General features: G+C 41.7%; 2 protein-coding genes across 10 annotated transcripts in view; both read right to left on the reverse strand.

The window, feature by feature from the left end:
* The window catches only part of KIAA1549L (KIAA1549 like), a 122,512-nt gene extending 116,500 nt beyond the window's left edge, over nt 1-6,012 (reverse strand). For all 3 annotated transcript variants that reach the window (XM_068194725.1, XM_068194723.1, XM_068194724.1), the window contains exon 1: nt 5,655-6,012. In XM_068194725.1, coding sequence (XP_068050826.1) covers nt 5,655-5,832 — 178 coding nt within the window. In that variant the 5' untranslated portion in view covers nt 5,833-6,012. The remainder of the gene's footprint in view (nt 1-5,654) is intronic.
* A 4,111-nt stretch (nt 6,013-10,123) lies between these two features.
* Nucleotides 10,124-80,759, reverse strand: HIPK3 (homeodomain interacting protein kinase 3). 7 transcript variants are annotated; one of them, XM_068194730.1, is made up of 16 exons: nt 80,603-80,759; nt 61,986-63,081; nt 31,359-31,482; nt 28,174-28,293; nt 26,418-26,504; nt 25,364-25,548; nt 24,441-24,600; nt 23,911-24,034; nt 21,528-21,649; nt 21,241-21,368; nt 20,972-21,133; nt 19,694-19,990; nt 17,834-17,974; nt 16,184-16,419; nt 15,796-15,923; nt 10,124-14,153 (listed from the first exon to the last, which is right to left on the reverse strand). In XM_068194730.1, exons 2-16 carry the CDS (start codon nt 63,077-63,079, stop codon nt 13,695-13,697), a joined length of 3,567 nt encoding a protein of 1,188 aa, XP_068050831.1. In that variant the 5' UTR covers nt 63,080-63,081; nt 80,603-80,759; the 3' UTR covers nt 10,124-13,694. The 7 variants fall into 7 exon arrangements, with proteins under 7 accessions (XP_068050831.1, XP_068050832.1, XP_068050827.1 ...); XM_068194731.1 differs by lacking the exon at nt 80,603-80,759 and adding an exon at nt 79,207-79,374; XM_068194726.1 differs by lacking the exon at nt 80,603-80,759 and adding an exon at nt 77,939-78,369.
* Between the last annotated feature and the right edge of the window lie 20,758 nt (nt 80,760-101,517).

Raw genomic sequence — 101,517 nt, forward strand, 5'->3', positions numbered from 1 at the left:
AAACAAAGAACAACTATCTGGTAAGAAACTGCTTCTTGAGATAAACTTCCATATTTCAACTCTTTTCTTGCCATTTTTACATCAGTTGCCAAAATATTTTGCTGGTGTCAGTTATTTCATTGTTTAAAAAACAGCACAGAAAACCAACACACCTCTGTTTCCCATTCCTTTGGAATCTGGTTGTTGGTTTTTTTTTTTTTGACATTTTAACATCCATGCATTTAAATGCTTAGCCTTTTTCTTGTCTCAGTAACAGTGAAAAATCAGGCTCTTAGCCTTGTGAATGACGTGCATTTATGAACCAATCTTGCGTTAGCCTAGCTAGGAATTACACCAGCTTTAATTTCCAAAGTCCATACCTCTCAAGCGCAGGGCACCAATTTGCTCAAAGACTTTTCACATCCTTTCAGCTGAAGACGCTGCAGTGGGATCACCCCATCGCTGAGCAGCAGAGTGCTGCAGGGTAGCTCTGCTGCTTTCTCATTACCTGGGCCACAGATGGATTGCAATTTATATCAGCTCCCTCCAGGAAGGGTTTTTATCACCACCCATCTGCAGGAGATCAGAGGAAAGCACACCCCAGTGGGTATCTCATGCACAAAGGCTTTCCTAGAGAGCAACCAAAATCTCTGCAGTCACCGCAGAGGCTTTCCAGCCTTAACGAGGAAAATGCAGACACATGAGGGCAATTCAGGAGAAATTTCAAAAGAGGAGCTACAGCTGCTCCCCTGCTGACGCACCAAACCTGATGATAATACCTGAAAATTGGAGGCCCAGACTTGAGCTGTGTGTTTACAGTCTTACACAGATTTTGCTGTAATTTCTCCCACGTACTCCTCCCATTCAAAGCCAGTAGGAATCAGCTGGAGCATTTCCCTAAAAAGGTTGCCAACAGGTGATAGAATGACAGACAAAGTGTTGTAGGCAGTTTCTTGTCTACAGCAATGCACGGTGGAGAAAAAAATGGAAAGGGCGCTGTCTTGTGAGTCTGGGTTTTTAATTGTTTTCCTCTTTGAATGTTCTTTCATTTTTCCTTCTTTCCTCCTGCTCCCAGAATGCAGAAGGGTGTTTCTTCTGACTTAACCTCCAGATCAAGTAGAAATATGTGTGCTACATTTTGCTATACATGCTGTATATACCTCTTAAAAGTAATCATTATTTAAATATATTATTCATATTAATTATATGCCATATAATATTACACAATAAGATATAACCATATATAGTGTATAATTAATCATATATATCCTAGATTAATATCTAGTTAATATCTATTAACTTTTCATTAAATACCCTCACTGGGAGTTTTTCTGTGTGCTCTTTGAGCTGAGAAATGCCCTGTCCAAAGCCCCTCAGTGCTATCCCCCCTTGCTGGTTTAGCAGTAAAAGGCAGGTCAGTTCAGGAAGTGCAGTAGTTCCTCCACTGGACCCAGCAGAAGGGAGTGAGAAGAGTAAATAACCACCAAAATGCTTACTTCTTTTTTAATGAAATGTTGACATGTTTGGACATTAAAGCCTAAATTTACCTGCAAACATTACCAGTATTTACTGCAGCAGAAAGAACCTTTCCCACATGACTAAGAAAACACCATAAACAGAAAATTACTCACAGTCCCCTTCCTCTTGTTCATCGGCCGGACCTCAAGCAAGTGTGAAATATTTCAAAAAATCAGCCCAGTGAAGGCTAGGAGGATGCAACACACTACTGGGTGAGTGAATATGTCAGAAAATAAGATTTAAAAGTTCCTTTACTATGGGCCTTAAACAGCCAGTCAGCATTCCCTGCAGGAAAAACATGGATACCCCTCAATCTACTCTGAGCTACTTGCTTGTCTTAATCTACAGAGAACGGCTTCATCAGAATGGTTTCAGTAAATATGAATTTAGAGCATTCTCTACCTATATGGATACTAAACCCAGCTTATTTACTGTCAGCTGATTATTTATTATCAGCTCAGATCCAGGAATGCAGTGGGAGAAGGAAACTCATGGCTGGAGGATCTGTGTCAAGCATATCCATGAAAACCTCGAATCCTGCCAAAGAAGCACCTTCTTGAGAGCCCCTGGTAGCCCATTCTTTCAGCCCTCGCTGCAGATCCCTGCTGTAGTTATGATTTGACTAAAATGAGGCAGAACTGGAACTTTTCACTGCTCTTTCACAGGGTACCTGAGGTGTCTGCACGCATTTTTTGCTCTGTTGGGGTGATCAGAACATTGAAAGAGCAACATGACCAATCTGGAACTATTGATCTTCCAAAATGCTGGGCTGGGAATTGTGGAGAGCAACCAGAGGAGATGGAGGGTGCCTTTTCCTATGTCCTCATCCCTTTCCATAGTGGTGGATCTAGGGAAGGACTCGTGCCCCATGTGCTCAGAGCCCTCCCCCCTGCAGCAGCTCCTTTGGCAGTGAGAACACCAACCCATACACTTCCAGATGCACCAATTCTGGTGCTTTTTGGGGAGTTTCAGGAGCTGAGAGGCACCGAGTCAGGGCTCAGGAAGCTGCCATGGTCCGTGGGAGGTGGCACTGCCAATGTAGCAGCTGGCACGGAGCACTCTCCGAGTTGTTCAATCAAAGCTCCAGCTGTGAGAAGCAGCCACGGCGCCGGAGGTGTCCTTATTGTTTGTGAAATCATTGTTAATTAAGGTGAGATCTCGCTGTGCTGGTGCTCAGCCAACACAGGGAGAAATGGACCTTTCCCTGACAAGTTTATCATTCAAACAGCCTACACGAGCAAGCATAAAGGATGATTCAAAATGTAAAAGGTGTATTTTATTGTTTCTGAAAACTTTATTTCCACAGCCCCCCCCCCTGCAGTCCCACTGATTAGCTGATTGATCTCATGAGCAACACAACCATGAGCAATGTTTCTTTCCCTCTGTTTTACCCAAACCATAGTGACACGGGTGTTGACTGGCTGAGAGATGCTCCACCAGCACCAGATCAGCTTTCCACAGCTGCCTTTCAAACCAGTGTCCTTCTTCTTCTCCCAGGAGAAATGGTTGCCCACAGCTCACACTTCTGGGTCACGAGGGAGTTCTACCTGGTTGGAGCATGGTAGGAGTCAACCCAAACCCTCAGATTCCCTCCTTTGATTTTTCTCTTTCTTGGCAGATATGTTCAGTTTGACCTAATTTTTGCACTGGCCATTCTGTAATCCTGATTGTGGTGGGCAATGTAACCTTGTTTTCAAGCAATGAGCTCAAGCAGTGGTCCTGGGGGTGACATAGTGTGGAAATTAATTATTAACTCCGCTTGTCACTGGGCAGTATGGTATGCACCCAGCTAAAGGAGCATAAAATACCTGTAAAACTACAAATAAAACTTCTCATCTGATGTTTGAAACCTAATCACTCTGTAGTCCATGGTGAAAGTGTCCCAGGGCACTGACCAGCACTGAGGTCTGGCTCTGAGCCCCTCACACAGAGATAACCAATCTCTCTGAGAGCAACAGCTAGAAACCGAATGCTCATCCTGCCAGGATCTCTCTTCAAGGAGATTGTTGCCCTTTGTGTTGAATTTCTGTGGATATATAAGGAAATATGGTTGATCTCAGGGACCAGGAAAATTTTGAGTTGTCTTCTGAAGCAGCAGCACCAGAGTAAGACAGGTTTTTCCCTCCATGCTCCCGGTTCCTCGCTTTGACTTCACACACTGCGATGCCACGTGCTGCACACAAATCCAAAAGAAGACTGGAGCATTTATCCACGAGTGTGTGCATCTGAACAGATATAATTTACCCAGGGAGGCAAATATTGCCCAGAGGAGGAAGCTGTAGTGAAAATGGTGCATGACAAGTGCTGTTCCCAGTGTTTACTGCATCCTGTATCACCACTTGCACTCCATGGCAGCAGATCAGCTCTATTAATCACACACATTCCTGTAGTAATCACCAAATCGAGTAAAAGCACCTTTGCTTAAAAGAAATCCAGGCCTAGACTGCTCTTTATAAACATTCTTAGACACCAATTATGTTCTTGATTGGAAATTTGGCTCTGCCACGTTTTGCTCCTGACTTCAATGGGAGGCAGCACTGCATGTGCTCTACGCCTCTGGAAGGCAGAGCTTTCAAGGTTAATTGACATCCAATTTATGCACCTCAGCAATCATATCTAGTGATCAACACGGCACAGGAGTAGTAAAGTTTTATTTGCAATTTCAGCTGTAAAGCTCAAAGCTATCAAGTACAACAAATTATGTTTAGTATCTTAATGTAACTACCCAATAATCCCGAATTCCCAGGCAAAGCCTATCAGTGACAGTATTTTCCACTGTGATTATGTGCTTTGGCTTGGTGCTGTTGTTGCTTCTCACCTCTTTTTCTCTCTTCCAAGCTGTTGGCTATGAGATACCGACAAATATAGAGTTTTTTAACTCTATTGGATTTCTCCACTTACAAATGAGATCATGGCTGTGCCATAAATACGTGCAGACCACAAAGGAGGAAATAGAATATTAACACTTTTCATCCTGCTCTTGAATCTCATCCTGGAGCGTGAAGAGGTGTCTTGTTGCATTGTCAGAAATACCTCAGCTTTGGCAGCTGAGCTCTGAGAGCCTGGCTAGCTCCAAGTGAAGGAACACATCTCATAACTCAGGTGTGGTGCGAGAGCGCCTGTGAAATCCAGACTGACTTGACAAGCAAATGGCTAAAAAATTAGCTATTCCTCTGGTCACGGGTCCATTTGTGTAACAGAGGTAAATCAGGCTGTGGTACTAACATGCCCAGCACAAGTAATGCAGTAAGAGGCACTGTTCCACCAACCTACAACCTGCAGATGACAAACCTTATGATGTTATGGCTGTGAAACTGACACCAGTTGTATACAATTACTGAACATATATGTTAACAGCTTCAAAATGTGGATTCACATCCCTGGTCCTTTCTTAAATCCACAGGAATAATCTAGCTCTACATCAATTTCAGCCTCTTTCAGCATAGTCTCGGAATTATATTTGGCATCTCTATCTGGCACGTACAGTAACTGCCAGCAACAGTAACCATTTCTGCATTGAGGTCACCGAGTATCTCCACTTCTGTGAGAAGTCTGGAGAGCACAGGACGCTGCCCGACTCAAAAAGTCCAGGCGAATGGGGGAAATATAACCCAGAAATTGTCGGAGCGTTCAGCTGCATCTGAGATTTTAGCTGAGATCTCAGCAGAGCTTGCCCTCTCCTAACCCCTCCTTATCTTCCCCTCCTCCCCACCACACACACAGAGACACAGAATCACTGGAATTGATCCTCCGGTTTAACAAAAGCCTCTGCCCGTCCCTTGCTCTGCAAGGAACGAGCCCTAACCCAACTATCCCGTCCCATAGGAAATGCGCCAGCCAGGCAGCCCGCGGGTGGCGGCAGCGCTGGCTGTCTCGGGGAAAGGCACAAAACGCGAGCATCCCCTGCGCACAGAGAAGCCTCTGTTCCGCGAGCGGTAAGAAGCGATGCGGCAGACAAAGAGAAGCGCCCGGCGTTCCCCGCTCCCGGCGGCGCCGGGCACCGGGCACGCTTCACCTTCTCTCCGCGTCGCTCCGGAGGGCAGCGCGGCTCGGGCCGGCGCGGCCGCGGCAGGCGAGGCTGCTCGGCGCGGGGCAGCCCCGCGGAGCCCGCGGCCAGGGCGGCGACGGCCCCGCGCATCTCCCGCGGCGCTGCTTACCCGGCTCGGCGCGGGCGCTCGGCAGGACGGCCACGATGACGGCCAGGAGCAGCAGGACGGCCGCGGCCGGGCCCGCTCCGCCGCCCGCGGGCCGGGCGCTGCGCGGGGGCGCGGGGCCGGGCGCTGCCTCGGGCCCCGCGGGGCGCGCCCCGCTCCGCCCGCCCGCCGCCCGCCGCATCCCCGCGCCTCGCACGGCCCCGCCGCGCTCAGCGGGCAGCGCTGCCCATCGCCGGCCGGGCTCTGGAGCGGCGGCTCCGCAGGCGGGCGGCGGCGGAGGGGGCGGAGCGGGGGCCCCGCATGCCGCCCGCGGCTCTGCCCGCACGCCGCGGGACGCGGGGCCGGGGCTGCTCGGCCCCTCGGGCTCCGGCGCGGGCGGCGCCGCGGAACGGAGCTGCACCCACAAAGGGCTCTCGGCGCCGCCAGCGCCGGCCCCGCTCCCCGCCCTCCGAGCGCGGGGAGGCGGGAGCGGGGGCGGCGCTGCCGCGGCCGCGGGGACCCCTCCGCCGCCCCCCGCGCTCCGCGGGGCCGGGGCAGGAGCGGGGAGCGGCCGCGGGGGCGGCGGGCTCGGTCCCCGCCCGCCGGGGCACGGGCGGCGCGACAGCGGCTCCCGGGGATGTGTCACCTCCCCCGTGTTCCGAAGCCCGGCGCTACCTTTGGGTGTAAAGGGAGGTGCGCCCGCTTCGCAGCGGTGCTGCGGCACGGCCAGGCTGGATGTCCCTCTCTCTGCTCACTCTGGCAACGGATCATTGCCAGCTGTGTGCCGAGCTGGGAGTCGCCGGGCCGGGACATCTCCAAAGATGTCCCTCGTTATGCCGGGGACCAGCCAGCACCTCCTCCCGGCAAAGCAGCCCGAGCCCTGCCACAGCGCCCAGCACCGCTGGCAGCACTTCTGCAAGTGCAGAAGCAGCTCTGAGAATAAAGGAGCTCGAGTGTACCGCAGGAGGTGACCGAAGTGGCAGCTACGTCCTCAGCCACCCGCTGCGCAAACACAGGAGAGGTCTTCTCTGGTTACCCCTCTCCTGTGCTCGCTCCATCACTCCCTCCCAGGCTGGGATGGGGCTCAGACACCCAGACTCAAAGGGAAGCTCCAAGACAGAGGAGCTTCCTCTCTGTTTTGCTCTAAGGTACACCGGGAGATAGCACGAAGCGCACGAGATGTGTTCTGGACAGCAGAGGGGTCAGCCCCAGCTGCTGCCTCGGTCACGGTCACACCCAGCACTGGGGCAGTCCATTTAGTGTTTTCTCCAAGTCCTGTTTGCAGCAGAAGCAGCGTGGATTCTTTATTCTGGTATCGTCTCTTTCCGGAACTGCATCCATGAATTCTTTCAGTCCCAGACCATGCCTGCGGGCAACAGGCAGTGATGGTGGGAGCAGGAGCAGTGCAAAGGTGGGTTTGGGGCACAACACCCTCCAGGACCCCGAGAGCTGATCCTGAAAGGCTGCAGCGTTGCTTACATGCAGGAAAGCTGTCCCAGCCTCCCAGAAATTCTGCTCTGCTGGAAGCTGTCGTGCTGAGAAATTCTTAGAAGTCAGGTTTGAGGTGGAGCAAGCCTCAGCATGGGCCAGCCACAGCCTGACACCCTGGTACTCAGCCGCTGGCAGCACCCATAGCCCTGACAACCCATAATTACACATTTATCTGACTGCTTCAGCACACTCCCGGTGTCTCCAACGCAATTATGCCGTCCCATTTCCACCGTTTTACTTTTCCCCCAAATCACTAATTCATTCCGTGCAAAATTAGCTTCCCCTTGATGAGAGCTAGCGATTATCCAGAGCAAAGATGGCAGTTTATGATTATTATAGTGAAATGGAGCTTGCTTATCACTCTGCTTAATCCAGGGCCAGCACGTTTAGTGCGGGGCCCTCTGCTGGCACCTTCAGGGAGCCCCGCACAAACCTCATTTCATCATTTTCCTGTTTTTCTAGGTTTTGACATAACTCGACTTAGTAATAGAGCCATCAATAAGTTAATTTTGACAGCACTTTTTTCAGTCTAGCTCTTAAGCATTATGGTTTCCTCTTAATTTTCCATTCAAGTGTGCGTGTGCATGTATTGTGTAGAAAACACAAGAAGCAGATTGACTTGTTATTTCAAAGGATTTTAAAAACGTGTATTTTCCAGACTGAGGAACGGATCTTTTACAGCTAGTGAAAAATCACTGGGGTCTTACCAAACAACTGTAGTTAGCTACCTCCTAAACTTAACTTTTCTAATCCTGTTAGGGTTGGGGTTTTATTTTTTTCCAGATCCAAAACTGCTTTGCTTGCAGTAGACCTACTGCAAGCATCTCGAGTCTTTCTTCTTTTTATGAGGGAACCCATAAGATGAGGATTTAATTCATGGATGAGAAGTGACTGTGGCCAGGCAGTGACTCCTCTGTGAAGCTGGTGGCAGGTCATGGTACTTCTCTGCAGCAGAGAACAGTTGGCATTTTTCATTTTCATGAAAAACTCCGCAAACAAAACCACAGAATGGAGCCCAGCCTCCAGGCACCTCTGCCACCAGGCTGCAGGTGCTCCCAACCTGCCATTTCAGGGTCTAAGGAGAAGAATCCATCCAAATATGTGTTTTATCCTCTCAGCATAAAGCTTCATCGCTCTAACAAAGAATACTCAGTGCAGTTCCCCAGGACAAGGGCAGGTAGAATCATCTGAACCCGCTTAGAGGACAAACCCACCCCTCCTGAGAGAGAAAATTCAACTTCCTTCCTACAGGTGGAAGGCAGGAAGATATAATTAACATTAATCACCGTCAAACCTTACCCATGACTTAATAAGCCTTCCTGCACAGCAGGACAGTCACAGTCACAGTGTGGGATAGGCAGGAGGGGCTGCAGCCTTCCCCTGGTGCTCCCAGAGCTCTGCACTGCTCCAGACACCAGACACCACCTGCTGAACACTACGGGCCTGTAGGGAAGGTACAGCTCTCTAGAGGGGAGCAGCACTGCCCACAACCCTCCCAAAACTTCCACCCGTGCCGCCTCTGTCCCCTGCAGGAGCTGGGCTCAGCATGCATGAGCTGCAGGGATGAGTGCGACTCCACCACGATCACCAGCACTGCTTTGTGAGCTGTACCAAACAGTAGCTTCTCTCCTGCCTCCCAGAGACTGATCATGTGTCCAGCTGAAAACCCAGGCTAATTCACTGAGACAACACAGCCTCACCCTGAACCCCTTTGTCCTGCTGCAGATCTGTGGCCTGTGACAGCCCCATTCGTTCTGGAAGCTTTTCCTTGAAGGAATTTGTCACCTTAACTGCTGTGACTACAAACCTGTGACTACAAACTACTACAAACCTGTACTTTGCATTTAGTGACAGGGAAAATACCAAATTTTAAACCACTGTTTGTCATCCTGAAGACAATTAAAGAGGAACATGACTTACACATAACTGCCTGTCCACAGGATGGGAAGAACATAGGGGACAGCTGGACATCATTACTAATAAAAAGCCAGAACAGAAGGGACTTCACAGGCAGAGTATTCACTTTGAAAGGCTCAGGCTGCCTTTCCTTGTTTGTTAGATGTTGCCAAAAGTGAGAGTGTGAAACGCACCGAGCCAGTGGCCCTATTTGCTATGGGAAAAGTGGGATCTAGATACCAATACAGATTTAAAACTCAACAATACAGGAGGGCAGCTGTAAAGAAGGGAAAGGAAGGAGCTTTCGAAGCCACAGGTGTCTGCAGAATTTGGACAGAGGTGTTTACACAGCCCCTGAGGCACAGAGCTGCAGGAAAAGCTTTGCAGACACTGTGAGCAACTGCACTGAAGAGAGCAGCGACAGATCCGCATCAGCAGGATCTGATCCTTATCAGATCTTATCAGGATCTGAGCCTTACATTTAGCAATTTAAAGCTGTCAACTCGGAAATACTGTGGTATCAAAAATACACTGCAGCGTCATTGCAGTCTTTTAGATTTCTTTTCTGACTGACCCTGAATGCAGTGCTAGGCACAGAAACCATCCCCTCCCAAACACGTGTGTGCACCCAACCACCAGGTTTAGTAAGCACTGCAACCCCACGGCAGAGTGAGCACGTTTGGCTGACAACAGCACGGCCAAACGTGCCTCCCACGGACGCCTGGTCCATAGCAGGTGGCCATCTGGAGCCACTGACCATGTGGGGCCATCTGTGGCAGCAGGAGCACCTTCCTGCTGGCCGGGCTGCAGCTGCCACCGGCTTGGCACCAAGCTCAGCAGCAGCGAGGTGTCTGCTGCTATCTGGGCCAGATCACCTTCCTCTGAGGTTGTAGAAGTGGGACATCCAGAACAAAGAGCCTTCGAGGTGTGGCTGCACTAAAGATGGCTTCTCACGACCCTCTGAAGCAACCCTTGAAAGCTAATAAAATTTAAAATTTCAGAAAGAAGCTCAGCTGAATGATTAAGTCAGAATTTAGAGCCCTCTCAGTGCATTTTCATCATCTTTGCCTTCATGCAACACAGCAAAAAATAAAAGCCACCAGAAGTCATCTGCTGCAATATATATTTTAATTCAAAGTGAATCTTGACAGTAATACACCATAAATTCTTATTTTGACACTCACCAAAATAGTCACCTGGAAAACCCGCTTTTTGTGACAAAGTACAGAAGGCTTGGTCACATTTAAATCACTGAGAACTAGAAAGAAATACTATCGCAAACTGTAAGAGACATTACATCCATAAAAAATTTTCCCAGTCCTCATATTGTAATATTGCACAGTGCAATTGCTACATGGCGAACTAGTGTAGCAGAGAAATCCAAAGCAAAAAAAAAAAGCCACAAGTCTACAAATTGTTAAACAGTAACAGTTCAACCTTATTAATCAAGTCTCTATCACTGGGTGTTTCTAGAACAAGTCTTCCCTACAGCTTGCAGTGTGATTTAACTTTTACTTAACACAAACCACATTAATTAGCAGTAAAAACAGAAAAATTTAAAAATTAAAACAAAAAAAAAGAAGTTAATACAGTAGCATATTTGACCAATAAAACACCCTGAAGTTAAAAACTGAACACAAGAAATTCATAAAAAACCTTGCAAATTAAAGTAATACGCAGATATGCAATTCCGTAGTCATGCAGTGTTTTATTTAAAAAAGGCATTAAAACGGTATTGTGTAAAAATGCTTCTCAGAGGATGACTTTTTTCACAGAAAAGGCCCTCGCTGTGAAAGTTTTTTCTTCTGCAGATGGGCCCCAGACACTTGTAGGGACAAGAGTCTGTTCTCTCAGAGTATATTGCGGAAGGAGGGCGGAGGAAATTCACCTGGTGTGTTGAATTTAAGCTGTGACAAGATCCCAAATATTTCATTCTTTGAAATGCAGACTTTTCTAAGATTACAGCAAGTCTAATTTGGGGCACATTTCCAGCAACCCTTCCCTGCATAGGGCAGGGTACTGTGGTGATACACAGAGAACCGTGCCAATTTAACAAGCACATCAGCTCCAAACCTTAAGCTTTAAGCACAGGAAAAAGAAAGTACAGAAAATACATCAGACCCATGATGATCCCCATGGCCCCAGGAGGGGGAAAAAAAAAAAAAAAAAAAAAAAAAAGAAAAAAAAGAAAAATCAGGGGTTTTTTTCTTTTTTTTTTTTTTTTTTGGTGGTTGTTGTTACCATGATACAAAAATCGATGTGCTCCATTTGCATTGGTGGTTCTTGGTGTGTCCATCGCCTGCAATGGTGTCAGCACCAAAAAAAAAAAAAGGGAGTGAACAGAAAACAGCACGAGTTTGAAGCGGTAAAGGTGGACATCCAATTTTACTCCCCATGTTTAGGCTTTACATGCGTGTTGGTAAGATTTCAAATTCATCAGGATACTCCTAGTTGCTATGTATACTTTATACACACACACACTTGTACAAAATGCATAGATTACTAAAAACATGGAAACTTTTGGGAAAAGTTCGGTTTCTTAATTTTCAGCGTGATTAAAAATGTACTGCTGGTATTTTCTTTTTTTTTATGTTCTAATACTGTTGTATTTTAGTTATTACTTAAAAAATAAATCAAATATAGGCACATTTATTTCATTCAGACATTCATTAAATAAAACACTGCTTGTGTTAGTGGAGTAAAGAAAAAGATTACCAGTTATTAGCTTATTGACAGAGTTAAACTCAAATGCTTTGCACTCTTATTCCAGTCATCATTGCAAGGATTTTATTCCAGATTTTGTTTTAAAAAAAGTTAAGTCAAGCCTGCAAGATGCAGCTTCTTAAGTGTCTACACAATGCCAATATGAAAACATAAAAAAATTAAGTTACATTAATACATCCACTTATATGCAGTGATGAGCTCAAAGTTAATGGAGATAAAATACTGATGCAAAGAACACACCCCAAAAAAACATATGCAATCATCTTCCATCATTTACAGTATAGTAGTTACGACACTTCAAACATGAAAACAAAATAAAAATTAAAAAAAAAAAATAAACCAAACCCAAAACCCAGCTTCTATTTCATGTAATTAGACTTGTACAGAAATTAGAAGGCTAAGAAAGAACTAGTTAATCACCTAATTTCACAGCTATCTGAAGTGGCAATCATTATATAGCAGCTTATCTATGATACATTCAAGATAAATGATACAATTTATTACTTGCCCATAAGCTAAAACACAGCCTCAGCTTAATACCTTCCATAAATCCCATCTCTACACTACAGTATACTTGAGGTCTATGAAAAAGTAGCTACCTTTTATAGGAAATGGATGATTAAGTCTTTGGTGCTGCAAAAGCAACTTCATTTGAACAAAAACAAAAAACGAAAAGACACACTTCCTAAGGAGAAAAAAAAATAATAATAATGCAAAAAGCATGTAATTTACGTCCCTGACGGAATGTATTAAATAAGCAAACACCCACAACAGGCTAAAACAAATACTATTCATGTAAAAAGACTAAAATCTCTCCCATGCATAAATGAAAGATTGCACACAAAGAACTCACATCTTTTTCAAGCTTCAACAGTAAATATTCTGCTACTAGTTATTAAATACTGCATGGTTTGCTCAAGCTAAGATGAAACCACATCATGGATCAATGAGCGCTTGGCTTCTCCTTTCATTAGCTAGTCAGTCATGCCTACCTCACCTCTAAACATTTTATTATACCCAATTAGACAAACACTTTTAAAATAAACTACTGAGGTCGTATTGCAGTTCCATTTACCAGTATGAAATACTGTCTTGCGTGTCACTACTCAATAGCTACTGAATCAACTTTCCTTAAGCACTACTAAAGTCCTGTCTTGAAGCTAGATCATTCTGACGGGGGCAAAAAAAAGACAGCAAAATTCGGCTACAGCAAAACATGCTGCCTCCTCAATCAGGAAAATACACCCAAATACTAAAATAATACCACACAAAACCCAAAATGAGCATTACGCTATCAAAAAATCAGCAGATCTGAATTTTTAAGTGCTGCAGTCCTCAACATTTATATATAAGTAATAACATTAACAACCTCAAATATTTAAGGCACTATGTGTGGGAACAGTTTACAATGCAGCTGAGATTATTAGGACAACAACATTTAAGAGCAATGTTTAGGCCTTTTCTTTGCCCATGCAAAGGACACATGCAATGTGAAGAACAACAGCTCAACTTTTAGATAAGTGACTCAACATTTAAACACCAAGATACGCAACACAAACGAGTTACTTCTACACCGTACTGCTGACACATGTGCATCTGTTGCTCTAGTTCTGTACACTGAATGGCTTCCCAAATGTAGACGTGTCTTGCACTAGTTAGAAGGCAATTTTATAAAAAATAGCAGGAGCAAAACCAGATTTCTGCTCCCATAAGTCACCTGTCTAAAGTTACTATATAAGAAGGTAACATGACCAAAGACAAGTTATACCAAATGTGCAAAACACATTAAAAGTGAGTTTGTTTTTTTTTTAAAGCTCAGAGTTGTTTAAATTGCACCCAAGTCTACATGATTCAAAAAAATAATTTTCCTGTTGTGCCATGGCTAATACGTGACGAACACCATGTTTCTTCTTGAACCCAGCTCCTGCGTCCTCTCCTCAACGCGGCGAGCTCTCACATGAACGGGTACTGGCTGAGCTTGGTGGGGCTCAGCGGGAAGCCCGCGTAGGCGGCGGGCGAGGCGGCGACGTACGAGTGGGGCGGGAAGAGGGCTTTGTACTGAGTCTGGTGCACGGAGGGGGAAGGCAGCAGGCGGGGGTTGATGCCCACGGGCACCTGGTGCACGATGCCGCCGGCGGGGCTCAGGCCGTAGGCCGGGTGCTGCAGCAGGGGTCTGGAGGCGCAGGGCGAGGCGAGCAGGTGCGCCACGGGCGGCGCCGGCGAGGCGTAGGGCAGGATGGCGGGCTGCCCGCCCAGGTGGGAGCTCCCGGGCAGGTGGCTGGGGCTGCCCTGGGGCAGGGAGAACGCGTGGCTGGCCACGCTGGCCGGGAGGAAAGGCTGCTGCTGCTGCTGCTGGCGGCGCGGGGCGAAGTTCCCGTTCCATTCCTGCGGCCCCGAGGTGAAGTGCTGGACCTGGCCACACACACAGAAACGGGCAGGGCTTAGAGATCCCCGGAGCAAAGAGAGCGGGAAAAATGGAGGAAAATGCACTAAAACTAGTCAACTTAAAATCGGGAGGAATATAGAGACAGGGATTGTTAAATGCTTCAACAGAACAAAAAAAAAAATACATTAGCTATTTAGGTAGCAGCACAGACAATAAGAGATGGAAAACCGAACACAAGTTATTTTAATGCTCTTGCAAAGGGGGAAAAAAAAAGGATAAAATGCCATGCTGGGCTGTTTTAACAGAAATACCATGTATCACATGAGCAAGGTGCTTATTCCACTCTACTCAGCACTGGCTTGGCATCAATTGGAAGTGCTGCATTCAGTTTGGGCACCATAATGAGGCACAAAGAGGACAAATAGGAGAGAAATTTTAGAGGAGAGCAGAAAAAATAATAAACGGATTGAAAAATATCTGAGACAATTAGGCAAACAGAAGTCTAGGTCTATGATCACAGGAAGATGTGGCAACCATTAACAGTTATAAAGAGAAAAAGACTAGAAATCAATTACTCCCATTAAATGATGCAGACTTCAAACTACACAGGGCATCTACCAAAGAAGGAAGGATCAGCATAAATTTTTGTAATGAAAATAACATTCTACGCTTTCTGCCAAGAGGCTGAGGAGCTGCAGACATTGAAGAGATTAAAAATTAATACCGTGCTGATCATATTAAGGTTTGCTTAGAATTAATTAAACCAATCCTTTTGCATAATCATGCAGAAAGGGAGACTGTGTCACCCACCCAAATGTTTCTTTCAATCTGAACTATTCAACTCATTGTTGCTAAATCCTCTTATCTACATATAGCATGCTTTCATTTAGCATTTAACTGACAATATTCACAGTTTCTCTGTAAGACTTACACAAACAGGTGCTGCTCTAACATTAATGCACCTCCAGCTATCTAACCAAAAGCTCAGTGCAGCTACAGCTCCAAGATAATTAATTAAAAGGGGCTTAAGGTTGATGTCATGTGTCAGCTTCAGTCCTCAGCCACAGCAGACACAATAGCTGTGTTGTTGTGCAATGATAAAAGTAACTTTCAAATTAGCTTTAGGTATCTTCTAACATTGGATGGAACTATAATTACAGTCTCATCTCCCCTCCAGCTTCATTACCTGGCAGTACAGGTAAGAAATAGTTGAAACAGTTGGGTTTGCTGAGCTCTATCTCACCTCTGGATACTCAAACTAAAAGATTTTCATGCACACTACTGACAGAACAACACGGAGATACAGCTGCAGATTTTAACTGCACACGATAAGTATTTTAGCATTTGGATGTAAGAATAATAAATGCTAACATATCTTTCTTTTTGTCTCGTGCTTTGATATTGTGCAAGCATCGACAATTTTCCCAGTGTGGCTTTTCTGTTATTTTTTTAAAATAGAGTCAGCTGTTTTAAGAAAATGACCCAAAATGAAAGATACTTATGACTTAAGTAAGTTGAAATCCGTTTTTCAAGATTTGAACGCTTCTTTAATCAAGCTGCTGAAAACCTGCAGCTGCCACAGACAGCAACTGAAACTGTGAGCATTCAGTTTGGAACTCAACTTCTCCAACTCCACGTTTGGAGCTTGTTGGAGGCGAGTGCACATACCTGACTGAAGTTTCCATGGTGCTGATGGAATGCTGATGTCAGTTTCTGCTGACGGCTCCCCACCACAGAAGACTGGTTTATCCTCCCCAGGGCAGACCGACCCTTTCTCAGTGGCTGGCACGGAGCATCTTCCAAGAAAGAAATAAACAATGTATGCTTTGTTGTCACTATTCTCTCCTGGCAAAAGTTAGACAAGGCTTCATTTGCTTAAGCTTGCAGGGAGAAATAATAATACAATACACCAATTAAAGTCAAACCTCAGCACTGTTTAGGAGTGGTTACTATGGATTAGCAGTTACATGTCAAAATCTTCATGTGTATATATTGAATAAATACTGAAACTTCTATTCTTATCTGCTGGCATAGAAAAACACCTGAACTAACTCACCTGTATTCACCATCTGTTCCTCAAGATGTATCCTGTTTTCAAGTCTCATGGGTGGTACCACTACTGTGCAAACAGTTGATTTGGTTTCAGGGTTAACTGAGGCTCTTGCTTCCTTATTTTTATTGTTATTGTCTACAAAGCCATTTTCCACAAAGGGGCTGTCATGTCCTGAGGAGTCTGAGCTTGGGGAACCATCCACTGTATCACATCCACTTTCCTGTTCATCATCTGACATACTGTCAAAAAAATAAAAAGTATTGCAATGAAGCAAAGAGATTTTCATGATAGAGGTACATTTTATTAAATTAACACATTAAATTTATGGAAGTGAAATTACTCAAATGTGGATAAAAGTGATAGTAATTAGATAAGCACATATATTCAAATTCATCCTACCCATAAATTGCAAGGCTCAAAAGAAAAGAGATAACTTCTTAACATTTAAAATTGATGGAATACATGCTGAACTTAAAGCATACAAGAAACAGCAGTAAGTTTACTAAAGCCTGAACATATGGTCAAGTCCTTTAGTGATTTTACAGCTCATGTAATATGTCCTTATTGTATGTTGTTTAAAATAGGACAATACAAATAAAACTACATACAAAAGTTAACTTTTTTGTGAAAAGTACTTTGACACTATGAGGACCAGCACAAAAGTTTGAAGATTTAACCAACAGAATCGGGTAATTCTGAGTAGTTTTTTCAAGTAACAAACAGTGATAATGTGACAACTACTGAGCAATTAATTGTACTTCTGTATTATTAACTTTTAATTTGAGTTGCTAATTATATGACTTAATGTAAGTAGAATGCTACTGAAAACAGAATCCAACACACGCCTCTGCTATTGACAAAGTTGAATTACCAACAGGAACCAAATTACATGTCAGCTTCTTACAATTCAAAGAAAATATAAAATCCAGTAGGTCTTTATAAAAATTTATCTGAAATTTTGAATGTTTTGATATTACAGAATATCAAAGGACTGTCAATGTTAACTACCAACCAGTAAGATTGATGCAGACTCAGAGTTCCACCTCCTTGCCAATACATGCTCTGATAGGATCTTTAATTATTTTAAACAAACTTTTTTCCTTTAGGACCTTAATTAGAATTCATTTTGCACAATGAAACTGCTGAAGGCTCAAGCTAGACATGAGGCAGTGAAGATAAAAACATTTAAAAGCTGTTCACTGCAACAGTGTTCACCTAAGTGAGCCTTACATTTAGTAGGAGAAAAAAGGCATCAATGTCATTAAAGATTACAAGATACACAAAGGGAAAACCAAAGGCTGCAAAAATTAAAAGATACGTGGTGACCAAATCTGTCACATACTACTTAGGCTTATTTAATCTTGCAACTCTCGATTTTTATTCCAAAGAAGCGGCATGCAACGTGTTTCTATTTCCTGTGTGAGCACCATTCATTCAGTATTCTGAAAGCTTCCACTGCAGCAAGACAGATCTGTTAGGAACGAGAACAGAGCAGTCTGTGCTGTACAACTGCAGGCCAGTAAATCAATTTTTAAACAGATCATTTACCCTCACCAGCTGGCAACGTAACAAAACTTGTGCATTTTTTAGTATCAACTAGGCCTGCTGTATACTAATATCTTTCTTTTTGCTGCAAGGAGCCTGAGTTTTCACCTGTTGGATCTCTTGCAAGGAGAGGGGCTGGACTGCTCCGAGGAGCTGGTGCTGAGCGTGCTGTCGGGGCTGCTCAGGGAGCACACACGGTCAATGTTCAGGGTGTTCTGGCAGGCTTCACACTCCAGGCTCCCTTTACACCTGCACACAAAAATACAGTCAGCAAACACACCATTCACCACTCATCTAGGTGCAACTGTGGGATAAAAAGGGGACCGTTATGACAAAAGGCCCCTTAAATGTAAATTAGCATCCAATTCCTTGCTTCTTCTACATCCAAACCAGGTTTTAAACCTTTATGGTGTTCTTTTTTGAAACCTACTAAATGGACTTTTTTTTTATTTACTGAATCAATACTAAAACTTTTTTTTTTTACTGAATCAATACTCAAACTGTTCTACTACAGCAGCTCAGAGCCTTGAAACTTTTGACAAAGCTTAGTTTTAAAATACATGCTACTCCAGTTCAGAATTATTACAAGAATGAAGTCCAAACATTAAACTTTTAAGCCTTGCATGCTTCTGTGATGGCTCTGTGAAAGGAAACTCCACTGGGGGACAACACCCAGCAGCTGCTTTTGTACTCAAAGGTTCACCTTTTCACACTGCTAGTGAAGTATTTTCTACCCACACGAATGTGATAGCATCTACTGGATACTACTGCTAGAATGGTAACATTGAGTATTTATAGCAAGAATACTGTTCTTCAACAAATAAAAAAAGCATGACATTATTAAAAAAAAACCCTAAAAAACCTATGGTTTGAAAAGGCATAACACACACACAGATGAATGAGGTAGATTTTTGACAGTGCTGTTCCCTTTCAATAACAGATTGCTACAGAGTTAACTTCCTGCTGAAGTTTGATTAGGAGCACAATGTTTGTCCTTTTTTAACTCAGATTCATTAGCTGTGCTGATGCCTAGAGAGGCTACCTGGAACAGGGGCTGGGCAGAGATAAAGAATAAAGTAGGGATTTATTAAAAGGCCTTCACAGGATACACCTTGGGCAGCACAAGAGCCTGGCCAGGACTACACCCAAGATGGACAACTGGTCACGAGTTTTCACATTTTTGTAAGTTTTGGTCCATTTCCATATTGGGGTTAATTGTCCAATTACTGCTTCAGGTTATGAAGTCCCATCCTCTCAGTTTGCTCTCCTCAATTCACTGCTGTTTGCACTTTTTGGGCCTGAAGCTGCAATGGTGTCCTTGGGCTGGAAAAGGATTGTTCTGTCTAACTGGACTGCGAAGAGAACTTGCTAACACTCTAGATGAAGTTCAGAGGTATGTAATAATGCAGTACAGGATCTGGAAAATGTGGAAGCTAAACCTGAAGGTGTTGGTGCTAATGATGCCTGGTGAAGGCTGTCCTGGAGCAGAGGCTGGGCAGAGCCAAAGAATCAAGCAGGGATTTATTAAAAGGCCTCAATGAATCCACTTTGAGCAGCACCAGAGCCCAGCCAGGGCCACACCCAAGATGAACCCAAATGGTCCCAAAATGCACGAGCGCTCCCGGGGGCTCTCACTGTGATCAGCTCTGCTCCATGGGCACACTGGAGTTCACTGTCCCATTCCAGCTTTAGCCCATGCAGTCCCATCCTGCTTGTTTTTCTCTCTCCAGCCCACGCTGTTGGTGCTCTTGGGCTGAGCTTTGGGTCATTTGTCCTTGGTGCCCCGCTGGAGCAGGAATTGTTTTGTCTCCCTGCTCTGTGCAGAGAGCTCACCATCCCCTCGTGTGAAGCTCAGACCCACACACTAAAGCAGCACAGAATGTGAGAAATGCAAAAGCTGAAACCTGAGGCACGCCTAAGACAGCTGTATTTAAGTAAAGCCTAGCAAAAACCAAGGCAGATGCTCACTCCCTCAGCGAGTGTGCCCGCGCCACGTCGTCCTCGTCGGTGTCACTGCTGATGGTGATGACGCTGACGGCGGGGCTGGGGGAGCCGGCCAGGAACAGGGTCTGCCGTGGGCTGCTGGGGACACAGGGGCCAGGGGCCAGCCTGAGCGAGGCCTCGCAGCAGCCGCCCTCCTGCCCCTCCGAGTTGAGATTGTCCTGTGCTTCTATGCAGCTTATTCTCTTGACAGCCTTCAGGTTGAGGATCTTTGGAGAGATGAAGGCTGAATTTTGGATATTGGTGTTTTGTAGCATGCTGCTCCTGTGGAGGAAACGCATTGTTCGGAGTTTAGTGAATCTCCACCTGTGAAAACTGTGCTGTTTGCAACAAAACCAAAGCAGGCAATGTAGGCTAAACTACCAATTTAGAAAAAAAAGCAGGCAATGTAGGCTAAGCCACCAATTTAGAAAAAAAGCAGGCAATGTAGGCTAAACCACCAATTTAGAAAAACACAGAACAGTAAACACAGACAAAAATACTCGGCGTGGATAGTTTCAGACAAGAGAGATACCAAGTATGTAATACCAAAGACATCAGCATTGAATACAGTATACTGAAAATCCCATGTTCTTATAAAGGTAAAAACAAATGAAAAACCCATTTGGGTGAAAAACAAGCAAACAAAATCCAGACAGATTTCCTGCAAAGATTCTCCTTTAAAACAAAAGCTGGTAGCCTCCAGATGAACCCCTTGCTTAATACAGGACTGCTGACACTGCCCACAGAACCCATGCTTTCCCCCTTAAGGAGCATCCCACACCTTTGCCACTACTTTGCATGGCACTGGGGCATATTTTCTTCAGCAAGCAGCTGAAGTATTTTTGGTTATCAGTGAAAGATGACTGCAAGGCACACAGCAACCCTGTTATACAGCCTCTCTTTATTTTCAGTTGTCTAAACCTGATATATCCTCCCTCATGTAAACTTAGAAATATCTCATTAGAGCTACCTTAGGACATTCTTATACCTTCCCAAAGCCTGTAAAGACAACATTCTGCTATGACAGGCACATTCTACTAAAAAAGAATTAAAACTAGTTAGTATTGCAAGTATTGTTCCATCTAGTCTACTACCGAAATAACATTGAAAACTTGAAGAGAAAGGACACATTTTCCCAAAAGACTGTCTGAGAGAAATTGTGTCCAACAAAGATGTCACTTCTGCAAGTAGTTCCCCTTGCCCACAAAACAGCAACAACAGCTACTCTGTCTTTGAATGTTGTCTTAGAAATATTCTACCCACCTGTTCTGGCACAGTTTGTTCCTCTTGGTAGCTGCAGGCTGAGGCCAGACAACGTGTGCAATGCCCACACTAATTGGCTGCGGGGCAGACAAGGTTATCTGATGTGTTAAAAGAGGCTGTGGTATCACTGAGCTGTAGTGGGTGCCCTGGGTAATCATCTTCCTGAGGAAAAGGAAAGGCAGGTTTATACTGCACGTCGTTCTCACCGGCACCCCCAGTCCTTGCTCAATCACAGCCACTGTGAGGTGTGGCACAGAAGCAGGACTCACCCCCAGTCTCCAAGCCTCTGTGGGCCAGCCACAGGATCAGAGGTCAGAGATGTGGCTGGAGCTGCCACTGGTGCTACCTGCTGCCATGCAGGAACCAGGATCTGCTGTGTCTGGTTGGACCACGCCTGCTGGGAAGCACAGGAGGTTTTATGGCACAGGCAATTCCCTGAAGTTACACTCGCTGCTTGGAGTTCAGCACAGACCAGGAGAGGGACTGCAACAGAACTCTGCATTTCAAAACACTCACTAATTAAATAAGTAAGAGTTTTGCTTTCAAGTAGGCCAACCTGAGAAAGGATTCCTGCTCGAATCTGTAGTGGCTGAATTGCGTGGGCTTGGGTCACCAGTGGAACTGCATTATCCACCCTCAGGGAGAAACTGGTGGGTTTGCTGTGGTTTGTAGGAATTCCTGGCAGGCAAAAAAAACACATACCCAAGCTTTAGGCAAACAGCAGTCTTGCATGTATTTTCTGAGCAAACACAGAGGACAATTTTAAAACATTTCACCATTTTTTAAAATGTGCTTATGATCTAATTCCGTAATTTAGACTTTCAAGCCAAACAAATTAACACCAGAAGATTTTCGTGCCGTAACTTATCTGCACAAATATTTGAGCTGTAGTTTCCAGAAAGAACTGCCAATAGCTACTAGCTGGAAATAGACTACTAGAAAGAGGAATGACTTTGGCAGAAAGTTCTGCAGAGCTAAGCATTTACTCTTTATCATAAACTACATTAAAAGAATTTGAAAGGAAGCATGCAAAAGTAAGCAGAACTGAATTTCAAAAGCTTCTCAGAATGGACTTCTGCACACCTCGTGCTCTGTATTTCCAGCAGGCTGAAACACATTCCCTTCAGCTTTTATAGCTGGCAATGCCACACATGTATCATGTCCCTCTTCGCTACCATCTCTTTGGTGGGAAGCAATGTAAAATCTTCTGTCAACTTCATCAAATATCTGCAGTAAATCCATAATCCTATTCCTGTCTTCATCAAAATAATGCAAACTATAGCACTGCTCACCAGAGCATAATACAAAAAAGATGCATCTCATGCCTTGTAGAGATCTCATTATTGTCACAGGAAACTAACACACCTACAGCAATGCTACAATGCTTACTACAATAACATTTTTTTATCTAATTTACATAAAACTATAATGAAAGAGGAATTTTTCTAAACAGACATTGCAACAGAACAGCCATGCTTGAAGAAAATACTGGCTAGGAGAAGATATCCCTGATCTCATTTTCTAACTGCACTTCATGCCTTGTGCTTTTCTCAAAGATTAAGCATGGGTGTTCACAGGTAACTACTAAAGAATTACTACACTGAAGTTTGTAAGTGCTTTGGCTGGGTTTTTTTTTAATCTTTACAGTGCAGGATGAAACAAAGTTTTCATCTGATGTAATTCTCTCATGTCCTAACACAATAGCAAGTTATAACCACGCACTTCAAAGCTTTTCATTTTGAAATGCAGTTGACTGATTTTTTTCCCCACAGCCATCTAGAAGAGCAGCATCTTGACTCTGACAGAAGTAGAGAGTTTTAGCACTTCAGATACTCCACAGAGCAGCCAAGCTGGGAAACTTTGAAGCAGTGCCAGATACCATTAATGTCCCTTTTCATCTGTGCCAACAACTCGTCACCTATGTGATGAAAACAATATATCCCCTCCACTTCAGCTGTAGCAGAAATTAAATTTGGAAAGTTATCATCATATTAAGAGTACAGTATACAAATCACAGATAAAGTGTCTGCCTGTGCTGTTTCCTTTTCTATAAATCACTTTATTCATCTGGGAATAATGAAAACAATAGTGGGTTTTTTTATTATGAAGTATGTAATTGTGTAAAGAACATATAATATTCAAACAATTAACTGCTCAGAAGGAAATCTGTGTGAAGCAGCCTGTGAATAGTCAGACCTCTCTTGAATTTCTGGAACCCACGATAGATGCAGCTGCTACAAATAATATTACTGATAAAGTCTGTTGTATCTGTCTTTATCTACAGAGATTAAGACTTCTTAGGTTTAAGTTTAGGTTGAATATTTCTGGTTTGTTTCATTTCAGAGTGCCATCTAGTGTGATTTCCAAAACTTTAAAATGCAGAGGGAAAACTAAGGTCATTCTTAAAAAAACCTACTCCCAATGAATTCCATAACTTCAAGACCTGATCTCAACAGGAAGCTGAACATCACCAAGACAAACAAATTACATCTTTGGAACAAAGACTATAATCAAGTTAATAAGCCAACAATATAAACTGCCTTCCCATTTCCAAAAATGACTATTACTAGGATAAATCACTAATACTCCATCTATCCTGTTTCCTCTCCCATTTTATTTCAGAACACCCTCCTTTTATTGCTTCTCCCTTCACAATTTTTTCTCCTATTTTATCCAAGACATAAATTGATCTCTGTGGGTGTAGTATATGAAGATGGGCTCTGGATTGCTTAATCATTTTTCTGCAGGTGCTGATTTGCTGTTTCTTTCAGAAAGGTGCAGTGTTATCTGCATCTGACTCACGCACTGATTTTTAATGACATAATTAAGTTGGTTTAAATATAAACCTTACATGGATATAACAGAAAACTCAAATATTGCTAACAGCCAGGCAGTAACACTCATATTTTAGGAACTGTGACAATTACAGCTAAATATACCTTGAATAGCTGGAGGACATATAATCAATGCTTGCTGGAAAACATCACTGCAACCAAACTGAGCGGTTCCTGCCTGCAGTGGAATCCCTTGGTGCAGAACTGAGTGGGCAGATGCAGTTAATGCCTAAGGGAACAGATTCAGCACAGGAAAGGTCATTATAACTGAGAATCTACATCTCTCACACACTTGTCGCACCACTTTATACAGTAAATAACTACAACAACTTATAAAAATTAACATTTCCAATCCATTTCACAGGAAGCCATCACATTGGGCCACTGGAGGGCACCAGAAGACAGCACTGGCAACCCCAGCTTGTAACTTAATTTGAAACATATTCTAAATGATTTGTTTAAGAAAACATTAGGAAAAAACGAGTGTAAAAGACAGAAGACTCTGCCACTTAACAGATGCAATTTTTTTTCAATTATTAAATTAATTAGAAAAACAACATTAACTGAACTTACAGTAAAAACAAAACAAAGGAAAACAAAACCAAACCAAGAAAAACACGAACCATTGGTTTTACCTGACTTCTTCCTGGACCAATCTTGGTAAAGCTTGCAGTCAGGTTGGCTGCACTGCCTGAGGCAACTGATCTCATAAGTGATGTTTTATTGCAATTGCTTAAGTCATACAGGTTTGATCGGCATTTGCAAATATCCATGATATGAAAGCAGGACTTCACTCTATCAGAACCAGAAAATAAGTTGCTTTAATCACCATTTCATGTCATTAAAGGTAAAAAACAATTCCCCAAAATAAGGTAAAAAAGATAGTTCAGACCCCACATTTCCCAGTTTCACAGAATGGGATCGTCCACACAGGTAGAAAAACAGAAACACTGCTGTTACTATGGTCACATCAAGCCTCTGATGCAAATTTTAAATTCAAGAAAAATCCTGCTGCTTTTTTCTCTTTCCATCTAACACCATTTTCTAACAGCTGTGTACAAACAGGAAAGCAAGAAATTGAATAGATGAAAAAGCTTGCTCTTTCAGTGAAATGCTTGCAACTTTAGGAAACCCATGGTGAAATACACAACTCCAGAACTGCAAGACAACTTTCAATATATTCCACGTTAATCAGTACATGAAAGGAAGTATCTGAGATGTTTAGCTCAAGAGGAAATGCCTACTCTAGCCCTTAATGACTGACAGGAACTAGGGCTCCTCATACTTCCAAAAAATCACACCCAAGTTTCTGCACTGTTGGAATTTTAACAATCATGCACAAGATCAACTTAGAAATCTATTGCTCTGTTACTTTCAGAGAAAAACAATTATTCAAGCAGTTTCCTTGACCCAATAAATGTATCTAATACTGCAAGCACTTGAAAGAGTTTTCTAAGACACTACAAAAATGATGAAAGATTTTCTTCTCTCTGATACCAGAAGAAACAACACTTCTGTACAAATGAATTGCAACAACAGAGATTTCTATGTTACATACTGGTTGCTATGAGGAAAATTGAGGAGGTGCTTCATGGTAACAAAAGAATGGTTCAGGGTCTCAGCTGGAGTGATTCTTAAATCAGCATCGATAAGCAACATTTTCTTCAACAGACTGACAAATTCCCTCCTATCTGCCTTCTCTGCCAACAGGTCACTTCCCTCCAAATCCATCACCATGTTCACCTGGCACGGAACAAAACAGTCAGATAGAAGATATGCACATTAGTTTAACCCTTTCTGGCATTATTTTCTGCTATAAAATACTAATATTCAGCATTTTTATCACATGAGGTATGGTGGATTTGTCTTATCCCAAAACAGCTGGCTTGGAATTGGTGACATTTTTAGGTATGCACACTACTTCCCCTTGCAACCTCCCCAGTTAAAAACTGCTGAAGGCGTTATTCCAGTCTGGAACTTGGAATTGAAAAAGTAAGATTTGGAATAAAGATCTTTTTATGGTCTAACTCAAACTACAGAGTTGATCCTCAAAAAACAATTTCAAGCACATATTAATGCCAACCTTGCAACAAGATTTGATCCTTTTTTCAGGATGTGAAAGGCAACAAAAAATTGCCTTTTCTTATTGACTAGAGAGGTATAAAGCTAAAGAAAAGTGAGGAAATAGTTATGTTTTTAAAAGCAAAATTTAAAAAATTACACTTAGAACTATATTGTTAAGATAATAGAATTATACTGGAAATCAAACAATAAACAAAGCAGGTTCCATATGCATTCTTTGTTTATTCTTTGCCACAGTGGCAGATAAGGCAGAAGTATACATTTTACACAAAATTCAAGGGTTCCCCCACCACAAGGACAAGTTCCACTGTTCAACACAAGCAATGGAAAAGGAAGATCTTCATTAAAAGCTCAAAGGGCTCACACAGCCAGACATTTTCCTCAGAGCAGCAGAGAAGAATGAATATGACTGAGACAAAAGAAATAATATTCTAAAAGGCATTTCTTTCCAAACCAGTAAAATGTTTTTAAAAAATCACCAGTCATTCCCACATATTCCTTTTGCAAAGGAAGGAGACTTTAATACTCACGTGCACTATATCATCCAAACTGTTGAAAATATACTTTCTGGCCTCTTTAGACTTCATACCTGTTTCTGCCTCGTGTTCTTCCAATGTCTGAACAAAAGAAAAGGAAAGCTGAGTTTAGAATCTGTCAAAAAAGGTCACCTATAACTACAAAGTAACTTTATGTATTTATTGACCTAGAAAACACTATTTTTTTCCCAAACAATTAGTGCATTAGTTATGTATTTGTATGCTGTTTTACTGGCTAATTTAATTCTCTAAATCAAAAGACAATAACTACAATGTTCTACATCTGACAAATCACAGCACTGGATTACAACAGACAGTTTATGAATCACACAGGAAGTGCTGAAAGCCTAGCAAAGAGCAGTTTAATGAAACTCTTATATTTTTATATATCACAGCTTTTCTATTATTGTATTTTACCAATTTTCTCAAACTCAGACCTTAAACCCCAAGCAGCAGCAGCAGCAATATCACATCACTGTAAAAGAAATAAACCAAAAACCAGGCGGTATCTGTTCAACTTCTTTGCTTTCTCTTTTCTTTATTATTATACTTTTATTCCTTCACATACACAACAAGTGGTGTAAATAATTTAAATACCTCAGTATGAAACAAAAACATCCTAGAGAATGAATGGTTTAGGAGTTTCTCCTGTTACAATTTTCCTTCTTCAACACAGACAGCACCAGTAGGCTGGTGCTGCAAGAGGCAAGGTGGGACTTCAGGGAAAAAGCTTTTAACACCCAGATTACAGAAAAGCTTCCAAAATGAACTTTGACAAAAACTGCAAGTAATGAGCAAGGGCCCATATCAAAACTCCTAATTAACCTCTGCAAGGTGACAAAGAGCTCCTGGAACTGGGGAGGGCTGTTTGCACCAAGAACTCGCTCTGACACGGAGAAGCCAGATGTAAAGTGTCACCTAAAGCCCAAGTGCTTGAGAAAGCAGAGGGAGGGATTAACCAGGTGTGGGTGTAATTGCAGAAATGTTACATAAGCCCAGCGCTGCTGGGGATTTACCAACTTGCAGGGGGGACTTATGCAACTCCTGCTGGGAGCTGGCAGCTGTTTGTTACTGCAGAGATGCTGGTCAGCCCCAAGTGCTGCCTGAGCCCTCTGTAAACCCAGGGAAGCTGGGCCATGAAGCAACACAATTTTTTTAAAAGTAAATTATTTGCGTAGGAAGCAAAAGCTCTGCTCGTGGCCAGAGTGCAATAATGTTGTTTAGAGAGAAGCAAGGTGCACAGAACATAAAAGTACATTTTGTTTCAACTTTGTCTGCGCTCACTGTATTGCAGCTTTCAGCCAACAAAGGCTGTTTTAGCAGATCTAGAAGAAATTAGCTTTACACAGCAACGTTATTTCTTAATCTCCTTTTTCTCCTAGGAACTTCTGAAGCAAGCTCTGGACAAATGTTGTCAGAGCAGTGTGAACCTCAGAGACAAATTCCTCACATAAAGTGAAAAGCAACCGAGCAAAAGAGAGAACAAAACAAAACAAATATATTCATTTAGCACCTCAGGAGATATAAGGCTTAATTTGAACTTCCCTCCTGGCAGCCACAAACTGGCCACAGCACAGCCTGGCAGCTGCACCTTGGGGACCAGAAAAAATGGAAGGGATGAAGAGCAGGAGCTGGTAAAAACCACAGGAGATGCACCAGGGACATAATGGGTCTTGGCGTGAATCTTGGCTTCTCTGGTTTCTCTGCTCACAGAATATTGTGCTGTTTTCTACTACATTCTCCTGTTTACCTTTAATCTCCAACTAGAATATGGTGCATCCGTTTCTCTACAGAAAAATCTTGCAGTCTTCGTTCCCATGCTTAACAACTGCTCTCCTGGCAAACCTTGAGTCTGTGAAATGTAACGAATCTGAGAGAAAAACAGAACACAGAAAATAAGTTACCTCTTGTTTTCAAAATGTGATCCCCACACAGTTAAAAACTTGTAATTTCATTTGAAAAATGACAAAATGCACCAAGCTCAGAGTTTGACAGCTACATCTTACAGAGAGGAGCAACCTAACCCTGAGCACTTGGCAGTGCTCTCTCCATCTCTAGAGAAAGCCACACAAACAAACCTCTCAAGTGACCTACATAAGCAAGATTTTTAGGTTGGTTCACAGGAACGAGGAGCTGGGGAGAGTGGCTGTCATTACCTCCTCAACCCACTCAAATCCTAAATGTATTTTTTTTTAATTCTAAACAGGAAAATCAGTAGGAGTGCTTTGTTTACTTACAGAACTTGGATGATTTTTTTTTTGCCTGTTCTCATTACGTAACTTGATAAAAATCCTTCCCATTTGCTGTTTCCAGTGTATCAGTCTTTTACACATCTGACACACCTGCATTTCAAGGAAACATTCCATGTGGAAAGGGAGTGCCTGTACAAGCTCCAGGCAGCAAAAGATAGTGTTGTTGTCCAAGGAAATCTGCTACTGAGTGTGGAGGGAATGGACTGGCTATATGCCTGAAAGAAACTTTGCTCTGAAATCATCGAGTGGCATTTATTTTAGAAGATGATTTACTATGCATTTTGCATTACCTATCATAGTTGGTGATCGAAGGATTACCTAGAAAAGTTAAGTTTCAAGGCTTCAACAGAAATCTGTTGAAACATGATGTGCTTTAACTACTGCGCACGCAATGTTAACTCACTCTAGGAGTTATCCCAGAGGCAGTATTGCTTTCAAAATTAAAAACCACCTCGGAATTGGAACTATAATTGGAAATAATTGAAAACCAAGCTTGTTGCAGGTTGGGATGGAGAGGGTACAGATTCCAGCAGCCAGGGCTGAACTTCTGAGGGGCAGGGTCCCACACCACAGAAGGGCTTCTGGGCTGAGCCAGCCCTGAAAAAGGAGGAGCAGCCAGGGAATAAGAAAGAAGAAAGGGAAAAATCAAAAGGAGAGAGTGGCCAAATACACCAAATCAGAAATTGAGAAATGAGAAGATAAAGTCAATGAAAGAGAGAGGACTTGAGAGCTGAGAGCACCTGAGAGGAGAAAAACTGATTGGCAGTAGAGAGTAAAAGGAACATGAGAGACTTCTGCTGAAAAGTAAGCGACAGACTCAAGTGGGGAGGAACTAAACACAATGCTGCCAACTTCTGGGGTTTAGTATCCTCCATAATTTCCTGCCTCGGGGAGAAAGAAGAAGCCTGCTCTGACCAGAAATGTTTCTAGATCATTTATAACATCCTCAGGAAAAAAAAGTCTTAAAAAGTAGAGAGGAAAAGCCAGTGCATTAATAGCATTAATAGAAAAATTCAGCAGTTAAGCACCTGTGCCTGTTTCTAATGAGTATTAAAGCTCAGAAGACAGGGCTGTTTTCCACTGAGAAATACAGCTGTTACTGCTTCTAACCACAAATGAATGTAAGAACTAAGAGCTCCCTTTCAAGGGCCAGTGTGTTGGCTGCCACACACCAGGGGGACAGGGGGGAAATGCAGCACAAAGCCTGTTTGTTTACTCAGTGACACACACCACGTAGCAGGAGGACAGGAATTCCCTTGGAAGCCATCTCCTGCTCCTGCTGAACTCATGGATACTGAGAAAAACCTTGAATCTAATTTCTCCAAAGCAAGTTTTGCAGAGCTGTTGGTGCACAGTTACAAGCCTGGTTAAAGCAAGGCAATTCCTGCTGGTGCAGAGGAGGTTGCAGCCCCTCTTCCACCACAACTTCTCCAACATGAGGATCAGGCAAGTTGCTAGATGAGGCTTCCAGATATGTAAGAGGTCAATAAATTTGCTGAGTTCTTGGAAATTTGAGAAAGCATTATAGATTTTTTCCCAAAAAAAAAAGTCTTCCCTTTATCCTTAAAAAGGACAGTGAATCATATGGGTTGTTAGATGTTTCCTCTTTTATTTTCCATTTTAACAGCAACAAGTCTGCAAAAAGGTCTTCTAATTGCAAAGCATCAACCCACATTCCATTCATAGCTCACTTCCCCACGTGAAACACTGCATTTTGTGTAAATGAAGGAAACCGAACTACAAAACATTACCAACATCAACACAAAATTTATACATCCCCTGAAAATGGTTCTAACAAACAAATTTTCAGAGAAGTAGGTCTGATCTGTCAGTGCGGGAAGCCAAAAGCCCACTCCATGAGCAGGACTTGAATAACCTAAAGAACATCCTCTGAACTAAATGCTGAATCAGATTAGAATTTAGCAAGAAGCCAGTGCTGCTCCTTCTGGGGTTTTCAAGAGATTGCTTCACTTGCCAAGTTCAAAACCAGGTGGGCACGCTCGGGATGCTGATTACCTTCCTCCCAAATTCCACATTATTTTCTAAGTGTTTAAAATACAAACATTCTACATCTTTCATTAGAAACACAGAGTTTTATTGAGTTTGCTCACTAGTGCTGATGGTGTCAGTACTGAAAACTCCAACAAAGCAAGGGCAGAGCTTTAAGAGCTCCAAGCTTTACCCCTGTCTAGCTACAGTATGATTGTGACAGCTCATTCTCGTTCCTCATGAAGTACAGGCTCAAATCCTTGAGCTTTGTTGGATTTCCAGAAAGCATCAGCAAGTATTCAGAGCACAATTAATCCTGACATCTGAATAGACATTCCAGAGTCAACCCTGTTCATGGCAAATGAAAGAGAGATTATAATGCAGTGATGGTAGCTGCAAACTTTGCTTTCCATCAGAAACAGCAGCTTTAATACCAACATCTATTTCATAAGATGGAGGGGGGAGGACAAATGGAAACTTAATTCAAAAAAAGCAGCACAATATACAGCCTGGGTCACAATCAGGATTTATGTTCCTAGGACAATCAATAAGGCTAAACTAAAAGCATTGAACAGACTTGAAGAAACACTACCATAATAGGGGAAATTATTAGCATTTAAAACACCAGATTTAATGATCTGAAAGTCTTAAGTTGCAGAAAGTGCAGATATGCTTGTGAAATTTATTCTACTACCTGGTCATATTCCAGTGCTCCTGGGTACAGTGGCCATCCGAGGAACAGCTCTGCAATCACGCACCCTAACGACCACATGTCTATGGCTTCACAAAACGGCAATCCCAGTATGATCTCTGGTGCTCTGCAAATCAAACACGGTTACTGAAGTTTTTTCCTTGGGGAAGAAAGGTCATTCAACAATTCAACATGACAAACGAAAAATAAGAAACCAAAATCTGTTTCTTGATAATTATTTCAATAAAATCACAGCATCAGAAATTGCATTTTTATTTATCTAAGTAGCCTGTGCTAATGTATTGCAGCTCCAAGATGTTTTTTTTTCCTACAAGTGCCAATTTGCTATGCACATGAAAATAACAGATATGCCTGGAAAACAGAATATCCCTGATTCAGAACTTTTGCCTTTCCTCTAGCACGTTTCAAATGAGTTGTCCACTCAATGTCATATGTCTGTAACTATATTCCAAACACAACACTCCTTTATCTCAAAAAAAAAGCACCCAACTGGAAATTTTATCTGAAAATCCACTTACACACTTCTCAACTATACAGTACAGTTAAAGCTATTTAAAATATCAATTTAATTATGTAACTGCAAATCCCTTAATGTACTCAAATCAGTTGAATGTGATCAATTTTTAAATCACTTAAATGAAAGCACTGCATTTGCTAAACAGAGCAGGTGTTATTTTTCCCCTAAAACAAATGTGAATTATTTAACCAACACCATCTGAATTTATGTCTGCACTCAAGAACCAGAAAAATTGGTATTGACACAGCTGCTAAAGGGGCTTTTAACATCTCTGTTCACGTGGAATGGAACTCAAGTATTTCACAAGTATCCATTTTCATTGTATTTGTCCTTTTAAAACCTTCCCTCCCAGCTCATTCAAACTATTAACAAAAGGAAAAAGAATTAATTTGTATCTGCATTCTAACGCGGAAAGACACCCGGAGATGTAAAACAGTATTTCAAGCATCACGCTATGAAGGGATCCACTTTTAAAGCAGACAATCTTTTGTTTGCTTAGCATGTCACAGAACAGCAGGAAGGGGGTTAAATCCAAGAGGGTAATTCCCAATGCAGCTGGGCAGAATGGGAGCATCCAGCTGACCAGGAAACGAGGGATCTCTCACCTGGAGAAAAGCTCACAAATCTTATGTGTGCTTCAGCACATCCTGGCAGAGTCTATTGACATTCCACACACAGAACAGGCTCTGATCATAGTAAATACCTACATATCTCATTCTCCTCTGACATCTACCTTTATCAAAATATTCCTTAAATTACTGACATGTGCTGAATTGGGAACAAATTCCTATTTTTATGCTACATTGGGACAGAGAAGCTATCTTGTAGCTGTAGAGCAGACCAAGAGCTGAAGCATCTCCATCCCTTTTCACAAGGGGTAGTCGGCAGAAGCTCTACACAGACATATTTCAAACTCCAAGGATGCACGCTCACCACCAGGGAAAGGACTCCCAATGCGCTGCCCCACCTCTGACCAGTGAAGCCATTTGGGCTTCGGCCACAGGGAAAACCCAACACCTTTTAGGTGAAAAAATCTATAGGACAGGATATTCTGTACTTTCCATTCTTGCTGGTACTTCAGTTCTCCCCATCCTTGCCACAAACCATTCTGGATGTGATCATATGAAGGCTAAATCTTGTCACACTGGCAGTGAAACTGGAGAGGCTCAGTTTTCCACTGCCTCCAAAGATTTCACTACAATAAACTTCTGGGGATCAAACGTAAGTATTTTTGCAATGCAGGATCCTGACACTGCAGTAAGTCTTAGCTAGTTTCGTTATCCAAGAAATCAATTCAACATCTCTGGATGCCACAAGACAGAAATAGCAGCGAGAAGCGTCTGCCTTTCTCCGCTGGCTGGGTGCCAGTCTGCCTATGGTTGTTACAGATCTCTGTTAAAATACACTTCCTTTTGTTGTATTATGTTACAGCCCTGAATAGTTAATGAATATACACACAGCCTATGGATACAGGGGCTTTAGCAAATGCTTCTGCTAAAATAAGCTCTGTAAAACCTCTTAGGTTTACTCGATGGTTAATATGTGTGCCACGCAAAAATAGCCGCAGTCCGTCGGTCTGTCTGTCCCTGTGGAGAGACAGGATCCCAAAGGAGAGAAGGATGAGGGTAGATACAATGCCAAAAAAAAAAAAAAAAAAAAAGAGGAAAACAGGGAGAATGCTTGCTGTGTTTCAAAATACAGTAATCTGGTAGTTTTTCCACAAAGAAAAGCACTAATAAGCAAGTTGAAGGAAAAGGGAGGTGTTTGAGGAGAGGCGAAGTGCTCCTCACTTGCCAACACCAGACCTGCCATCCAGAAAGAAGAGGAAATAAATGTGCTCCTGAGCACAGCTACCTGCACCATTCCACAGCACAGGGAACAAAACATATTTTCAGGCCAGCTTGAAGAGAGGAAGATGAAGAGCTCCTGCTCTTTCAGGGCCAAGGTTGCACCATGTCTCGTGTCAGTCCTTAAAATGGAGCAACTTTCTCACGGCATATTAAGTTGCAGAACTATAACTGAGCTTGATTATGTTTGGAGTGGTCTTAACCAGCTCAAATATTTTTGTTAAATAAAAGTTTCTTAACGTCATGCTCAAAAACACCTGCTTCGGTTTCTCCTTCATTTAAAGCTCCCATTAAAAATCCGTCTGGAGAGCTGGAGAGAAAAGTGTTGAAGTGGAGAGAATCATTCTTCAATTTTTATTTTTAAGATGACTCACAGCTGTTTTCTCCTATAAGGAATATTTCCCCCATGCACCTCAAAAGAACACACTCCCTCTCCTAACTACAAGCACAGACAGAGTGGTAGGAACTGCAGATGTCTCAACAGTCACTTTAACAACAGATTACTCAAAAAACAGTCTAACTTAGTATTTCTCTCTCTCAAAACAGCACCACACACACAGACACTCCTGCTTGATTTTTAATGCAGATCACAAGATGTGCAGTGCACCAGAAGATGCCACAATCTTCTGTAAACTTCAGCAAACAGCAACCTGTTATCCCATACCAAGACATCAGCAAGGAGAACACCAGAATTTTCCAAACTTCTTAAGGACACTGAATATTGCTTAAATGTACTTAAATTAAAAGCAAGATTTTAGAGACAAAGCACCTATTTCCTTCTTATTAGTGTTAATTCAACATTAATTTAAAACATTATCATAAAACAGCACAGCTTAGACTTTACTATTAGAAAGGTCTAAAAAGATGAAAGACACAAATGAATACTTGTTTCAGCTGCTTGTTTGGATAGTCACATTTCTATTTATTACATCACAGACCACAAATACATATACTATCCTATAACTTTCTGTAAGCTTATGGGAAAAGAAATCACACAATTTGTTCCATTAATTTGTTCAAAGACCAGAATATTTCATGAAACAGTTTCGCTTCAGCATGTTAGCCAGCTTGAAATAAAGCAAGAAAATAAACAAATTTAAAGAAAAATGAGATAGGTCCTTGATGGAGGATTAAAAAAAAAACAAACAAAACAAAACAAAAAAACCAAACCCCAAGCAAAAGCTTACTAAAAAAAAAAATCAAAATTGCAGCACAGTATCAGAAAATTTCTTCCAAGCCTGTGTAACACTGGGGGAACAGAGAATGAAGAGCAAGTATTACCCATACTAAAAAATAAGTCATAAAAAAATCTGTAAGAAGTCAAACCATTTCAGATGATTATTACCTAGAAATCATTGGTCAGAAGTCCCATACAGAACAGCAGTTACATGAAAAAGCTAAAACCCAACAATCGTACCAAGTAACAACTGAAGAACAGCACAAAACAATAAGAACAGCAGCTCCCCAGAACTGCACTTCCATGAAAAATTCAGTCGAGTGCAGGAATAATTTCTCAAATATGTTCCCACTGAAGGTCCCGTAACACAGTCACACTACACATACCCCTCACAGATCAAGGAAGTGAGACTAAAGATTGAGCCATTTTTATTTCTATTTCCCTGGCAGTGTGGGAGGGTCGATGTTGATCACAGCACTGGTATATTTACCTGCTGCTCTCCAGAGTGGCGAGTTTAGAAATAGCCTTCCTCCTCTCAAACTTTACTACCTCTATTTACCACTGTGCTGACAACGCCTATTGATTACCTGCTCTGGATACAACACAATGCCACCATGATAAGAAATCCTAATGCAAGGAAGCCATCAAAAGGGTGGGATGTTTGTATTTTTTTTTTTTTTATTAATGACCTGTTGAAAGCCCTGGTATGGATCACTCATATAAATGAATCCAATTTGCAGGAGTTAAAAGTCAAACCAGATTACCAGCCTGAGTAAAACCAGGTCTTTGCCCCTGCTGCCATCACGAGCACAATGCAAGCATATCCCTTCTCACATGGGTTGTGAGATGCACAATTCTTCTCCTAAAGAAAGGAGGCCTAAGAGAAGGAGCAGATGCAGTAAGATCATGAGATGGCAATGGGCATTCTCATGTGTTTTCTCAGGAACAATTAATTCTCTTCAACTACCAGTCTTTACCACGTACATGAAGGAATGGAAACCTTTCTGCAAGATCTGCAAGAACACGGGAAAGACTCTTGGCTGGAGGGATCAAAATCAAGCTGGCAGCACCCAGAAAAAACTCCCAGGCAAGTACACTTCAGTAATCTGAAGGATGAAATGGGAAGGAACCATGTAATGACAAAACCTGGAAATGATGAAGGATATAAAGATCAGTTGGCTCGATAGTGGATTCATGATGGTCTTCAGAAGGAATTTCAAAAATGCAATTTAATTAACACAACAACAGGAAGTAGAGCATACATGGTGTAATAGTAAACCACAGTGAAAATTAATGTACCATATTCATTAATTAATTACCCAGAAGAAATTATGTTATAAATTAACCAACTTTTCAATGAAAAATCTAGACAACTTTACAGATTACTCAAGAAAAGTATTTTACAATTGGGAGCAAAAATAATCAGTACAGAACATCAGTATTTATTTTTAAAGGACAAAGACACGTAAAAAATATTATGCCTTATATAAAACTAGTGATATTCCCTCACCTTGAATAGTGTGTGTTCACTTTTGAATTCTGTGTTCAGTTTTGGTCACCCCCATCTGAAAAAGGATACATCAAATAGAAAAGACGCAGAAAAGAACAATACAAATTAAAGACTTGAAGAGATCTGGGTACAAGAAGAAACCCTGGTTAGAACTATAAAGCTTCAGGGAAGAATGAATGACCAGTAACATTACTCAAATTATATAATAAATAAGGGAAGAGAAGCAGACAGGTGTTTATAATGCCCTGCCTCACTCTAGAAGACCAAGGAATCCCCCACCCACTTTGAGATAAAGACTGATGTAAACATAAAAGTGGATTTTTAAAGCCAGAATTACAATTACTCTCGGAATCAAGACTCACTGTTCAGATAAAAAAAAATATTAGGCGTATTTAAGAATGGATAGACAGGAAAATATCCACAACTAAGGGTTGAATCCATGTAGAACAAAAACAGCCATCAATTGTGTAGAGCTGTAAGAACATTGCATCAGAAGACACTGAAGTGCAAACTCGTGCTACAGTAAATTTTCTGCAGCAACAAAAGACCAGGATACATAGACTGCTGATCTGAGAATATACACATACCTCATTTCCTACGTATTAAAATCACTATTCTTGCACAAATGTATGAGTTATCCAAGCAAATCCCTTGACACAAACTACAGCCTTCTGAACAATCTTCTTAGTCTCTACAATCTTCCTCGTGGTCAGAATAATTGTTACATGTAATGTCATTTTGTTCAAATAAGAATTCTATCAAGAAAACTTGTAGGTGTCTTTAAAATAGTTGTGTTACACATTAAAAAAAAAAAAATCACTCAACTGCACTTCCTAAGAACATTTCTATAGTTGAGTTTATTGTCTCTTGCTTTTAAGTGCACTGAGACGTCAGAGGCAGATTGGCAGTGTCATGTGCTAACATATATTTGATCTCAGAAATGCAAGTATGGTACACAATGCCAGACAATGAGCCTCCCTCCCTGTTCTTTGGAAGGAACACTGCTGCAAATCAATAGTGAAAAACTGAATTCTAGATTTACATTCACACTCCTGGCTTTTGTAGTTTTCTAGGGTTCTTTTAACTCTTTTGTGATTAGGCACTGGAAGTACATAAGTAGCGGACTCTGATGGGGGGCATTTTTTTAAACTGTAAGAATGTAAGAGGACTTGGAAATCAAAAATATAAGTGCTCAGACACAGACTCAGGAAATGTTAGCTAAGCAGGATAGGGGCATCTTTGTCTTTGAGGTAGCAGGAAAGACTCAATTCCACCACTCTCTGCAATTCAAGGCATGTACCTTAAAATACAGTGAGAATAATTACATTCAAGCTGATAAGGGAAGTTACCCCCTCACTGCTAGTCTCATTCCTCCTCTGAAGGAGTTTGGTGCATGGGAAGTGATAGTGAAGACACAGGGAAATTAGTCTCTGTATCTCCTGTACAATCCTATGGCCACAGGATGAGTTTTTCCACAAAAATGATAAAACCTTATTTTTGCCTAATAAAACATTTTCATAGGACTATGCATGCTCAACAGCAAGAAAAGACCTAATTCCCCTCAGAGCCTCCCAGTGATAGATAAATATATAACATGCAAGACTGACATGCAGCTGCCAGTTTAACTTTGAACCCTGATCTGCCCTAGAGAAGGATTTAAAAATCTTACATAGAAAGTGGCCCACATATGTGACTATTTAAAAAAAGAAGCAATCACTGCAAAAAAATACTTTAGAACTTACAGCTCATAAATGAATGGGGAAAAGAAAATTCACCAAGAAATTAAATGAGACAAAAAGATTAAATCCTAGGTAATTTCCTCAAATAAAAAAAATCACAAGTTATCCTAGATCTTTTTCCTGATACTGAAAAACAATTCTGTTTTGAAAGCATAAGCACAAATTTTAAGCTAATATACTTTCTCTAACCACTTACCAAAAATACTGAAGATAATCATTTAGTTATTCCTCTTTCATTTATTCAGATGAGACTAATAAAATAAGTGATTTCAGCAGACTCTTTTCTAATTATCCACTATCTCTCATGAAAGGAGGAATTGATTTTATTAAAACCAGATGTTCATGCTTTTGCCTTTTCATGATTTTGATTTTCCTTGAGAAGACTTGCAGAGTGATTTATTTATACACTTGATAGGTTATGCAGTTTTTGAATTACATGAAAATTAAGCAAAGTAGATACTGATGCAGCAACAGAATGAACAAAATGGTGTAGATATAAACTCTTCTGATGTTTTATTGATAAATAGAGCCTGCTATTTAATACATTTACATTTGGGATAGCAAAGTGCCAATATTTTAAGTGTCAAACGAGGTTACTTACCAGTAACTGAATTTGGACAACACCCTTTGTGTGCCTTTAGGATTTACTCCTAAGTGGGAGACCACCCTGCAGTGCTTTATCCTTCCCTGGTCGAAGGCTGCAAGAGATGGTCACACAGACATTGCCTCTGCCCAGAAAAGGAGAACATCCAAAATCTCATACAGAGGTTTGGTACAAAACAAACCCTCGAGACGAGCTGCTGAATTGTCCAGATTATTTCTGAAGAAAACCAGACTGGAAATGATCTTGTTTGGAACAGTGATTGCAGTCAAGGCAAGCACAAGAGGCTGTGGAAGGCCAGGGCTGCTGGCAGCCACGAGCTGACCTCCACCCAAGGAGAGGATCAAACACTCATTTCCAGCTCTGGAGGAGGACAAGAGAAGAGCACAGCGTGGGATGTTTCAAGGCCTCACAGCTCAGAAGACGTGTCAGAACTTAATTCCCTCCCTGCTTTACTTTGTTATGGCTGATTCTGTGGGAATAACAATTTCTAACTCTACAAGGGTCTACATGGACTTGCAGAGCCCAAACACTTCAGCTGAAGAACAGGTAGACAATTTCTACAAAAGAGTAAAAAAACACAGCAGTATTTGCTTTTAGCATCCTTGTCAAGAATGCCAAGGCCTTGTAAATCAGTTTTCTGCAAAGGCTTTTTGTGTTTTAACCCTTTGATGACAACAGTCCTACAACTGGGCTCAGGGTACAAAGGCATGGTGGTGCCAAAGAAGCAAGCAGACAGATGCTGCTGTAAAAAAACCCAGCAGGTTTTTGCAAAGAAGCAAGCAGAGAGATCCAACTCTAAAAAATCCCAGCAAACAGACAGATCCTGCTGTAAAAAAAACCCAGCAGACACAAGGCAGTGGAAAGAGAAATTATTTTCTAGTATGACTGATTAGCATGAGGGTTTCTGTTACTGGCATAGTTCATGTAAAAAAAAAAAAAGAGAATACAAGGATGTTGCTGTTATGTCAAGAAATCAAGTGTATCATGTAACATATTGCTTTATTTTAACCAACTACTTAAAAAAACAAACAAACAAAAACAAACACACACACAAAAATATCCCCAACACCAAAGAAAAGTCTAACCTGAAAACACAAAAGAAAATTTCTTTGATTCTTCAGCAAAACTTGTAACAGCGTTTGCCCTCCAACACAGGGCAACAAGATTCCTGCCTGCTGTAGGTCTGCAGCTCAGCCCAAGAGTTCAAAAAGCCATGAAACTACTGAACAATTTGAAATCTTTTTCCAGCACAAAGCTGTTGCACAGCAATTCTGCACTGGAGATGAACACACCCCACAAATACTGCAGAGTAACAAAATCTGTTCACACCCTTGTCCATTGTGAAAAGGATTTTTTAAACTGCTGATACCTGCCCATCTGGGTGATGCAAAGTCATGTTCTTGTGAAATTTTGCAATTCAGACTGATAAGTTCTGACTTCAAATGACATTGTTTAAATTATAGAAAGCGCACCAAAAATTAACAGAAAAAAAGGTTAAAAAAAAATTGTAATCTTAAAAAAAAAGTTTAAAAAATGTCATCTTAGAAAAAAATCCATATTTTCATTACAGACAATTTATGTAGTGACACTAGATTATAAAAACATTGTCAAATCAAGATTCAACACTGACAACATGACATCAGGATAAATGGAAACAGTAGGCTTGTTAAAGCTGTTTCATTTTGAAAGACAAACAAGCAACAGACTTGTAGGAGAATCGAGTATTTTTTAAAAAGTACCTATTAACAACAACGTGATCACTTAGAATTCAAATATTCAAAGCCCATACAATTTAAACAGTAGTGTCCTGCAAAATGTCATGTATTGATGTCATGTGTAATGTTTCACATTGGAGATTCATGTCCTGTTCACTAAATAAATGGAACACCAGAATCCATTTCACTTTGGATACTCCCCTATACAAAGTGTTATCTAGACACTTAGTACCTGTGCCAGCTGCAAAATGAAACACAAAAAATTAGAAAGAATAGTAAGAAAAAAGAAAGTTATTACAGAAAATCTACAGAGAAACAACTGGGGCAGATGAATTAACACACATGAAATTAAATCTGCTTTCTCAAGGTTACACTAGTAGAGACCTTTTCGTGAATAAAAATATTTTTAAATGTTTCCAGTTACTAAATGTTCTGTTGGATTAATACCCATACATGTCTGGCTCAGTGTCCTATGGGAATCTGTAACTTCCACAGAACACTGCAGAAAAACACACCCAACACTGAGTACATACCAACACTTAACAACCTTAATTCTAATTTGAATACTGCTGCAGTTATTTATGCTCTGGCAAGCGAACTGACTGGCTGACTTGGCAAGTTTTTCCCATACAAATTTCTATGATTAGACCCGTGGTGTAAATATGACACCACCAGAACAAGTCTCATCCTTACCCACGGCTTAGCAATCCCACTGACACATCCATGGGGAAACACAGCAGCACCTCAGCTTTGGGGCATGACAGAAAACCATGTCTGGCAGAGCTAAGAAATTATTTTAGAAGATTTAAAGGTTTTTTGTTTGGTTTTTTTCCTCCCTGATGAATTTAACCTATGGACTGCTAATAGGAAATCTACACAAGTCTATTTTGGTAGGCTAGACTGTTAAGACCTCAGCCTTCCAGCCCATCCCATCACACCACAGTCTGCTGAAAGAATCCAGATGCAATGGTCCCTCCAAATGCTTCACCCCAGCCTTGAACCCCAATAAAACTCTCTTTTATTGTTCTCTTCATATGCTTTTTCCTCTCTGCTTTTCTCCCTATTCTTCCTTCCCTATTATTCCACGTTAGTTTATTTGTCCTTTCCCGTTGAAAGGAGAGCCTGTCTATTCTTAGAAGAGTTTTGGATCCTAAAATAAACTGCTTAACTATGTATCTATTACATTCAGAATTGATGTCACATCAGACCTGACAACGTGCTACGACAGGAACGGGACTACAGCAAAGAGCCCCAGCATTTCTGCAAGCCCTGCTTTGCAAAAGATTTTTGAAGTAAATTCACATTCAAAAACGCATCTACCCAAACATTAAAACATTGGGTAGGGATTTTTTGGGTAGGGATTTTTTTCTTCTTCTCACTACATGAATAGTGATGTTTTTAAAGCAGTTCTTGCCTGATATCTAATACTAAACCCCAGACCCTCTACCACCACACCAGAGGAAGAAATCAGGGTAACCAGATTATACTGGGAATTCTTTTCAATCACACCGAATGTTAAAATGCTGCTGTGAGCAAACAAAGTTAAAAACAGGTAGTGCAGTTTAAATTTGAAAGAAAAGGAAAAAAAAAAAAGATAAAATTGAGATCTAGATAATAACTGGATAATAATGGGAGCCTTTCATCTGAGTGAACCCTTTGAGTCTGGTCCAGGACACTAATAATTGCAAGCAGCTCATTAGTTATGGCTAAAAACTTCATTCTGTTCCCAGTATAGCCAGACACTCATGTTAGGAAAAGGCACACTTGTTGACAATAATAACAGAATCAACATGGATCAAGTAGACAGGGAACTTTCCTCTCATTTACAGACGAGCTACTGCTCAAACTGGGCTGAAGCACACGGACTGCTCAGTGCCAGGAGCTGGGGCTGAAAAACTTTTTTCTCCAAGAGGAAAATGAAAGGGAAGTTATCTTCACTGCCTGCTCTTCTCAGAGTGCAGAGAAAGAATTATACAGAATTTTACAAGGCCCCCACAAGGTTCTGTCAGAAAAGTGTGAGGGGCAATAAACATTTCCTGGACTTTAAAAAATAACAGCAATAGTTATTTCAAGAACACAACTGTCATTTCATTTGAACTATTAAACATGCATTAATATTATAACAGTATGTCAAATATCTCAAATATGTCCTCAATAGAGAATAAAAATACACACTACATAAAGCCCATAATCCATCTAAGTACCATACTAGGCCAGGGAGATATTCTGGGTTCAGCTTTCAAATGACTTGTACCAAAATACAAAACCAAGACAATGCCAACTAAAAATTTATTCAAGGCATCAACAACTAACAAAAATTGCAAAAATAAAATAATTGTGAAGTTGGACTATGTTGCATGTGATGGCCAAACCCTGAACACTGCCCTAAGGGCTGTGGGATTATGAGAGTCTGCACAGTGGGAGTATTTACCAGGAACTGCTGCTCCTTGAAAAGATGAAAGCTGAAGTCCAGTTGACAAATCTCTAGTAAGAAGGTATTTGTGATTTCCTTGGATATGCGTAGAATTCCACATTGGGTTGCTTCCAGCATATACGAATTTTCCATGAGGAAAAACAAACCCTCAAATCAATGCACTACTTTTCCTCAGTGCCAGGAACTATTTTTAGGTTATGCTGTCACACCACAAATTGATAGGACAAACTTTCAAAGGCCAGCCCTGCATTATGCCATTGCTTTTTAGTAAAGCTCCTAGCACTGGCCTTGCTGTGTCTTTGCTAATAGAGTTAATAATTCCTTTTGAGTCAAGTTCATTTAAGTTTTCTGGCAGTTTTACATTGTGCTTTTCACATTTAGGAAGAAGTCAGCTTACAAAAATAAGTGTAACCTGCATATGCTAAAATTGGGAGGGAAAAAAAAAAAAAAAAAGTCTTACTGGAAGAAAAAACACCTCCCAAAAGCAGCCACCTCCAGCTCCATGACCCTTCAGCAGTGTCCTACTTCGCTGCCTGCAGTCTGAGCAGTCCCTACACACACACTTCAACTGGTGGGGGAAATCTTGGTGGTTATCTTCTAGAGTCATCAAGATGCTAGCTCTTTTCAGTCCCTGACACTGACCACAGTTTAGAGGTGAAATCAGACAGGATCACTATATCAGCTCAGTGGGACTTCGGTGTAACATGATTTTCCCCGTAATCAGTTTTCCTGAATGTCTTCCTCACAAAATGGTAATTTTAAGATTGACATCAATAAAGAGTATTGACCATACAAGAACTAATATTATCCATGAATAGGGTAGCACAAACGACCACAAGCAGGCCAATATACTAAATAAATCCTTGGCAATAATCCCACTGCCAAGACAGGCTTAATTTGTTTAAAATTACCCAGGAAGAGGTGCTGTCAACCAGCCTTGCCATGGCTCTGTAAACAACATATACATTAATGATGCTGCTGGGAAAGGAGCAGCAAAATTATCCATTATCAGACAATTGCTGAGATGCTGGAATACTTGAAGCCTTCTACAGAAATAGCCTCTTGAGAATAAATAGCTGGAAACAAGAACAGTATCAGAGCAAAATCAAAATCAAAATAGAAGAGAATTAGAGCCTGCTAACATAACCTTATGAGGAAGAGTCCATTACAGCATAATGATAAATGCAGGTATTTTCATTAGTCATTTCAAAACTAGACAAACTCTTTATTCTCATTATTATTTTCTGTCTCTGACGCTGGAAATGGCCTTAGGGCGAATCAGCTTGTACTATGATTTAAGATTAGAAATTTTTACAAACATAAATAAAAATAACCAACCGAGAAAGACATAAAATCCAGCAGACATCCAAAAAAATCCCCAAAGATGCATTTTTGAAATAAATTTTCATCCGGAAATGAAAATCACTAGAGTCTACAAAAAGTATGTCACTGACTTACCAGGCCTTGTAGGGTACTCTAAGTACCTAATAACAGAAAGCTGCTTTGGTGAGGTAGCAAGGAAACAGGCCTTTACCTTGGTGACCTCGAGCAATAAAAGGCAAGATGGCCTTGTTACAAAACAGAGAACATTACATTCTGCTACCTTTTTAGGTCCTCCAAGGATGGCCAATGTAATATTATGGGGTTCACTTTAAGGCTTATTAACTATCACGTAGCAATAAAGTGCATTATGGTTACTAAGTGCTTTCCCCAAGGTGGTTACAGCTCCACAGAATAAGAAGTGGTCATTTTTGCAATTTAAAACCCCAACTACACAACATATTCATGGAGCTGTAGCAGTTAAACCTGATGTAAACAGGTCGACTGATTAGGTGTGAAGGTTTCTCAAAGATGCCAGACCTGTTTCTAAATCAATTTTATTATTTTAAACCTGATGAAAACAGACTCAAATGCATATCCCTGATATAATTTCATGTTCATATGAACAGTGGATGACAGGATGCAGATGACAGGTTGCCACTCACTAGATTCCATCACATTTCCAACCTCAAAGCAGTGTGGTAAACTACCAGGAACACCAACCAACCAACCCAACAAGCATCATCAGACTTTATCTGCCAAGGGCAGGGGGAGAGGGTGTTCAATTTTCAGTGATTATAGTTTCATCAGCAGAAAAAGAAAAAAAAAAAACAACAAGCCTACCAAACTGAAGAGGACTACCAAAAATAGGCTTTGTTCTACAGAATAAGCACATACCTCACTGTGTTGTGTATTTCTTATGCCCCACTGGTGCCAGTATACCCACTGAAATGAGAGACAAGTGAAATCATAGTGGTTTTTGTTTCACTGTTCAGCACAAAAAAGAAAAATATGTTAAAAATCTATTAACTGAGAGATTAAAGTTCCACCAGGAGTTAACTGAAGGAAGTCATCATGCATTTAACTGGCTCTTCTTCCTCCTAGGTGATTTCATCACCCAACCTCCTGAGGGGGAAGAGGATCCAGGGGGATCTCTAGGGTGAAAACTGACCCCTGGGAACACCTACCAACCAGGTAAAGCAGGCTTCATAAACTCCTCCAAATCATCAGTGTGTCTCAGCGCAAGCTTGCTATGATTTAGAACTGTTTTATAAACACAAGCTTCATTACAATTGTCATACGTTTGGTATTTTCTAAACAGTAAACAGGAACAGAGAAAATCTAGCTGATGAAGTCAGTGCCTACACGTATCAACACAGCCTTAGATAAGAATGTTCTGAAATAAATAGCATCCAAAGCTGCTGCATGTGCCACTGCTTCAATAAGAAGTTATTGCTGTGTCATAACTGTGTCAAAAAAAGAAATCACAAAAATATCGAGGCAATGTTTACAAGTTGCATGATTACTTTAAAGGTAATTATTTAGCTAGAACACATGACTTATTTCCCTATGAAAGGCTCTCTACTTAACTGGATTAACACACTATTGATAGCTAAATTCCACTGCCAGAGGCTACTGTCAAGTCATCATTTCCAGAACAAACCTATAAGCTATTTTCTTTATCCTGTGTGCAACTATTACACCAAGCTCATCATGAATTCGTTCCCAAAGTGCTCTAAAAAAACTGCTGCAAAGAACATTCAAGAGATGCATGCCACAGGATTACCTGTTCTAATGAAATTACACCATACATCAGTCACAGGTTGGAAGGCTAAATATGTTTAGCAGCCAACCAAGAACCTCACACCTGATTTTTAACTTTTTTTTTTTCCTGTTCAATTTTGATGCTGTGAAAATTGACTATTGCCTGGAACTCAATTCTCATATGTTTTCCAGGGAAAGCAAATCCAGCTCTGCATTCTCAGCAAATACTTCTCATGAAAATGTTTACATTTTTCTTATCAAAAGCAACCCGCAGGTATGTGCACTCACTTTCTCCACCCATTTCTCAGCACACACAATACACAGGTTCTACACAGAGATGTGAGATAGGAAAGAACAGAATTAACCTTCTTCAAGACAACCTTTCCTGCACAAAGCTGCATTCAGGGTAATGCCACTGGAAAATGTGCCCCATCCTTTGCAGAGCCCTCACCCTCACATTTCTGTGGGATGCTAACACAGAGGTAAACAAGGAAAAGCAACTTCTGACCTCTCTGCTTTCATGGAATCATCAAGAACCACGTCAGTACAAGCAGAATCCTCCTTTTTTTTAAAATCTCTTTCCCATTTGCAGCATCTAACTAAAATCAAAAAGAAACTGAAAAAAAAAAAAACCCTGAAAGTGGCGTCATAGTTTGTCGCTACTGTACTTCACATAAAGGGAATTTATTTTAAAGTGAGGCTCAGCAACAGGAACAAAAACAATAAAAAAACCTAACTGGTTCCAAACTGGGGAATTTTGAAGTCTAGCTTCCTTCCTCGTCTCCCAACAACACTCTCTGTTTCCTGATGTTGATAATGGGTGGGAGACAGAGCACAGACCTTCCTAATGAAGGGCCCCAAACACCCCTAGAAGGGCCAAAGGGGAATCACCCAAAAGGTTAAAGTACACAGGGAACACAAGCCAAAGAAAACACGTTTGTTACGTGGACAGGCCAGCGTGCTGGGAAAGCAAGTTACAGTCTCCTCGTGCTGTACTGGCAGAAAGGGCTACCCCACTGTAGTGACACGGGACTGCTTGGAAAATGTCACCCATCCTTCCAACACCATTTTCCCTGCTTTCCTGGGCTCTTGTCTGCCTCAGCAACATCAGCAGCCACTGATCACATTTCAAAGCGCTGGTCACTCATGCAATAAAATTGCCTGTTGCACCACACAGCAGCTCCTCATCAGGACCTTTTCACACAACAAATACAGAACCTACTGCATAGAACAGAACTGGACTGGCCAGAAGTATAGTATGTCATGAATCCAAGAAAATAAAAAAGGGGAGAGAAAAGAAGCAGCAAAAACTACCTTTAATGTGCTACAGAGACTGGACACTGACTGCTGCATCTTTGAGTTTACATTCTTCAATAAGTTATTAGAGACAGCCCTCTGCCTCATCCCATCTTTTACTGAAAGGGTTATGTTTGATGCAGGAAAATAATGAGACTGAGCATAGGAAAATTCCCCCTTTACAAAGGAAACTATATTGTAATGACATCTAGGTCTACTTGAGATACATTTGTTGATCATAGAAATGTGCATCAAGTACTTATTTTTGTTATTTTAAAACAGATCTAAAACATTACCCATCATGCCATTGTCATTATGCAACAAATACATTTGTTGATCATAGAAATGTGCATCAAGTACTTATTTTTATTATTTTAAAACAGATCTAAAACATTACCCATAAGCATGCCATTGTCATTATGCAAATTATACAAATCAGGTTTCAAAGCACGACAAATTTTTTGCAGTTTTCTTAGACAAGCCACACCTGAGTCCAATAAAGCAAAAAAGACCACAGCTAATAAAAAAGAAAAAACAAATCGGAAACTTAGTCTGATTTCAAATGGAAAGCACAAAAATTAAAATATTTCCCTTAAAATCCAGTTTAAATTAAAAGCTAAGTTCGACAAAAAATAAAAAAAGGCTGTGTTAAACCACATCATAAATTAACACCTAGGGTATTAATCCCTTTCAGCTACCACTTCTCTAGTAACATGTCACAGTTCAGTCAATGTATATTAAAAAAAAAATAATAATAACTGTTGTACAAGAGATTTAAAAGAAAAAAAAATATGTTTTGACTTGCAAAAGAAAATATTGTTAATTGCACCCAGTCCCTCTCCAGTGACTCCCACCCCTCCTGCGCACTGGAATTCCAGCGTGCCACGGCCCAGGAGCGTGGGAAGGGTCCCATTGCGTAAGATGTTATTAAGGCAGCAAAGCCTGGCTGCTTAACTGCAGATACTTAAATACTCAAAATAATTACACAGATTAGCCAGCCACTGCAGCCAGAGCGCTGCCGACCTGGAGCAGCAGGGAGCTGTTCCAGCACACCCTCTCCAGGTGCATTCCGGGTGAGCTGGGAGATGCTGACCCCTGGGTGCTTAGCAGGAGGCAGAACAGGACTGACCTCCACTCCTGCTAGACCCACACGATTCCAAGTGATGGAAGAATTCCCCAAGCACAGAACTAATCCTGCTACATCAACAAGGTAAATGTGACTCCCACTGAAGTTAATTTACAGGCATAAAGTACTTTTCCTTCCTGCTCAAGCCGCTGCAGCGTTACAGGACAGTGCTTAGGAGAAATATGTGAAGAATCCCACATTACATTATTTCAGATGTCAAGCATTGAAGCGTATTTTAGAACAATCTGGGCTGATTTTAATTTTTCAGCTATTTACTCATAGGCTCAGACCTACAGAAGTTTGGCACAAGATACTACATACTAGTTAAAGCAAGCAAGACATTATAAAGTATTTGTTTCTTCAGGGGATGATTAAAAACCCAACCAAAGGATGTAAGAGAATAAAAATTAAACACAGCACTACTCTGCTCTGAGGAGGCCATCTTTTAAGTACAGGTGTATTCAGCTCCAGTTATCTCTGAGCATGCACTCCCTTCCCGCTCCCCAGTACATTTTTTTGGGTGGGGATTTCTTTTGCTTTTGGGGGTTTGTGGCTTTTTTCTCGGTTGGTTTGGTTGCTGGGTGGAGGGTTTTTCGTTTGCCTTTGTAGGGGTATGGCTCCTTTGGCTTGTTTTTTTTAAATAAAGTTCCCTGCCCTGTCTGCAGAGTTTTTTGTTCCTCTTGCAGTGGCAGTGCCATGAGAAGCAAGCGTTGAGCAATGAGCTGGAGAGAGAACTAAGAACACGGGCTCTTAGTCAACATCAGGAAACTATTTCCACTTCAGAAGTCAGGAAGCTTTTCGCACTTGTGCCACATTCTGCTGAAGACGAGAATCTGCTGTCATGGCACACAAATGTAAACAAACCTATCAACAACCACTGGACTTAATTATACTTTGCTGTGGCTGTTTCTTCAAATTTGCACTACTGCTCTTCCCAGACAACAATGAACAACCCTCAATCTCTGTTTTGTTTTCTATAGCATACAAAGGCAACACAAGTGTTATTGAGTTAGTCCAGAGCTATGCACACACTGACTTGCCAAATAGCTACTGCAAAACAGCAAGGACAAGTACCAACTCCTTCCTTTGCACCCTGCAGGAGTCACTTTGAATCTTCCCGCTACTCTGCAGCTGCTGTTCGTACCTCTGGCACTGGCACCTTGGGGATTTTCATCTCCTGTCAGATTTGGGTTGGAGTACTCCAAGGTTCAGTGGTACTGGGACAAAGGCACACTTTATGCACTTTAATCAGACAAAAAAAAAGCTCAGAGGTCAGCTCTCAAGTTTTTCCAAAAATCCCCACTAGATTACACCCATCCAGCAAACATCAGATTTCTTACTGCAGGAGTTTCTTGCACTACCCATTTCAGATGTGCAAGTGCAGGTCACCAAGTGCCCCATCCAACAAGCTGATCACAGCCCATTTTCAAAACAGGTGCTCTTGCCTGTGCTCACAGCTCAACCACTGCAAAGTTAGAGGTGCAGCATACAGAGAAATTTCAGAAAGTTATCTGTAACCATTCTCTCATGAAAAGCTCAAAACATTTGAAGAATCTTTAAGAGGATCTAAATGGACACTGTCTCATGCAGAAGAAAATTTCAGCTATGTCACTGTAACTTAAAAATTGCAGAATGAATCCACTGCAGTGACTGCCATTAAACCACCCATACTTTTTGATTTGCTAAAACACACTGACCTGTGTACTGCCTTTCACCTCAAAGCATGTAAATCACATGCTTGACAAAATGTTAAGTTTGTCTCACAAAGGAAAGAGCCGTCTCTTAAGGCACAGCCACAAGCTAAAAAAAGAAAAAAAAGGGAAATGTTTGAAAATATCTTTCTAACCTTAGAAAGCAAAGCTAAAATCAAAGCACAACAGCACGGAGAAACAAGTCGTTACATCCAATTTCATGCATATTTAAAATACAATAGCCATGCAACTCATGACCAAGAAGGACTGAGAGCATGCATGTGTGCAATACTCAGTGGCGGGATGTACAAATAAACCAACACCATGTAAAGCAGCTCTCTGCCACACTTCAGCAACCACAAACGAGCACACAAGATTTCCAAGAGGTACACATTTTGTCACACAGTCTCTGGCTCCCCAGAGCATCCTCAGCCTGGCCCCCACCATCAGAAACACGTGGAAACTCAAAACAAGGGCTATGCTGAAACTTGGAAATTGCAGGTATCTTGTGCCTGGAGAGAGAACAGCACTAATTGTAAAGTGATTAACTTCTATTAGAATTTTTGTTGTGTCAGTAAAGGAGAGGGAAGGGCTGAGGTTGCTGTAATGCATTTGGCATTCCACATTCATAGAACACCACCTCCTTTGAAATGGTGACATTGATACAGAATCTGTATCTTGGGGGAATGTGACCTACATACATTGGTTAAAGTGGGTGAAGGGGTATTTCATTGGCATTATTTCAGACAAGTCTGCAGGAGAAAGTCAGTGCTCTCACATAAGCTCAGTCCTCTGGATACACAGAATGAAAATGCTAAAGTGTTAAAAAATACCTGCAGAACAGGAAACCACGTATGAGCATGACCTCTATCCAATTTAGTAAATTAAATATTAGACTAAGTTTGGGGGATTTTCTATGGGGATTTTTGAAAGAGTTTTGAATGAGTTAGTGACAGGACCTCTGAGGTTTTAGATGATGGGGTTTATTTTCTTATCTTCTACACAGGCAAGAAGGCACATCTCACAAGTGGTTCAGAAGGTCACAAGACCCCTAGTTACAAGACATTTTAAGGAGTTATTGACCAATAAAACACTGCCAACAAGGATATTTATGTTTTTGACCCAATCCTTAAATATTTCACCTTATAGACCAATGCTACAGTGCAAGCTTTCTTAGCCAATCCTGTTATGACACACAAACCCACAGTGCTGCATTCTAAACTCCTGGTTTACCTCTGGAACTACTTTTATTTCAAACTCTAAAACTCCAAACTTTCCTCCATTTAACGTATCTCTACTTCAAACTATAAATTCACATTCTGGCTTCTAACATCTACGTTTAGAAGCCTTTTCCAAGGTCTCAGATCAAATCCTGTGTTTAATTCTAAGCTTTGGCTTACAAGCCCAAAGTTCTAAGAATTCCTTGCATTTCAGATTCCAACATTTCTCTTTTAATTTTATACCAGATACCTCTATGTTAGAACAGAGTCAGCAGGGAGTCATTTGATTATATTTTTTCACAGTCTAATAATGATTCTATGGACAGACACATGAAGGAGAAAAGGTGCTTTCTATACATCGATGCTTAATAATCATAACCTCAGAGGAAGTGGTGTGTAGAGAGATTAAGCAGAACAAAATTAGTGCTAATTTGTCTTAGGCAATCCTGAAGTTGCTCTTTCAGGAAGGCAACTACATGGCTACAAATTGAATATGCCAAATGACACATGGCACCATTCCACAAGCAACCAGCCCTGTGGGACAGTCATTCTGTAGGCAGGGTGGAGTACTGGGGCACTAATGACACAAGCTAATTCCTAATTATCCTGCTATGTAATACCCTGCAGGGTTGCAGGGTTTTTCCCTTGGTAATTATCAGTTAGTTTCCTAACCTTTTTTTTGGTAGGCTTTTAGCAGCTTAACAACTGCTGTCTATATTAAACACTACATCAAATAGGAAAATTACATAAAGCAAGAAAACACTAGGGATGCAAGTGGTGTTGGTCAGAAAAAAAAGGTCACTGTCAGCTCAGTAAGAGAAGACTCACAGTTCATAGCAGGGCCAAGACACCAGTTAAAAACCAGTAAAAATAAACTTGAGAACCAGTGAAGCACTCCTTGTTTTTTAGTGCCTCTCCCTGCAGAAGTTACACAGCACAGTAGGACAGACATCAACTACAGAGCTGTCCCAGCTACTCTGTGTGCACAGGAAAACTTTCAATTTAAGAATACTTTCTTACTGGAAACTGTTGAAATAATTCAAGGCTATATGAAAACCAAAGCAGTCAGCAGCCATACCATATAATCTACAAATTACATCCTCCCGTTCTGCTTTCCAGCTCCTGTTACCAAAAACGCTGAGGCCCTCTGCTCTCCTTCTAGCTGCTTTTCCAGGGAGGTGAAGTGTCCAAAATCAGCTGCATCTCCACACAATGCTGAGCCAGCATGACAATGGAATGTGTCCAGAGAAAGGCAACAAAGCTGGCGAAGGACCTGGAACATAAACCCTATGAGGAGCAGCTGAGAGAGCTGGGGGTGCTTAGCCTGGAGAAGAGGTTTAGGGGAGACATTGTATTCTTTGCATTCTTGAAGAATACTTCAAGATATTAAAAACACTCAAAAAAATATGTGTAGACATACAGCATAATTTATATTAAAAAAAACCCCCAACTAGATCTTGACTGGATGGCAAGCAGTGAAAGAGTGAAAAAATCAGGAGCTCAAAAATTTAAATATTAACTGGGGTTTGAAAAAAAGGCACGAAGAACAACATCCAAATACTATTAGTGTGAACATCGCTTTTGCCAGCATATCTTTTTGGCAAGTATCAAGTGCTAGTACTGATCTATGACCTACAGCACACCCTAACAGTTTTTCATTTGATAAAACAACAGTAATATGCATTTTAAAAGCTTCATATAGTTTTATATTTATACAAAGCCCCGTATATGAGTGAGGTGATGCCTGCAGTTTTTCAAAGAAGCCATGAAATGCACATATTTGAAAGTTTTCAGGGAATTAAGTTTTACTGAGAGAAAGTAACAAAAATAATGGTAAAATCTGTTTCACTTCAATTCCTAGACTCAATTTGGGGCAATTAAAATACATTTAAAATTCACATTAGTTTTGAATCTTCAACATTAAAAAAGCTTTTGTGCACTACACTTGAAACAATGAAGTGTACTCTTGTGAAAGACTTCATTGTGAAGTATTAGTGGTTTAGACATTTTGAATACTTAAAGAATCACTACAAAGGTAAGACCCTATCTGACCAAACACCCAGGAAGGTATTCAAAATACTAATGAAAATTCAAGAGTGCAATTCTGAAAAAAAGTAACCACATAAAGAGATGATATTTTGCAAGAGACTGCTGCACTGTCCTGGGACAACTGAAACATCCTTGGTATTTACAAAGGGGGAAATGTTCTTAAGGTAACATCATAGTGTCAAAATGCAACTGCTTGAAAATCTTATCTGTGAAATGCTTTTGGCTTGTTTCTCCCAGCCCTCTAATCCCATTTCACTTGTTAGAAGCTGTTTCATTAACAGTCAGAAAACAAACCACTTCAAAACATTAGCTAGCACTGTAGGACCAAGGACCTTCAAATATACAGAATAAAATTTAACAGTCCAGATATTTCAGGCAATTTATATTCATACAAACTTGAATTCTATTTAATTACATCCCAAAGAGTTATTTGTGTCCTGGACACCAATATCACTTTCCAATCGGTGCCTGAATTCACAAGAGGTTTCTTCTCTTGTCTTGTCAGTGTTTTGTTTTTTAATTCCCTAGTTTTTATTGCTGGTTTTGGTCTGGCTCCATGTGAGTGTTCAGTGCCCTCAACATGCTCACATATCCATCTGTACTTGCTCAACCTGCTTGGCTTTCCAGTCAACAGACTTCCAACACGTCTGCTCCATCCTCTTCACTCCTGGTGGAAGCCCTGGATGCAGAAGGAGCCTCCACTCACAGAACACCTCTCCCCTGAAGCCAAGGATGCCAGGTGGAAAAAATGGACTGGAGCAGAGGCTTGGCTTTCCACCACCTCGATTCACATCCAGTACTACCTGCTCTTACACCAGGAAAGCCATATTCTCACAAGGAATTTGTCACAATATTTACAAATATTAGCATTTACAAATGGTAGCGCTGCAGCTAGCACTGATGTTTTCTGTGAGATATCTGATACAGCCACGCTCACGTACGCACAGATGTACGAGGAACAGATCTTCCTGACTTAAGTATCAGTGCAGTGAAAAAAAAAAAAAAAGATCACATTTCAGTAGATAAATTTAATGTGTGAAAAATAAAAGCTGCTTCCCAAAACTTCAGCTGTGGCAAACAGGTCTATCATTCAACCTCAGCAAAAATGAAATCTGCAAGAACCAAGAGCTCCTTTGCCTTGAAAATCATGAAAGAATTTCCCTTCTGTTAAACTGAAGCAAACTAAAGGCTAAGTGAGCCCTCATCTGAACTCTGATTTACATTGTTGCTCCAGCCACCATGATTAACTTGAAATCTGGGCTGACATTACTAGAACCTCCAGCAGGTACATGGTACCTTCAAATGCTCCATGTGTTATCCCAGGTTATGTTGCTCAGAAAATCTCTAGCTCAGGAAAAAACCCAATATGAAGGCAGGAGGACATTTCATCCACTCCCATCCCCATGATTCTCCAGTGGGTCTTCAGAAATGATTTAAAAAAAAACCAAAAAACTTGCAAAATTACAGTAACCTTGACACTGTTTTCTACAGAATTAAAAAAAAAATCCCAATCATGAAACCAAAACCCCACACCATTAAAAAAAAATCTACTCATTTTCTGCTTCTGTGAACAGAGAATAATGTTATTAGAGACCACGTTAATGTTGACTAGAAAATAATGAAAGAATTGAAAATACATTTGTTATCAAATAGCTTCATAAACATGAAGTCATGATGAGCCAAGACTGCCACTCCTGGATGATACTCGTAATGGTTTGTGTTCGGCCCTATTAATCATCAGGCAGAAGTTTAAAAGGGGAATTCAATAAAACAATTAATGAACAGTATGCAAAAACTACAAACAAAGTCTTGCCAAATCAATAAAACAATTTGTTCACAGAGACAAGCCACAAAGACTTATCTTGACATTAAGTTCCGTTTGCTCCGATAAGGAAATAAACCAGCAGCCTCAGCTCTGCGACATTAAAGAGGGGAGAAAAAACTGTGAAGTGTCCCAATTCACTTGTACCAGCAATTCCTTACATTATCAGGACTCTCTTCTATATATCCCTGACAGTAACCATGCGCACAGCAGAGCAGCTGACTTTGAACAGGCTGACCTTGAGCAAGCCAACAACCTCAGCAGCATGTACTTCTGGCTTATTTCACTGCAGCAGCGAAACAGCCTCACCATCTATAGAAGTCTACCGTTTCTGGCCACCACCCCTGACTATTTTAAGATATCCCAATACACTTCAGTGATGCACAGTTCAAAGTGATAGAATAACATCTGCTAGCATGTTGAAGTGGAAGTTGTTTACAGAGGCATTTTTAGCTTGTTCTCGCACCACACTTCCCAAACTGACAAAAAAATCAATTGATTAACAGAGCTTTGCTTCTCATTTAAATGCATCAATCCCAAATTTAATAAACACTGAGCAAGAATTTTAGGCATTGTGAAAGGAGAAAAAACCCCAAAACACCCCACTCTAGATAAAGCTCATTTAGAAGCTTCAAGTATGCGACAGCAACGGGTGAACTTGAAAAGGCAGCAGCTTCCTGAGATGTCAGTTTTGCACAAGTTCTCCCCTTGCTCACTACTTCAAAGAAAAGCTGCTTTAAGAGAGATATACAGGTTTTTGTATATATAGGTTTTTAACTGCTATCTGAAACATACAGAAGGTGTATGCTGATCTGATATTAGGGGAAGATAATTGTCTGCTCGGATACAAACGTTGTGTCACTGGGTCATAACAACCCATCCTGCTGACAAGCCCAACCTGCAGAGAGAAAACATTCAATTCCCAAAAGCCACTCCAGGGAGAGTCACTGTCACTGTTCTCAGGGGTCCCTGGAGTGACAAGGACCATGTCTAACCAAGTTACAAAGGCCAGGGAGAAAACAAGCCTCTCTGGGAATTTATGGCCATGAGAATGTTTTTTTTTCCTAATTTTGAAGGATTGCATGTAAGAAAGGAGAACAAGGAGTCAAGTAAATTGCATAAATTTGAGGGGGGAAGAAACCAGCATAAGCTGATGGTGGTTTATTCTGAAACTTAGCATGAATCTGCAAAAGTCATAAATAAAAAGCTGTCCTGCTGCAATAGTGTCAGAGCATGCACAGAGCCCTCACTGAGCCCAGCTCAGGGGTAGTAATTAAACCACACAGCTCAACTACTTTATTCTTCTTCCAAAGCCCTTTAAAACAGAAGAGCCCATATCAGACCAAATCGCTCTTTGAGCTGCAGCAGAACTGACTGGGCAAGTGAAAACAGTGTCGTGACCACAAAACACAATTATTATCACTTTTCCTCTGTCCTCTCTGATCTCCATGGGAGAGAAGGGTAAGAGAAGGAGAGGGGGAAAAGCCTGCTCTCAGCCACCAGGAACACATCCAACAGCAATTTTTTCCATCTCTCTGAGCGCCGTTACAACACTATTGACATTTGGCATTTTGTCTGGAACGAGTCTGTTGATTAGCCACTACCCTTAGTTGGAAGGCTGGAGGGAGAATATCACTGTCCAGTTCTGGAATGGGGTGACTGCACTGAGTGCATCTACTCACATCACTTGCTTTTCCTTATGAGTGCACTGCTCAATACCCGGGATCGTATTTTACTGCTGTCACCAGTGGAACAGAAAAACATTTCTGAGCTACGAGCATCTCTTACTAACCAGACACCTTCCATTCTGCCACACCACTGCAGCTGCCCAGCAGCCTATGGGGTCCAGCTGGTGCCCAGTTTAATGTGGAGATCACTTATATTGCTTCCCACTCCCTTTGTTTTCCCAATGAATCTGGCTACGCTAAAGAACAGTTTGCCTGCAGACCCCTGGATGACCAAAGGAACATCCTTTGGATGGGAAACCAAGGCCTTATCATGCCTCAGGTTTCAGCTTTTGTATTTCTCATATTCTGTGCTGCTTTAATGTGTGGGTCTGGGCTTCACACAAGGGGATGGTGAGCTCTCTGCACAGAGCAGGGAGACAAAACAATTCCTGCTCCAGCTGGGGACCAAGGACAAATGACCCAAATCTCAGCCCAGGAGCACCAACAACGTGGGCTGGAGAGAGAAAAACAAGCAGGATGGGACTGCATGGGCTAAAGCTGGAATGGGACAGTGAACTCCAAGGTGCAAATGGACCAAAACTTTAAAAAATGTGAGACTTCATGACTGGTCGTCCATTTTGTGACAATTTTGGGTTCACCTGGAGTGTAGGCCTGGCTGGGCTCTTGTACTGCCCAAGGTGGATCCATTGAGGAATCCTAATAAATACCTATTTTATTCTTTAGCTCTGCCTAGCCTCTGTTCTAGGTCAGCCTTCACAAGGCATCACTTATCCTCAAAACACATTTTCAGTCAAGCTTCCAGCTGCACTCTACCAGCAATATAATTGGACTCAGCACAAAGGAGATGATGTTTTCCTTGGAGACAGGAGGTGAAATAACCATGGAGGCAGCTACAGGGGCTGATGATGAGCCACTGTTGAAGTCCCTTTGGGGGCTGTGCTGCAGGAGCCTGCAATGAAGCAGCACACTCACTCCCACGCCTGCAATGGCTCCTGTCACATCCACAGTATTACAGGGACTTTATGAATGATGAGTTTGGTAAGCTTTACTGAAGACTCGTTCTCAAAATCCCCTCAGGAAGACAACCCAAATTAAATCAATACCAAGGTGATTCCCCTTGAAAAAAAAACTGAGCAGTAATTCCCTGAAGAGTCACCTCTGAGCGCCATACACTGAGAAGGCCACTGCTTCCCATGGCAGCAGAAAGGAAGGTAACCTGAAGCAGATGGGCAGCACCACCCTGACCATTTCACTCGGCCCCTCTTGGCAGCTACTGCTAATTGCAGGCAGCCATTCTGAAGCCTCTCTTCTCACACCTGCTTTCCCAAAATGCATCGCACCTCAGGAAAGAGGCAAAACAAAGGAAAATGACTTCCAGAGAGAGGAACACCATGCCCTGGGAAAACTTTCTGCCTCGCCAGATGAGCACAAGAGACCAGGCTCAGAAACAGATGTTTTGATTCTCCTCCTCCACAGCCTGCACTGCTTTCCATTTGGGATGCAACACTCCCCTCCTCATGATTTGGGGCACAGTTGACCAAAAGGACAGCAACACACTCCTCATACCATTTCCATAAATGACAAAAGCTTGATCACCTCCACTGTACGTAAGGGTATTTTCTTTTGAAAATGTACACACTGCTTAGTTATTTACCTCCTTAGATCACTCATAAAAGGTCAGCAGTCTTAATGTGTGAGGCCAGAAGCAGAAAAGGGCTTCAAATACCACATCTCTCTAGTCCACAGCTATTAAAATCCAGACCAGCATAAAAAGAGCATGTAAGCACAGACACTGCCTTTCAGGGAAAGAGCATTGAGAATAACATCTGATCTTTAAAACAAATAAAAAATCATCTCTGACTTCAGACAGTGTATCGTAGCTAGTATTTATTCACAGCCATACTCAACAATTTCTAGCAATGTAACAAACAGGAGCTTCCAAAAGGCAACAAAATGTCAAAATCTATTTTTCACACTTCTTTTAACCAGTTTCTTCTTATTTTCTCTTTGCTTGACAAAGCTGATACAGAAACCGGAAAACATCAAATCATTATCACTCCATACAGCCTGTCTCAATTTTTCTGCTTGCTTATACCCTTTTAAAATTCAGTTCGTTTCACTTGGTTTCACTTGTTTAGGACCTCTCCTCATACAAAAGTGCCCCAATATCTCCAACAGTCACCATTAGGTCACCTCTCCTTCTGCTATAGGCCAAGGTAAGCCAGCCCATTATCCATTCACCTGGCTAAATAATGTTCCCCTCCTTAAGTCCTAATCCTCTTATTACTCATTTTTCCAACTCATTACTCACTTCCTCTTACAGAATCAAAATAGTGACACTAGAATTCAAAATAAATGCCCTAACACTGGACTTTGGGGCATTCTCCATTCTCATGATCATCAGTTCCCTATGGTCCCAGGAATAAAAAAACAGAAGCAATGACCAGACTGGGAAAAAAAAAATCACCAAGAAACAACCTTTTCTCTTTATTCAGTTTCGTAAAACTTGTTTCAACATGTCATAGTCAAACAGGTCAAACCTGCACTACACCACTCCCAGGCTCTTCTAATACAAAAAACATTTAAGTACAGTTATATTTTATATATAACTGCTCCTTATTTGATTGACCAAAAACACCATCTCTCTTAAAATAAATGCCACCTCAATACAAGATATTCTCTGAAGGCCCTTCTCATTCTTCTGTAAGACTTTTCACTTCAAATTTCCCCAGCATCACCTATTTTAAAACCTTTTCAATCAGATCCCTATTTTCTGCTATTATTTACACAAGTCTGGTGCTTCCAATGGAGCAAAAAAGAAATTCTGAGGAATTGCCAGGCTACACAAAGTTAGTTTGAATCACACAACTGGTAGAGAGCTACACATCCGTGATGAAATCCAGCATGCGGAAAACCTGTTCAGAAGTAAAAACTTCTGTTCAAAGTAATTTTGAAGTATAGTTGTTTGGGTTTTTTTCCCAAAATTATCTCAACCAATACTTATATATTTTTAAAAAATTTCAGTAGATGGACCCTAACCATTTTTCTTCTTTTTACATCCTTTTTATTTTCAAACATTTCTGACTTAGATGCTACTTTATAGAAGGATTAATAAACTATACAAAACAAAGAATATGATCTACTAAAACCTGAATATTTACAAAGCACTTAAGCACAACTTACTAACTAGGAAATTTTAGGTGCACATGCCATGAGTCCGTACCATTCAACATCACTGAGGCAAGACAAGGACATGCACCCACAAATCTTATCTTATTCCTGGGGGATGTTATTTTGAATAAACACCCACAGGGATCCCCACTTACTCACGTGTGAGTGCAATACAAGCATGTAAAATGCCTGCCCAAATGGACCTGCCCAAACCCATAAGCATGCCAGAATTCTACTGAGAGCTGCAAAGCAACATCAAGCCAAGTAAAACACAACTACAGCTACTGTATTTTTATGTAGGCAACTAAAAAAGAATGGTATCTTGTCTATTGAGCCATCTGGAACAGGAAAAGAAATGCTGGAAGCAGTTACTTGAGGCTGAAGTACTACAATAGGACCACCCAGCCTGGCTGTCCACAGCCTTCCCTCTGTCAGTTCTTGGGGAGAAAGGAGTGAAAAATAGCAATAATTCACAATAACATGCAATTGCTTCAATAAATAAAAAAGCCAAAACAGGTAGGGAAATATTCTCAGACTATGCACCTTGAGTATCTGCTGGATGATGATTCTGCACAAACCAGCTAAAGGTAAGACCTTTGCACTTGTCTAGAGCCTCTCAGAATTCCTGCCATCTTTGCAAGCCTGGCCTGATTTGTCCCGAGAGGCTCAAAACCACAGTGTCCCAAGTGGTGTACAGCTTTTACACCAAAATGAACTCCTAAGTTACTTAACTTTTTATTCCCTCTCATCTCTATTTTTGTATAACATGAACATGCATCAATCCATAACGTTTCCCAATTTAGTTTTCTGTTGATGAACTTCACGAAGTTTTTAAATCCTCTGCTGCAGTTTGCAATTAAGTAATAGAGAATGCAGGTGATGAATCAGAATATTTTATGTGAGCACTGTACAAGAAGAATTCTTGTTTACAAGCTACAGGCAAAATATAGATTCCTCTGGCATGAACTCCAATCACTAATTTCATCAAGCCTAGAATTGCAGAGCACAAGATTTCATTTCCAGCATGAATAGCTGTAAAATATTTAAAATTTTCTTCCAAGCACTCATTGTCCTAGTTTACTAGCTTCTTACTCAATCAGCAGACAGGCAATACACAGCACATACTACTGCCAATGATGCAAAGCAGAACTGAAAAAGATCTTCAATTAAGACAAGTTTAGTTTATAAGGAAAACAAAATGACTAAATATTGATAATTTTTAAGTGTCAGGCAGACTGGGTAACTATTCAAAGAAAGTTTAAAAAAAATAACCGAACAAAACTATCGAAAATACAAATCCTTTTTCAGGCAAAAGTAGAATGTAACCATATACCAAAATCACTTTAAACACCCTTCTGGTATCTGGTATGCATTTAGGCATCCTATCACTCCCTAACTCCATAAGTTTACTGAACTCCACAGCTGCTGAAGGCACTCAGTCAGAATGGAGTTTCTAAGAACTAGGGAAAATATTTACAAGTGCTGGAGAAAAACACAGGCATTTATATAATCTTTGGCAACAGGATATAGAAACATGGCACTTCTAGGACACTGTCCAGCTGCTTACAGGAAAAAAAATCCATCCTGTTAGGAAAGCTGGAAAGACATCCTAAACAAGCAAGTGAAAGATAATTTTTTGTTCCTTTTCCTTTTGAACAGTCTCAGAGGTCTCAAAATAACAGTAAGTGATGACTTCAAGCAGCAACACAAAAAAGAAAACACTATAAAAACATTCAAAGGAAGAATTCACATTCAAAATGGAAACCGACTACAGAATTTTCACATTCCTAGATGGTTTTATCTTTTCCAAATTATTCTTACTAGTTACCTGGAGGAGCCATTATTTAAGCCATTAACTTTAAGGAATGCTAAAGCCTTGTTCTGTAACAGGTAAAAAAACCAAAGTAAAAGACACCTACCTGTAATACCGAGATTGTAAGTAAGTTGAACAAATAGTCTTTGATACGTGGCTGGCAGACCCAAAGTCTATGACTTTGACCCGGTAAGGCTGCCGAACAGGATCCACCAACATAATGTTCTCTGGTTTGAGGTCAGCATGGATTAAACCCAGACTTTTTAGTTTTTTCAGTGCAGTGGCCACCTGTTGCAGAATAGGCCTTATTACTTTCAGTTGCAGAGGGCTGAACTTGTTTTGTTTCAGGAAGTCATACAAATTCTGTTCCAACATCTCAAAAACCAGACAAGTATGGTTACGATGCTGAAAGCATTCATAGGCTCTCACAAAGTTAAATTCATCAGCATTTTCAGTGCTTAGCCTCGCTAAGATGCTCACTTCTATCTGCCCTTGGCGCACGTACGAAGGATGATTCTTCAGGATTTTGATGGCCACAATCTCATTCGTCCCCCTTTTCCAGCACTTGACTACTTGTCCAAAGGTCCCTCGTCCCAGGAAATCAAGAACCTCGTAGGTGTTTTTCACCGAGCACAACACCTCGTGCTGCACCAGCTGGTAATCCCCGTCCCCGCCGGTACCGCCCTGCTTGGACGCCGCGGCCGTGGCCACCACCGTCACCGGGTTGGCCACGCCGGTCTGCAGCATTGCAGGCAGGATGGACAGCTCGTCAACGATCTGCATCGTGCTGCTCTGGCTCTCCAGCTCCTCACTCTTACGCTTCAATCCACATCGCTGGGCTCCTTCCAGGATATCCGACCGGCTTCCCTGCGTCCCGGCCCGAGGGGCCTCCAGCTGAGGTTGCTGCGCCCACACTGCCAACGCTTTTGTAGCACCTGCAGTATTTTTTAAAGCAACAGCATTTGACTGCAACCAAAAGCTCTGTCCTCGAGGTCTGTCAAATGGGTTTTTAGTCTGAAAGAAAGTACTAACCCTGTGGGGAGAAATTCCAAAGTTTTTACCATTCACATAGATTTGCGGGTAGGTTCTTTCGTGGTACACACAACTGCTTGGCTCTAGTTTGAGTTTCTTCACACTACAAAAGGCACTTGACTGGGTTTGATAAACATATGGTGGATAGACCAAGACTTGTGAGGCCATACCTACAAGGGGGAGAGGAAAAGAAAAACAAGTGAAAATTGTGCACATTCCCAAGCTTTCCAAGCAGCTGCTACTTCTAAAAGAAAAATCACAACACAATTATGTTCTCCAAATGAGCTGGTCTGAAGTTGTTTTATATTTCATTTCTTTTGGCAGAACAAGGCCCTCACGCTTTACCAGTGCCCACAGGAGGACTTTAGCAGCAGCAGGTTACTGCAGTTAAGTGCTTCAGCTGGTTGCACAGGACTGAGACAGGCTGCAGCAGAGCACTACATGGCATTTTTCAAATGGGGGTCCTACCTTTGTGCTACTGAAGTCAACTTTCATTTAAAACCTCCCACCATTTCTACACACAAAAGTAGCACAGTGTTCAGTAACCCAACTGAAAAACCTATTCAAATGTTTAGCAACCATGACATAAAATAACTCAGAAGTTCTAAATTGTGAGTCAACGCTACCTGTTACACAAGGTATCCAACCTATTCATTGTAAACACCAGCAGCCTGCCGAGAACGGACAAATGTCACAACTGCCACAGATCAAAGAATTTCACTGGGATGAAAATGAAAGTGATCAAGCCATGTGATGGGGCCCAAAATAACTCAGGGGGCATGGGTATGTACACATAAACAACGACAAGGTTCCAGTAACTTACGATGTACAGTAACCTAATCCAGCCACGGAAGGCAGGTGCTTTCCCTGAGTTCTGTTCCACCCCGCTGCAGAAATTCGTGTATCAGTGACAGAGCCATGGGGGTAGAGGCACTGAGTTTACCTTCCAGGTGTCCTCTATGCACTGACCCAGTGTCCCCTTCCAGGCCTGTCAAACAGCAGCCCTAAACTCGTCTGTCATGTAGTTAAGCTAAATACAAAGAAAAAGGCTCTGGGTGGACCCCAGTGTAACTACAAGGTTTCAGGGAAGTTATGGTTTATAGCAGTCTGATCAGCTCCCAGAGACAAATTCAATACAATAATACCTTAATTAGATCACTTAATCATACCAAGCACATGAAAATTCTGGTAATAGGTATTTAAATTGCAGATGAGTCACATAAAACTTGAGCTAGACATTGCAGTGACTCTGATCAAATGAAAACTAACCAAAAGCACAGCATAATTATTCTGAAGCTGTGATTTGATTTATGCAAATGAACATTGAGATATCTTAAGAGCAATTAAAATAATCATACCAACACCTCAGTTTAGAATCCTCTAATGGGTTTTGTCCCAGCTGCAGAAGGAAACTTCAAAGCCCTCTCCTTCCCAAAGCCGTTTTCTCAGAGCCAGACAATGTAGAAAGCTGGAGACAGCCAGGAAACAGCTGGGCTCTCCTGCCACCAAACATGATGGGACTGCCACTGGCCTCCTGCCCCACACCAAGGATTTAACACTAACTACTAACCTCAAAACACAGGAAAAAAATCCCCAAGCTCTTGACTTCTCTCCTAAATAACCTGCCCCATTTACAAGGTGTATAAGCATTATTATTGACCGTGAGATCTAACTGCCTTTTCTATCGTAACTAAATTTAAATAAATCACTTATCCTGATCATATTATTCAGATATCCAAAAATCAGCCCTCATGACTGCCCCAGAGAACACGTACATCCAAGCCCCCCTGGAGCTTCCAGTGGTACCTGCACAATGCAAGCCAAGCCAAACCTTCTATCAGCACCTTACTATTCCTCCAGTTCTGGGATGTCTCGAATACCACATCTGCCAAAGACACTAAAATATCAAAATAATGTTTGGGTGTTTTCTTCTTGAAACCTTTTTGAGGTTCCCACTAAAAAATACTCTGCTTGCTTGTTCATCCCAATCCCATCACTTTTTGACACACATGTGCATGAAACAAGTAAGATGCTCAAGCTCAAAAAGCATTTACACTTCAGAAGCAAAGAAACGTCTCAAGGACACAGCTAGTGTGTTATCCCAGTTTGCTGACAGGGGGGTTCAGAAACAAATCCAAATGCTGGGCAGGCCCAGAGGCACAGCCACCCCACAAAACCCCTGGGCAGGAAGAGGTCCTATGCACCTCCAGGCAGGAGGGAGTGGGGACACCTGGCCCCACAGGTGACAATCTGGCCAAGCTGCAGCAGCCCCAGCAGGTCCATTTGCCATGACCTAATAGCAAAAATCCTGCTCCCTTGAACTTCTGGAGAAGGTATTTCCCTGTGTAAGCTTGTCATCAAAGCTGAGGGCACTAGATGATGACAATAAGTATTTTGAAAAAACTACACTGAAATTAAGGATGCTTTTGGAAGACAGGACAGTCCAGCATGAGGAGAACCAGAGGAACCAGAGGCCCACTCAAATCCTCACCTGAGCCTGTGAGGACCACTGGCATTCAAAGAGGTGTACATTTTACAGAGCTCATGCTGTTCAAACCAGTCCAGAAGGTCTAGAGGAACACAGACCCAGCTTCCTCTTCAACATTAATTTCAGCTGGATAAGAAAAACTAGACTATCACTTTTTGAGGCTAGTGTGTTTCTTACAGGCCTAACTCCACAACCCTGAACTCCAACCACAGTAACAGCTCTGTTTGCAGATAAGAAGTGTTTACTGAGTTATTACAAGAACATTTTAGCAACTCAAAAAAAAAAAAGAAAAAAACCTAAAAAAAAAAAGAAAATTGACCATTAAACAGAAGAGATAACATGCCCTGGAAGAACAACCTTTGATATAATCATTACAGACTGAACTAATAAAATAAAATTTTACTCCAGACAAATAAAAATACACTTGTACAATCATCTAATTTCTTACCTTCCCCTAAACACTTCTTCATTACTCCCATCATTTTTGCTTGTCTTTTTCTAAACATACACTTCTAGATGCCAATGTCACTTGGAGTAGCCACAGTATCTTCACATAACCAGTGAATCCTGTGAAACAGGCACATAAACCCCTGCAGCATCCTACACCTGAGGCTGCTTAAAGACCTCTGCCACACACCCACAGTGCTCAGAAGGCATTTCAGACAGAGGCACACTCTACCCAACATATATGCAATGAAATCCATCTGAACAGCATGGAATTATCCAATACAACCAGCTGTTGGAGGCCTTTGGCTTTGAGAACCTAAGCTGATAAACAGAACTGATTTCCCCCCAGCCAGATGAAAACAAACCCCCACAGACAGCAGAGCTGCACAACAAACCTTGAAGTGAAAGGGAAAATACCACAACACCCTCTACTGTAACAGCACTGCTGTGTTGTAAGGGGTTTTTTGATGGTTCGGGCTTGTGGGGTTTTTTGTGGTTGGGGATGGTTTGTTTTTTTGGTTCTGTTTTTCTTACTGGGTTGATTTGTTTGTGGGGTTTGGAAGCTTTTTTTAAAGTATTTTGAGGTATTTGGATTACAATACAATCCTATGGACAGCTACACCTGAAAGAATAGAGTTACTGTGTTGCAGGTTTTTTGTTGCCCTTTTTTTTTTTAGCCAGGACTCCCAGCAAAAGAAAATAATACACAGCACGTTTTCACCTAGCAGAGAGTGGATCTTTCTTTTCCCCTGTCAGAAAACATTTCACTGAGTTCATACACCTTTCTGCATACTTGCTAATGAGACTGCTCCTGCTTCCTCATACAAACTGAAGCTGGTCAGACTACACCCACATTAATAAACCCAGCAGCACAGTAAAAGAGGGATGTTTAGAGCCAAACAAGCAGTGCTAAAGGAAAGAAAAATCTTCTGTGCTCATTTCAGGGAGGTTACTTGAGCCAGAAAACATCTTCCAGTTAAATTTAATTTAAAATAAAAACCAAACAAAACTACAAGAGCCCTCCAGGACACAAACCAAAGCACAGTAAGCAAAACTGAAAAGTGCAATTCCCAGGTGGCATTACCACAGGCAGCCTCGGAGTAACTTCCCACTTCAGTTTTAGTCTCAGAGAAGTTGCCCCACATTGCCACAGATATATTTTTAAGCCCTCTTCTCCTTCCCCAAGAGCAAGGAAAGTGTAACAACCTCTCACTCCAGCACAGTACCTGCTCCTGGGCAGCAGAACACACAAGCTGAATTTGGCTCTGGAGTTCTCCAGCTTGTATTCTCCAGTTGGAGGTTGCTGCATCCCACCTCACTGCTAGTGAATGCTGCAGGGAATGTGCATGAGAAAGGCTGTCCCAAAACACCTGTCAACTGTTAGCACCTCTAGAAAGGCTTCCTTCAAAGGAACCAGTCTTCTTGGTTTGAAGCAGAGAGAACTGGGAAAACTTGGCTTATTAAACATGAAACCATACAAAACATGCGACTTCTGACCCGAGTTAAGGCTGTGAATTCTGGGCTCCTGAAAAAAGTATGAACAAAGCAACGATGCAATCATATTTCATCTGAGTAAATACATTGTTTATTTCTTTAAATAAATTAACTAATATGTTTTCACAAAGTAATGTCAGTGGACAGGAGGCACTTCAGGTTGTCCCCCCACAGCCAAGGTTCTCTCTACAGAAACTGAGCAGGGAACCACGCAGATGCGTCTCAGCAAAATGAGGCACCTCTGGTTAACATCTTGAGTGTAACAATGCTCTCTACTTCTCAAAATCACGTCTCCAGCCTTCTCGGGCTAGGCAAAGCCAGCACCACCACCGACTTGGCAGACTGCGAGAACCTGCAGCAGCACAGGCTGCTCCAGGCCTGAGCACCATTAATAATTAACTGTACAGTGACATTTCCACATGACTGAGTGGGGGGGTGTGTGGCACAGTAACTGGTTAATAAGGCCACTGCAGGGGAGCTCCGGAGAAATGGTCACACTGCTCCCTTGATTTATCTGCACAATCCACAGCTCCTTCCCCCTGCCCCAGCAGGGCAGTCACCCTGCTGCTCCTGGTAGTGAATTCCCAGCAGGCAAAGCCCAGCCAGAGGCAGCCACCTAATAACAGAGTTAAACTGTAATCCAAGAAAACTTGTTTTCCAACTGCTTTCAGGCCTCCGTGGGCAAAAACCACCTCCAGAACTCTCACATCCTCCTCGCAGTGCAGCTGGGCATCGAGGCAGGCTTTCTAAACACTCAGTAACTTCCAGCAAATGCACAACTTGAGCAGTGGCACTTATGAAATGGTTTGTTTACATTATGCATCACTTTGGAAACGCTGTAAGGATACCAACTGTCATTTTTTCCAGGTAAAACAATTGTTCTTTTCGTATTAGGTGCCACCCAACTTCAAGTTATTCAGCAAATACAAAGCTGCATTAGCTGCCCTCTCTTTCCACACAGATGGAAGTTCATTACCAGTAGTAGCAGCACCTCCACGTTATTGTTTATTTTGGATACGTAGCTGAACAAGCTGTTCTGATGCAAGTACTTTCATACCCCCACGACCTGCTCACCCTGAGGAATTCCCTCACTCCAGCTGGACAATTAATAACAAAGCACCAGCAATTGAGGTTTCATGCAATTTCTATGGGAAAACATATTCACAGAGAGTGCAAAGTGTCCAGAAAGACAAGCCCAGGGAGTCCCACCCTCTGGCCACATCAAAACCAGCTCTGAGCAGACTTGTGACCCACAGAAGGGAGAGAGCAGAGCAAAGGAGAAAGCACCAAATTGTTCCAGGTAACTTGTGCCCTATAAATGGTTTCCTCACACAAGGACAGAGGCAATTCTGGATACAAACTGCCCAGGCACACACAGAGAGCCAGGAGATGCAGGAGCAGCTGATGATACCTCACCAAAGAAAGCAACACCCAGTTCTGGGGCAGCAACCAGAGCAGCAGTTTAATGACAAAAAGAATCATTACCATTCCCGACTAAAACCCGTGTTTCAGAGCTCAGGGATTTTGGCCCATGGCTCACCAGGAGCATTCAGCTGAGCCAACACAGCCTTTGCCCAACATGAAACCTCAGTCCTGCACAGGTCCAGGCTGAAAGGCCAAAGGTTGGCTCCAAGTTTGAGAGAGTTTTAGTGGGAAGCAAAGGATGCAGTGACCAATTCTGCCTTGTAGAACGTAGTTACTAACCACCAAAAAAAAATAAAAGTTACAGGCTGGTTTAGGTCTGTGCAACAGTGGAGATATTTTTAATCAGACACCACGGATGTTGCTCTGATAGCAGAAATTGAAAATATCAGTTGGTTTAAGTGCGATACAAACCAGTCTCAAATGCACCATTGTGTCGATCCTTGGAAACAGAACTGACGCCATACACTGAGCACAAACATATTTTACATAAAATAACAGAGTGGACTGCTATGACTCAACACTGCCACAGCACCAGCAGCAGTACTCAAGAACACAATTGCTTTATTCAGATTTTCCACGAATATCAAAAGCTCAGTCTTGTGATACCAATATGACTGCAATCATAGCTAAAAAGATAAATGAAACAGTACTCAAAGCATTTCTTTTTCTTCTGGGCAAGCTGGAAAGCGAGCACAAGCAGTGCAGCATTGGCCAGCAGCCCCCAGTGAGAACATGCCCTCCAAATGAGAATGTGCCACCATCAACATAAACAGCACAGTTCCACCAGCCAGGGCTTCACCAGCCTAATCTCTTCTTTTAGAAGACTAATTCTTTTTGAACCTGGAAACAGTATGCACTCTCAAATAAAAGTCTCTAACAGTGAGAGCCCACACCTCCTGCAGGAGAGAAGGGCTGAAGGATCCATTCAAACCACTGCTACTGTCTGCCACCCTTCAAGGCAGCAGGAGGGACTGAGGCAGGGCGCTTTTTTCCATTGCCCTAAGTATTTCCAAAAGATTTTGCCACTGTCTCTAAAGCACAAATAAAATTTGATAGAGAGGATTAGCCCAAACTGCCTGTTGGTATATCACGTGTTCAAATGCCCCTGCATTAAAAAAAAAAAAAAAAAAAAATCCTTCTTAGTCCTTTCTTATTTTGAGTCATTTTACATTTGTGCAATTACTTAATTTTGCATTTTTTAGAATGCTGGGCTTTTGTTAGAACTAGAAATGGATCAACCCATCCAAGGAATTTATTTTTGAAATTTCATTTTAGAATAGCTCTAGACAATACCAAAAGCAGCTCCTGTAAGAATACACATCTAGATGTTTGTTGCCACCTCACAGAATGTAAGGCAGCACATGTGCATGCATATGAAGGGTCCTACTTCCATAGAGTCCATCTAGTCCTCTCAGCTACTCATTGAGGAGGAAATTCACCCAAAATTATCTTCCTCCCTCTCACTAAAAAAGATTTTCACCTGGACAAAAACAAACCAACAAGCAACAAAAAGCAAAGCAAACAAAAACCAAACAAATAAAAAAAAAACCCCCAACAACAACACAAAATTCCCGTTCTCCCTACAGGACCTGCACGTTAAGTCTGCCAGCAGCACACACACAAAAAACCTGTTGAGCTCATTGAGTTTGACCTGCAATGCAAAAATTTGCAAATCAGGCTCTCCTGTACCAAGGAGGTGAATAAAACTTTCCTACACATTGAGAACTACCTGGTAGTAAGTAATATTTGAGTTAAAACTTTGCCCAACTACATGGAAAATCAGTCCCTCTTCCAAGAAGAATGTAATTATCAAGTGGTTAATGAGTTGTCAAGACAGCACACCTATTCAACTTCCTCTGCAACAAAAACATCAGAGTAAATAGGAACGTTAGCCTTTATTTGTTTTAAAACTGACTTAACTGTAAAATAATTAAGGCATCTAATCCCACACAATTATCTTGATTGATCTTTTTCTGCTGCAGTTTTCAGGTCAGTTGCCCCAGCTACATCTAGCAACAACTTTCAAACATATACAGACTAAGGTAAACACACACACACACAGTGTAAACACATGTTTGGAAGGCATTTTTACACATAAACAGAAAAAAAAAACCTCTGTGAAGTCCCAGTATTTTTCCCATCATAAAAATCCATTATTTAAAAGTGGTTTGAATATTCTGCTACTACATAACAGGTGCTTTTCTTTCCTTGTAAGCAACACCATCATGAAAATAGCACTGGTTGCTTGCTGAAAACAGCTGTATAATTGGGCATGGCATTTACTGTAGAACAGTAAAGAAAAAATAGAGGGAAAAGGTGCTTACCACTTCTTTCAGCTTTCTAAGGATGTAGAGAAGCAGTATTTCCTACAGGTAAATATCAGTGCATTAGAAATCCATTCTCTCACAGAATCAGCCTTCTGTCTCCTATTGAATCAATAACTGTAATAACCCATATTATAATGTTTCCCAAAGCCACCAAGGCAAGAAATGTCTCCCCCTCCCCTATGCAAAGAAACTTTCTGATTTAACTACACAGAAAGCATGTGAAAAGAAAGATTATATGCAGCATACAGTCCACTACCTGGGGGCTATAATAATACTGATTAATGTGCATACATTTTGTTTCCATTGTATTCCCTTCCATGTTTAATAATCTTTCCATTGTAGCATAAATAAACTTTTAACAGCCAATCTTGTTTTAATCTTCAGAAGAATGTTTAGACACCTCTGTGACAGAGTTTTAAAAACACATCTAGTCTCAAACAGCGTTTGTCACAAAGAGCTCCCAAAGCATTTCTTGGGAAAACTTCCCACCATGTCCTCTTGCTGGGCGAAGAGCTGACACAGTGCAAAGGAAGAAGCCAGCCCACAGCATCATTACAAAAGCCATAAAGAAAAGCTATTAAAATTACTCTTTAGTATCTCAAGAAAGCTATCCACTCCTATTAGGCTGAATACAAACTAATTCTGTGAATCACAAAATAAGTTGGTATTAAAAGGAAAGAGGAGACAAAGAGCTTTTTTCTCCTCTTAGGAACAAATCTGGTTCCTTCTGAAGGGCTTCACAAGATCTCAAACACCAAAATTCCTGCACTTAACAGATTCAAATGCTGAAGAACAAAGATTATCTCTTCTACCCACATACAATCCCTAGAAATCTTCTCAACTGGAACGCACAGACTGTAGACAAGCAACCAAGCCCAATAGTTAAAAACAAAAAACAAAAACAAAAAGAAAAAGGAAGAATTGAAAGGAAAAGGGTAGGAAGTAGATGACCAAAGTTTCTAGGAAAAACTCAAGGAAGATGTTGACAACATAACGATGCACATCAACAGCTTCAGTTAAAAAGGCAGAAAGGCATCTTACAAGAAACAACTAAAAATCTTCATGGAAATTGTTTAAGTTCCATCAATTGTGCCAACACAGAAAAAACCTGCACCATAGGAAAGAGGAGAAAAAATTAATATATTTTATTCAAACTAGTGGAATTTGGTAAAAGTTAACATAGCACTTTTTTCTAAATGCACGCAAAGGACCAAAACAAAGCAGTAGACATGTTGAGACCGTGGAAACACAAGAAATTAAATGTTTAGTCTATCTACATATGAAAAAGTAAACTACTTTTGTAAAAGTAAATTAATAAAGCCTTAGAAAAAACTGGGTATATAAATATTTTTTATGGATACCTGATACTAGTGCTTACCCTTGTCTTCCAAAGGGAGCTTAGATCACCAGTAAGAAAAACTTCTTTTCCTCCCTTACAAACTTTCTAATGATTCCTGGTATTGAAGTCATTTTCTGTCTGGATTTTTGCCTTTATAGGTGAGCTTCCCCATGCAGCCCCTGAGCACACTAGGTCCCATCCAGTGCAGGCAGGCGCTTGTTTCAGCCCATTCCAGCAGGAACAGGGAGAGGTTCAGGTGTCAGCTGACACGCAGAGACCAGGCCTGCAGGGATCTGGTCACGCTAATAAAAGCAGCAACCATCTCTGCAATGAGGACACCCCAGCCCCACACAAAGCACAGCTGCACCACTTATTGCCATCCCAGCTGAAGCTGCTCTCCTGGCACTTTTTCCTGCCCAGGGACCAGTTTTGCCATCTCACTTCACCACTGCAAGAGGAGGTCAGCACAAAGGCGAGGAGATCCACTTCCATCTCACAGCTGAAGTAAAACTAAAGAAAACTCCTAAAATAACCCAAAGCAGGTTTTCTCAGGTACTGGTGGCTGCTTGCCCCAAGGCAAGCTAATAGCCAAGCTCTGTGATAAAAATCTTGCCTCACCCAGCAAATTAAGCTCCTTGGAAGTTCTGTGTCCTGGTGACACAAAGAGCAGCTGCAGGACAGCAGAGCGAGGTGACCCAGAGCAGCTCAGCCTCCAGAACAGAGGAGAGCACAAGACACTCAGAGCAGTGGATTACGAAATCCAACAGGCCTGGAGAAGTGGCCATGGGCATCTCCAATCATCTCCAAAAGCTCCTCTTTTCAGGGTGTTTATGGGACTCAGCACAGGTATCAGGACCTGGGTTTTCTTGCCCAGTTTTCCAGCACATTCTAAATGGGTGGTTACCACAGCACCACATGTATCCAGCAAGTGATGCTCATACAAATAAAAACAAATTTCCATTTGGCAATAACTGACTTTTTACATTAGAAACGTTATTTGTACTTCATTTGTAATGTGCTTTAAAAAGCACTAAAAAGTTTTCTGGAACTGTTACATTATTTCAGCAAGAATGGAAAGCATGAGTTTAAGATTACTGATTTTAAAGATAGCTTTTTTGATGGGAGTGCCCCTCCTAACATGCAAAAGGAGTTCTCTGTATGTAAGAATCCAATTACTTTTTTAATACTGGGAGTTATTGTAGCTTTGATCATCCTAAAATATAGGAAAATATTTCTTAACGTCTATTTTGTCTTTGGATGTTTGACTGCATCTTCTTTTATTGCTCTGGTTTGGAACTTAGCATTCTCCTGTTATACCCAAATACTGTAGAGCATAAGAGAGCTGGATAAAAGGTGGGAAAAAAGGATTATATTCCTTACTTAGAAAAAGGAATAATTTCCTAACCTTTTTCTAAAAGCATAACATACTATACCAAAAGTTTACATAATGCTGGAACTAATAAATATGTAAAGTTAATATTGGGAGAAGAATTTTGAAATTACACTGACTCCAAGTCTCAGCATAAGGGAAAAAACCAGAACTAAATTACTTGAGTCTACTTGTTTAAAAAACAGTTCAATTATTTGGCCCTTCTTCCTTTTCCAAGCCCAACTGCTACACCAGAGATTAACTCCCTTTTGTCAGAAAGTTACCCACTATTAAAAATGGAGTATTAAAATGCTACAAGGAAAAAAAGTGATATGCCATGAAAAAAAATTTACAAAGATTATCCCCAAACTGCATCTAAAACCAAGACTCACACCAACTCCTGCCATCTTTTTCAACATTCACTATATTGAAATAAAACAACTGAAGAACTGGGGGGGGAGAACCTAGCCTGAAGGAAATACTACGTTATCAAAGTCACCAACTAAAATCCATTTTCACAATTACATGCTGTTCCCCTGCTCACCTGTCACTCAAAGCACAGTGACTCTGAAGAAAAACAAAGGTACAATTTCTCTAAAATTCTGTCAAAGAGGTACAGACTCTAAATTAAAACAGTCTCTAAAGGGGGGCGGGGGAAGCCAAGACCAGGTAACAGGATTTTCCAGGCTTTATCCTTCATTATAGGTTATTCCAGGTTAAACAGAGGGTGCTCACTGCCTGTAGAAGTCAGAAAAGGTAACCCATCACTAACCCATATCACAGCATCAGTTATTTTAGGCTGCTTTAAATAGAGTTACGTGGTCACTTCAGGTGCACTGCACACACAGCAGCGGTCTGGAACATGCTCAGTGCTCATCCTCGCTCCTCTCCCCATGTTTGGTGTTGTGTTCAGCCAGCCACAGTTCTGAAATACAGCTTCAGACACCTAAAGTCCCATCCTATACCTACCCAAAATAAGGAGCTTTTCTTTCAAGATCTGCTAAAGGTAATTCATTATTTTCTACTCCACCTCTGATTGTCAGTGAAGGGATCTCAAGAAATAGAATATTTCAGTGACTTAGGAACTTTGAAAACACAAAATGGTACAAACAAGCTTTTCTGAAGTCTGAAAGGTGGATACTATTTCACAAAATTCAACAGCAAACCCATGACAGAGGAATGGTGGTAGCACCACCGTGACAATTCCACATTTCTTCTTCCCTCAACCAAGGATCGCCAGGTGATTATCAGGCCTGCTCTACCCAACTTGTGCTTCTGTCAGTCAGAGCAGCTTAATTCAGCTGTAATGCTTCTACAGAGCAGATGAAATCATTTTATATATTCCGAAAAGCCAAGGCTGATCTAATAAAAAAAATGTAAGAAGGCCTCTCTGTCCTATGCCTTACTCTCCAAAGTTCTGGGCAGAAGGCAACACTGCCTGCAGGAACTGTTCTGTAAGTGCACAGCACTCGTGTGCCACGACACCCCACGCTGCAACAGCGAAATTTAGCTGCACTAAAAGCAGTTTCTCCTTCTGTATTTAACATTCCTCCAAAATACATGTTCAGCCTCAAATGACAGTGCTGCTCCTGTTACCAACGCTGCTTTTCTCCCCCCTCACATACAAGAAAGCCAACTACAAAATTCCCGTTTCAAAACGCACCACTTTGTCAAAAGGGCCTTTGTTGCCACGATCAGCACACTGGCAAAAGGGAAAAATACAAGAAAGAGATCCTATAGGGGTAAGAAGAAAACTACTCTAACAACAGGAAGTGTGCAATGCCTTCAAAGAGGGGTCTCTACACCTCAACACTTGAGCTTGGAAAAACACAGCCTGACATTCCTACACTTCAGGATTGGGGCTTTCACAAGAATTTAGTACAGTTAATTCTGTTCCACCCAGGGGCTGGTGAGCTAACCAGCCCTCTGCCTCTGAAAGTGCTGCTCAGCCTCCCATCCCCTTTAGCAGATGCCATCAATCCCACAGATGCTTTTGGAAAAATCACCTCCAAAACAGCGTTTGTTTTGAAGCAACCGCTGCAAACTGGAGGACACAAGGAGAAAAGCAGCACGTGCAAATTCCAGTATTTCTATCAGTTAGTTCTGAAACATGAGTTGCAAGCTCGGTCTTCCTCCGCACACCCTGTCTTTGTCTCTGCTATCTGGTTATGCAGGAGCCGGTCTCATTTCCCCGATTCCATAGGTAGTTGTTCGAAAGAGAGGAGGGAGGAAACATGCAAACAAAAAAAAAAAAAACCTGAAACAAAGAAAAATCCCAAGTGCCGCAGAGACCCCAGGGCAGGGGCAGCTCCCCGAGCAATTTTTCAATGAAACTTTATTCCAGCTCATGGAATCCATCCAACTACAAACCGCCCCCAAGCCCGGAGAGCCACGCACCACCGCCGCACTCGGAACTGGGAACACCCAGCCGAATTTATCGATTAAAAAAAAAAAAATGAATTCACAAGCACCAGCGGTGCCACACCCTGAGCGAGCAAGTACCAGAGAAGCCCCCAGGAAGAAGTGGAGGGAGTGAAAAGTCCAAGGGCTCTCAACATGCGCTACCATAAAAGGTCCGCGGCAGCGCAGATAAAGCCGGCCCCGCCGCTCCGCCGGGATCAGTTTTCCCCGGTAAGTCCGCGTTAACACTTGGCTCTATTTATTTGCCCATCTCACCACGCCGCTTCGTAATACAGTATTGACCTATTTTCCAGGTGCTTAATTAATCTCTCAGCTGGCTGCCACGCTTGTTAGAGAGGCACTGCGTGTATTTTAAACTTAGTTTATGGAAAGCTCTAGCAAATTAGGGCTGTTACGGAACTATTATGTCAGAAAGTAGGAGCTCGCAGTCCATCCCAGCTTTCCTACTCAATACATCAATCAGAGCCTTAAACTTTTTGCAAACGATGGCATGGGAGGTAATGCGGGGTAGAAAATAAATAACCACAGAAACATGCATTGTTATCAACAACTGCAGCTCTACCTAATGTAATCGTCTCTCATAGTAACAGACTTTCCCACAATTTAAAGACACTAAAATAACTGAAATAAACAAGGCAATACGCAAGTAGGAAGACGCGAAATACACAAGCAGGAAGATGCAAAAAACATAAGGGCGCCACTTAATTTCTGACAAGTATAGCCCTGGAGTCCCAAAAAGTAAGTTAACAAAGAAGGAAACGATCGCAGTTTCTGACATTTTAAGTCAGATGCAACAGTTAGTAACACAAGTATAGCCTCAAAAGAAAGCTCTTCATTATATACGTGTAAGCACATAGCACCGACGACTGAGGGCTTGAGCTAAATAAAAATAATTTTTACAAACTCATCACTATTTCCTACAGCGTTAAACACACGTAAACGCACCTGCCAGCTTTACAACTGATACCACGACGAATCCAGAACAAACCCCGCACAATCCCTGCCGCAACCATTACGGCAAAGCCTCCGGCAAACAAACCCCTCTGTTTTTACAGAGCTCGTTCTTGGGAACTGACCAAATTTTAAAGCGTCCACTTCCTTTCCAGTTGCTGGGAGTGATACCGGCCCTGGGCACCATTTGCCGCCCCAGCTTCCCCCCCAGCGCGGGTTTCTCCTCGGGGGTCAGGGGCGAGGGTCGCGTCCCGCCGGGACTGCCAGGAGCGCCCGCGGCGGCGGCCGAGCAGGACCCGGAGCGGGAGGAGCCGCGGCCGCGCCCGGCGCCGCCCCGGGACCCCCCGCCGCCCGGGCGGCCCCGGCGCTCCATACAAGGCGCAGGAGGAGGCGGCGCGCCCGGAGGGGAGCGGGGCAGCGCCAGCGCCGCCGCCGGGAACCGGCGAGGGGCGGTCACACCTCCCCCGCCGGGCGGCGGCGGCCTCGCCCGGCACCCGGGGCGGCTCGGGGTGGGCGCCTGGCCGCGCCGGGGAACGGGAAACTTCGGGGACGCGGCGGGGCAGGCACCGTCGAGGGCAGCGGGAAGGGGAAGCGGCGCTGCCCGCTCCCCGCCGCCGCGCTCGGCCAGGCCGGCGGCGCTGCCCCGGGCAGGGGGGTCGGGTCCGCGGAGCCCCCCGCGGGCAGGGCGAGAACGCCGCCGGCGGAGGCAGAGACAGCGCCGCTCTCCGCCCGCCGGGGCCGGCCCCGCTCGCCGCCGGCCGCTCACCTTCACGGGTCGGGCCGCGCTGGCGTCCGCGCTGGAGCTGCCGCCGCCGCCCTGGGCATGTCCGGGAGCGCTCCGGGAAGCGCCGCTCCGGCCGGGCTCAGCCGCTCAGCCCCGCCGCTGCTGCCGCCGCCGTCTCGGCCGCTGCCATCTTGTCCTGGCGGCTGCGAGGGAAGAGCCCCAGCTCAGCCCGCTCGACAGACCGGGCCTCCGCCTCATCTTCCCGGGGAGGGACCCAACCCGCCCCCGGCCGCCGCCTCCTCCGCCTCCGCCTCCTCCCGCCTCCGCCCTGCCCGCGGCGGCCTAGCGGCGCCCGCCGCCGCCCATCGCCCCGAGCGGCGGGCCGCGGCCCCGCCGAGCGCTGCGGAGGGGGCGCCGGCCGAGCCCCGCTCCGGCGCTCCCCGGCCCCCGCCCAGCCCGCGGGGCGCAGCCTGCGGAGCGCTCCCGCCGCCCGCCCGCTCCGCCCGGTCCGGCGGCAGCGCCCCCGCCCGGCCCCGCCGCGCAACGCAGCCGCCGCCGCCCCGCGCCCGCCGGCGGCGCTCGGAGCGCGCCCCGCTCCGCGCCCGGCCCCGCTCCGCGCCCGGCCCCGCTCCGCTCCCGGCCCCGCTCCGCGCCCGGCCCCGCTCCGCTCCCCGCTCCGCGCCCGGCCCCGCGCTCCCCGCTCCGCTCCCGGCCCCGCTCCGCGCCCCGCTCCGCGCCCGGCCCCGCGCTCCCCGCTCCGCTCCCGGCCCCGCGCTCCCTTCTCCTGCCCTCCCGCACCGACCGGCCGAGGCAGCTGTACGGCCATCACCGCCCCTGGCAGCAGCTCAGCGGCGGAGCCTTCTCAGCGCCAGCTGACGGTCCCCCCGGGCAGTCCTGGGAGGACCACTTGAGATGCTCCTACCGCGAAAGCTCCTCTCTGCCCGCCCCGGTCTGTTACTGCCTGGAGGAAGGCAACCTCGTGCTTTATCAGGGGTCTCCGAGGAGCACCTGTAAAACCCCTAATAACCCTCCGGTGCTGGCCGTCCCAATCACCACACCCCAAGCGCTGAGCTCTCCCTCCCACCTCGTTAGCTGCCAAATCCCCTAACACTCATTCCCAGATACATAACGTGCGTAACGATGAGCAAAGCGGTGCCAGGACAAAGGCCTGACTCTCAGGAGCCGGAGCTTAGAAGATGACAAGGTGAGAATGAACAGGTGAACTCCCAATTCATTTAAATGAGTGTTGTGGCCTTGTAAGACAAAGAGACTTCCCCAGCCAGCCCTGAAAACAACTGTGAAGCACCAACCTTCCAGATCTGGTCTGACATCCTTCCCTGGCGAGCAGTCCTCGCCACGCTAGCCCGAGCCCATCAGACACACCAGCAGCTCTAGAGGTAACAGGACAGAGCAAATGTATTGACCGGTTTCCATCCTGCGTTACAGTTCAGCATTTTGCCTTGCTCAACTCTTCACAAAACAACAGGATACACCCCCAGTAATATGTCCCCAATATTACACATCACTTAAATATTAGTGGTTTGTAGGACTGGTCAGCTTCTGCAAACAGCATTCTTGACCCGAAATAGTGTTCAGCTGATGTGGGGTGAAAAAGGAATTACTGTTTGCCTATGAAGTATTTAGCCCCAAGATAAATCCTTGGCTACAGCTACAACTGGACATCACATGCTTCTCCACCTCTTGCCAAAAATAACAAAGAATTTCTTTATTTACTTGCACAACTACACGTACTCTGCTATTTTTTCTCACTACTTGTTCCAGTATTTTCAACACGTGTTTGCTTGATTTTAACCTTTATTTAGGACCAATCCTTGTAATAAAGATTGTTAGGATGTGAAGTCAGAATTTGAGTTAATTAATTGGAGAAGCCAGACTTATTGTACGGAAGTGCTGAAACCTAACATTGGATTTACTACCACAGCACCACCAATTTTCAGTCTTGTAAGTAATGAGCCATATAATTTAGGGCTGGGGAAGAAATAGGTGGGTGTCAATGGTAGTAAATTATAGCACTCAAGAGCTGCTCATAACATCTATTGCTTACTAATCTTAGAAATATTAATCAAGCTCCTAAAAAATAACATCCTACAGAGTTATTTCTACACTTTTTGTTAACATATAAATAGACAGTAAATGTTGATAAACATTCTTGTTGATTACTTAACCATACGAAGTCTAAAATGGCTTTTAAAAAAGCACATTAAATATATGCTGATTCAATCCATACTTGATCTGCAAACTTAAATTTGTGTATATCACCCCAAATTTTGATCCACTGATGAGTCTCAACATAATTTTTCCAGCTGCTTTTCAGGATCTATTTCTAGCAAATTTCTCATGTTTTACCATGTACCTTCCTACAGTTTGATAACCAAAACAATCCAAATACAGTTGTAAATTTGAATGATGCCAATCCTCTGCTAACAGGCAAAATGATGAGTCCAGTGCTCCACGGGTACATATGCACAACATTCACCAACTTTCAGAAACAGATTTTAATTTAGATTTAGAAAAGAAGGGGTGACTTTGGGCTCATTGACCTCTCTTATCATACTGTTCTCTCACTGGAGTTTTGGGCTGGTCACGCTGGCTGAATGGCAGCACCTCCTGAAACATCCCGGCACTGTCAGTTCTGTCCTCATGTTCCAGTTTTTGCTAATTAGATCAAGCTAGACTTCCACTCACCTTGCAACAGGAGTATCACCAGCGTGTAATCAAACTCTCAAATCTCTTTGAAACTCCTTCAGTTGCTTTTGTGGAGCACAGCACCCCTCTGCAGACCCATTCTTTCTCCTTATTTCCTTACAAGCTCCCTCAAGAAGCTCCCTTCTTTGGGAGCTGTTTCAGTTAAAGGTTTCCTCAGCGTTGGGACTGAGGGCTGGCCAGAGCCAGTGTGAGCTGGAGTGATGAACCTCCTCTGTCAGTGACTCCTAGGGATTACTTTGGCCACAAAATAGTTTTGAAGTGCCCACAAAGCACAGTAAAACAACATTAGATGTATCAGCGAGCTTTAAACACTCTGATGACCCTTTTTTATCAGAGGTTAAATGTGACTGTGTCAGAAGCCCTCACATGACGTTTTTTGTCACCTGGAAAACAGCCAACACTTCCCTGTCCTAATTTTCTCTTGGAGGGTACATTTGTGCTGGTAGGCAAGGGAGGGGTCAATGTGGAAACTCCTGTTACACCTCTAAGTGCTGCGGACTCCTGATACCGTTTGGAGGGGAGGGTTTTGTTTCAAAGTGCTTAAGTAACTCGGTGGAAGGAGGCCCCGTGTCATTTAGATTCATTTATGAAGCTCAGCACTGAAACACCCCCCCCCCTCCCCGTGGGCTCCTGTTCCTCCTTGTCTCCAAGCCTTTGCAGAGGATAAGCACTGGTTAGGTGTGAGTGCTCTGAGTGGAAAATAAAACCCAGAAGTTAGAAGAAGATACTTCCAACAGATGTAATCTATTATGCAGAAAAAAAGAAATGATCTGAGGACAAACACAGGCTAGAAGCTTTTGGCAGAACACCTACCAATGACATTTTGTGCTATTTTTGTTACCAAAATCCCAAGTGTAGATGCAGACTGAAAATGCTTTGGCTAGAACAATTTGTTTTACTCCTCAAACTGCTACAAGCTATATCATCAAAACACTTTTTACAGCCAGTGTGAGTTGTTCATATCAACTTATGAGTTGCTTGTATCAGCTAGACTCTTAATTTTTGAACAAGCCTGAGTCCTGAATGAGGCTCTGCCATCAGAGGTAAGGACAGGAGAAGGCAAGACCACGGGGCTGTAATTCCATCCAGAAGGCTCAGGATTACACCAATAGCATAGATGCAATTGCACGGAACAGCAAGGCACAGCCCCGGTGCAAAGGGACAGAACTGGCCTCTCCCAACTCTGCTGAGCACTTGAATTTTCCCAGTGATGCCTCTCCGCTGCTGGCACTGAACATCCCATTCAGCAGATCCAGCTCACCCAGCAGGAAAGGCTCTCCTTGGAGCAGGAAAACACTCAGTGACTGTCAGAGCTGACACTAAGAGGAAGGCAGAGTTTTTTCTTGGCACCTGGATGGGAGAGCTGAGTTTCCTGGGTAGAAATTATGAAATCCCAACAACCCAGAAGCTGCCTGGCAACATGTTGTTGTGACCCCTGCAGGTGTCCAGGCCTTCACAGGTGGAACAAGCAAAGATTCCACTTCAATTTTCCTTTTTTTAAAACTTGCAGGCCACAGTATTTAGTCTTTCCCATAGTATTCAATAATTTGTTAAGCAGGGAATTAATTCATGGATTCAATTTATAGGATTTGAAATTACAGTATTTACTGGTTTTCACATTGGCTGAAATATTTTATGCTTACAGTATTTATGCTTCCCAATCAGACATAAGACTGGACAAAATTAAGTATTGTTTTTTCCTCACAATTTCTTATCTAAAGCATTTTAACTGATGTTACTGTCACCTAAGTATGACTTGTATTATGAGAAACAAGCATTTGATATTCTGCATTTGGATCAAAATTTTTCAAGATCCAAATTCCTGTGGAAACATGTAAGAGGGTCAGAGTTAAACTGGTAAAAAGTGCTCTTTTAAAATATAAAGATTTAAATGTACACTTCCCACTGATTACTATCATATTCAGGTAAGCATAGTTCAAAGTTCCCCATCTCCCCTCCCCATAGATATGTCTGCTAGATACATCAAAAATCCAACCTTCTGTTGCTGGGTGTAAATGGAAAATTACTTCCAAATTTAAAGCAAACATACACTTTGCTCCTTTTGCAACAACTGGAAGGTCAGTTGAGAAGCGCTGTGTTTCCTCAATTAAAAACACACAAATTTCTCTATGCATTTTCCACTGAGACATTTGCAAAAATAAGTACAAATTTCACCTTTTATTTCCACTTCATTTTTTGCAGATTTTATGCAGGACTAAAAAAAAAAAAATAAAAACGGACAGGGTGGAGTGGAGGTTGGTGAAAGTATTTGTTTATTGTTTGCTGTTTAACTTACAAATTCAACAGCCTGGCTCCTCTGGAAACAGTTAAAAGCTGCAAAATGCTTTCCATGGGCTCATGGTGCTTTCTGGGGCTTTGTGCCTGCTTGTGCCAATGTTCATTTCAGAAAGACACCACAGGTCCCTGTGCATCCCCCAAGGGATGCATGAGGAGCCATCCACTGGGGCTCTTCCAAAGAAGAAAATCAGATTAAAACATTCTTCAGATTGCCTGTCTTTCTACTTGTTCCTTCCTCAGCCTTTAAAATCCAGCTCCAAGAAGCCTCCTGCACCATCCTGACATTGCTATTTCAAATTCTGCCAGGTAATGGTGGAATTTTCTCTTAGGAAAAAAATTTGCCTAGTAGTTAAAGGTGACTAAAATGGTAATTATTAGAAAATGTGAGAAGGAATCTAAAATCTTTTTGGCTATCACGTGGATAAAAGCTGGCTGACTTGAGATGAAATGCACTCCTCATCCAAACTAAAACACTAATCCCCTAATTTTTCACATCACAGAAAGGCAGAATAACTACACTGTAGAATCATTAACATTGGAAAAGACTTCCAAGATCATCGAATCCAACCTTTAATAGAAGAGTGACGTTTATGTACAGGGCAAAAGGAAAAAAACATAAGTAGAAAAATACAATTAATTTATCTTGAAATTACATAAATACCTACTTGTTCAATTTAGGTTTTGCAGAACTTTTCTCTCCCTCTTTCTTTTTTTTTTTTTTTCAGTTGTTTCTTTTCAACCTTCATGTCCTTTTCAGTGCCATAGTTGTTGAATCAGCTAACTGGGACAACTATAATTTAAAAATATGGCACCCTGCTAATTGTCACAGATGATTTTGCTCAGGGACACTGTGAGATATTTATTTCTCTGCTCATGTTCCTATTACATCAATAGGTGAAGATTTGACAGACGCTTCATTGCTGTGCTTTAAACTATGCAAAGGCCTTGTTCGTATAAACATATTTTCTTTAACAAAGAGTTAAAGAAATGCAATATTTTGTGGGGTGGTTGAAATATCTTTACTGGATCATGTAAATGCTAAGGTGTCATGGTACTGTATTCTTCAGACTGTATTTTCATTTTCAGTCTGATTTTCCTCTCTGTTAGAGCCATAGAAGTCGCTCGTTCCTCACTCATGTTCCATAGGAGATCCACAAGCAAAGGGTCTGTCTTCAGGAAATGTGTCACAATAATGTACATTTCTAGTCTGGCACTGTACATTTCCTTGCATTTTCTTTACAATTTTCATGCAGTCATCAGCCTTTGTGGTGTTTGAGTGTCTTTCACATAAGTGTTTCTAATAATTACATTTTTATGCTCACTCTCTCTAGCAGGAAAAGAATTGGAAGTGATTGTTAGGGTTAACGGATGTTAAATGTGTACAAAAATACAGTATGTTTCTATTTTTGAGGTGTTTGGCAAGGACAAATATATTTTACAATATCTGACTATTACAACATAAAATAGAGAGAACCTGATATAAACTGAGAATGATAATATTCAAGGCAATCAACAAAAAATGAGATAATCCAGTCCCAATTTAATGATAGCCAAACATTGGAAAAAAGTTTACTTTACATAAAAGTTGAAAAAACACTGAAACACTTTTTCTGTGGAGGAGAAAAATTACCTTTTAAAATAAAAAGCGTATTTAAAATTAAAATTCCAGTGACTTTGGGCTAATTTTAAAAATCTTTGATAGCAAATATTGCCATTTTTTCCTGTTGTTTTGAAATAAGCATCAATAAGCACCCGACATTTAGGAATACCCATAGGTACCATGCACTAATGCTGCAATAATTTCATTTTTACAGGTGAGTAATGACTTCTGTCCTCAGTGACTGATACATTGCAAGATCAAGGGCTGCAGACAGATGAAGAGCACAAATGACAGATGTCAGAAGGGCTGCAGACAGATGAAGAAACAAATGCTCCAGCTGACCTCACTTTCCAGAACGCATCATTCCTTCAAATAAACGTCACTAAACACCAGCAGGCAGTCGAATTACAGAATTAAAACATAATCCTGCATTACTCCAGTGAGTTGGTGCTTACTAGCAGTAATGTCTACTGACTGCAGGGAAAATACTGACAGCAACAAAGGTTTCTGGGGCCGTGCTTTTGCAGCGTATTCCAGAGTAAATAGTCTGATTAGCTGGCTGCTGGTCCAGGCTGATGTGGCAAAGAGAAGTTTTATCTTAATACAGAATGTGTCAGCCTCCCCCACGAGCTGCAGCACGCAGGAGGGGAGCCTGCTGTAACTCTGGCAGGCACTGAATCACAGCCAAGCCTATTTTAGAATGAAATGGAAGATGACCTCCTTACCTGGCTCTCTCCAACCTCACTGTGAAAGCACTTGAGGACTGAGCCAGGGCTTTGCTATCAGCAGCTAAAAACAAAACCCAAACTGCACAAAAAGCCCCTTTCTGTCACTGGTCTGTCTGTGGCACAAATCCCTCCTGAGAAGCAGTTTTACCCGAGTCCATGTGCTCGTGGCTCAAAAATGTCCACCTGCACCCTCCCTTAAGAGTTTAATACATCAGCAACTTCTCCATGGGTTTTCCTGCCTTTTAAAAGCAGATATCCTTATTTCTCCCCTCCCCCATGAGACATCCTTAATGAAAACCCAGTTAAAATTATCTTCTAAAGGTTTAAATTACCACATTAGAGACTCTCCTCCCAGAATGAACAACAGAAAAGGCACATTAATTACATGAGTTACGAAAACAGATCAAACCACTTTAAAGAAAAAAAAAAACATTTTCTTCTTTAGCAAAGAACATATTTTCCTATAAATGTGTTTATTCAGAGGTGCAAACGTTCTAATAGAATTCTTACAAAAGTTACAAAACTTGTGCTTAGTTTTTATTTTTCTGTTGCAAACCAGTAACAGCCCAAAATCCGTTCCAAAGGAAAAGGTGATGCTCGGCAGTAGTTAAATGAATTGTTCTGCCCCAGTGAAATACACCGTGTCCCCTGCTGGTAACGAGACACTGGGCAGAAAGTGTTGGCAGCGGGCTGTCACTAGGGCCACAAAGCCCCATCAGCTCTGAGCAATCTCTCCGCAGACAATGCAGGGGAAGATCAGGTAACACTTCTGAGCCATCTGCATCTGCACTTGGTGCTGGTGGTGGTGCTTTGACCTGTAGCATTTTCAGTTTATGTGCACGTCGATAGTAAATATTTTTATTTATATATATAAATATGTGTGTATTTTAATATTTTATTTATATATTTATATTTTATATTTATTTTATATTTAATTTCTATATTTATAAATTTTCATTGACTTTTTTAACACCTCCTCGCTAAGTTAGACGTCAAGCTCATGTTGTTTTCTGACTTACAGACTGTTTTGATTAAACAAATTCAATTTTAAAATGTTTTAGTGTAAATACACAAAAAATACCGTGTCTACCCATGTGACATTTTAATTGGATTTTGTGTGAAGGTAGACAGGAAATCAGCTTGGTTTTATGGCTTTCTCATATTTTGATATAACTACCACTCTCTGCTACTGAAACAGGGAGTACAGCCTTACACATTCACGATCTGATGCTGAAAAAAATGGGATAAATAATAAAATAAAATACATGGGTCATAAATAAAAACATAGCCATAAATAAAAAAATGGTCATAAACATCATGCCGTGCTCAACACCAAAATGAACAGCAATGAGATACAACAGGTGAGAAAATGAAAGGACAGAAACTGCAGAGCACTAAACACTGCCAGTGCCCTGAGAGGACTGAGCCTGGGGAGACTGAACTCGACGTGTGCGTGCAAAGATCCCCACGGCTCCCTCAGAGTCTGGCAGCAGCACTGCAGTGATTTTGCTGGATTTTCCCTCCGAGAGGAGCACAAGGAATGGATGGATTGCCATCAGGACACAGAGGCACGAGGAAGGGCCCACGGCTCCAGTCTCAGATGCCACTTCCACTGAAGCTCTCGAGAAAACTGGAGATCCTTCTATAACTAACTTATTTTTGTCAATGCTACTTGTGACTTAAAAAACACAGTTTCCACCGTTCTAATATATGCACTGAACCTCCAGATCGTTTTCAGTTTTATTTTTCTTTTTCAATACAAACTGCATAGCTCAGAATAAGATAATGAAGTGGTACATGTTACATAAATAGTACATTTGTCAGGGATTGAAGTACTTCCATCCATACCTCTCGTGCCATATCTTACAAAGGAAATTTGTACGCCTATTCCTGACAAAAACAATTTAATATGTCCAAATTACTTTATCCTTTTCCTACCTCAATGACAAAAAGCATCTGTATAGACTTCATTGTTTTTCTATATGCATGCAATAAAATGATTTAAAAATAAAAAATACAAATCTGATAGTACACACATTTTCACCAAAAATATGCTTTATTAATCAATTTTATTTATTATTTAATTACATGCTTGTGGGAGACTGTAATCGATAGTTCCTATTCTGGATAATCCTCAAAATGTGATAAAAGTGCATCCTGTGAGGAAATTTATCACCTGTCACTCAAAAATACTTCACAAAAAATATTTCACAAAAATACCAAGAAGCAGCTGAAGGTAATGGCTAAAAGGGCAAGTGTTAGGGCACAGACTGAAACACCTTGAAATTAAGGCATGAAAAAGAGCAAGAAAAAGCATTATTTAATCAACGGGGATGGGCTTTCAAGCAGCCTGTGTGCAGAGGAGAAGCCACATCATTTCTTTTAAAACACTGATTGTGTTTTAAGGTGTTTATTTTTGAGCACTACTTTGTGGACACAGGTGCAGCCAGTTTTATATCTCTTTTTATTCACTTGTTTATGACTTATGCTTAAGCAGAGATTGCAGAACAGGGAAAGGACGTGCACAGGTCTTGGGAAGCAGCATCCCAGAATGTGGAAGTGGTCTCATTACTTGCAGAAACCCAGGAGGAAATTACTGAATACTCAAGAAGAAAATTTGCACACTGAGTATTTTATTTATTTTCTTATATGTAAGATCAGTGCTGGAATAATAGTAGAAGTTCCATTTTCATTGAAATATCTCCTGATGCTTCATGTGTTGTAACTACTCCATCAAGACCAATCAAAATATTACAATGCTTACATTAAACTATTAATGAGCATTTAGGGGAAATACCCAGAATATCAGTATTAATTTTAATAGATATAGAGACAGCAGTATTTACAAAGTAGCCTAACATATGGACCAGAATTTCACGGTCAGGAGTCCATAATGTAATAAATATAAAGCACAAAGATGGCTTCCAAATGAAATCTTCCAGAGCTTGCTATCCAAGTGTCAGACAAGAGACGACAGATGGATTCAGAGAGAAAAAGAGAAGTGTACAAGGGAAGAGGAGACAACCTTGGCCAGCACTGTAGGGAGCATCATATCAGTGCACCAGCTGCCCACCTGCCTCAGGAGTCCTTATTTCCTGAAGGAAGAAATTTTGCCAGTGCCAGTTTTTATTCATTATCGTAGGACTGCCAACACTTTTTTCCTCCTGAAAGACAAAAACGTGTGTGTCGTGTAAAGCCCGATAAATAGAATGCAAGTCCCACTGAAATCTTCAAAAAGTACATCAGTAGCATGAGTGGGATCAAGATTTTCCTCAGGTATTTTCCATTTCTTCAAGTACTGTCTAGACATGTATTCATACCCCCTCAAAAGCAAGCCCTTGGAGATGACAATTGAATGAGAAAAGTATTAAAAAAACCCCAGACAAACCTGGATTGTTTGTGTGGTTCCACTCATCATTACATTCCATCATAAAGACATGGAAATCAGCTTTTTATAGCCCAGCATGATGACAGCTACTTGACTCCTGAACTTAAAAGCATTATAAATATTTTTGGTTCAACACATGAAATGTAACGATCATATCAACTGTTCTTTACCATTTAAATGCATTTCTTCAGGAGAAGCAAATTCATGTATTATAGCAGAAACTAATAACTATTTCACAGCAGGGTATGAGTACCTTCTCATTCATTTTTTATTAAATAGTTGTATTTGTTACATGTGTGAAAGATTGTTTTAGCTGTTTATATGAGGCTTTTAAGGCAGAATAGCATTCCACTCAGCAGACAATACTGAAAAGCTCTAGTTTAATTCAATAATTAACTTTCTTGTGTTTCATTTCCAAGCACAAAATATTACCTTTAATTAAAAACACAATAGGAAATTGCCTAGTTATCTTGCTCTTTAACAACGTACTTCTTAGTGTAAGGCACTTAAAACTAATTTAATCACTGTCTCTAGCTTTTGCACTAGGTCATACCTAAAAACGAGCTGGTTAACTCATGTCCCTTAAATTAAACTTTATACCTAAGAAAAAAGTGCATCTCCTGGCTTTATTTCTGATCAGTGGTGGAGTATCTTGATGGCAACAACCTGGGCATTTATCCTTTCCCCCTTTCATTTCAGTGAGTGTTATCTCTTATTTTCCACAGTAGCCTCCAAAATGCCTTCTGCTCCAGCAGACTCAGTTCTGTCATTTCTAACAACATTTGCACTTATGTTATTCACAACAACTCTACGTTGCCTTTTGTACCTTGTTACACTCACTAAGTGACTGTGGAATCAAACTTCCTCGTTAAAACATCTTTGGCAAAGCCCCTTTCTGAATCATAATTTTCATTTAGTTTCTATTCAGAGTATAATTTTTAAAGCTTGATGTTTATTAGACAAACAATAATGGAGTTGTGAGGCCTCCAAAGTGATTTATTTTTGAGACCTCTTTCTAACCTTTCAATTTAAATCTTAATTTGAAATTAGTTTAACATGAGAAAGTGAGATCTATTTTTCACTCTAATCCTAAATCAATATTAGCTCAGAAAATTATTCTGTCTGAGCCAGAGAGCATATATTATACCATTAAAAGTAACCTTTTGCAGGGAATATTACTAATGCTGCCTAAAAATAATCCATTTCCACAAATCAGAATGAGAAATACGTGGGGTTTTTTGCACAGACACCTTAAAATAATTTTGTCTCTCCATAATCCTTCTCTGTATACTATTCTTGCTTAATCGATGCTAATGAGTATGTAAAATAAGATGGATAACATATCCCCTAAAATGTTTGCCTTGACAGGTGTAGAAAGGTTCTTCTACCTCAGACACACCAAGACAGCCCACAGAAGGAATTGAGATGAAGTACACTGGAAGAAAATCATGATTTAAATTCAACAGTGTGATTACATAGCAACATGTTGACATTATTTATTACAAAATTATCACAAGGCATCTACAAAATTACAAGGTATCGAAAAAATCATTACACTTTCATGAAATCTTCCCATTGAGTCAAATCAGTCTTTCTTAGTAGAGATCTAGGGTTTAATCAGTATTTCCCAGAAAAGAGTGGCTAACACTGTGAAATTGCTGAACTTAATCTAGATATTAAACCACATAAAACTCACTGAATATTTTGTTTTTTAAGAAAACCTTGCAAATACAATCCCATCCTGGCATAATACACAATTATTGCAAATTGTGTGGTTTGGTTTAAAAAAAAAAATAATTTTTTAAAATTTGCTAAGCTGTTTCCCCTTCCACTGATCATCACTCCCTTATTTTTAAAGCTCTTGAGATGACTTTGTCTCCTGAGGCCCCTGGGACATCCCTGCAGAATTTCCTCTCCCTGATGCAGAGCTAAACCACCCATGGATGTGTCCACAGCAGCTGTGGTGTCACTTCATGGCCCTGATGGTCCCAGGGACACGGGGTAGGACTGAAATCCAGCCAAAGAATCAAAGAGAAACGGTGCTAAAATCAGATTATTCCTCTTGCCATCACAAAGCTTTCCAGGAAATTTGCTTTCCTGCTGAGGGAAATCGTAGTGCTCTGTAGTGGTTTGTGAGGAAGTACAAAATCAGCTGTAGTATCAGCAAGGTGTTCGTTTGCTTTGAATGAGATGGTATTAAATGTTACAAACGTTATGTAATTTTAGCATTATTAAATTTCACTGCATTCAGTGGTTTTTTTATCCTGTATTAACAGCATGCTTCTCCTGGGCTGTATGATTATTGGTTTGTGAGGAAGTACAAAATCAGCTGTAGTATCAGCAAGGTGTTCGTTTGCTTTGAATGAGATAGTAATAAATGTTACAAACGTTATGTAATTTTAGCATTATTAAATTTCACTGCATTCAGTTGTTTTTTTATCCTGTATTAGCAGCATGCTTCTCCTGGGCTGTATGATTTTTTTGCCACTTCCAGAGCCCTCCCTCCCACACACACAAAGGTTCAGACCCTTCCCTTTCTGCTGGTGTGCCGTAATTCCGGCTGGCTCTGGGAACGGTGTTTTGCTCCTGTGCCACCAGATCCTCCAGCACAGGGCTGTGCCAGGGCACACACTGTATTCCATTCCCTGCTGGAATGGCCTCGAGGGGCTTGTCAGACAGGAGCAAACTGGAACAGTTCTCATCTTTCACAGACATCACCCCAAAGGTACCACTCTGTCGCGTGCGTTCCCCTCTTCTCTCTTCCAGCCAGCGTTCTGGTTTGTCTTTTCCTGCAGGTTTTACAAGCAGCTGTGATATTCAATTGATTTTCTATTACAGGGCATTGTATTCTCACAGCTAAGTTTCTACTACAATTCAGATTTATTTTGGTTTGGTCTGGGGACATGACAGAGGTTAACCCAATTCACAGGTCACGTCAGATGAATCATACATGAAAAGTTTCCCAGGTCATTCAAGGTGAAACAGAATTTCAGATGTAATACCCTCTTACAGCAAAAAAAAAAAAAAAAAAAAAAAAAAAAAAAAAAAAAAAAACCAAAAAAAACAAAACCAGTATTCAGGTGACTGCTGAACAAAGATTTGCAATAAAATTCTGAGTAGCAAGGAGTGCTGGAAACAGCACTCTCCCACATTTTGTGCTCCATGCACACAGCAGCCACGAGCCCCGACACGTACAAAGCATTGTCTAACAAAATGAAATCCCAGTGCTGATGAAACTCTGATTACCACCCACTGAAATGCCCAATTCTTCCCATGCCTTTTTGCATATTTCCCCCCCACCCAGCTGGCTGAGCCGTCCTGCTGCAGTCCTGATGTGTCTGCTTGTTAGTCTCTGTCTCTTGGGCAGGGGGTTAAGACTTTTTATTTCCAGTAAGGATTTTTATTTCTTCTCTGTTTTTTCTTATTTCTGAAAAATGGCACATTCTCTAGTTTAAAAGAAGTTTGAGACAGAGTGTGAACACTAATTAGTAAAATGACTTCAACGCATGTACTTTATATTTTTCAAGTATCTTTTACACATTATCAAAAAAAAAAACCCAACCTAGTGGAGATCAACCAACAAAGTCATTCTGTAGTGATGGTACTTGAAAAACCTCTTTTACAGAAATATAATGATGGTTTTGCAATGCCATAAAGAAGAAAAAGAAATTAAAGGTTGCCCAGAAATATCAAAAACATATGCTTTTTATGAAGAGCATACTGCAGAAACCATCTCATCTCCATGAATTAGCATTTGCTCATCCTCATTAACAGACTCATATGCCTGCTTGTCCTGTAACTTAACATTGAAGGCCAAATTATAAAGATGTCACACACCAGTTGCTGAACAGAAATTATCCACATAAAAAGTTAATTTTTTAAAAGACTCTTAAAAGGATGCCAGCATTGATTTGAATTGACTCCAGGCATATCTCTGCTTATTATTGGGAAGGTTGTAAGTTGCACTTACAAGGTTGGAAGTGGCACTTCACTTTGACACAAAAAGGTATGATTCAAAACTGAAATCAGAGTAATAAACTCGGACAGAAAGAAGACATTAATAGGAGCAACCAATGACAAAATAAACTGTAGATCTAAGCTACGGCTTATCAAACCTAAGAGGATTTGCCTAATTAATCCTGTGTTGCACAGTTATCCAAATGGCTTTTCTGCCCAATCCATATTGTTGCTATTCATTACTTACTCTTGGCTTTCTAGAAACAAGAGACATATCACATAGCAAGCTAAACAGTATCACCTATTTTTGAACTGCTTTACTGTACTATCCTGTAAGCAGTTAACTAATGCACTGCAAAAAAAAGCTCCAGAGCTCCAAATGGTTTGTTTGTTTGTTTGTTTGTTTGTTTTGACAAAGGTAACAGTAAGCATTAGTTATTTGGAGAGCAGCATTTGCCTTTAGGAGGGAACATCTTTTTAAGAATAAACTGTGGAAAAAGGACTTTATGTCTGCACGCTTCATGTTTGGGTTTGAATTCACCGAAGAAAATACAAGAAGAGTATTGTCAGTGAAACCCAAATGGCTACAGTTCCAAGGCTGCTCCAATTGATAAATGTAAAATGTCTGACAAAGACGCTTCAGAATGTGGCAGGTGTGTGTCATGTATAGTTTTACTGTCTAAGTAAAGCAAACATATGAAGAGATTAAAAAAATAGATTAAGTGTTTTATAAGCTACTGCTAGCCTACACTAGCCAGCTGAAGGCTTTAAATAATTTAATCCCTTCAGCAACTGCCAGTCCCAACTGCAATGCTGAAACAAGGTCTGAATTCAGTTTGAAACCCAACAGGTGCAGTCTAATACTGCTTCCTTAATTCAGCTACTGATCTATGTTTATGCCGGTAGAGAACAGCATATTCTTAAATCCACCATGGCATTAATTAAATTAGTCTAAGTGCCTCTTGTTTTATCCCATCTTCTACTATCAAATTTACCTCAGACAGTACTCTGTTTCTTTCCCCTCCCCTCCAGAAATGCACTTCATGCCAGATGGAAGACAAAGACTTCTCAAAAAGCTTTTAAAATAGATTTTTCTTTATATACAACTTACAGAAAAACACAAAATTACCAAGGCAGCTAAACAAAAGGAAACATTTAATACTGGTTTTCTTAGCTTAAATTTTAACATTTGAAAGTGGCAGGAGATATGTAAAGTTATCATCAAGCAAAGTCTCCAATGCCATATCACCACTTGTACTCACTCTTTTCTTTGGATAATCCAGGCAACACCTGATGTGCATAAGGTATTTATGATTCTTATATGCTAATTATTTTTTACCAATACTTGCCAGTAGCACAAAATAATGCATATTGACCAAAGCAATAATTCATTAAAAAGAAAAAAAACCAAAACCAAACAAACAAAAAAACCCCAAAAAAACCCAAAAGTAAAAAAAATAAGCAGCATCACTACAAAGTTCCCAGCCATGGTAACAGAGAGGGTTAGAGTTAGAACCCCACCACCTTCCCTCTCTTTCAAATCATGGACTCTTTAACAAACCACAGGGAAATGCTGCTTAGTACACTACTTACAAAGAAATTTAAAGGTTAATCTACATTTTTCTCCAATCACAGAACAAGAGAAGAGGAAAATTCCCACCACCTTCCTTCTTTCACTTTGCCAGGGGAGCTGGAAGATGGGACAATCCAAGGCACAACCTCCTTTCCCTTCCTCACAAACTGGGCCATGCTCACTCTTGGGATGCACACAGAGAGTTTTGTCTCCCAAGAAATTAAGCAGCATGTTTGGCATATGCAAATGAGAGGACAGCATTGTCTTTTAATGCAACCTTCACTCCAAATTTCAGGATGCTTAAGTGGGGAGCCTTTGGAGTAGTAAGGCCAGCTCAGACAGCAGATGACAATTCAATGTCATTCAACCAATCTAGACTATAATAAGCCATGCAAGGGACAAGCAGCCTTCTGAAAATCAAAACAGATTCAATGTACATTAAACAAAAGGTTTTCTTAAATCCCAAGCTGCTCAAAACAGTAATACCTAGCTAAAAAAAAATTGCAAAGATTGTCATCCATAAAAACAATGTCTTGTGATTACAACAAAAAGTTAACTCTGGTACACCAGCACAGACTTGAATTCCCAAAAATTCTACCAGCACATGGACAAACAATAAGTATATTAAAAGCATCTTGGAAATCTTTGACATTTCCATTGTTTTGTATATATTGAATGGAAATTTTAATTACTAATCAACAACTATTCTTTTGATTATGTGAAGCAATACAGGCACCAGCCCTTCTCTGTTTCAAAACTGGATGGATAATGTTGAGGTCTCTCAATTTTATTGACATTGACAACGCGTTCTCTGATCCCAGTTGTACTTCAAAGTACTAAATGAATAAAATTTTGGAGCACAGAACAACCCAAAGGTTCAAAGGCTCTGAATTGGCTCTACCACTTAGTTTATACAAGCCTGAAATTTAAAATTCAGTTTCAAAACCATCTATTCCAGGATTTTGGCTTTTGAAAGAAGGAAAAGACAGGAGGGAGGAAATTTACAAAAGACATTGTAGGAAGGCTCAGCAGTGATTATAACTGTATTCTATCAACAAAGCCCAGTTTTTCAGAACTCCAAATAACTGTGAAGAAACTTACAATATTTAGTCTATATGATTTTATTACTGTAAAAAATGTTTTTACATTAATAATTTTTAGTTATGTGAATAATCACTGCCTAATAATTCCCCACATAATCTTCTGGGATTAAGTTTGCAGTATCAGAGCTTTCTTAAGTATTTAATGACTATTATGCTCAAGAAAATGCCAACCCAGAGCCCCTTGGCATTGCAGTCGTAAAATACTGTACTACCCCATGGAGTTTTGGGGCAAAAGTAGTGCTTCTACAAAGACCTGCACTCCCAGAGACAGTTGGTACAATAATGTGGGTGAAAGCAAGATATAGACCTGTAAACTAAAGTCAGACATCTTAAAGACCTCAAAATAACAATAAGTACTGGGTTAGTTTAAATTCCAGTCTTTGTGTTTTTAAAGCTCACTACTTTGGTTTTGTTTTCTAAAACAGTTGCTCAAGAAAATCTATATTAACTGAACTTATTTTTGAAGACCAGCAGGATTTTAAAGAAAAACCAAAACCAAACCAAACCAGCTACACTGAAATGAGGAGAGACTCCTAAGACCTGCCACTTGGATAGAAGGCATTGCAGCTCCTCCCTTCTGTGTCTTGTAGAGATTTAATGGGGAATTAAATCATCTTGGTCCTCTTGCCTATTCCCTTCCTGGCAACATTTGTCCCCAGGTGGACATACCTAGCTGGAGAAATTAGTGCATTTTTTCTTGCTTACTTGCTGTGTGAAGGGTACACGACGCTCTTGGTGGCTCTTACACTGCCTGCTGCACAAAACCCAGGCAGAGTCCGCCCTTTCATCGAAAGCAATGCTCCAAATCTGCTTTATTTTGTTCATCTGTCTGCAGCACAGTCCTGGTACACAACAGAAAACAATGCTACTTGCTAGAGGCAAGCAGGATTCCAAAGACACAGCCTAATTTTTCCTCCAAGTTCTGCCAATGCACAGCACAGAGGCTGCCAAATTATCCTGGTGCCGTGGTGTGTGTTTGTGACCAAAACAGCTCCCATGCAGGCTGCTTTGCCACACTGCACAATAATGTAAATATCCTTCTATTGCACCAGGGCTACTCCATGAAATCCATTGTCTTATCTAATGTGGAACTGGTTAGTGGCAGGAGGATACTTCAGTTTTCACTGCTCCTGGAGCAACAATTGTCTGTGCTGAGTCTTCACTGGGAAGGCATCACAGCCTGGGAAGAGTGAGAGCAATTTAAGGTTACACTGGAATGCCCTGCCCACTGCTGTGCTCTTTTCTCTCTTCCACCCATGTGTCAGTCTTTTGGACTGTAAAAATTTCTGGAGCAGATGTTTTTTGAATGGACCAGGCCAGGCCCCTCTACAGATTCCCGATTTCATGACAGACGTTTGCCACAAACCAAAGGGAGTCTCCAAATCAGCAAAAAAATGTTTGCCTTTGAACGGCATCTTTTTTTCAAAGCCGGAAAATGATGTTTCAAGCACACACTCATGTATTTTAATAGGCAGAATTTGGCAGAGAAGCACACTGGAGAGAAATCCAGCCCTGCCCTGCCTGTGCCAACACGAATTTGATCACTCGTTCTTTAAAGTGAATAGTGAAGTCTCAAGTATCCATTGTGCCTCTGTAAAATGTACTTATTAAACAGGTTAATTAACAGCCTTGTTTTATGGGCACTGGAAATAAGATTAGTAACCCCTTATTCCATTTGGGTTCCATCCCATGCCCTCAGCATGACCGTCTCCATCCACTCAAGTAAAATGGCAGAATTGTGACTGCAGGGTTTTTTCCACATCTTCCAGAGAAGGAAAAATTAATCTTAAATTAATACCTCTTGCACGTGCAAGAGAAGAAGTGGCCCACTTTGTGTCAATTCTTCATTCCTGTGAGAATTAATTCCAAGAGCACACAGCAGCCCCTCTGTTGTCAGGTGACTGTAAGTGATAAGTGGTAAGCGATACATGGAACAGGAGCAGTGGGGTACACCCACAGTGCTGTTAGTGCAAGGAGACGTGTCACACCAAGCTTAATCTAAACTGTGCACACCAAAGCTTAACCTAAACCCGCGACTCTGCATGTTCACTCTGCACCTCTGGGACTCCCACAGATCTGATCTGATCCCCACCCACAGAGGCAGGATGCAGTCCAGCCAGGGCGGGCACTTCCTCGCTGGACTTTCTTTGGGAACGATGTATCAGAAATTATATGAGCTAGCCCTCCCCACACAGCCCTTGCAGCTTCCTGGCCAGCTCACCAGAGATTCTGCACTTGCACTTTTCAGCAGCTGACTGGTGCAACACTGTCTTAGGCTGGGGTGTGTGCTCTATCCCCATCTGCCAGAGCTGGGGCAGTTCTCTCTGTTCACTGGGCAGTTTTCTTTATCTCTCCCACAGCCAATCCTCCCTCCAGGAGATCTCTTCTGTTCATGGGCCAGTGAGTGTCCCTGCATGGCTGAGAAAATTCCATCATCCCATGGGGAGAGGCTCCGCCCAGGGGAGGAGCCAAGCATTCCTACCTGGATACAATCTGACCTTGGAACACCACAGCAGCCTTTGCCCACTGCATTCCCAGAGGAGCAGCTTTCTTCCCCACTGCATTCCCGAGGAGCAGCTTTCTTCCCCACTGCATTCCCAGAAGAGCAGCTTTCTTCCCCACTGCATTCCCAGAAGAGCAGCTTTCTTCCCCACTGCATTCCCAGAGGAGCAGCTTTCTTCCCCACTGCATTCCCAGAGGAAGCCCAGGCCCATCCACACCAGCCCTGGAGCTTCAGAGGAAAACTCCACCCTTGTGCAGGATCCCTGCTCCAGCAGAAGCACAGCTGGCACTGCAGGAGGGCTGAGCCACCATGGGATGGGACTGCTGCCACCACCCTGACCCACAGGCTGCCAGGTCTGTTCTGACTCTGGGAGTGGTTTGTTTTCTTTTTTGTACTATTTCATTTGTATTTTTAATTTCCCTAGTAAAGAACTGTTATTCCTATTCCCATATTGGTGCCTGAGAGCCCCTTAATTTCAAAATTATAATAATTCAGAGGGAGGGGGTTTGCATTTTCCATTTCAGGGGAGGCTCCTGCCTTCCTTAGCAGACACCTGGCTTTTCCAACCCAGACAAACACCCACTCCTGTGAACATGTGTGACCACTGAGCCCCTGCTGAGCCCCACCCAGTGTTGGTGAGAGCAAAGTGTGGCACAGCAAGGAAAACTCCAAGTACTGAATGTGTCAATTCATAAGTATCCTAACTATTCTTAGGACTCTTATCCCCACCACCACCATCCTTTTCCCTCAAGCTCATTTTCTAATTTCTCTTCACCATTTGTACTCATTTCTATTTCAAGTTGTGTGTGTAGGGTTTTAATTATCTTCTATTTTGGGGCATTAAAAGATTCTGAATCATCCCACCTTCTGGGAGATTAGTAAATCCAGTGATTATCAACAAAAACGCTGTTGAATGCCTATTATCCATGCTAATTATTCAATTAAAAAATATGCTGGAGCCATCAGCAGGACACTTCCATTTCATGGTTGAATAAAAGAAAAAAACATCTTTCAAAATTGCTCTAAAGCAATTATTTCAAAACTTGCATTTCAGAGCTAATCTTTCCCCAGTACCTCCATGCTGGTACAATAAAGCCTGTGCATAGAGATCAATGGATGTGGCAACCCATGCAGAAAAATTCAGGAGATGCAGAGACTTGTCTTGGACACCCCACTAAGATAAGGCCCCAGTTTGTACTCCTTTTCCCCTGAGCAGAGTACATTTTGTTTCTGCCTAACCTTTCCAAACACATGGATGCTGCCAACACATGTCAGTATCCTGACACTCTTCTGGTCTCAGTATTTTAAGCATACATTTAGGATCATGAAAGTAAATTTCAGCCTGATTAATCTTAAGATCATCAGTAGTTCAGTCTTTAGAGTGATTGCTCCTCTTTCTAGCACTTTCTAGCACTTCACTCCCTTTAAAAAAAAATGTAATCATGATTTTACAATCACAGTGCCTATATGCCATCTTATCATCTGGCTACAGTGTGAAATGAATTGCCTGACTAAACTGGCAAGGAAACCCAGCAGCAAGTGGAAAAGTCACCTGGGATGGGCCTTTCCCAACAGGCATTTACACCAGTAAAAGCACTTACTAAAACATGCTTCCTCCCAGGTCTGTGAAGCCAGTCCTAAATTCAGAGATGCCCTTATACTTCATCACCACAGCAAATTGAGCTACTCCAAATCTCCTCTAAATCCTCCTAACAAAACCCTGGGTGCATTTCAAAGGAATCTTTCATTTCTGGGATCTGTTTGTGGCACCTGTGGAACAGGAGTTAGGCAACATAGAGCAGCTTGCCAAAACAAGCAGTTTTGAAATTAGCTAACCCAACAAGCACCTCTACATGAAGTTCTCACACTACCTGTCTGAGATTCTCCTTATCAGGACACTTAGCTATTACCAAAAAAAAAAAAAAAAAAAAAAATGCCCTAGAATGCAGGATTTGAGCAGAAAACACATCTGAAGGTACACCTGTATTAGGCAACCACTTTCAAGGCTTGCCTGCCTTTTATACTTTTGACAAAGATTTTCAAGAGGACTTTCAAAGGGCCACCAGAGATCAGTATGTACACATATTCTGCTTCTGGGGAGGAAGGGAATAAACAGGGGTTTTATTCCAAGGGATGGCATATACAGGAAGCCTGTCAGTGCCTTGTAATTGCAGTAACAGTCTGTGCTCACCCTAGCAGCAAAAGCAGCATGGATGTTCCTGTGCTGGATGGGCTCTGGAGAGCAGAGCAGATCTGTAGGAGCCAGCTATGCATGATGCAAATGAGCGGGTCAGGGATTACCATGAAAGGCTCCTATCAGACATATTTGTACGCATATTTTTAAACATACCTATATAAATATACACATGAGCTTTCAAATAGGAAACGAAGATGAATAAATAAATTTCAGACTTGCTATTTTCAGGTGCATTAACATCTGCTCTACAGACACAAAAGGCCAAAAAGGTTAGACAAATGACTATATGCAACTTGTGACTTAATGTGAGAGAACTGTGTCTGCTGCCTGGCTCTAGGGTCTGTTCTTCCATTCGGGGCTAAGTGGACAGGTTCCTGCTTCCCTTCTATTTCCAGCCCAATGGAAAAGCTGTGACTGCAGCACAGCACTCCAACCACCACAGTCACACTTGTTTAGAACAACACAGTCGTATCCTTCACTGGGTCACTCCGCTCCTTTGTGTGGCCACGACGGACAAAACGCCCCATGGAGAAAATTCTCCATATCAAATGGAGAAATTACTCTTCCCAGTCCAACCTGGAATGATTCTGCTCAGCCTTCAGTATCGGACTCGACAGAGAAGATGACTGCCATTTGGTAAAGCCACCCACCCATCTGTCTCATGAAGACTGAGGTCAGCTAACAAGCAGCATTTCTGTTCTCTCCTACCCAGAGCTGAACACAGAAAAGTAACATAAAATCAAGGTATTGGAAAATCCTTCAAGTATTTTGTTTAAATTACGATTTCCATGCCCACTTGCTTTTCTCAGTTGCTTAACTTCAAAAAAAAAAAAAAAAAAAGAAGGCAAATGTTAATGCAGAGCCCTGTGTATGTACATGTAGTTGCCTGGCACGCCCCAGTGACTTGTTTTCACGGGAGTTGCACAGTTGCCCTGTGTTGCCTCAGTAACAACTCCTACACTGTGACACTTGAGGAAACCAGGGCACAACTTAATGAGTACCATGGCACGTACTGTGCAGTCCCAAAGCTACTTCAGCAGTGTCTGGGAGGAGCCTATTTACTCCTTACCTTCCCATTTTCAAAGAGAATATGAAGTAGACTGTGTCACCCATGACACATGTAAAAATCCCAGGGCTGTACGGAGTGATGTGACACAGTTACTGGCACAAATTATTCCAGAGAAATGACCAAAATATTGGGTTTGCAGTCTTTTCTTAAATGTCTTCTACCTTTTTTTTTTTAAACCCTGACTGAATGCAATTTACTACATCAAATATTCTGTAAGAAAGAAGAGACAAAAAATTAAATGAAAGGGGAAAAAAAACTAACCCAGTGTTAACCTTGAGGTGGAATAGGGAAGATCCTGGATCCTGTAAGGAAAACATTCCAGCTCAGCACCCACTAGATTAGTGATGTTTTACAGAACCCAAACCCTGTTCTGGATTTCACAGGCTGCCTTTGTAGGGGAGCTAGCCTATAGTAAAGGAGAACTGATGAGCTGCGAGCACACCATTGGTAGCAGAAACTGCAATGAAAAAAGCAGCAC

This window comes from Anomalospiza imberbis, chromosome 6, assembly GCF_031753505.1.
Source record: "Anomalospiza imberbis isolate Cuckoo-Finch-1a 21T00152 chromosome 6, ASM3175350v1, whole genome shotgun sequence".
NCBI lineage: Eukaryota > Metazoa > Chordata > Aves > Passeriformes > Viduidae > Anomalospiza > Anomalospiza imberbis.

Excerpts from the sequence above, each read along its gene's own strand:
- HIPK3 (XM_068194730.1), bottom strand. The coding sequence starts at position 63,079 with ATGGCCTCACAAGTCTTGGTCTATCCACCATATGTTTATCAAACCCAG. Across the intron at positions 26,505-28,173 it reads ATTCTAGTTGGAGATTAAAG|ACATTGGAAGAACACGAGGC; the intron begins GTAAACAGGAGA and ends TCTTTTGTTCAG. Across the intron at positions 15,924-16,183 it reads GGAACAGATGGTGAATACAG|ATGCTCCGTGCCAGCCACTG; the intron begins GTGAGTTAGTTC and ends CTTTCTTGGAAG.